This window comes from Denticeps clupeoides, chromosome 9 (genome assembly GCF_900700375.1).
Source record: "Denticeps clupeoides chromosome 9, fDenClu1.1, whole genome shotgun sequence".
Lineage (NCBI taxonomy): Eukaryota > Metazoa > Chordata > Actinopteri > Clupeiformes > Denticipitidae > Denticeps > Denticeps clupeoides.
Window position 1 is genome coordinate 10,575,278 of NC_041715.1, and position 121,896 is coordinate 10,697,173.

The 121,896-nt window shown below is 43.3% G+C and overlaps 1 protein-coding gene across 2 annotated transcripts; it reads left to right on the top strand.

Annotated features, from left to right (window-relative positions):
* The first annotated feature begins 46,738 nt into the window (after positions 1-46,738).
* Positions 46,739-116,008, top strand: gli2a (GLI family zinc finger 2a). Of its 2 annotated transcripts, none has more exons than XM_028991640.1 (14): positions 46,739-47,273; positions 59,372-59,496; positions 84,874-84,979; positions 91,230-91,435; positions 95,306-95,494; positions 101,972-102,173; positions 102,615-102,810; positions 104,229-104,342; positions 105,807-105,935; positions 108,709-108,858; positions 110,274-110,438; positions 110,625-110,903; positions 112,452-112,788; positions 112,915-116,008. In XM_028991640.1, the coding sequence occupies exons 2-14, from the start codon at positions 59,382-59,384 to the stop codon at positions 115,029-115,031; spliced, it is 4,305 nt and encodes a 1,434-aa protein (XP_028847473.1). In that variant the 5' UTR covers positions 46,739-47,273; positions 59,372-59,381; the 3' UTR covers positions 115,032-116,008. The 2 variants fall into 2 exon arrangements, with proteins under 2 accessions (XP_028847473.1, XP_028847474.1); XM_028991641.1 differs by having other exon boundaries at positions 104,232-104,342.
* The last annotated feature ends 5,888 nt before the right edge of the window (positions 116,009-121,896 follow it).

A 121,896-nucleotide genomic window follows, 5' to 3' on the forward strand; every position in this document is an offset into this window, starting at 1 on the left:
TGTCTCGTCTATGACACGGTCATGGAACAACTGGAACCTGAACACACTTCACTGAGAGAGATTTAAATGGTCCTGATCTGGTGTACATAGTGCACGTACACGGTCTTCCTAGAATAGTGCGCCTCTGTATTTTTGTGGCGGTGCGAGGAACTAACGTTTACCCGAAACGTCGTGGCACGACGAGATCACAGTTGCTCAAAGCCAGACTGCAGGATCTAATCATAAATTCATTCATTTTGAAACACCTATCCTTGAGCTGAGACATGAAGGGAAAGGCCCTGCAAAGGATGTCCTGAAATAACCTGATTTCTACCTTTAACCCCGTGACATGAATCTGTCTTTTGTGAAGGTCGGGGTGTAGGTTCCGTTAAATGAACTCATTCAGGCGTGATCTCAGCGCCAAGGGGGGTCGGGGGGGAGTATGTTAGGCCTTATTGTGTTCCTACGAATACCTTTCTCATCAGCCATGTGCCAATAAAATGTCACAATCAGGGACCTGAAGTAAAGCAAAGGGGTGGCACAAAAAGTGAGCTAAGTTTATGCGAAAGAGCCCACATAAATATAGGACCCTGTTCAGAAATTTCAAATGGGAAATTTAACAATACAAAAAAATTATATTCAGGATTTGTTCAGCAATATATTTATTGAGATTATTATCTCCAAACATTTTTTTATTTGGCTAACAATTTATATAATTAACAATTTATATAATAAAAAAATAATAAAAACTAATATTAATTACAAAGAAGATTGTTACCTTGTTCACATATCCCATCTTCTAATTTATAGCCACTCTTTCCCTTCATCATTCCTTATACACTCAAAAAAATTATTTATGCTATTTGAAAGTAAGGCAGGCAAATAGAAGGGTCCTATTTGCCTGCCTTAGTTTCAAATAGCATAATTCAAATGTGTGTAAATAGGTGTCATAATTGAATTAAGTTAACCTAACAAATAATTTTTTTAAGTGCACTAATGCTCCTGTAACACATGAACTCTGGTAGGTACCACCCTTGTCATGTATGTCAGAAGGCACAACAGATCCTAGGTACAACCGCTACCTCTCCCACAACAGTTCTGTGCCCATTCGGAAGGAACCACGATCATTCTACTCATATTAGATGGTGAAAAGTGAAAGTGATTGAAGTTGTTATACACTGCAGCACAGTACACAGTGCACACAATGAAATGTGTTCTCTGATTTTAAACCATCGCCCTTAGAGAGGAGTGGGCAGCCATGAAAGGTGCCCGGGGAGCAGTGGGTGGGGATGGTGCTTTGCAATTCCAATTCCAACAAAATTGTTGCCCGAGGAAATCCGGTCGGGCCATGGTCTTCAATTTGCATTGAGGTTATGCGAGGCTCTATTTCGGCATCTTGGAATGCAAATCTCAGGATAACAACCATGGCAAACCTGGGTCGATTCCTCAGAGGATAATGTTAACCAGAGTATGCCCTGGGATCCAGCTCCATCAGAGATCCTGGCAGGGGATCATTGGTATGAGTAGTGTGCCAGGGTATGGGAGTCATCTGGTCACTTGTTTGTTTTTATGTGGAGCCTCGTACTTTTTTTCTTTTCTTTTCCTTTCTCACACTTGGATCCTTTAGTCTGTCCCTCACGATAAGAATGCATTTCAGCCTTCAATTCAGAGAAAATCTTCTGCCCATTAAATCAACCTGCAGTTATAGCAATGACATTTGGAACAGTTTAAAATCTGAATTAACAGGATACAAAGTCAGAGGTGGGTAGGACAGCCAAAACCTTTTCTCTAAAAGGGACTTATCTTACATATGCTAATTATATCTGTCAGCACTGATATTTTAAATAGAACGGCTAAACGATAATGCTAATTCCTTCCTCCACAAATGTAGAGAGGTCTACTTAGCTCACTGCACCATTTAACAAAACTCTAAAAGTGTCTATATGAAAGACTGGGACTCTGTATTCTTTCTGTAACCTTTGGTTTTAGCATCTGCGCTATGCTGCCATGGTTTGTGTGTGATCATGTGACAGACATGGCTACGTCTGATTGGTAAAAAGATGTCATGTGATTATTGCTGCTATGTCTGAATGTCTGAGTGGTCTGATACATCTGAAACGTTTTAGATCTACAGGTGGCATCTGTCTGTTTAAATGGCTTAAAAAAAGTGTTGCCCAATGTAACCAAGAAAGAGTACCATTTCTAAATCACAAATGTACTCAAATAAAGTACAAAGAATGGTGTTGTAAACCTACTCTGAGAAGTGCTTTTTTTTTTTTTAAAGATAATCAAATGTTACTGTATGAGCCAAATATTGGTTAATGCATTTGGTGTGATAATTGCATTAAAAGGGGGCAAAATAATAAAAAGGATCATTTGTGGGAATACATAATGATTGTATTTGTTGAAGTGAATTACTGATTTAGTTAATATGTGTAGCTGTATTTTTATTAATTTACTTATTTTGAGCTTCCAGTAGACAGTAACACGTCACTTGTAATTAGTTCATTGGAAGCCAGAGACGTTGGAAGCAACACAGTTTTTGACTGAGTTGCCAGAGTGATTTACTTTTGTGTTCATTTAAGTAAACATTTTTTTATACAAACGATCCGGACTCCCTTGCGTCGGACAAGCTTCGAAAAGTGCCACAGAAGAACAAAACCGAGTAAATGTAACTCGTTACTCCCCATCTCTGACTATTGTAATATAACTATGATTTGCTTAGAATTTTCACGTGTTTCTGGCTCTCATGGAACATATCTGTTCGTGTTATACCTATTTTTCTGATTTGGAGTTAGTGCTGATGAGAAGTCATTTATGATCACACTTAACTATCACCTAGTAAACTTACCCAGGATTCTATGGATACTATGTCTGTTCCCTGTGCTTTGAAACGAAATAGACTTAAACATCACCAATGATTGTAGCCTCTAACAGCAGTGGTCTCCTAAACATCAAATAGCTCTCACATAAAACTGTACTGGTAAATAAGATTATTACATACAGCAAAAGAGTAATCCAGCCCCTGGGGACGTATGTGACAGTGCGTTTCTTGGTGCCGATCCCAAGCCCAGGTAAATGGGGAGGGTTGCGTCCTGAAAGGCATCAGGACGAAGACATTTGCCAAACCTTTGTGTGGACAACCAGACTAGATTTTTTTTAAAGAGAAGTGATTGTCACATGTGATACACAGCAGCACAGCACACGGTGCACACAGTGAAATTTGTCCTGTGCATTTATCCCATCACCCTTGGTGAGCAGTGGGCAGCCATGACAGGCGCCCGGGGAGCAGTGTGTGGGGACGGTGCTTTGCTCAGTGGCACCTCAGTGGCACCTTGGCGGATCGGGATTCGAACCGGCAACCTTCCCGTAATCAGAAGATCATTCGCTGTGGCGACCCCTAATGGGAGCAGCCAAAAGGAGATGACGACAGACAGTAGAACACTAGCAGAAATAATAATCATTTGCCTTACAGAAACCTGGATTACTGCATTACTCTCAATTAAGAAACTCCTTAATGAAGAAACCGCCGAGGTGCCCCTTGCAAACAATCACCTTTACTTTCATCCATGATCTAAACAACATGAATTTCCATATGAATCATTTGAACTTTTTTGCGTTTGTATATTTCTGGTACCAAGCTTGGGTATTAAATAGTAGCCTAGAATGTAACAGAAGACCACAAAGTTACAGGTTCAAACCTGAGCAAGACACTTAACCCTGAGTGTCAACAGGGGGGACTGTCCCCGTAACTACTGATAGTTACGGGGACGCTCTGGATAAAGCCGTCTGGTAAATGCTGTAAATGTTTATTCCAGAACATGGACGAACGTTGGGCTCTTTCATTGTTTTGAAACGAAAGAGAATGACCATGACAAGGCTGATTGGTAGAGCATGGCATGGTAGACTAATTTTTCAGCCAATTGTTTTACTTCTGATTGAATATTTTGGCACACAAGCCTGAACAGATACATGCTCTATCCAACCACAGCTCAGATTTCCTCACACATAAATAAAACCACATCTGTTTCCAGAGCCTGACCACACATCAGCAACGACATCATTAATCAGAATATGCTGCTTTATACTGGTTTTAGTCTGACATTTTGAACCCCTAAAGCAGTGGTGTATCGTGCATTCACCCCATTGTCGCAAAAATATTCACAAATTTATTCTGAGAAAACAAAGTTAACTCCAAAGGTCATGCCACGCTGTTTTATCTTTAGCTTGGCATGGCATATATTTATTGCACATTTCTATATTTATTATCTGGATAAGCAACAGGGCACTACTTCCCCCTATTTGTTCATCTATGAAAAGATATTTTTTAATAAATGAATTTAAATGTTTTGGGTGTATTTTGCCTTCCCAAAGAGAATTTTTTTTTTACTACCTTGCCTGCATCCTGCTGCTGTCCCATGAGGTTTTGTTGACTGGTGCGTCATGGATGTCGGGGCTGCTGACAAGCCCAGGTGTGGACATGGGGGAGCGACCCCCGCAGATGAAGAGGGGCACGTATCGGCCCGCATGCCTCACACCTGACAGCCGTGTCAGTTCTGTGCCAGGTGACCATGGGACCCTTTCATCATTCCTGTGGGGCTCACATTGCGGCGGGGTCATTCCGGTATTTTAATCCCCCCGCACGAATTACAGCAGTAAGCAAGGTGAACATCAGCCACAGAGCCTTTGCCTTCAATTAAGGTCGGCTATCCCTTAAAGACCCTGAAAAGCTCACAGAGCTGCGGACAAACGTCCTGATAGCTGTCTCTTTGATGGAGGACCCAGCATGACCACCATTGCTACACTGCGGTGTTCTGTGACCAAAGAAACCAAGGGTGACCAAAGCAGCGCCTCTGGCCTCTGACCGCCAGGAGATTTCGGCATGCCTGAACACTGAGACCACGGGTGAACTGGAGAGGTTAAGTGTCCACCTGCGCGCTCGGCGTGATTTACGGCGCATATGGGCTCGTCTCCGGACTGGACAGTCACTGGCTCCTCAGGGGACTTGTTAAAGAAACCTGCAAAGGGGCGCAATTCTTTCCTGCTAGTCTTTCTGCTCCTCCTCCTCTCCTACTTTTCACACCGCACCGAGACGTGTGAGGTCACCCTTCAGCCCTGGCATGTTTCTGGAAAAGATTATCTCCTCTGTTACCTGCCGCCACAAATCCTGCGCTGGCAATCACGTCATCCCCGTCAAGCATTTCAGAATAACGCAACTGATAACGGAGCACAAAGGTGTAAATCAAATCACTGACTGATTACTGGGGTGACAGGATCATCTCCGTGATGAGCTCTTCGTGTTGCATGCAGCCGGCATTCTGAATTATGAAACATTTTTTTTATGCCCATTGCTTTATCGATTCAGATTTAAACAGCTGCTTTTTGTTCTCTGCGAGGTAACCCGAGACACACGCTTACTGAGTTGGACTCCTTTGATTCCCCCACCCCCCCCTCTCCTCTTCCAAACAAGATACCTATTGTCTCCTCTGCAGTGAATAATCAGGGAGGTGCAGAGCCGAACAGTGAACTGTCTATCTGAGAGGAACGAAACAAACACTGGCATCTGGTCGTGGCCGATGCCTTAATGGTATCAGGTGGAACTGACATTTTCGTCCCTGGGATTAACTGCGAATTGCGAGTCTGCCCGTCTAGTGGACGCGCGTTGCCATTGTTATTTGTTTGTCTTTGTGTTCCTTTTTTAGATCCAGCCTCTGATCTTAATCCTGTGTTTAGATGTGGTTCATCCCCTATTAAATCCAGCCACGTCTGCGATATTAGCGAACAGCCCCGAGGCGCTCCCTAAGTCTGAGCAAACGCTTCAAATCCTTTATCCACAGGATGACGTTATGAGGGACATTTTTTCGCCGTTCTGGCAGCTCCAGTGTGTCGAATGGAACCTTGAGCACGGAGACTGTCCCCGGTGGTCCAGTGCAGGGCACGACCGATGGAGAAAATGGGGTGTGAAATGAAAGCGTTTTCCTCCAATTAGTCAAGGGCTCCGTCTGACCGAAGCTAATATTTCACAGCGACTTTCTCTCCATAACAACTGTAGCAGGAATGTGACACTTTTTTGTGACGGTCAATAAAGAAGGGGGTGGGCGACAGGGACTCCACAAATGGGAGATCCATGAAAGAGGACACAAGACAGGGATTTCAGGCTCAGGATATTGGCAGCGCATTTCTGATGGATGGCATCTCGAGGTGTCTGTTCTCTTGTGAAGCAGCTATGATGTCATTCGTCCACACTGTTTTACAAACTTTTCTATTTCTGCTTCTGCTTTTGAGAGCATGTCCTCATGGGGCCAAGAAAACAAAACAATAATGGAGGATCTGTACATGGGTCAGCCGAATGAGAATTCTGATGATAAGCTGCAGCCTGACAAGATATTATATTCTTTAACTTCAATCAAATTTAAGTCCATTTTTGTATCTGGGGTCATTTTAAACAGAAACTTCCAGAATGTGTGATTCCAGCCTAATGTATGTCTTGTGATTGACTACTTACTTTAGAGACTAGATACAAAAGAAAAGGGAAATCATATAAAAATGAGCTAAGCTCTTTTCATTATTACTGCTCAGATAAAAGTTAAAGATGCAACAGCATGATGAGGCCATTTCATGACCCTACGAACTGTTTTTGAGGGCATGACATTGTGGTGCCATGAGAACAAAACCACAGTATTGTGAAACAAACAAGCGGAGCATAACTTTGAGGTTTAGGCCTTAATAATGGCATAACAAAAAAAAATCTATATTGCAAACAGCTGCGCAACATTCACAAAAACTTGTGGAACGCTTTATAATGGAACTCATTTTCTTGATTGCAGTTCCATTTAGCTGAAAAGCGCCATGTGATTCACTTGCCCCAAATCTAAACATCCATTATGAAATTACAATTGAAACCCAAACACTGAAAAAAAAATGCAATTTAAACAAACGGAGAAAGGCAGCGGGAAATACGAGCGACTTCCTGCTGCGCGGCCGCCCAGCACAAGTGGCGCTGTGTGGAGGGGGGAGAAAATGGGACACGGCGATAAATACTGTCAGACGTAATAATAACAAGAGTTACAAGGGGAAAGCTGTTCAGCTTCAGTCGAGCTGTCAGACGCAACCAAACAAATACCAGGGAGTGTTAGAATGGGACACCGTTGGACGCGAGATTAGAAAGCTTTTAAATGGAAGGTGAGCCGAAGCAGACTAAAGATGCCTTCTGCACGAAGACCGCTGTAATTTCCCGTAAATTCGACAACGATGAGCTACTTGTCCTGGGCCTTGTAATCAAAGCTGCATTCTTGTGCAAATGCTCAAAGGGCTGCTCAGCAGGGACAGCAGCACATTAAAAACTCTGCCTTCCGCCCCGAGATGTGGCATTAAATTTGCACAGGAACTGAGGGGTGGAGGCCAGCGAGGCCGACTGAGGAGCCGGAGATTTAACTAGCCTCAAAGTAAACAGTCGGAATGCCGTAACCTCCCCCTCCTTTCCTCGAGTGCTTTCAAACCTACAGAGGCTTGTCCAGTTGTGGTGGTGTGTGGGTGAGGGCCGTGGAGCAATGCGTGGGACCGGGGACCTCCCTGTTTGAGTAACTCCTCAAACCTCTCGGGCCAGTTTCCGACACACATATCACCATCATTTCATCCCAGTCCAAATGCCTCGAGCTAATTTCTAAATTCGCCATGAAATTTCCCAGGTGACAGCCCTCAGATCAGTCCAGGCAGCTCTGCACAGGCAGGTATCAAGCCCACTCTGTCACAATCACTGCCTTTATTCGTGTCCAACCTTGGGGAGTGAGCGGGAGGAAGGGAACGGCCAGAGAGATGGAAACCATGCTTGTACAAGGCCGCTCCCATGGTGATTCTCCAGAGAACATAAGCTTCTCCAAAGAGAACAAAGGTCATGACTCAGAGGACAAGCCGTCCATCCCATGGTCCTTTCAGCACACCCCTTTCACCCCTCTCTTCCTGTCTTTGGCACTAGCTGATCCCCCTAACCTCTAGAGCTTGCCGACCTCCGTAATGCCCAAAGAAAGTTCTAGGTCAGCTGCAGTTCTCCCATCTGTAATCACACATTAGAGCCGTGAGCATTCTTCCATTCCAGTGTGAGAAGCAGGAGGAGGTGTTAAAGATGAGGGCCGACTTTTTTATTTCAGTAACATGGAAAGCATTTTAAGACTTTTATTGTGGTTTTTGGTTTGACAAGCATGGAAACTAAATTCATCAAGATGACAGAATTACAAAACATTAAATGAACATAAACTGGCAAAATTTTGATAAGGGGTCAAAATAATAATAACAAAAGGTACATAGAACTAGAACTATATACAATTTTTTTGGAAAAAAAATCTACGATTAAAGACTGTGGTAAATCATTCTTAATTCTTATTCAAATTTAAATGTAATATTTAAAACAATTCTAGTAACTCCTTTACATCCTCTGACATTTGCTGTGTGTCATTTCAGTCTATTGCTGGGTTCCATATGTCTAAACCTTCACTTATTTAGGCAAAAATATGTAAAGACATTTTGACGAAAATTTTTGGTCACAATCTTTAGTTTAGTAACATCACAAGTTTAATTGTTTGGAGCATTCTCACTTAGCTGCGAGAACATTATGCTCATGCACATCATTCAAACTGTTACGGCAATAAAATTTGAAAAACATTATATAAGGAAAGATCGCTTAGTTGTCTGAGACTTTCAGCCCAAGTGCAGTGTACTGCTCCCCTTCAAATATTCATATATTCTTCTGTAATATGTTCTAAAGATTCCAGTAACAGTGGTGGCAGAGTAACCAACATAGAACCAATAATCAAGAGCAAATCCTGGCTGAGACAGGGGCTTTTTGGAATGGTGATGAAATCTGTATACCATCTGTGATGCACAGTGCACAGATATAAAACTGGAAAACTATAAACTTTTTCTGAAAAAGTATAGAACAAGGCAGTTTATTCTGGTGAAGGCACAAAATGTTAAGAGTACATATACATTTCCCTATATATACATATGCATCTCTTTGATTATCAGTTAAGTGGTTAATGCATTAACCTGCATTAACCTTACATATTTTACATTTATTCGGACAAGGCAATACTTTTTTCTATTAATTCTTAGCACACTATTAATTCTTGTTCTGTTTTTCATACACAAACCCATAGACTCGTAAATAATGTATTTTACCAAGTGAAGCTACATACTGTATTTACATAATTTATGCATCTCTCCAGCTGCCTTGTTACAGCTTTGTTTGCATGCAGGTTAGCAGCATCCTTATCCCTGTTCACTTCAGGCCAGGATTGTCAGCAGAACAACAGACCGTGCAAATATAACTGATGATCCGAATAGTCCCAGTCATGGCACTAGTCAAAACATGTACGTACTGTTTTCACACATAGCTTTTCATAAACTACTGGTTCATATAATTTCAGTGTTACCTGTCTGTATGTTCTTGTTTTTTCTGGATCGACTCCACTAATGCATTTCACAAAAGGTATTGGCAGGCTTTTGCGACAGAAAGCCTCAAATTATATTCAGTTTATTGCTTTGAAAGCCAAAGCTTTAATATTTCAATTCAGGTTTCTACAAGCTGTAACATTTCATATCTTTCAACGCTCTGACAGCCACCACCCATTAAGGTGTCAGCAAAATTAGCTTTATATGATAAGCATGGAATTATGCTTTGTAACAAGAGTTGTAGCAACATCAAATCTGTTTAGACATAGTTAAGAATGTTTATAATGAGTCTTTTTTCTTTTGTCTCCAATAAAAAAATGGCATGTTTTGTCCTTTGAGACCATAAACTAAGTAAGAGTAACTTGACCAGACTGGATAGAAAGCATCATGAAATCTCAGGCATAATACTGATTTATTGTCAGCAATGTAGTGCAAACCATTTCCCACTAAAACCAGTATTTTAGTCAAAAATGCACAACCTGGTCACTCTGGCATCAGCCAGCATAATCAGCTGAGGAAAACATGGGGCAAATATGAATGATGCTCTCTTTAGAGCCCAGTCAGTATGTGAATGCCCCAAACCTCATTTGCTTGCACCAATCCTCAACCTGCAAAACTTCCCCAGGACTCCCGCTGGCCTGTGCTCCTAAGGTAGCCTGGCTGTGTTGCAAGGCCTAGGAGGCAGAGTTCGCACCCTGCACTTTGACTTGGGGGGGTTCTGCATGGCTGCCGCTGCCTCAGGATATGGAGAGAGGGAGGGAGTTTTGGGTGTTCTGAGTCACTGCAAGCCCCCTCCAGGTCCCCTGGACATCGAATTCATTTGTAGTATTATTGCAGCCGGGCTGAAGAGCTGACCCCACGGGACTAATCCCGTGACCTCCAGCATATTAAAGTGACCGTTAGTGGACACGTAAGGCCAGTCTGTTACTCCTAGCCACCCCCACACAAATGGAAAAGGCAGGATAGGACGTGGTGCGGTTGGTGTCCGTTCGTGTGGATCAGTGTTTTGTGCTGACATAAGGTATAGCATGCTTGCTGACCAATGTGAGAATCTGTCAATCAGTTTAGGGTGGTGCAGATATTACTGGCATCATATCCATACATCATACTTCCACGCAGACAGAGCCAATGCATTGGGTTGCTTAAACAATATCAATAAACGATCAATGTATTAATCTTCATCATATTTGATCCTCTGGAGATTTTATTTTTTATTTTTATATTGCATTTGTGACTCTTTTTAACCTGGAAAGTAACAATTGTCCACCACTCCTACTGATCCTGAAACGATGCTCATTGTTAGCAACAGTTATCAGTTGGAAGCCCCTTTAAAAGAGATTATGCCAGGTCAGGTGCATTCAGACCTTGATTACCCTTGACATATGTCTGACCATTCTGTTACCGCTGCAGAGGCAACACTTATTAGTGGGTGGAGGTCATCAAGGTCAAGACCCTATGACATTTCAAGAACACAATCCCTAGTTTTTGTCCAATGAATGTGGGGTTGACCCCGGCTTCCCATGGCTAAGCTTGCTGTTTTTGGGGGTGGGTGTGGCACGTGAACTACAAGGATTCCACTGAATTGGGAAATTCATACAAGACACAGAATGCACTAGGAATGCTTGTAGCAATCTTTGAATTTAGTGGATCAGGAGATATCCACCAAAACCACAATAACCTTTCAATGGATAATATCAGGCTGTTCACTCTGAACATATATGAAAGATCGGTCCTTTTTGAGTAGAGATGCAAGCAAAATTCTCCAATGTTCCAAATTCAATTCAGAGTTTAATGGCAAAATAATCACACACTAAAAGACTTTGAAAAGACTTTAGTCTGACAATGTCTCGCACCTAAAGTCAGGCCACAGACTAAGCCATGACAGCAGTGCTTCCTTAACCGCTAGGCCCACCACTACCCCAGTTTATATGTGTTTATTTATTTTGTAACTGTGTGTTTTGGTACTTTGGTACATTGTACTTTAGTGTAAAGGTGATGGCATGGTTTGTTTTGCATTGTGGTACAAATAATAATAATACTTTTTTTTTTAATTGTCATGTCATTATGTTTGATTGTGTTTCAGTGTATTACAGCTTCTCTGTTGGTGTTTGTTGCTGTTGTAGAGCATACTGTTGTGTTGTAGAGCCTCATTCAATTTCATTGTGATTTTTTATTAATTTAATATTTGGAGTGAGCTTTGATAATGTTTTGTGCTTGTGTTTCGGTTTTAGAATTATCATTTTCCAGTAAGCAGTGAAAAAAGTAACACAATTTGTAAATGGTTTATCTATGCTGTATTTGCTCAAAAGACAGCATTCAGGAAGCAAATGCTGAAGTAACCATGGCAGAACGACTATACATAGTGCCATTCAGGTTATATTCCAATGCATGCTCTTCTAATGGAGGAAAAGAAGTAAAAAAATTATTAAAAACCCACAAATCTCTACCCATTAGCGCAAGTTCAATTACAACCAGGTCCATAGGCAAAAGTGACATACTGTCTAAATATAGACATCAGCTGCTGTAGAGTGATTTTATAAGGTACTGATTTTTTATGTATATGTATTCTGAAAAAGGAATAATGTCGAAACATTATGGGCTGCATTCATTTCATCTATCAACATGTATAAGATAGGTCCTTTGACAACCTCATAAATCCATTACTAAGTTTCATTTTATGCTCAAGCATGGATATGTTTTTTAAGGATGTGTGAAGTGATTTTATTTTAAAGCCACAATTAATTTTATTATGAAAACCACTTCACTGAAGTCGAGGAAAGACTGAAGAATAAATGTTTCTAACTACACATTCCTCACAGGTTGACGGTTGGAACAGACCTTTGAATGAATAATAATCTAATTATTTTCTGAATTCCCTGAGGGAGAGAGCCAAAAATTTGGGACAAATCATGTTTTTATATATATTTCTTTCTCCAGTGTGACCTGGGAAATTAAACAAAGGTCCAGGAGAATAAATGTATTTAATCGGTTTATGGATCAGTTTATGCATCTTGTGACCCTCATTATAAAACACTGTACTGGCACTACAGTGTGGTGTATCAAGTAGTTAGAATTGTTTTGCTTAATATGGAATGTGAACATTTAGAGATCCCATACAATCTAAAGCATTTATGTATATGCAAAAAATATGTGGAATGTTAATCATACTGGACATTGTCAGAGTATGACAAAACGAAGAGTGTTTACCGTATTATAACCACTGCTTGTAACATCTTGGCACCTCTGGTCCTCCAGCTGATGCCACTTCCGTGTATTGTCAACCATAATTAGTCTGTAATCTCCCAATTAAGTCCTTTATTTAAGATCCCATGCTCCTCCACTCCCTTGTTGCTTATCTGTGATGCATGTTTGAAGTATTCCGTGTGAAGTTCAGACTTGCCTGAGAGGCCGCTGAGTTTTGTTTTGCCGATTGTCCTTATTGTCATGTTTCCAGTCAGGTGACAGTCACGGGATTGTAGGTTCCTTTCCTAAATACTTTACACTAGAGTGAAAAGCTGACAAAGCTGAACTCACTCAGCCGTTGAGAAGGTCGTGTCATATTTGAGAATCCTGATTCTGCTCTTTCCACCAGCATTCTCAAACCCGCTGCAACTTAAGATCCGCAGCCACCGGATCAATGACCACTTTCCTACTGAGCGCCTACGCAAACACAAACACTGGTAGGGTTTTCGGTTTATACTAACGGCGAGATTCACAGTCCTCACTTTACGCTACAATGCTATTGGGTACACAGATCTTGCTTCTGATGTCCAGTTTACACTTATTTCGTGTTTCATTAAACTTTTTTTTTTTTTTTTTTTGTGATGTCACATGCAGTCATCAAATTCACCATCCCGGAACTGCTTGAATAACCGATGATGACGGCTTGGAGCTTGGATGATGAGGAATGTTGTGATCTACTCCCTCTCAGCTATTCTGGTGGCTCAATTCCGGGGCCATTTTCCATGCTATCCTTGTCCTGAACCAACTTAGCTCAATGCCACTGGGATGCAGCATTGAATTGTTCTTTCCTATCTCTCATTTCTCTAATTGTCACCCTACATTAGGGTTCCAGGATTTTGATGACATGTCCATGCTCTCCAGTACCCAATGCACCAGTTGACGGGCCTGAAAATCTGAAGGCTGCCCAATCGGTCGCCTTGTCCCAGCTTGAGGGATGTTCAGCGCAAATAATTTTTGGGCAGGTGCTATAGAGGCTACGTGCTCCAGCAGTGATGTAGAAGAGGTGACAGCGTGGATTATGGAGGAGAATGGAGTGGGCCCAACGACCGGGAGACTGGAGAAGGCAAGAGCATGGGTTCATGGGCCGAGACCAGCGGACAGATAGTCAAAGGGGAACCAGCCTCCCTTCTTGATGCAAGGTCTCCGAATACCTGGGCCTGCCTGTCCACCCCAATAATGGTGGCTCTGGCCCACCAGGTGGTGCCATATTATTGTGAGCCCTAATTATTTACTTCATATGTCTCTAATAATCTAATTACTATTTTAAGCTGCTCCTCCACTCCCTTGTCCCTATGTGCATACACCTGTACTATTTCCTTTCAGAGTTATTAATACATGCCTGAGAGTATTATTTATGATTTTTGCCTCCTTTTTTGTCTCCCATGCCTCTCGTTCCAGATTTTTTTTTTTAATGGGAGGAGCCCACTGATTGACAGTTTACGGACACTTCTTCCTCATTCTGGACAATTTAAAGCCATATTGTGTTTCTTTCATTTATTAATTTAAGTAAATCCTGAAGATGCTTTTGGCCTTACATTAGCAAAAAAAATGAAGTTTGCAAGTCAAGCAAACACAGAATTCTTGATGTGGAAAAGTCTAGTGGTTTTAACACTATTCACAAGAGCTGTGGAAACAATGAGACTGACAAAATGATGCAAGGCCTCAGTTAAACCAGAGGCTGAAGAACTGGTTTGTGACCCCTGGGGGAGAGCAATGTTCTGGCCCATGCTCATGAGCCGAGAAACAACAGTGGATGCAGCAAGGCCTGTCCGACCTGCTGTGGTCATGAGACCAGTCCAGTCAGTGGGTGGTTGACATGTGACAATCATATTTTAGATGCTTGCTCATTTGCAAAAAAGTGCAGTACAAGGCCATATGAGGACACCAACCACATATCCTCACAATTTAGGGAATTAAAAACATAAGCCATGTGCTTTGACTCATTCGTTTTCATTTATTCCAGTATATTTCCATAAGAGAGGCTAAAGTGACAATTAACTGTCTAAATGAAGCAACATTTACACGGTCAGGCTATGATGCTGAATCTGAATCCTTTGCCTGTGCTGTTTACACTGTGTGGCTCATGTGTTCTGCTGCATGTTACAACACTGGGCAGTGCTGTGGCAATTACCTTGTAAATGGAGGATCGTATAGCCGGGCTAATATGACACCCTGTTCATGTTGCTAAATTTCCACCAGATGATTTAATTAAGCTTCCAGGTCATTTTGAGGTGAAATACAACAGCAGCCCATTCAATACAAAACTGATTCAACAGTTAAAGAAGACTAAGCTAAACTTCAATACAGAAATATGTTGCACAACAACTACTAGCATGAACCAATTTGGATAAAAGAAATTCACAAAAAAACACGGCAAAGAAACATTTAGGGAAATGTTAGACACAAATGTCTATCATTGTCAATTTAATAATGAAAGACATGCTTCAGACAACAAGAGGTGGCCCATCTTTCATTCTGACCTTCCTGAATGTCTGTCTTCTTAGGGTTTTGATGGACTACCTTGGACAGCTCTTGCACAGCAACGTGCATTGGTGATCAGAGAGTGTTACTCACTCACTTTGCTACAGACCTTGTAGTGCATGTAGTGTAGACACTTCTGGAAAGGTGTTCTTTAAAGCTCAATAGCCAACATATGCTCAATATCCAACATTAAATCCAAGTTAGTTTGAAACTGAACTAGAAAGCAGAACTACGTTCCCTGTCTGCAGAAAATGTTGTCCCAACATCAGTCATTTCATAATTAGTTTGAGGCATGTTCCCTAAACTGGCTCAGAAATAAATATATAAAAAGCAAGCCACACCAATCACCAGGAATATTAAACCGCTCTGTATCAACTTCAATGAAACTCTGATTTATAGCCCTGGCTGTGACCCCATTCTCACCAATCCCATTGCCTTACAGGCAAATCGGAGCTAGGATGGGAAAGGCAGGATGGACCTCACCATGGATTCATCTTTCTTCAGGTTTCATAAACCACATCCGGTATGATAAATACCATCAAAGTGACAGCGTCCTTTATGAAGGGACTGCCCCACCCAGCGCTCAACAGATGGGCACTGATAGCATTGCTTATTGTTGGGGCGCTGGGGACACACTGGATTGCATGGACAGGGTGGGGTAAAAAAAATGGCCCTAGAGAATAGGCGTGTAGGGTGTCCATGCCCTCTGTGCCCTTCCAGGTGTGGGAAATATGGTGCAGAAAACACCTGCAGCGCCATCACAGCAGATCTCATTGTATCGAATGCCACTCTGGTGGACGCCTATGCAACGTCTGTGTGAGTCTGGTTTCATTCTAGCCCAGAATCTATGAAAAGCCCCTTATAATCATGCACACACATACCGTGGAGCTACTATAGAAGTACGGAAGTTGCTCTAGATTTGTGCTAACACCATCAGGGGGCTTGAATCTAAGCAGAAACCTATGAACAATAGAACCATATACATTCATCGCGCTGTCAGTCAAAATGTTAAGACATCCCAGACTACCCATGACTACTAACACTACCCATGACTCAAGCTAAAAATAATAAGTTCAGTGAGGTTGCTGGGAAACAAGACAAAGCAAAGTGTTGGATTAGCTCAAACGCAAAAAAGCTGAATACCCAAATGACTGATGTTTGTGCCGTCAAAGCCTTAGATTCATTCAACTAACCTGGTGCAATTGGTCTGGAAGGATCATACAAAGCTGGAACATGTACCGCTTACAGCAAAATACTTACTTATACGTACTTCCTTACTTTCACATAGGCATAAGCAGTATTCAGAAACATTACAATTCAAGTTACAGATCCAATATTTGTTATTTAAAAACCTGTACAGCACAAAGGAGAACCTCAATTGGCAATGGAGTTAATCCAGTTGGCTTTGCAGAATGTGAGTCACTGAGGGAAATCCCTTCGTCCTGAGGTTAGTGTCCGCCACAGTGCAACACAACAAGATTTCACATGGAGTTTCTTCATTCTGTTTCAAGGGCAATGTGTTTATACCATTCCATGCATTCCACAGGATACTACAAACAGGACCCTGTGAAACAAGATCAACGCTACAAAACAAAGTGACATTCCTAAGACAGGTTTTAGCAAATAGCAGGTCTGTGTTGCATACCTTCCCATTAAATGTACAGTGGAAATTACGACACTTGTAGTCTTCCTTCCAAGGAAGGAAGATGGGCATATATACACATATACACACACACGCACACAAATATATTAAAAAATGACCAAGCCCCTGGCATCTGGGTGGGCTATAAGATACAAGTTTGAAAATTCAAGATTGGTTTATTGTCAGTACAACAGTATACACAGTATAACATGTATTGAAATAATGTTTCACACAGATACCCCCATAATAATAATAAGGACAAAAAAAATATATATATATATATATATGTATATACACACTAAAATGAACTAACTAAATCTTAAACTTAAATACTGTATAGTATCTCAATAAGAGAAAAAAACTTTTCTCTACAATGAACAGGACAAACAGGACAACGTCAAGTAAGATGCTTGTAAGTGGATATGATGGATATTTCAACCCAAGACAAGACAAAGTGACATTATTATGTCACTTATGACAAGGGCTATAAGCTACAGCAACATGATTATTACCAATGTAAAAAACACTATGACCATGTGCAGTAGCTTTAGCCACTTTATGATTGTACTCGGACCCCACTGTCAGCTGGCTTTTGCAGTGCGGTGTATTTTAAGGTCCTTGATGACCAGCAGTGCCCCAGAGGAATGGACAAGGGGGGGGCAAGCTAAACATGAGCTCTCACTGCACAAGGCCGGAACGTTCCACAATGAGAGTGTTGTTCTGGGCAAGTCTCCTCTCCCTTTCTCTGCTGACCTGCCAGGGTTTAGTCACAAAGCAGTGCACAGGCCTTTTAGTGGCCAGAGTCATTTCCATAGCTGTGCTCTGTCAGTAATTGGTTATGGAAGGGCAGCTTATTGGGTCGTGTGTTATGTCACTGCGGAGAAATGGTCACGCCGACCAAACACACTAAAAACCATAAAAGTGCTCTGTAACCCGTCATGACTCATTCATTCACAAAATGAAGGGACCTCATGATGTGACTAATTGCAGCCAGCAAAAAGGAAATCATTTGCGTTGTCAAAGAGGGAGCATGGAGGAGGTCGGGGGGACGTGATAATTCAATATACCGGCAGCAAACTTCGACTGCAAGTTCATCCTCTCGAGTATCCAGATCCCTCGGTGGGTTCAGAAGAGGCATCAACTGACACCCCCTGCTAAAGCTTTCTCCTATGCCTCCTCGTATTTATATTACAGTATACCTTGACTATCACCTAATCATGAGGCACAGTGTATAATGACATGTTATTATCATATTTCCCCTTTGTAATGCTAAATGGTATTTGATATGGTGCAGGTGAGACCGACTGTAAACTATTTCCGTAAAAAATAGAGTTCGGTTTCCCTATGAACACATTAATATGCCTAACTGAGGAACGTGAGGGCTAAGTCAATGTCTATCACTGTCAAAGATTGTTTTGCCATTTCTTTTATCTTTGGGAACCCAACCTCTTAAGCACTAAAGCAGCCATGTCTGCGTAATTGGGTAGAACGGGGCTATTGGTCATTTCTGCTGGTCGTTTGGAGCAGGATGGCCTTAAAACATTGTGTCCTTGGTAATGGTGGGGTATATGAAGAACTTTTATTGGGCAGAATCTTGCAAACACATGTCCACACTCTGAAGCAACCATGGGGGATTTGGGGAAAACCATCTGTTGGTCAAAGCCTTAGGGAAGCACACTAATATGGACTTAGGATATTATTCTCTCCACAGGTGGGAATGGAACAGATTCCACTGCAAGGGGCAGTAAAGGAAGAAGAGGAGGAGGAAGAGGAGGAGGAGAGGGGGGTTTGAACAAAGCTGTCGGAGAAATAAAGCAAAGGCAATGGTGCTTAATTATTGAGCTCCTCTAATCCGCTCTCCATTCATATCTCGCGGGCAGGTACGGGCTTAAGAACGAGACAATGGCATTAGTGCCTGGCCACGTACTCTATATAGGAGCCATTCATTTCAAGTTCACTCTGGCCATGGGGAGCAGCTTAGAGGGTGATAGCATTCTTCCAATACATTTAAAAGCCTTTGCATGTTGTGTTTGGTTGCGTTAACCTTGGGTGTGAGATGGGGGCCAACTGCATCGCTCCCTTATTTCCATTGTGAAGCTGCATATGGCCAGCAACACTGCAATGGGAAGACTGCACACATGAATGCAAATGTTATGTTCCTAATTGCACATTTTTACTATTTTGTCTGCACAGTGTTGGATTACGTCATGTCTACGTCACTCTGGAACTCTGGTACGCACAGTTATGCAGCTGATGTGATAAGCAATAAGCCACAGTTGACCATGTTATGTAGTCTGAGCAAAGGGAGAACAGACAGAGAAGGATTCATATCTCCAGCAGACTCTGAGGCTACTGTTTTCGATGCTACAGCCAGAAGAGTTTCACTTTTCCCAGCTAATCTCAAGAGGGAATGCTGAGGCACAGACCTTGTAAAGACATGAGGTACGCAGCTGTATGGAGAGGCAACACACAGACGTGCACTCATGGCCACAATGGCATGTTTTACATTAGCATGTTATTAGATCATCTGACCGTCCTTCTCCCTCAAGTCGCTTTGGGTTGCACTCTCACAAATGGAATTCTCAAAAAAAATTGCCTTGATGAGAGGGGCTGACGAGGGGCTTTTGGAACTTCATCTTTTTCCGGTTCCCGCTAAATTACATTCCCCCACTAATCCCCCACTGATGACCCAGCACCGGACCCTCCTCCCCGAGCAGAGGTAATGAGAGATCTGCTTCCAGGAAAACAAATCTTTAGGGAACAGATTGCGGCTTGCTTGTTGACCTGTCCGGCTGTGCAGGAACACGCGTCAGGATTGGGCATTATAGCAGCGTGGGGTTGGGAAGGGTCTTGCTGTCTTATGGCCTAAAAACAAATCCAACACAAAAACACAGAAAGATTGGACTTACTTGATATAACAGTTTGTCCCAGAATTAAATGACTAAATTCAGTTCTGATTAAAATTATTACAATAAGTGTGCTAGCAGAGGCAAGACATTCAGTTTGATTTTACAATTCTATTGGACATAATGACAGGGTAAAAATTACATTCAGAATTTATAACCTGAATGTGCAGTAAATAAAGCGCAAAAAAGTCTATTGTTAGGACTGGTAGTCTGATAATATCTAATGCATGTCCTTATCTCTGCCTTTCTAACCATTTTGCGGTGGACAGGAACTTTGGAATCCAACCACAGATGTTATACATTGCAATGCTGTTCCCAGCCAGAGGATACAGAGGAAATAAGGATGCCCTCAGTCACAGCTCTGTAGAGCTGCAACTGAATTAGAAGGAGGAAATGCATTCGCTTTTTTAATGTAGACCACAGTGACAATGACTAGTGACAGGACTTAGAAAGTCGGGATTTCTGTTCAAAACACAGACCAAAAGATCATAATGGCTGGGGACAGGTGGTGGAGCCAGGTGAGGTCCAGAAATCCATGTAATTCAATGTTCGTTATAAACAAAACATAAATAGATACAATACATAGATGTATTGATAGGATGAAGGAAAATTTGAGTTTCAGAAAGAGCAGATTTTAGGTATTCGGAAGATTATGCTTAGATGGCTAAATTCCAAAGAGCCAAGATCCCGCATATATCGGTTATCCTTCTCCATGTTGTTTGGATCATTGGGAAGCTGGGACACTGACGTTTCATCTGAATACTCTGTAAGTACAGAGTAACGGAGGACATGACTGGATTGAGTTTTTTTCTGCTTGATTCATAGATCTCAGACTTCAACAGTTTGTCGAGGTCAAACACGTTAGGTGAGGATTTTTCCTAGAGACTTTGAAGGTCGGAAGACACAAATTAATTTTTGCTCTTATTAGTTATTGCTTGGTGGCGCATATAAAGCGTATCAGACAACTATCTAATATATTGTATTATCTTATAATATCTTATATCTCTAGAATGCTTTTAGCACTATTGTAGGAATTTAATAAAGCTAGCTGTAGATTAATTCAAAAGAATCTTAATTAATCCAACAGACTGGGAATCCTCCTCTCACACGCAGAGTAACAAATGTAGCGGTGATTCATTTAGCAAGGACCCCAGCCGTACACCAATCCCTCCTTAGCCACAGTCAAGTAAGGGGTAGGAGAGGGGAAAAAAGGCTCTTATGAGATTAATTGCCTCAACATTAAGCCATTAAATTCTTATCTTCCAAAAATCCTTTGGGAAGACTTGGAATTTATTCGTGCTCAGTGCGGAGGCCTGTGTCCTGATTAGTGGTCTTTGCTGCCATCAGATAAGGAATCATTCAGGAATGAAAACCTTCTGTATGCAGAGTGGCCCCACTTAGGGCTCCTGTGGTTTTTGTGATTAGCTGTGTCCTTCCTGATGCTGTCGGACATCCTGCTGCCTTTCAGTAAACCAGAGATCTCTCACTAACTGGAGACGACAAGCCAGCACCCCCCAAATCTACCCAAATCTCTCGTTCGCTTTCAGCACCCGTTTTCCATAAACAATTAGACTGGTTACTGGCTACTTACCAGGTCAAACTATAAGAAATCAGGATTTTTGGGTGCCTCCAATTAAAAACATCAAAGTGAAATATGAAATTCATTACCCTGTGGAAAAAGAGTGGATGCTTTCATCAAAACCACATGGATCCCTTCCTACCCAACCAAGATAGACCTTATTTCAGTTCTTACTGTGGTAGGAGGCTGCGGAATATGATCAATCTGTGTAATTTCTAAAAAACAAAGCAGTTGTTATAAAGTGTTTCAGACGTTCTATGATTTGTTTAATCGCTTGCAGGCACATCGGCAAATTTGGGCCGGCCAGGTGATAGAAAATGGAAAAGCTATTTAGGTGCACAATGTGACGGCTAAAAAAAAAAAAAAGAGTCTATTAATACAAACCTGAATGGACAGAAATGGGAAACAGGCCACGATGCAGCCCCAGAACAACGGGCTTCAGGAGAAATTTTTTTCAACCCCATGCAACCCACCGGCGCCTTATCACTGTCCGTCGGACCTAACCACACGCAGCCACAGTCAATGAGGTCACCACAAAACTCCCAAATTCTCCATTCGTCCTCATTTTTGGCCTTGCAAATGGGTCAGGCTGGATGCATTTCTCACAGTAGGACCTCACACAGCCATCACTCATTTCCGCAGAGAGCGCGTAGGGCCCTCAAGGAACAAAAAGCTAGGCTTATACTGTGGGACAGTAGTGTCGTAATTAAGACAGGGCTCTTTGGTACCTGAGAGGTCAAACGTAGCTGGCAGGCAGGCAAAATTAAACACAACTTGAGCTGATTAGTCATTTGCCCAAAGAACATGGCACCATTATAGTTGTGGTGCTTTTGTGGAAAATGTTGCATCAAAGTGACCTTGGATACCCCTGGTACTTCTTTTTTTTTTTTTTTGGAGCGTTCCAGGTCATTCATTACAAAATGTGTGCGTTTAGGTTCCACTGCTCACTGCTAGGTTTTACCTTTCATCTGCAGGAATGAGCTTTGAAGGTAGGTGTGGGCTCTTGGATCGGACACCTGGCAACACGCTCTTTAATCAACTCGCAGATTGTCTTCTCTGGACCAGGCTGGCGTGAGATAAAAGAGAAGCGTCCTCCGACACAAAAAAAAAGCTCACTGTGACACTCTAATAATTTTGTCGCGTCAGACCTCAGCGGGAAGAATGGCTTGGCCATCATCCAGGCACTGACGCCCTTCTGCATTTCCTAGAACTGACTGACCGAACTTTTGTCATGGCTTTGATAGCTTTTTTTGTGCAATTATATATCTCCAAACTGGTCTGGACTGGAAACTTTGAAACTTTAGGAATCTTGCACTATTCTTGCACCGAGATCATTGTGACTGTACAAATACTGAGGAACAAGGATGCGTATTATGACCAGAATATTTGGGACATTTTCTTGTCCCTATCTCTACATTGATCTTTGTGTTTTGTACAAAAGGGTGTTTGACTTTGTAAAAACAGAGCTAGTCATACAATATGTGGTTTCTGTGTGTGTGTGTGTGTGTGTGTGTGTGTGTGTGTGTGTCTGGTATCTGGTAAACACCACCCCAGAGAGGCCACACTCAAAGTTGCACTAAGTGATATACTGTCGACATCTGAGTATTTCAAAGCTGCCACGGATATGAAATAGAGAGAAATTACAGCTCTGCGTGAACCCAGAGAGGAAGTCCTTGATACATACATTAGCATGGCAGGAACTATCATCAGAAAATCTCACATTACTTGGACTAGGATTAAACGATCACAAACACACACACACACACATACTCCAGATGTGTCAGCGTTCAGTTACATCGGAGCTATGGCGATTGACCTTTCCAACGACTATGCAGTGCTGGTTGTGTTGGTTTCGTAAAAGTCATATGAGCGCTGGCGTGAAACTGGATATGGGCCGGAATGTGGCCATTGAGTATTCCCTTCGACGGCCATTCTACAGACTCCACTCAGGCTTTTTCTGCACCAGGGACAGGCTGGGCTAGTAATTACAGTACATTGCAGAGGTTACATCGGGATCAGGATTAGAATCCCAAAGGGAAACAGAGTTGAACCCTGTAAAGTAGAATAATCCCACGGAAATTCGCTCAAAACCTGGCAGCTACTATACTTAGACATTTATTTACTGGTAATACACAGGTGCATGTGTATTCATTATAATCTGTAATCAAATCATAGTGACTGGCAAAACACTTGCCCGTCACTATGACAAGTCAATTTGAAGAACATTCTAAGGCAAGGCAGCTCTTACTACTCTTTTTACATTTACATTTACCCACAAAATTATAACAAAATTATAACATCTGATCAGTTTACTAACTCTCCATTTGGTGGAAATGTAAATACATCATACCGCTCCATCCATTCATTTTTCAATAGCCAGAATAGTTGTATACACGTCCACGTATACATTCCATGTAATGGATGGATTTTAAAAGATAATGTTTTAAAAATGTACAAATGTACAAGAAGCGCAAAATGTCTTTTGTCGAGGATTATATCTAATAATTAAAATGTTCCCAACTAGAAAACAAAAAAGAATTTCATACAGTCAACAGAAGGCTTAAAGGCTCCCGGTTTTGATCACAAAAATACTATTAAGTGTGGCTTTCTAAAGTATGTATTTTGGTACAAAGTGAAAATAAATAATTCAGGCTTGTGTATACTGTTTTTGGAATGGGAAATGCACACCTTGAATCATTATTCAAACATGCAAAGACAACATGCAGAAATGCATGGGTGACGGTGCAGACGTCGGCACTTCTTCTGGGCTCAGGATTAATCTGCTTTATTTTTTATAGTCAAACCCATAAACAAGGGCCTTAAAAAGCTGTTCAGGTTTTATTTGGCTCCGCACAGTAAAGGCTTACATTTATAACTGAGCAATGTATTTTCCTAAGCACTCACCCTGCCTTTGAAGTGGGAAAGACTATCATCTCTTGTACATTTTCACTCCATGCGTTTCAGTTTAGTCACTCTTAGTTAAATACATGTTTTTTTTTTAAGAGTCCAGCATATGTTCTCAGCCATGTCTGCTCCATGCACTTTGTTAAGTTAAAAAAGGGGGGCTTATTATTTTTGATCATTTTTAAAATGCCCATGGTTTCTTACATTCACCACTACACCCCAGTATATACACAGTATGATGCACAGAAGTCATTGCAGTATTAAAGACTATTTTTTCTCCTGGGACCCCCCCCCCTGCCTTTTTTTTTCGATATGTGAGAAGGGTGACAGACATTAAAAATTTAACTGCTCTTGGGCCATTTGTGCTGTGTGTGTGTGTGTGTCATAGGCCTTCCATGGTGCCCCACTGTTCCTCCCAGACATGACAGTGTTCCTTACACACACATCCTCAGGTCTCTTCAAGAAAACACAGTGGCCACATGCCACCTTCAAGCCCCTAGCTAGAGGGGGATCAGCAGCAGGGTGAAGTGCGTGTGGGGGGAGGTGGTGGTGATGGGGTCTAAGGCGGGTGCTAAGGGGTGTTGGGTGATTATTTTGACTAATGATCGATGCAGGTTTTCCTGACCCAGAAGCATTTCTCCTGACAAGGTCAGGTCGCTGGTTTGACCCTTGACTAGCTGGATGATGCAAACCCAACCGGAGTAAGGCGATTGGCTGTGAGTCTCTGTCAAAGTCCACAGGGTGAGGAAACATTGTGGGTAAATAACTTCATATTGCAGCATTTCTATTGGAAGCACGAACGTGACTTGTGACAAATACATCATGCAGTACATTTTCTGTAACAGGGGCTAAGACTTAAACAAGAGCACAGTGGAAATTGTGAGAATTGCTCATAAAATGCACTCATCTGAATTCCACAATTACGACTGTTTTGCCACCAGTCGAATGATTTAAAGGACTATAGTTAATTTTGTCCTTTCCAACTGCATTCTTGGAAATGCCAAAGCCATTGGCCCAATCTGCTCTCTAGCGCTCATCAATTATGGCTCTTTATTTAACAGCATGAAGATTTGCTTTCCAAGTGGATGTTTGTAGGCCCACTTCTGCACCAGACTCAAAAATGGAGGGCTTGTTTGCTAGAGTAAGGTGAGGCATCCATTTACAGAAATTGATAAAACAAGAAATAATCCCTTGGTAGTTACCCCTTGGACAAACTAACTACCTGTTTTTGTTTGTAAGTAATTATTTCTGTCAAGAACACGCGCTTTCAAATGGAAGGAGTCCATCTTCCTCTTTGTGGACAATTTAAACTCACGCTTATCAATACAGCACATGCATTTTAGATCTGTTTTCATTCTTGTTTTTATCTATTTATGTAAATCTTTAGGATGTCTTTGACCTTACACTAGTAAACACAACACATGCTTTGTGACTAGAGCTGCACTTAGTGCCAGTGCTAAAATAGCGCCTTTCTATGTCTTAGGGTGAGAGACAAAGGCATTAATCGGACATTGAGTGAAGTGAAGTCATTGTGAAAACTGCTGCACAGCAACGAAATGTGTCCTCTGTTTTTAACCCATCACCCTTAGTGAGCAGCGGGCAGCCATGACAGCCATGACAGGCTCCCGGGGACGGTACCTTGTTTAAGGAGACCTAAGTGGTACCTTGGCGGTTCGGGATTTGAACTGGCAGCCTTCCGGTTATGGGTGCGCTTCCTTACCCTCTAGGCCACCACTGGCATATATGATTCGCTGCCATCCCCAGCAACTTTAGTGCTGCTGCTGTTATCTTGAGGCACCGTTTGTGAAAGAATGACGAGAAGAGTGGACAGAAATGAAGTGAGACAGTCTTTCTCACATGGACCAGAAGTAGATACCATTTAAAGAAGCACCCGCCATCCATCCCACTGTTTCACTAAATTGGGTGTGCAGTACGTGTAGTCTCTCCTGGGCCAACTTGTTTAACATGAAAGTATACAAGCCCACATTCCACGGCAAACACTGGGCGACAAACAATGGAGCACTGCAATTGTGGTGTGAAACTCTGCAAGAATGTTCTTACTTCTGACCAATGGCTGAGAAGCATGTGTGGCTTTGATGTCGCTTCCTGCTCCAGGGCCATTCCCCTATTTATGAGTAATTTGGAAGTGTCCGGACATTCGTCTGTTTTTCCCTTTCTTCTTCCTTCTCTGCTACATACATTTTTGTATCCTGAAAAAAAACCTGAATTTTAGCCTGTGGGGGAAATAATTTCCCAGAAGATGTGTTGCCCTGAGGTGTGACTCTTTCGTACAAGCGTAGGTACGAAAACGGAGCGGCACTTGGGGATATCCTTTGCACAAACACACATGGCCTGGGACACCAGGATGTGCTCCTGTGGTGTCCAGGTGGGCTTGCTTTATGGCCTCATCTCGGCCAGTGTAAAATGAGCCAAATGGAGCACGGGGTCACGGCGAAGGTCAGCGGCTCCTTGCTCTTTCCCACAGCTCACCAGTGACGCGCGGACCGTCCGGTGGCCTTTATTTATCGTTTGTTTTTGTAGCTGCTGTAGATTTCAGCCCGCCCCATTAATCTCCCACACGCTGAACAAATCACGACGCTGGAACAACTGAGCTGAACAGTCGTGCCCTCCGTATTGTAGCTTTTACTGTGTGGTTTCTACTTTGTGCACGTTGCATGAAGCCACTCACTATTATATACACACACACACACACACAGACACGCACCTCAGTTGAGTGAATGGGTGACTTGGCTGGGAGCTGTCGAGAGCTGCTGCTGGTGACAGAAGAACACAGCGAGGCAGGAGGGAGGGAGTGAAGGAGGGATGCGGGGAGAGGGCAGAAGGGGCAGGGTGGGGGGGCTCCTGCTTGGCGTCCGAGAGCTCCAGCTGCCTGAGTGTCAGGGTTAGTGGGTCTTGGAGCCGAAGAGATAATCAGCTTTATTAGTGCCGCTAAAACCAATTTGGGAGCAGACGGAGAGGATCAGACGGACCAGCTGTCCGCGGGGCTCCCGCTCTTCTCGTTAATGCCTCTCCTCGTGGCGTTTCATTGGCCGAGACTTTAATGAATTCATTAATGATAATGAATTCCATACTGCAATAAGGATGTCAACAAACAAAGTTTTAGTTGCTCAGAGTTTTTGGGATACATACTGTACGTCACATTATGTCCCAAAATTGGCCATTCGAATATTGAAATAAACTGAATAATATACGATCTATTCCACAGCACGCGGTGCCAGAAAAGGTCATATCTTAGTACCGTCTGAGGTACTGAAGCATTAAGGAGAAAGCAGGAGAAGAGACATGGAATTGAATGAGTTAGAATTAGGCCAGTTGAATGGAGACGTAGAAAGAGAAAAGGCCAAGAAAGAAGTGGCCCAGACAGAACACTGGAAAGTCTGGAGGGCTAAACCACTTTCCTGTCGGCAAGGCGGATTAATCTTCAACGCCGGTGCCATCTCTCGCTCGTTCAGCCACAACAGTCTGAGGAACGCGCGGCCACATCCTCCCAGGTCCTCCAGGACGGGTGTGAAAATCCGCAAAAACTCCACTCCGGCAAACATGACCGTCGCGTAGATTACCACTGCGTACATGGAAAATGGGGTGTGACGCCTTACCCCAACTCGTGTGTCCCAAGCAGTCATACGTTTCAAGCCATTACAGCATTTCTGCGATTATGGGCCGCATCCCCCCTTCAACCCGCCATACTTCCTTCTGCTTTTGCACTCTCACATGCCAGCTCTGTACCCCATAAGAGTAACACATACGTTGCGAGTAAAGTAGGGGGTCATTAAGTTTGGAAAGCAGCCCAGTGGCCTCCTTATTCATTATTACACCACAAGCTTCCTCCTACCAGGGATTTGGGAGTGAGCGATACCACAGACTGCATTAAGAGACAGACAGACTGGCGCATGACACTCGTTCCGCTGCCCAACACCCCGCTTGCCAGCGTTTCGGGCGGCTTGACCGCGTTCCATTTTGACCCCTGGCGGCTTACAGTACCTGGGACGGCCTACACTTGCGAGCGCGTATGTGCTAGAGCTCACGCTGAGAGAACAGGGCTCCCTCATGCGCGAGCATGACCAGATCCCACTTAATCCTCAGTTTAACGGGTGTTTACTCAACCTCCGCCGACATTAACTGGACTGCCTGTGCGCGTTTGAATAGGATTCATTTACCTCGGGCAGGAGGGGGGCCCCACAGGTCAGAGAGGGACTAATTTGACATCCGCAAGAAAGCAGCCATTATCGCCACGGCACAATGAGGCAATTCTGCCTCTCTCCCAGGTGCCAGTGAGTTTATATCAGCTGAGGCGAGCTGCCGATCTCAAGCGTGTGATTTATTGTTTTTGCCGCCCTAAAGCACCCGATTTGGGGCTGCCTATCTAGTGACCTTCAGCCCCTGGAGTGATTGCGTAGGTTAAAAAAAAAAAGAATAACTTTTTGTCTGAATTGTGAGATGGAAGGGCTCAGTGTTCAGTCCCTCTAGGATTTTACAAAGCTGCGACCGCAACAGCGTATGCCTGCAACCAGTCGCCAAAACCATCTACTCTCATCAGTTTCACCAATCGTAGCACTTTCCCCTGCAAACTACTGGTTATCTCTACCAAAAACGTTTCTGCTAAAAAATGCTACTATGCATTAGGGCCCTATGGAGAATGCGGACGGAATCACGGAATCCAACAAATAAAATGGAACCTGATATAAAACATTTAATTGTGTATAATTCGCATTTCTGGCTACTGCAGCCCACTGCGCGTGTCTCCGGTTCAGTCGGGACTTTCGCACACACCAACGCAATCTTGGTGCACGGTCAGCGATGGCGAAGAGGCTGTCAGTGCCGAATCTGGACCACTTGCCTGATCGGTTCCGCACATGCATGTGCATATGCAGCGTTTAGGCCTGGCCCGCTGAAACACCGATGTCCTCAGAAACTTACGGAATCCGACTCTTGGAGTGAAACAATACCCAAACTATTTTTTAGGAATCATAAGAATTTTTTAAAACATATGTAACAGTCAATAACACCATTATGATGGTTCCAGTGGGTACAGGTCTCCCCAGTGTTTATTTATTTGAAACGTTTTTTTATCTTGAGGTCAAATGTGAAGCACTTTTATTTTACAAAAGGAAGAATGTGTAATATTGTGAAATAGTTATTTGCATGAAAAATATTATTTAAATGTAAATGGTTTACAGAAGCAAACAGTAAATGCCCAAGCATTTAGTTGAACGGTGATTAAATGTGGTTTGTCATGTTGCAGGTTATTTCCCCCACCCACTCCATAATCACACAGTTTTTAGGTGAATTTACATTTACAGCCTTTATCAGACACCCTTGTGTCTTGCTCAGTAGTAAGCGGGATTTGAACCTGGGTCTTCTGGTTCACAGGCGAGTGTGTTACCCACTAGGCTACCACCACCCTACCACCAGGTGAATAATTATTTTTATAACAAAAAACATGGAATTCGGAAGAATTAAAATGGAAAAAAACTGAATGCAAAATAAAACGGATTTCATGCGCATGCAATCAAACGCAAATAAAGGATGTCACACAATACATTTAGCAGGACGTCACACGATAAATTTAACATCACTGTCGGAGTCACATGTACAGCAGATTTATTCTCACTACTCACTGCCTGAGTAGAGAAAAAAAAATCAAGCAATTTCACTACAAACATGGCTTATGAACGACGCTGTGGTTTTTCACTCAAGCAGCTGAGAAATCATCCCGAGACATTCCCAGAGGGACAGAAGAATAGTTTTGTCCCTGTGCCGTGCATGCCAGTAAAAGGCCCTGGATGACACTTTCAGGGACCCCCGGCCTGGAGAGCTGCATGGTTAGCGTTAAGCGTGCGCGTGTCTGGGCAGGGCCAGGCCTCTGCGGTGCCGTGTTTGCGGGGGGGGGGGGGGTGCGCACACCGGTGATTTACTGCTCCCCTCAGATGGGTTATAAACAACTCCACGCCTCTAATGAGCTCCTGACAGGCAGCAAGTTCGTACAGTCTTCTGAAAAATTTATTCCTGGAACGTGACTTGCCGATTGGGTCGTGTTAAGGGGTGCACGCACGCGCGGGCGTGCGCTCCCTCGTGCCTCGACACACACCGCTCCGCCCATACAGAAGCAAAGGGCGAGGCTGTTCAGCCTATTTGCCCACGCACATCTGTCACACAGTTATTATTAGAAAGCATGCAGAATGAAAAGAAAAATAAAGACGCTTACCCGCGTCAGGTCCTGCTCTTGCTTAAGGTATTTCCAGTTTTGTCCACAGTGCATCACACACACTGACACGCACCACACCTGGCGTCAGTTTCGCAGAGATCCCGCGTGGCCGCTGTTCCCAGTGGCCGAGGTCGTCGCAGACTGGTTGACACTAATGGGACAGGGCCAGACCCGGCAGCAGAAGATGGCAGACGGAGCGCCACTCGTCTGGGAGTGTCTTTTCCGTCCAATCCCACAGGCCTGGAGAGGACACTGTCAGACCCCTGATTTACAGTTCAGCCAGGACAGTTATGAGAGAGTGGATTACCCGTCTGATCAGGGATGTGGTCAAACACACGGACATGGAGTAAAACAGCTAAGACTTTTACATCTGAAGGCTAATCTCCATTATGTTGGACAAATGCCCTGACTGGAACGTGACCTCGGTCTCGGCTGTGGCTTTACCGTGCAGAATATATATCTCTTGACACTTTATTTTTGAAAATCAAAGATGCAAATATAATGCAATGAAAAAATTCTATATTTTTAATTCATTCACTGCTAATAGAAACACACATTTTATGCTTTGTTGTACCGTTCAGAAGCCTCTGATCTAATTACTAAATGACAATTATTTTTTATCATCACTAAATTGTTTGTTTGTAATTGAAAATAACGTTGTACCCCGGAACAACTGGAGCAGTTTATGGTCCGCCCAAATTCAGGCCAAAAATGTAGGCCGGTTCCAGGTTTTGATTTCCGAACCGTTTTTAATGTTACACATTACGCCAACCTCACCCCATCCACACCCACGACGTTCCTCGCCAGTCAGCTGACACTTACACGCGCGCTCCTCCTGAGTAGGCGTGTCACCCACGTGCTTCACCACAACAAACAAACAACCGACCGACCGACCGACCGACCGACCGGGCATCTGAGCCCCAGCTCACCTGCCGCAACAGGACACCCGTTAATTGGCGAGGGATTTGCGTCGGCCTCGCTTAGTGGATGTGAGAGGACACAGGCCACTGGCAGGGACAGTAAACAGGTCACCAGACAAATGCTCTCGGACCAGATTCAAACTCATTGCGAGGGTGGTAGTAGCCTATTGTGTAACACACTCGCCTATGAACCAGAAGACCCAGGTTCAAATCCCACTTACTACCATTGTGTCCCTGAGCAAGACACTTAACCCCAAGTTGCTCCAGGGGGGGACTGTCCCTGTAACTACTGATTGTAAGTCGCTCTGGATAAGGGCGTCTGGTAAATGCTGTAAATGTAAATGTAAATGTAATTGCGGTAAAGGACCGTGCGGGTGTCAGCTGTAGGAAAGATGTTGTCCGCTTCCACCATGCAACCACAGGGTTTTTTTTTTTTTTGGCGTAAGCAGAATTAGACTCTTCAAAGTGGAAACTGTCCCCCGGCACAACAATGATTGTGGACATCTCGCTCACTCTTTCAGTGAGTTCCCAGCATTTCCTAGGGACAACCGCTCCACCCATTCCTGTATCCTCTGCTAGGCTAAGCTAATCGTAACCATATGGTGGACGGGGGAAAAAAAAGCGAATGTCAAAAACGGAGAAAGGAAAGAAGGGAACGTGTGTAGTGGTAAGTGGGTTGGTTTCATGCGCCCATCAGCTACTCGGCATTAGCTTGCTAATAGAATGGATTTGCTCTTGAGCCACAACAATGTGCCTGATCCTCGTTGAGGACCTTAACCGTCCCCGCATTACGCCAAAGCAGGGATCGAGAACTTCCCCTGCAGACAGACAGACACTGATTAATGGCGGTGGAACAGGGAAGGCAGTGAAAACGTTCATTAGCCTAATAAAGGAGCAACCGGTACAATCCCTGCGCCCCTAATAGCCCGGAGTGGCTGCCTCATTTGAGTGGCGTAATTGTCTGAGGAGACCTTTGATGTCCCTGGATGCTCCTCGGGCTAACCAGGTTGATTTCTGGTAATGTCTTCTCTCTGTTCTCCTTGAGTCTTCAGGTGAACGGTTATTCTGGTGTCATGGGACTGGGGGAAACTGGAGTGTGTGAAAGTGAGAGTGAAAGGGGGGGAGAACACAGAGAGCATAAACACCAACACAATAGCCAGTTACAAGGTAATCGAAATGTCCCGGGGTAAAATGTATGGTGTGTGAAAGCGATATGGCTTGTTTTACAGAGACGATCGCGTAAACGCGCATGACACATTTCTCCTGGGAAATCGTGGTGCATTGAAATGTAGAAAATGTGGCATGTGATGACTCAAATGGGGCACAATGCTTTTTAAATTCACGTGTCATTGATACATTGGGGGAACACACGGGGAATACACGTCAAAAGGACACTATAGTGCACATAGACTATTGTAATGTGGACCTTTCGCCCTATCGTACTATTGGGGTTGTGAAAGCGCAAATGAGGAATGGAAAAGCTCTCTGTGGGGAAACAGCGAGAATACATTGAAGGTGAAGGATCAGATAGAACAATATCAACATGGCAACGGGAACAGACTTCTGGCCGGGCAGAGGGGCTCCTCACTCTACTAATCACAGCATTCAAACTTCAGGTTTCAGATTACGGGGAAAGTGGTTCGTGATATTCAGCATTCTTATGCCAAACATGGGACTGGATTACTAGTTTAAGGTCAAAGGTGTCCTCAGGATTTACATAAATAAATAAAACAAAAAAGACCAGATGATTGACAGCTCTCATGCTTGCTACTTCCTCCTTCTGGATGATTTAAAACCATGTGCATCAATCTGTCACATGCACAAACATCATTAACGATCATGTTCCTTATTTTATCTGTTTATTTATGTAAATCCTGAGGACGCTAGGGGACAAACCCGATGCCTATAGCGTGCACTTATTGCCACTTTGAAAATAGTGCACTAATTGTTCATGACGTAAAAAAATGTATCTGTTCACAAAGAAGGATTATTAATTCTGCTGAGACACACATCTCATTGAGTTCTCCTCTCGAGAACAATGTAATATGTGACACAATGTAATTTTATGCAAAATGTAATTTGGTTGAAACAAATTTTGGGGATTTTCATTGTAATAGTCAATTGTGGACAGAAAGTTCAAAGGTGATTTGAAAACACTGTAGGTCTCATTTTGGGTGCAATAATTTACAGATAGCCTAGCAAATATTACAGCATCACCAGCTGTGACTTTTTTGTCACAAAGCACCAGCCTTAAAATTCTGCCAAAACATATTTCAAATAATTTCACACATATTAAACCTGTTTTCCTTCACAGCAACACACATGTTCTGAATATGCAATGAGTTATGGGATAGGTCATACCAGTCCAAACAATCAATCACGGGAGTTTAAACCATGAAAGATTGATTGGATGAGTCCTTTTCTGCCTTGGGGCAGTCTTGTCAAGCCACTGATACAACATCCTGTCTCCAAACAAGTCCTCCAAAGGATTGGGCCCCCAAACTGCGAAAACCCCAAGATCATTATAAATATCATAAATGAATATCTGGCAACATGAAATAGCACACTGTGGTCAACTCAGAAGGTGTCTTCTGTCTGAAAGTTTCTGTGTGTTGCGTTGAATTTGATGTGCTCTGCTGCTAAAGTACTTAGGACTTAAGTACTTTACATAACAAAAATGAGGAAGGTTGTGATGAGCTGTTTCTCAACACCATGCCGTTAGAAAAAAAAAAAAATATATATATATATACACACACACACACACACACACACACATATTCCCATTTTTTAATGTCTGTGCTTCATTAAAATAAAAGGTCTTGTGTATGCGTGCGGTGTACTGCTCCATACATAGGCTATCGTGTAACTTCTCCTGGTTACATTCATGGAGATGTCAACGCGACAGGTTGTCAACTAATATTTGACCCTTTCCTGCAGATTTCCGAACTCCACCTGAACTTTGAAGCATTGTCATTGTTGAAATATATAGTTCATATACCGTCAAATAAAATGGAACAAAAAAATAACGGGAGTTTCCGATTCAAGGATTAATCTAAACCAAAAGAACAACTGTCCATTCAAAATTTCAGTGATTTCTTTGAACTCCTGCTTCTACAACATGTACATACAGCCATCGCAACACCTACTCCTGGAGAATAGGTCTTCTTGTATTTGTGGGGCACACTGATGCTACACTACGTATATATTTGTACCATGTTATGCACTTTTGTGTCCCTTTTGTGTCCATAGAACTAAATTGCCTGCCAATTGCCTGAACAGAACTTCTTGTGGGAATGGCTGAGCATGAATATCCAGTTTTTCAGCCATCCCTCATCAATGAAACATGGGTGCAATCATTTGCAGAAAATCAGGTAAAGATGTAGCTTTTCACATGTACAAAAAGGCAAATGGAATAAACAAATGTCAACTTTCCAACCCTATTTGTATTTTCTGTCAGGCTTAATAATCTATCTGATACCTTGTTTTGGACCAGAATGTGTGTCTCCAGCTTTGTCTGTAAAGACTAATGTTCTGCAGTGTAATGGGGGCCTGTCCGCTTAATCCAGCCTTTTGTCTGGAACATTTTCTTCCTTTCAAATTAGGCTTAACGTTCAATCTAAAGGCCCCGCCCAGGTGGTGGGGGTGAGTGGAGTTATGAAAGTGCCTTAGAAAGCCCTTAAATAAACAAACATGTGTATACATAAATACATAAAACAGATTAGGTGCTTCAGCCTGATGTATAATTTCTAGCTTTTTGTTTTTGCCCACATCTGGCTGATGTGGGCAGATTGGAAGAGAAAAAAAAAAAAAAAAACGCATTTTTAATCTTTAGCCAGCTGTTTATGTGTACCGTCAACTCCCTGAACTCCGGTACGCCAAGAGATCACCCTGTCTAGACTCTAGGGTAGTGTTTTAATGGGATTCTGCAGATTTGCTGTGATTAAGATAGTAGGCGTAGCAAGGACAAGTGAACTGGGTGGCTGTGGTTCAACAACAAAACCTAATTTCTTCTTTCTCGTTCCGCAAATGTCAATTGGTGAGCGCTATATCCTGTCCTCATTTTCAAAGTGCCGTGGAGGAAAGACTGTGATTTAAAGGAATGACATCAATCTCACATGCATTGACTACTAGTTGGCTTATTCATTTATCAATGTGTTTTTCAGGCATCATATGTGAAATATGGCCACTTTCCGATTCATTCAGTTGAACTTTGGTTGAATTCTGTCAGAGATATTTGGCATCAACAAGTGATTTTTTCTAGTAAAAGTGATTTCCAGTAATGCTAGACGGAAAAAATGTATCATGTAGTGAAATAGATAAAATTAAAAAAGAGAAAAAATTGATTAAAAGCAGTAACAATATTTTACATATATAAATGGTAGTAGCCTAGTGGGTAATATGAACCTATGAACCAGAAAACCCAGGTTCAAATCTCGCTTACTCCCATTGTGTCCCTGAGCAAGACACTTAACCCTGAGTGTCTCCAGGGGGGGACTGTCCCTTTAACTACTGATTGTAAGTCGCTCTGGATAAGGGCGTCTGGTAAATACTGTAAATGTAAATAACTACATGACCAGAACATTAATTATTTGATTTTACTATTACATGTATGCATTGTACATCAAGGAGGAAATACATACAAATGCCAGAGGATGATGTAAAGAGGCACACTTTCATAAACTGGAAGTACAGGGTGGGCCATTTATATGGATACACCTTAATAAAATGGGAATGGTTGGTGACATTGAACACATTTTATAAGTGGTCAGAACCAATAGATTTGATGTGTCACATGACCCTCTTCCTACAGCACACGGTGCACACAATGAAATGTGTCCTCTGCTTTTAAACATCACCCTTAGTGAGCAGTGAGAAGACATGAGAGGCGCCCGGGGAGCAGTGTGTGGGAACGGTGCTTTGCTCGGTGGCACCTCAGTGGCAACTTGTCGGATCGGGATTCGAACTGGCCACCTTCTGATTAAGTGGGCCGCTTCCTTAACCGCTAGGCCCCCACTGCCTCATGTGTTAACATGTGTAATGTGTTAACATGATGTGTTTTCTCATCAGTCCTCTCCTTTGGCAGCGCAAATCAATTAAGCAATTACAAATATTGTGTTACTATCTTATATCTAATTTTGCCCACATTCACTCATGACTGGTCAGTAACATGCAAAAGACAATGTGAAGAAACTGACAGCAAAATATGGGCATGACTGACTGTACCCTCATTTTTGCTTTTTGGCTAAAAGGCGAGTCCCTGACATACAACCTACACGGGTCACGTGGTTTCATGCCAATGAAAGGATCCCCACGACTTGACAAAGACAGCATAAACACTTTCCCCGCACGTAGCCTCCAACCTGTTTTAGACGCTAAGTCACCCATGGAGAGAAAGGCAGAGAATGTGTCAGTGGAAGAGTGTGTAAAGCGCTGGGATGGGCCCAAGTGGATTGGGCCGGTTTAGGAAGTGATGAATGACAGGTAGTGAAGACAGGAATGACTGCCGCTTGCCTAGGCGCGTGTGTGTGTGTGTGTATGTATGTATGTGTCGCAAAGAAGGTGGTGGTCTGTAAACCCCCAGACCTGAGACATTAAAGGTGGACCATTCAGTTTTCAGTTTACATTTATGACAATAAATGTGGACTGTAATTTTTTTTTTGCAGCTATTTAAATACATGACCATCCTTATCTGGCATCAAAATGACCACGATTGTTAAATACAATGATTATAACTCTTAATTTGTTTATTTTTGTGGAAACTCATTTTCGCTCATGGTTTCAGAAGAATGGCCTTAATACATCATTCCAAATAAAGTGAGAACTGATTTGCAGCAGGAAGGACAGAGATTTGTGTGTATTTGTGTGTGTGTGAGCAGTTTTCACCACAACACAGTCCTGGTCAGAGTATGCCGAGCAATGCGGAGAATGTGGCCAACTGCATCAACAGGCAGCCAGTAAAAGCTCGAAAGCAAGAACTCCGGAGCGCAGTGTCACGGCAGGGCAGTTCATCAGGAAGTTACGCCGGCTTTCTTCACTTTCAAACCCTACGTGGGAAACCGAGGGGTCACCGCTTAAAAGCTACATGCTCCACGAAGATCCTTGATGTAAAAAAATCTCACAGCTCCAAAAATGAACCCAAGTAGATATGGATTGTTTACCCCAAGTGGGGTTTTTTTTTAATAAATAGAAGCCTTTCTTTTTTCCTCTCCTTTTTTTTAAAGGGAAGAGAACAATGTGGCATTCTTTCTAATGCAATCTACACAGGTACACAAAGAGCCTCTTTGTGTATGTTTTTGTCCCCAAAACGACCAGTTATGTTCAATGCCAAAAGAGAGTGCATGTAGAGGTAAGTAACCAGAGATAGCGTAATACCACCGAGACTACTGTTATTTATACCTTAACCCACTCAAGGCACGGAGTTTGTATACACGCTCTTAAGGGCCCTTTACATGCAGGCAAACATGACAAACACGTGGAGATCGGGTAACAATGGGAAAGCTGACGACTTGGAATAAGTTGTTCAGCATGGGGGGGTGGGAAATTAACGAGAAATCCACTCTGAAGGCTCCAACAGTAGCAAAGCTGTATCAGACTCACCTGTCCCACTGAGGACGACCATAATACAACATCAAAGTCAACCCAAGGAACCAGTTGGGTTAGAGGGGCAAGGGGGGGGGAGGGGTGGACAAAAACCATTCCGTGAGGCTAATTCATTCACAGAGCAATGGGAATGGAGGATGACAAAAGAGACTGAGAGGGGAACCTGCTTACCCTTTGACCTGTTCTCAGTGAGGTGCCCCTGAGAAGAACAGGCCTCTCAGATGAAGTGCCATCTGAGCCCTGAAATCAACCTCCTCGACCTTTGTGTCTTCACAGCTCCCTGGGACGTCTGAGGAATCCTGGTGGGACATCACAACTGGATCTTATCTGACCCCCATTAGTCCCTGATCTCAGATGTTGGCTCGGCCTTTTGCGACGTGTGTTTGGCAGTGCTGCTGCACAATAGCACACTTAACTCAAGATTGTCAGTAGAAATAGAGGAACCTCTCCAAGGGTCCTGTCCCCAAAGTCACGATCGTTCATATCTATGTCGTTGTGCTGAGAACCTCACCTACCTGCAGTTCCCAGCCAATCTCCTTGTTTTGTGCCATTTTTGGCCACCTTACTCAACACTGTTTATTGCATTCTTCTGCAGGCTGGTATTATCTTGTCAGAGTGGGAGACACACTTCTTGTTTCAGCTTAGCTGAGCAAAGGGAAGAGTGCCTCCCCACAGCAGATCAGAGGAAGGGAGGGAGAGAAAGAGAAGGCAAGAGCCCTTCCACTCCATGGAGACATGGCTGATGGGTATCTGGATCTGGGTGGATATCAAGATGAAGTTGCACCCGGGGGAGCCCGGGACGTTTGGGTCCACTTGAAAGGGAGCAGATAGCATTCAAAGTGCCACGGACCAGAGAGTGACGCACGGAGCGTTGGAGTTTTATCTCCACATAGTCAGCTGACAGGAATATGTTTGACAGCTCACGTACGGCAAACCATGCAGGCAACATAATTAGCCGATCAAATGGAAGGATACTGCAGCAATGCTGTAGGGGGAATTTTACATGAAACCTCATACTGCCACTGGCAAGCTGTCAGTCTCACAAACAAAACGGACTGACATTTCCTTCAAACGTTATGTGGATTCCGACGGCTTCTGTGTATGAATGTCAGAAAATAGTCCATCATTTTCGGACATCAGAGACCTAAATGTGGAAAGTAGGCTAATTTCAAACAGGTTGCGGTTAAGGGACAGGATCTGTGCACCGGTTAGACTGTAGCAAGGGCATAGTCGAGATATCCGTGTCAACCAACAGCTGGCCAAACAACCTGCAAACAACCGCAGCCGCTGAAATGCCACAAACAACAAAGCATTTCTTCCCGACAATTGTACCAGGCCAGTGGTCACATTGCCGCTATGAAATTCAATAAAAATCTCCCAGAGCCTGTTGCTTTGAGGACTTTTCCATGCGAAGCAAGGAAAGGGGCAGATTCGATGAAAAGAAACCAAAAGCAGGTACAGAAGATCCCATGAAAGATGTAGATGAAAGGAGAGGTGAGATAAGTGCTAAGAAGAGCTTTCCTCTGTTGAACCTATTGGTTGAGTTAACAGTATCCATATATAAAGCCATATACTCAAGCTAATATACAAACAAATATATATATATATGTGTGTGTGTGTGTGTGTGTGTGTTTTCATAGTTTTGATGCCTTCAGTCATGAAAATAAAGAAAACACATTGAGTGAGAAGGTGTGTCCAAACTTTTGGGTACTGTATTTGTGTGTGTGTGTGTGTGTGTGTGTGTGTGTGTGTGTATGTGCTAATGACACAGTCCACAGGGTTTGGTGTCATTTTTATTGGTGTGCTAGTGTTCTGTGAATAATTTTTTTTACCAAGACTAGCATTGTGAGGGTATCTTCCTTAGATCCTTTAAGCGGACTAGGTGCTGCATGTCATCCTGAGCATGCGTGACAGGGCACCTTTTGGACCCCACTGAGCCGAAGAGGTTTTGCGGGGTCAGAGGTGAGCTCTTCCTGTGTCAGTGTAGTTTTCGCAAACACAGGGCTGGGGCGCATAAGCATGTAATCAGGAGGCTGGAGGAGGCTGGCTCATAACTCACACACCTGTCAGCCATGAGCACCAAGGAAGGGGTGGAGGGGGTTAGTGTTCAATTTGTTAGGTCATTTCCAAAAATACAGCACTGCAGGCACTTGGCGATCCCTCATTCTGTGCACCCTGAAACAAGGTCACATGCTTAGACCTGGTCATTTGTCCACTCAATGTGTGTATGTGTGTGTTTCTGTGTGTAGCTGGATACGTTCATAAATAACAGGGTGCATGGAAAGCATTGGAATGGGCATAGTGTCTCCCTGGGGAAACAGCAGCATCTGCCCCTTTTTAACTCCCTGACCGCGGAAAAGTGGAAGCATTTTACAACGGGATGGCTGCAGGGTGATGATTCCTTTATACTTGCAGACGTTTCTTCTTAGTTTTTTTCCTTTTTTTTTTTGACAGAAATAGCTACACTAAAAAAAAAATCTACTTACTAGACCCATTAATGCAGGTCAAGGTCAGAGCATGCAAGCTAGCATCAGAGCATCCTTCAGGTAAGAGTTACCAGTCCATCACAGCGCTCATTTGGACATATATGTATGGGTGTAGGGTGTATATAGGGTCAAAATGTCACCCAAACAGCAAGACTTCTGAGGGTGGGAGGGAACCCACGCATGCATGTGCACTGGGATTTGAATGAATGTCTCCTTGTTCCAAGGAACCCGTGTTTAATCATGTCGACCTTGGAAATGATCACACACTGTTCACATGTTTCAGGTAAATTCTGGTCGAATTGACGGGTCCTGTAAAACGTGTGAAACTGCTGCCCCCTACTGTCCAGTTCTGCACAACAACACAGTCCAATTTAACATCTCTCCTTCTCACATACCAGCAGTAAAACATCTCCATCATTAGACTAAAACACACACACACATTTTACAGGAAAACCAGGGGTGTTTTTCCAGGTCACTGCCTCACTTCTGAGGTTCTTTCCATTTATTCATTTTCTTTCTCTAGGAGTGTAAGTTTGTCATTAGGAGGGAGATTATTATGGTCAGTAATTGTACTTTGGTCTGGGACCTGTTTGCACGACATAGTTGCATTTGGGGGGTTATGGTGGTCAATGAATCACATTTTCGGGGAAAGGTATGGGGGGGGGGTACAGTAGAAAGTTTAAAACACCACTAAAACTACAACATATTACACACTTAACACACGCCTAACTGTGTAATTTCATATGCCTTATCTTTTCAGATGCTTAAAATAAGTTAATCACAGCTCCTAATTTAGATCACTTTAGGTAATGGTTAAACAAAGTGCTTCTGATTAGCCAAATTACAAAAAGGACCAGCAATTAACAACCATGATTTGAGCCGCCCCCTCCTCTAATAAACGAGATGATAAGACTCACAGCGCCTGCAAAACATCCATTAAGAATCAGGCCTTGAAGATCAACCAGTTCTTTTTAAAAACTGATTAAGTTGTTATTTCCTCTCTCCTTTGATGGGGCAATTGGGGTCTCTGTGGCTTGCACACAATGAGAGAGTGGGCTGACATCCTGCCTCACAGTAACCCACAGGGGCGGAATGTGGGGACACCCTATAACTCCCTAGCGCTTTGAAGTGGTGGCCCAGCACAAGCAACGCAAGCCTTCCCATGACAAAATCCATCTGCTGGTCAGCCACCTGCAGGAACAGAATGACCAGACAACCATTTATAACGGTTTCATGGCAATGCTAGCATTACAGCACCAGCCTTGTTCTTTGTGATACCATCACACACGCCATGACAAACGACGCAAGACCATTTCGTTTTCAAAGGGGAGTCTAGACATGATGGAGAACTCTGTTTTGACTGTCGGCAAAACTGCCACCAAGCTCATAACCACAGGTTATGGTCTGAAAGTAATAGAAGTCAGTTTTTTCCAGCCGCAATTCTCTCAAGATAGATGAAGTAGTGTTTTTCATAAGAGAAATGTATTTCCAGTTAAATACTAAATCTTCCATTGTTACAGTTCAAATCTCGTCTTTGTTATGGAATTTGAATAAGCATCTCTGTAAATCCCCACTGCTGAGTTTCCTCTATTGTACTAATGTTCCTTTATTGATCTTTTAGAATAATTGTATTTAATTCCTGCTATTTACATATGTGTGTGTATGTGTATGTGTGTGTGTGTGTGTGTTTGTGTGTGTATATTTAAAAAGAGGAATTTATCTTCTAATCACATTCCAGTAGTTAACTTTGGAAACTTCACTAATGAAATCACTAGTTAGAACAGTGGACTGGGGCAGTGGTGGCCCAGTGCAGAAGCGGACTCGGTACCAAGTGGTTGCGGGTTCAAATCCCAAACCACCAAGGTGCCCCTTGATCAAGGTACCATCCCCACACACTGTTCCCCGGGCGCCTTTCATGGCTACCCACTAAATCAGGTCCAGTATAAGAATAACTTTATTGTTACTGTAACAAGTACAACAAAATTAGGTCAGCGAGGTATCTATAGGGTGGTAGTAGCCTAGTGGGTAAAACACTCGCCTATGAACCAGAAGACCCGGGTTCGAATCCCACTTACTACCACTGTGTCCCTGAGCAAGACACTTAACCCTGAGTTGCTCCAGGGGGACTGTCCCTGTAAATACTGATTGTAAGTTGCTCTGGATAAGGGCGTCTGATAAATGCTGTAAATGTCTGATAAATGCTGCTGTAAATCTATAAATATATAATAAGGAAAGTATAAAAATGAGAAAGCTAGCCTATATACTAATGTAATACTAAATATAAAATAAAAATGTAAGAAATTAGGTAGGTAGACAAACAATCAATCTGCACAAAACCTTATTGCACGTGGAATAGAAATTGTTTTGCTCACAAGGTGATGGGTGAAGTGCAAAGGACACATTATACTGAAATACAGACATTGTTCTTCCAAGGATTTAATAGAAATCTGTTTAAATCTAAATTATGAACATCAAATTCATTAAAACATCTTCTGCACTTTTTTTCTAACTTACTCTGCATTAACATTTAACACAAAAAATAGTTTGTATGCAGCAGCATGTGAATCTATTATCCACTAGATGGAGTTCTCTCCCCAGGCATTAGTCAAAGAACAATGCCCCATCTTACACCTAGTGTCAAGATTGTCTCCAGCACAGCAAAGAAGTGAAAGTGATTAGTTGTCACATGTGACACACCACAGCACAGCAGCCAGTGCACACATTGAAATGTGTCCTCTGCTTTTAACCCTCACCCCAGGTGAGCAGCGGGCAGCCATGACAGGCGCCCAAGGAGCAGTGTGTGGGGACGGAGCTTTGCTCGGTTTCGCCTTAGTTGCACCTTAGCGGGTCGGGATTAAACCAGCAAAATTCTGGTTATGGGTCTGTTTCCTTACCCGTCAAGCCACCTAAATACGTGATAATGACTTCCTGACCTGCTAGTGGGCTACTATCAGCGAAGAGGATAAGAAAAAATAAAGTATTTAAATCTGTATACTGTTGAATTCAAACTGCATCTTATAAAACACAAAGCTTTTCTCAAACAGAGTGACAAAAAGAGGTCAATCAGTGTCTAACAAAGTTAGTAATAGCGAGACAAAGGTTATGAAGTAACTGCTTTTTCTCTTACTATGGCATTCTAGCCAAAGTGATCTATTTAATAGAAAATATATATAAGCACTACAAGCAAAGAAAACAATGAATAGAAAGTGTAATGAAAACCCCAAGGATGTAATTAAATTCCCGAAGGGTTATCATTCATTAGATTAACTACATGATTATTACACTGTAGTACTACTGTAGAAATATGGTAAAAATCTGTGTATTTAATAAACTGTATCTTAAAGCATTTATTTATTTAGATTGTTTTTTTTTTCATTTAATTCCCATTTAGTTCTTGTGTGTCTGGTGTGTCGATCATGTCGCACTGCGCATTGTGACATTTTTTTTTTTTTAAATTTTATCACCAATAATATTAATTTATGGGACTTTATTAGCTCCAAATAAAACTAGTTGAACCACTTGTTGCCTACAGTCCTCTTCTTCACCTCTTGTTCTCTTTAGTTTCTGTATCAGAGAATAGTTGATGCTTTGTGGGAAACCATACAAAAGTAACTTCCGTCAAGAAATCAGTACCTGTGAAACCTCAGGACAGAGTGCTATTTTCTTCCCTTCGTTTTTGTCTCTCTTCTTACAAACAGGAGACCAACAAGCTTATTAACATTCCAGCCTTAAGGGCAAGCTGGCACAGGAACAAAGTCAGCGACCTAACACTGGTGTGCGAAACCACGCTTCATAAGACAAGCAGAGGCATATAGTGGACATATGAGCACGGCCTGGCCTTTTGAGAGCGCGCACTCAAGCTTGCCATGCCAACAATGTGACAGGCCTGTTTTCTGCAGTTCCGGGAGATGACCAGGCAGCCCTCGTTCAAACATACAAACACGCACAGCTTCAACTTGAGGTTCTCAATAGCACCATGTGTTCAAAGCAACGACTACAGAACTTTATCTTGCCATCTTATGTTAAAATCAGCCTAGCATTCAAATGCTCCTTGTAAGTCATCAGATAAAACTACCAGTCAGTGAAGAAATGCAATATAACAATGTCGCATTGTCTAAATCTGTATGGCCCTATGAAATCCATTTAATTTATTCCTCATTTTTAATTGTTCTGAATTCCATTTTTCCCATTATAAACATATTTATTCACCTGAAGTCTGTGTGATTATGGAGTGATTATCGAGTTTGCATGGAACTGATCGGGCAAGGGGTCCAGATTCAACACTGACAGTCTCTTCGCCATAATGACTGCGAGTTTACATTTCATTGATGTGCGAATGTCCCTTCAGGACAACCGGAAACTTGTGTAGTGGGCTGCAGTGACCAGAGACGTGAATTATAAGCAATTCCACGTTTATGATGGATTTCATTTTATTTCCACGATTCTGTCTGTGTTTTCCACATCGCAGAAACCATAGGGCCCTAGATCTGTACTAACTACATTTATATTTACATGAGGCCAATTCCCTGGAAAATGAAACCAAATTGCTAATTGTCCTAATATTTGTCTAAATATGGGTAGTCAGATAATGTGGAACATCATTTAATTTCTATGTATTTATAAACCTGAAGGTTTTGCAGACATTTACAGCATTTATTAAACACCCGTATCCAGAGCGACTTACAATCAGTAGTTACAGGGGCAGTCCCCCTTGGAGCAACTTAGGGTTAAGTGTCTTACTCAGGGACACAATGGTAGTAAGTGGGATTTGAACCTGGGTCTTCTGGTTCATAGGCGAGTGTGTTACCCAATAGGCTACTACCACCAAATGTTTACTTATTTCAATGAAATTCAAAGCTAATTATTATTATAAACCAGACATTCAAAGTTCCGTTTATATGTTATACTGAAGAGTGAATCGGGCTTAATTAAAACATTCATACAATACAACACATTTTAAATTGTAGTACTGGTTAGCCTATGTTAACCTTAACAGCACTCCTGTAGCACTCAGTGACATTGTTGTCATGTCGTGCATCATGTCGCATCTTTTTGGTGCAATAGTTTTGTCTGAATGCTTATAGAGAACTTTCACAGAATTTTAGTGTGGAAGTTCGTTTTAAAAAGTGAGGCTTTTTTCTGTGTCCCATGCATCATATAGCAAGCTTTCAAACTGCTTGCATGACTTTTGTCATAACTTTATATTGAACAGTAGTAAGGCATTACAAGTACTACATACATGTCACACTTTCTTCATAATTGTGACCACAATTTAGAGCATTTATCAGATGCCATTAACCAGAGCGACTTACAATCGGTAGTTTGGTAGTAACATGGACAGTCGTCCGGAGCAACTCAGATAGTCTTGCTCAGTGACACAATGCTAGTAATTCTTCTGGTTCATGGACACTAGGCCACTACCACACATGATAATCGAAGAGCAAAAATAAAAAGTAAAAACTGAGGGTAAAAGTGCAGGCAGAACAAGAAGATAGTGGGTGATATTTAACATTCAGTGTTTCCCAGCACAGATATTTTCCTCCGAATATTTTCCCTCAAAACTATGGGCTTTGGCAAATGACACATTACAGTACTTTCCGGTGAGAGTTGAGTTTTACGATCAGCTGCTCTCTACTGAATCACTGGATGTAGAACTGGATGCAGACAGTACACACACACTGTTCAATGTGTAACTACGCTTCTGCAAATACTATGATTTGTATGGGAAACTTTCCATCAGTCCTTTGCACTGCATTGTACACTTTGTATTAATGCATGTGGTTTGACCCGTATGCAAGCAGACTGAATGAACCACGTGGATTTTGGACACGATGTGCAGGTCCCCGCGTCTCCGCTAGATGTCGTGATTTGGCACAAACCGGCTGAAGCGACGTCCGAGCTTCGAAACGAAATAATTGGAGTTGCAGGACAACCTTCTGGCCACAAGAGCAGCGGTACGAAGCGCAGTCCAATTAATGAGCGATAAGTCGAAGCACGATCATTTTCCATCGACGGACATTACTGTAAAAAAAAAGCTCTTTTGATTTCACATTAAAACTCATTTGTAGGCCTATAAAATGTGCGAGGGCAATTTAGCACCGCAAGAAACTTTTCTAGTTTTTTTTTTTTTTTTTTTTAGTTAATGACCAGGTAATTACACACTTTAACGCGCTGAGGAAGCTGCCTTCCGTCAAGCGATGACACCATCTCGTCGCTAGGCGGCGACACCACAAGCGGCGGCGGCGGCGGCGGCCACCGGATTCCCCTCAGCACCGAAACTTTATCCGAGTCTCCGTCTCCCCCCCTCCCCGCCGTAAACTCACCCGCGTTACCGCCGCCGCCGCCGGGCGAGTTAGGCCCGGCCCATCCGGAGAAGGAGAGGCTGGAGGTGGAGAAGAGGGGAGGCAGCGGGCAGAAGGAAGCCCGCGGAGGAAGCGGGGAGCCTCGCGAAGCTGCGACGCGCTCACCAAACTTTTTTTTTGTTAGTATTTCTTTCTTTCTTTCTTTTCTTTTTTTTTTTATTTACTTTTTTCTTTTCCTCCGGGAGCGAGAGACCGATGGATTGTAAAGAAAGAAAGAAAAAACGAGAAGTTCGCGCGGCGCCGCCGCTGCTCACGCTGATGAATGAATGATCGCGAGATTTTTATTTTATTTTATTTTATTTTTTAAAACATATGTGTGTAGGTTTGGAGAATGTGCGCATCTGAGAAGTTTGCCGCCGTGCGTGGATTCTCCCCGAAATCCTCCAACGGGCATTTGTCGTTTTTATCCTGAGGTTTTTATATATAAACAAAAAGTTTACTTTTTTGTCGTGAAGACCATTTTTTCTTACAAAGTGAACCGCGCTTGAGGAAAACGAGGTGAGTTTTTTTTCTTTCCTCTTTTGCATTCTTTTACGCACACAAACATGCATCCAAATGTAACTCGTTAAAGTTTATTTTATGGGATGTTGGGTTTTTTTTTTTCCGCATCCACGCACATCGGTGCCTGCACTTTGTCTGCACGCTGGAATCCTAAAAATCCTGCCCTGAAACTTGATACACGTGGGGGGGAAATATGATTAAAAAAGACCCTGGTGCCGAACCCTCGGCGGTAGTAGCTGTGTGTGTGTGTGTGTGTGTGTGTTGTTCTCTACTTGCAGCATCTTCAGATTCACGTGTTGGAACCTCGTCGTTACGCACGACGTTGTGCGTGTGACAGATCGCCGTGTCCCTGCTCCGCTTTCTAGTTCTGCTGTTAGATGCCCCGGCTGGAAAAAGTTTCCTGGTAGAAAGAGTGCGGGACCGCCGGTGGGTTTGGTGTTTGCTCCCCAGACCGAAGGATCAACAAACACTCCATCACCCCCCTTTTTTTTTTGTCCTGCCTGACTTGTGCCATATTAGCTGTGTGCTGTTTGCTCGGCCTTCTAAACTGTTATAATGGAGCGTAATGATGGCCAGAGCACAGGAGCATGATCCGCAAATCGGCGGGTAAAGCATCTTTTTAAAAAAATGATAATAAAGAAAGTCGATGCATTCTGCAGGATAATGTCGGGCCAGAAGGAGCGAGGACGATCTGGGTGGGATCGGCACGATAACGAAATATTAAATGAGCGGATCATAAAACATAGGGAAGTACAGACGAAAAATGTTGTCTAACAGTTTAAAACACTCCGTCCCACCACTGCCCTAAAAAGAAGGATCGACAAAAAGTATGTGTGTGTGTGAGTGTGTTAAATTTAATGTGATGCCCAGTTCAGCTAATTTGCATGAGAAGAAAGGTCTTAGTACATTCGCCTTTGTGTGGAATAAGAAGTGGCAGCAGTCAGAGACACGGGCGGTGAAAGGATGTAAAGAAATGATGGGCCATTCAGAATATTCAGGCCGGCCGGGGGCTCCGGTCATGGCGGCGCGGCCGAGTCACTTTCATCTGCCCGGCCTCGGCTATTATGCCGGCTTTTCACACGTCTTTCTCTGGCCCTCCTTTATTGATCGGCGGCGGTTTCGGCTCAGGAATTCTGTGGAAGATTTAATGAACCGTACACTAGGATGTGTGTGTGTGTGTGTGTTGGGGGGGGTGGGGGGACTGACACCCCCGCCCAATGAAATCAGTGCGTGGCGCTCCAAAGTTTGGCGGCAAAGTTCCTTTCCGTTATGGGATCGACACCTTATTGCACTTTACAACGTTGTTTGGGACGAGTGCGGAAACAGACATGGTGACGTCCTGTCGAACCGTATTCTGCGGGAGCTAAAGTGAGCATCGTCCCCTGGCGGTTTGGCCGGCTCATCCCGGAACCCTCTTTGTGGTCCTCGGACAATGCGGAGTGTCAGGCGGGACCCCGAAGCCCTCAGTGCGTGTCGAACCAGCGAGGGGCTTCCTGAAGTACCCTTGTCTTAGGAAGTGAATTGATGGGACTTTAATGGCCATTACCAGCGCTCTGAAAGACAGCTATGTTTTCAGGGGTCTGTCTGCTGCGTGTTTCTAGCGGTCGAGCCCGGTTGAGATGGGGGGGGGGGGGGGGGGACAGAAAACAGAGACAGTGTGAGAGGGATGTGTATGCTGTGGAGGGGGTGCGGGGGGTTCCCTTTCTCAAAGGGCCCTCTCTTTGAGTCCCATCTCCTCTTGGGGGCCGCGCGGCGCAGGACAATTCCTGTATTTTTGTGGCCGGTGTCACAGACCCCCTCCAGACATCCGATCCATTCTGCTGCGAGTGTCTGGGGTTAATTAAGATCACATCACATCCGCTTTTAGAGAGGAGAAGCTCGCCTGCCCTTCGTTTCCTCGCCCTGGCCCGTACCACCGAAGCTACTCACGCATTTCTCTTAATACGTAGATATACAAGATTTTAATCCAACATTTTTAATCGCACTTTTACACTTAAATATTTGTTCAGGCCGACTTACAATCGGTAGTTCCTGGATCAACTGGCCTCGTCCGGGACACAACGGTTGTAAGTGGGGGTTTGAGGCCGTGACTTTGTGGCGTTTTGGCTACTACCCGCTAGTTAACGCTTCTTTATCTGTTCTGTAAGTTGGACTTTGTGGTCGTGGATGACCACAAGCGCCCAGCAATGCATTTAACATTATTCCCCTGACAACTTGTTTTCACATTCGCAGCTCCACCCAGTGGTGCTTTCTTGTATGACACAGAATCTCAACGAGCCATCGCACCTCAGCGTTCGTTGCTTGTTTCTTTATTTACGCCCATATTTCGATAGAAGCGTATTCAGTTCCGTGAATCGGTGCAGAAGAGGCGTGTCGATGTGATGGCGCCTCGATTATAACCCCCCCCCCCGTACGTGAAACGGTTAACAATCAAAGCCCCTCTCCCTGAGAGGAAAGGGAAATTTCAGCCGATGGAATCATGTACACAGTTTACACAGAGTTATGCATGACATGTCATCGCCGGAGCTGTCTCGACGCCGTACACAGCCAACATTACCCAACCGCGGGTCTCGGTGCTGAATCACGGGGTGAGACGAGGTCACGGGCGGAGCCTGCGCCGGGCTGACCTGAGATTTATTTCATTACCCCTCTTAAAATAAACAGCCTCGCCGCCTTACACATCTGTCTTCCTGAGCTGTGTAGGAAACTTCTAGACGTCTTCAGGCGGCTCGCCTGACATGGACGGGGCCCTTGCTGCATCTGCAGCGTGACCTGCAGCGGTGGAGCGATTCATCCCCCAGTGGGATTATCCACTGGAGTAAACTAGTAAATGTAATATAAATATATTTTAAGTGCTCAGGCCAAGTTTCCTACATGCGCCAGAGCACCGAGTGTTGTTCCTGTAACTATGATCTCAGCAACATGGTTCCTCCAGTACAGAAATAGACCAAGATACACATTTTGAATCATTTGAGACTGGTCGACGTGGCCCAAAACTGTTATTACTAAATTTTCACTAAAACAACATTTCTCACTATATCCAGGTAACCGTATTAGCTAAAACTGTAGAAGTAATTAATGACATTTATAATTATGAAGCAAATCATACATAAATTGATGAATGACATGTAAACCAGCAAAATATCACTCAAATATTAATGTTTAAGACATACAGTGGATACGGAAAGTATTAAGATCCCCTTAAAATTTTCACTCTTTGCAATATTGCAGCCATTGGCAAAAATCATTCATCCATTTGCTAAAATCAATCCGTTCATTTCCTCATTAATGTACACACAGCACCGTGTATTGACAGAAAAACACAGAATTGTTGACATTTTTGCAGATTTATTAACAAAGAAAAACTGAAATATCACATGGGCCTAAGTATTCAGACCCTTTGCAGTGACACTCATATATTTAACTCAGGCGCTGTCCATTTCTTCTGACCATCCTTGAGATGGTTCTACACCTTCATTTGAATCCAGCTGTGTTGGATTATACTGACTAGACTTGATTCGGAAAGCCACGCCCCTGTCTATATAAGACCTTACAGCTCACAATGCATGTCAGAGCAAATGAGAATCATGAGGTCAAAGGAACTGCCTGAAGAGCTCAGAGACAGAATTGTGGCAAGGCACAGATCTGGCCAAGGTTACAAAAAAACATTTCTGCTGCACTTAAGGTTCCTAAGATCACAGTGTCCTCCATAATCCATAATGTGTGTACATTAATGAGCAAATGGCTGCAATATAACAAAGAGTGAACGATTTAAGGGGGTCTGAATACTTTCCATACCCAATGTTGCAAATTCTTGTGTCCATTGCAATTTCGCAAAATACTCCATTCTCAAATCCCCTGCTAATGTACGAATTTGAGAGTGGCCACGTGGCCTGTCTAGGTGACTGCTGGATGTGCATTAGTTCCAGGAGTCCCAGGGTAACCAGACAGGTCGCGGTTACATCAGAGCAACCTTTGTTTGGCAGCTGCAGTGAAAGTATCGTTGTTACTTCTCGCTGTATCACCCCCATCGAAGGAAAAGAGACGTGCGGCTTCTTTCTTCTTCCTTTCTCCTCGGGCGTGATCCAAGCCACTCAGACAAAGACACACTGTTCCCAGTGTTTGTTGTCAAACTTAATCTGATGCAGCAGTCGGGATCCCGGCTGCAGGGATACCACAGACAGCGCGGGCCAGCTCAGCTCACGCCGCCACCGCTGGGTTATTGAAAGTGATGGGGGGGGGGTATCCTGCCGCAACTGCAAACCAGGCCTGGCAGAGCGGAGACCTTGAGAAGGATTGGACGGGTCCCTTCGCTGCACCCTTCAGGCTGAACCCCAAACCCTGCCGCTGACTGGCTGCCAGACCGCAGACTCCTCTCCAGCCAGCTGGAGGACAGAAGAGCGTGTCAGCGTGTCGGGTAGGGGGCTGGAAGAAGCATACGGTGATCTTTAGCCGTCATACTGACCCTTGCTCTGTGGATGCACATGTGCATCTACAAGCATGCCCAGCCCACCTCCGGGTCGCAACAAGGCTCGGGCCAGAGGCCGCCCTGGAGGGGTTCTCTCTTTCATCACAGGCACCATCTTCTCCACCCCATTAGCAGATACATAATGCAGTTTTTAGCCACAGAATATATCTTTTTTTCAAATTTAAGTAATCACCTTTTTAAATGATTCCTGTTTGATTAGAGACAGACTGCAAGTATCAGCTGTTGATAATGCATGTTTTTTTAGACAAGACTAAATGTGATAGATAGCTGGATGGATAAGTCCTGACTAACAAGCAGGTATTCAACAGTCAATGTAAAATCAATAACCTGTGAGCATAGTGTGTGTGGGGGGGGCGTGTTAGTTTGAATCAGAGAAGTAACTTCTTTACGGACCAAGGCTTCCTCTGACTGGTGACTAGTCCACACCCATGAACTGCCGCTGAAACACAGTGACGAGAGTCTGAGCGACATCGGCTGTCAGTGAGGATTGTTTCTGCTAGTCCCGAGTAATAAACGCTCCGACACCTCGTCTGGCCAGGTGCGGGGTGTTGGGTTGTGAAGAAGCCAGGGATGTCGGATGTGGACCCCCCCCCCCACACACACACACACACACATACTGAGGTCTCAGACACCAAGACTCCACGCACAAGCCCCAGCCCCCCTAACAGCTGACACGCTGCTGACTCGCATCACAGAAGACAAACTGACGCGCAGATGGGTTTGAAAAGCACACCTCACGCCGAGCGATAAAATAAGCTCACACGCGGGGGGACGGTGTGAAAGGACTTCAGAGGGGCGGGCGGCAGGGAGAGAGGGGACGACCCCCCCCCCCAACACCAAGCACGCTGAACCGGAGTCTCCCGGTGACGGACAGGCTGAACCGGGTAATCCCTGCATTCACTCACCGCCGTAATGATAGAGGTCTGCCGAGCCCCGCCGCCTGACAATAGTGCCTCTGTAGCTTATCCCACCCAAAAACCAACTGCTAATGAGGGAACAGAGGAGCCTCTGAGCTTCACCGGGGCGGCCCGAATCGGCAAACTGGGAACAGGGAGGGGCCGCACGGAGCAAATGCATGGAATTCATCAACGGCGAGACCTCAAATCAAAATTGTCAAGAACCACAACGTCCCGTTAAAAGGTTCCACGTTAAGCCATAAAAGCAAAACAGCAGATAACTGTTGGAAAAACGCAGTAAACGTTCGGTGATGAGGTGATTAAAAAAACGTGGCCGTGTAAAACGGCGCAAGAGCTCTTTTAAAAAGTGCCGCTGCAATTACCCCCCCCCCATCATTTATGTGCATAATCAGCCGAGGTTTAAGGGTGTCGATAATTAGGGCGGTTTTCCTCAGCAAACACAATGCCTTCGCACTCGACTCAAATCATATAATTACCCAGCCTTGCTTTCTGATGTGCGTCAGGACTAGGAATAACGCTTGTGGCACCGATGGTGCCGAATGGCGATAGGGGCGGAGCCTAGCGACAAGGGCGACAACTGCGGCCTAAAGGTTCCTGCAATGTCGTAATTCTTTCCAGGTCTGTGGGACCCATTTCTATGATGCAAATTGTGTAAATTGTTATAATTTAAACCCGATATTCCTAAACAATATACAGCATAAAACGTACTGTAGAATATCACACACCTTTATTTTAAATCAGCCGCTGTGATTGGTCAGATGTGGCCCGGACTCCACCTACTGCGTTTTTTTTTTTTTTTTTGATGATGATGATGATGATAGTTTTGTTGTGAGCGCGTATCGTGTTTTTGCCGCTTCGGATGTAGAGTACTGCCATGTGCTTTGGCGAGATGGACGGCCTCGCCTCCGCTGAGAGGGTACAGACGTCTTCCCAGATTCTTCCCTGTGATCGTGTGCAGGCCGTAAACCAAACTCAACATCTGTTTTGCATTGGTCGGGGGGGGGGGGGGGGGGATAAACCGCAGGATATTGCCTTTACGCGTGGGCTCGGGGGATGGGGTGCGCTCCTCTGCTGGGGCTCCCCCTCACCTTCGGGACATTCTTTCTGGAGGTCAGCGCTGTGACATGGCGGGTCCCCCCCGTCCCCGGCACGACTAGTTGCGGCGTCCAGCATTAGCGCGAGTGGCACAATAATCGATCTTTTATAGGGCTAGACGTTTAACAGAAGGAAGCGGTTCCCTCGTTTAGAACACACTCGTCTGTATTCATTTCACTTTTATTTGAGCCAGAGGCCCCTGGCTGTGTCATCCTGCTAATGAACCTCCATGTGCTTCCAATTATGGGACAAAATAACAGAAGACAGGAAGGAGAAATAAGAGTAGAAGTGTTTTGTAATTAGAGAGTCACTGCTGGGGAGAAGAATCGGTTCGGGCGAAACTCAGCAGCGAACGAGCCCAGATGGAACCCGCGCGTGATGAATGCGGCCGTGGCGTGCTAGTGAAAACTTCATGCCAAACTGCACCATCATTATCGAGGCAGGGGGGGGATCATGGGGGCCCCACCGTGCGAGCGGCGTGACCTCGCAATCTGACCCCCCCCCCCTTGAAAACAGGCCCGGTCGTTTGTTCACATGACAAGTGCAGCTCTGGGACACGGTGAGTAATGCTCTGCGATGTGTGGAATCCTCGGTTCTGGAACCAGAGAACACCTGGAGCAGAGCCGCGAAGAAAGCAAACCTACATTTTCTTTCTTTCCCTTTCTTTCTTTCTTTCTTTCTTTCTTTCTTTCTTTCTTTCTTTCTTTTTTTTTAGATGCAGGCGCAGTAGAACGTACGCTAGGTAATAATTAGCTGTTGAAATCTTTAATTCCCCTGAATGGTTTACTTTCGCCAAGGACAAAGTGCACATAATCCGAACGTCTGGAAGCGGGACGTTATATTTTGGAAGTGTTATTACTGTGACCAAAGCGGTAATAGACTAAAGCGTATTTAAGTTCAGCCCACAAGGGAGAAAACACTGGTTAGAGCGTAGAGGACGGAATTAAAGGCTTCGGTTACGCTCCGGGCACTATTGGCGTACCGGCCACAGTGGCCTTGCCGGAGCGACGGCGTTTCGCTAAAAGGAAACGGGCTGGACTGCGGTTCTGTGGTGGCTCTCGCTTGCATCCGTTCACCTGCAAATTAAACCGAGGTTTGACCTCGCGACCCCCCTTGCCCCCTCCGCCCCATTTCTGAACGCTCCAAACAAAAACACACCCCACTTACTCTAACCGGGGAATAATTGTTCCCTCGCCAGGCCTTTGTTACACTGCGCTCTTGGTTTATGAGAACTCTTAAACAAAACTTGTTTGTTGAGCGATGGGCGGAGAGAAGGAGGCCCGATTCGATTGGGACGAGCAAACTGTAATATAAGCTGAACACCTGCTTTGGAACCGCTCTCTCCGCCCTTAATGTTTCCAAAGTGACTTTGAGAAATGACGAATCCTCGGTGTTGTAAACTATTACTGCACCATTACGAGCAAATGTGGAAAATGTGGAGGAATAGTAAACAGAGCCAGAGAGTTCACTTCCATGCCCAGGTGATGCCAAGTGGCGCTTTTTAACGGAGGACATTTGGGTGGTTTCCCTTCGTTTCCATTCATGAGTCAGAGATCTATCAAGACCGCAGACAGACCAGTTAGAATGATGGTTTGTGATCGATTTTTCTAGGAAGCATGGTAATAAATAGAAGTCTTGGGACATTCCCCAAAGCCTGCCTTTTCTTAAGCACAACATGGCCTTCTACAATACACCATCATATCTCCATCATGAGTGAACGTGAAGCTACGTCGTTTGCGATTGTGGTTTGGTGCGGTCCCTTTATGTCTTTAGTACTAGATTGCATGTAGATGTGAAGATGCGAGCTATGGGGTGTTTTTGTGAAATGTGATATGCAGAAGAGGTCTCAAAAAACTGCATAGGGGCAGTAAACCTCAGACTCCCTGAGCTGGTGTCAGAACAGTTTTATTTTGTGCAAGGAGATGGTGGTATGATAACTTGGTCTTGCTGCCATTAGACAGGTGGGAGAAGAGATCAGATCTTTCAGGGCTGACTATGTTTGTGTTGCTCTCAGCACCAGAGAAAGGGTGAGTCTGTTGACCATGCCTGAAGTACACCATTCCATTTGGCCAACTTCGGTGCACCAACTGTCTCCCAATCTTAAGTCCAAGTCTAATAAAAAAAATAAAAAAAAGTCACGAAGGCCATTCATCTATTGCTACATCCACATGGTCGTATTCCAGAAATGAGATCTGGGAATGCTGTTAGACTGACTGTGTTCAAGTTGATCAAGTTGGAAAATGAGGATAGCATCATGTCCACATGTACAATCTGAAAGAACAGAAGTACTAACAGACTACAGGGGAATGATTGTTCTCAGAGCATCCAGTCTCTATTACAGCCTGCTTGAGCGGTCAGGATTGGTGAAGCTTTCCGAATTTGGGCCTCACAGGATACTTCAAATGACAACTGAAAAGCTAGCACAGATTCTTGGATTAGAGTCTGTAGTAGGTGTGGGTGATATATCGCAGATTCTCGATGTACCGCAGCTTGTCCCACGTGCGATGTAGTAAAGAACTATATCATGAACGCTGAGTAGAAATAGTGAGTAGTTCGATTTTGAGGTTCCCTTTTCTGCCTATTCAAAGCCAACAGCTTGCTCCCCCACTCCTGGGGCATGCGAGTTTTGTACCGAAGAGAAGCGAATTAATTTAGGGTGACCAGACGTCCTGTTTCCCCCGGACATGTCCTCTTTTTGAAAACTGGAACTTGTGTCTGGCGGGTTTTTTTAGAGTTGTTTTGCGCTAATCAATTAGTGTAGTGGAATAGTCTGGATTAAGAAGCCTCATCAGGACTCTTGACCCAAAGTTCCAACTGCCCACTCCCAGTATTTTGTAGGCCATATCGTGCAGCCTTATTTTACAGGGAGAAACTATTTTATGTATGACATTTCCTTAATGGAGAGTTGAACCTGGCTTTGGGTTAAATAATTTTTGGGTCATCACCCAAAAATTGTAAATTCTATTTCACAGACAGAACTTTATCTCCTTTTTAATGGCAGCCGTAATCATTGTCCGCGATGAACTTTTCGAACATTTCGACAATAAGTACATGTTCATCTGCCTCTAATAGGAGACCTTTTGACACCGAGTCCTTCAGAATCCTCTGTCCTCCTGTCAGCAAGTACATTTGCGTTAAAGTTTTTGATGGAACAGTACAGCCTCTCTGTAAAAAAGAAAAGGCTGAGGAATTTGTGTTTCTGCCTTATTACACTTCGTGGTTCTTAAGGGGAGGAGGTCGTGAGCACACCTGTTACTCCCCTTCAGAGTGAACACTTTCACAAAGACAGCAGTCAGAGCCGTCCGTCACGCATTCACAGCGCGGAAATCGTATTTCACTTCAATCTGGTTGGAAATAGCCCAGGTCCTGAACTACATTAGCAATGGCTCAGAGTTGAAAAAAAAAACGTAATCACGCGTTGTCCAGAAGAGAAGCTCAGAAGGTAACATTAGAAGAGCATTAAGTGGGCAAATTTGTGGAAGTAAGTGTTCTTGCATTTGGCGTCTTTCCTGAAAGCATAATTAAATTAATTACAAGGACCACCTTTTTTTTTTTAAAGAAAACTCCCAGAGTTCTTTGTGTGCGGCCGTGAACGCTTCACTGGAAAGTGTTCAAATTGGAAGTAGCCCGCTAATTTCTTTGAGGTGGGGTCAGCTGGGTTCCCCAGGGTTTTATTAGGGGCATCATTTTTGGACTGGGAAACCAAATGTATCAGTAATTGGCATCATGAAAATGGCCTTTTGGTTAAAACCTTCATTCATCCAACCTTGGACGCGCAAGTACTCTTAGGCCCCATGAGGCATGCACTCTGGTCATTTGTGTGTTTTCTCCCCACACTACCTGACTCCAGTATCACCCCATCTGGGACCAGCAGCCTCGGGAAAGAAGACTGATGGAGACGGGGATGAGGGCTGGTATGTGGACCACTGTCCTAGTTTTTTTTGATGAGGGTTACTCATGCCGACCCGAGACAGTTATTTACACCGCCCGCAGCAGCGAGAGCTTCTGTGCATTTCAAAGTATATCAGATACCCCCGATGTGAAAGAGATTAGGCCTTGCCTGCCCTTAACACCAAAAGGCCTCATGTGGTAAAGGACCGTGCACATGACTTCATTTCAGCATTTTACACCAGTCATTCAACGGAACCGCTCTTGTCTTTTGAAGGCGTGAAACATATGCCACTTGGTGCTTGAACTTTGGCAGGGAGACTGGAGACAGGCAATAAATATGACATCTTGTCCTTTTACACCTCATACATTACACAAGAGTGAACACTGGATTATCAGGATTTGTTCAGTTATGCACGTCGCAGTAATCGGAAAATAAACAAATGCCTATCGCAGCTAACAGTTTGCAGACTACCCAGTCACCCCAACTAAATTGGAAACGAGTCTTTCTTTGAACTGAAGAGTGGGTGAAGGCGCAATGATTCACTCAGAGTGAATCACTCAGACTAGTAGGTATCGAGAACCCTCCGTGGTTCAGTATTTTTATTCACTGTTATACGTTGTCTGGTATTTTCACGTTCAGGTTCTTGTTGCCTCTACCGAATAACAATAACCCTTGTAAAAGCTTCTTACTGTAATTTGAAGGGAAAGAGTTGGTTTCTGGCTTCTGCTGGCATAAGGCTAGTTATGCTCTCCATCAGAATAGGGTTACATGGTTTTTTTATGTAATGTTTTTGCTAGTGACCAAGAGTGTCCAAGAGCGTGAAGCCACATCTGTCCTGAATGTAACATTCTGCCTTTGTGGGGAAAAAAATCATGAAACCTTATACACCACCATGAAAGACAGTAGTTTCTGCAGATATACAACTTAAATTCTTTTTAAATCCTCCACTGAGCATTTTTAAAGTATGTTTTTGAATGACTAAGTTACATTGTCAATCTGTCAATCTAGTCACTATTGTGTTTTTTGAGTTAAATGTTAGATACTTATGTCACTCAGTACATAATTTTAGATGGCTATTCACATATGCTATTAAAGCAAACACGGTTAACTAGAATGAGTTGGATGAGACTGAAAATGCAATATGAACAGTTAAATAAATACAAGCAAGCATCTCAGTAGGTCCTTCTGCAGTCAAGTACCATTCATTCAGTCCCAAACCCACTCTTGTTTGCAGTGCAGCGAGGATAATCTTGTAGGTTCCGCAAAGTCAAACAAGCGGCACACAGCCAAAGCCACCTCCCATCCATCCAGGCTCTGGGAGTTCACTGACAGAGGTGTGGCAGGATGGGGGTGATGTAGGCACGGCGCCCACAGCTTCCATGTTTACAATGCTACCATGCCAGCCAAGGCTTTCGTGAAGACGAACTGTACACTGGATTCCAGATTTATCTTTGTAGCTTGACAGGAGGCCCTAACAGTTTAACGCTGGACAAAATCATCATGTTGCAGCAATACGTGGCAATAAATGTCACTGTTGCTGTATTATGAACGGCCATTTTATTTATTTTATTCTTGTTACAAATACAGTATGTTATGCCTAATAGTAAGAATTTAAAAAAATTCATACATGGACAGTATAATTAACAGCAGAATTCGTCCAGACACTCTCACATTCTCTCTTACTCTGGCTGTTCCTGTCAAGGAGTCGCGCTATGGAGACCTCAGCTCCAACTTCCACCGAGAAGAAAGAGTGCAGGACGTCGCCCCTGGACGGGAGCAGTTTCTCAGACCTCCCCAAGAAACCCTCCCCCACTACCGTGACACGGGGTAAGCCCATTTCCATTTTCCAGCACTTCATTATGCACCACAAAGGTTCCGACCCCACACATGAAATACTTATAAGAGAAGTTCTAATGGTTGGCCACCTCAGCTCAGGCTCCCCTGTGGAACAGGGGAAAGTCACTTAGAGGACAAATTGCAATGACGTGAAGATCACTGTGTTTTGCAAGAAGAAAGACAATGAGCAATCAGAATACATTTAGAGAGATCAAACCTAAAAACATAAATTGATGCTGTATAATTTTGAGGAACTTCTATGGTGCACAAGATAGAGGATTGTGAATAGAGGATTAAAGCCCAACGTTAACAAGGTTGGAAGTCTTTGTCCTCGCCTCCAGGGTGTAAGTGTTATAAATTACTGAAAGGTTGGAGGCAGTTCCGCAGTCCAGTCCAGACCTCGGACCGCCACGGCAATGCGAAGCTGCCGCCGAAATGCTAATGGACCTGCAGCAGCCCCGTTTTTTTATTGTTTAATGAAGCGACCTGGTGGCCCGCCATGAGAACAATATGAAATGTTTAATGCATCGCACAGAATGCAGGACACTTAAACTGCGGCGAGAGGGCAAATGTCCGGCCGATGAGTTGAACGTCCCCCCACAGAGCTGCTCGGCTCAGTTACAGGTAACTGGTGTTCACTTTTAACCAGCCGCAAGTTCACGCACACTACCAGCTGCTGCACAGCCAAACAAGACGTTCCGAAATGAAACAGCAGAAAATCTCCAATAACAAGGTTGTTCCTCCTGCGGGAACAAACATTATAAATTAGTCAGAACGCCCAGTGCAGCGGTGGACGGAGTTGCCTTTGTGCGCCAGACAAAGACTTCATTTGAGGACCAACATTGATATGGTAATGAAACTTAGCATTTTACTGTTTAATGAGGACTTTGGTGGGCTGCCATAAGGAAAATTCGAATCCCCGTTTGCTTATTTAAGAAAGAACAGAGAATGTAGGACAGTGAAACGAATGCAGCGATCTTCAAAATATGTCCAAATGCTTTGAACAAGGCTATAAGTGCAATAGATGTCATAAATAAATCCATATGATGTGAAAATCAAACATTTGCAATTTACACACACTGGAATTAAGAGACATCTTGGGGAAGACACAAACACCATGGACAGGAGACAAACACACCACAACAAAACAGCTAAACAAAAGTATAGTGGGTAAGCACAGCCAGGCGCAGTTGCAGTATGGGGCATGGGTTACAGTTCCCATGTTTTAAACAAACCAAACTCAAAAGGAAGTTCCACACCTAACTTGTTTGATCTTCAGTTTGGCCGAATCCAAACAGGAGGGGAGCGTGACTCTGCCCTATGGTCCTGTCCAATGGACCAACCACTGAAATCCAAAGCAGCCTAATATTTATTATGTGATGATAATTTGACAGACACTGTAATGCAAAGCAATGTTTAATCAGTAGTTACAGGAGAAAGTGGGGACTGAACATGGCATTATTTTCAAGATGGCTATAACTATAGCACTACGGTCAAAGCCTCAAAGGGTCAAAGGCATTCTTGGTTTTTACATGAATAAGTTAAATAAGAATGAACCAAAAAATATTTAGGTACCAAAAACAAACCAAAATACAAATTTGAACGTTGTGTGAAGATATTGAACATTACTACACACACATAGTGAAGTGGTGTCACAAGGCTTTGTCGGGGAGGAAATACTGGGACTTACAATGCGGCGGCGTCCAGGCTGCAGTGACACCTGGGCCAGGAAAGGAGAGCGCGAGCGCCTGCACTCTGGTGTGCTGGGACTTCCTGGATCGGCCGATGGTGGGAGGGATGGAAGCAGGATTACCGGAGAGCTGGTGTAATGGAAGGTCACTGGCTGTAGAGGTGTCGGGCGAGATGGTGCACTCTCTGCCAGAGGAGCATTACCCCCCCTGGACACCCTGCCACATCTGCCTGCCTCAGATGCCTCGCTTCATATTGGCTGTGGCTGTAAAGTGTCCCATCCCAAGACCTGAAAGCAGTATTCCTAGGGGGCAGTGGTGGCCTAGCATGTAAAGAAGTGGATCTGTAATCAGAACCTTGCTGGTTCGAATCCCTGAACAGCCAAGGTTACCACTGAGCAAAGCACCGTCCCCACACACTGCTCCCCGGGCGCCTGTCATGGCTGCCCACTGCTCGCCAAGGGCGATGGTTAAAAGCAGAGGACACATTTCATTGTGTGCTGTGTTTCAATCACTTCACAAAAAACTTCACAAAAAAAGTGCGGTTCTCCAGGTCCTGGTGACCAAAAACGTTTGAGTTGGTTCTCTGGGAACTCTGCGTTTCATTTCATTTTAGTACTATAAATTTCAAAATGGTTGATTCATAGTGTTTACATACATTTGAGAAATGCTGAATAATCGGTCTGGACCAGAAGGGACCAGGTGTGAAAACATCCTCAAGCCTTCTGCATTTTGCTCCTTTTTCTCACTAGCTACTTGGTTTCCTTGCATGTTCTTAGGCCACTTTTTGACATGGACTATATAGTGCATCTTGCAGTATGGTAGGCTTGTTAAAGGATTTAAAGCGGCACCTGGGTTTATCATGCCATCCCACGTATGTCTGGCTCAGTAGGTTCACTGTGACCTTGCCTACTGAGCATATAGTATCGAATTATATATTTCTAGTTATGTAAAGCAGTTCTATTTGGGTCAAAAGGTGTATCGATTCATTTTAACACTCTGAAGCAGCCTTTGTTTAAACTGAGAACCATGTCAGGGGGTGACACATTCCAACTCTGTGAAGTAGGACAGAGGGGCACAGAAGGCTTAATGGCAGCTGAAATGTTTGCTGGAGTGTCACACACATCTCAGATCAGCTTGTTAAACCCTGGTCAGGGTGGAGAAGGATGTGTTTGAGCAAACGTCTCTTTCTCCCAAGACAAATGTGCTCCAAACTGGGCTGATCTTCAGGTGTGTGTGTGTGTGTGTGTGTGTGTGTGTCAGTCTGTCTAAACCTCTGAAAAAATTCCATAAACAACACCAGTGCAACACTCCCTTCTTATGACGAGTCATTTGCAAACATATTAATGTACGTATTTGTCTAATTTCATCCGAATGCCATAACGTATAAATGTACATCGTACAAATATCGAAGGGCTAGTTCTAGCAGTCTGATGCTTTCCAGTTCCATAGGGTGCAACAGACTCTGTTCAGAATAACCGGTTGGTAGGCAGTAATAGCACTCCGGAACAATACTCCACTCTGATGTCATGCTAAACTAAAGTTAACAATAAGAATTAAGCTATGGCAGTTGTCTCGTATGGCATACGCTAATCAATTTTATTGTTGTTAAATTCAAGATTTTGACACGTGACCTTGGAAGCTAAAAATGTTCAAAAGACATGATATGCTTTTTTCCAATGCTCATAATATTCAATAAATAACCATCAGCTTTAATAACAGGATAAACCTAGTGAGTGAGCTTTGAGGGCAAAAATATTACGACTAATAATAAAATAATAGATAAGATAAAATGTTATCTTATTTTATTTCACACCCTGATTTCTTTGTTGAAATGATTTGAGTGAACTTTGCGATGTTCAGTGTTGCGGTGCCATGTGGGGAACGTGAGTGGCGTAAATGACTGTGAAAGGAGGTCGTAGTTTGCGGTACCGACAGTTCCTTCATCTCTCCAGAGTGGGTCTCCGTGGAAACAGAGAATAATGGACAGCGGCGGGAGGGGTGGCAACCGAACAGTTTGGTTGATAGAGGGGAGAGTGAGGCGTTGCAAGTGGGAAGGAGAGACAGAAGGAGGGAGAGGGGGGGGGGTCAGGCCACTGGTGTAAAAAAAAAAAAAAAAATGTGGCTGAAAGAAGCTGCTTCATCCACGACCCACTCTAAAAGGACAGCCACTAATCTTCCTGAGAAAGGGATTTATTTTCTGCTTTTTTTCTTTTTCCTCAACTCCCTCTTCCACTAAATGAGGCCCTTCCGCCGCTGTGGTTTCTTAGCCTTGTGAAAGTCTGGGAGGGAGCAGGGCTGGCAGGTTAGAGCCGCCCAGCCAAATCCAGGCTGGCCCCTCCCTGATGAGTTCAGGCCACAGCCTTCAAAGTGCTAAAAGCAAAAAAAAAAAAAAAAAAAAAAAAGGAAAGTGTTCACTTTCCTGGAAGTATGCTGTGGAACTAAAAAATGTAAACACAGGATTCGGTTGTGAAACAGTGTGACGGAACCCTGTTCAAGTTTTATGAGCGTTATGGGAACGTTCAACTCAAAAAGATGCTCACGAAGTGAAGACCTGACCCTCAACGGTGCCGACAGATGTCCAACATTCCATTACAGCGTTCAGTAACACTATCAGTAACACATTAAACCAAAGACTACATTGAAAAGCTGGTCCTCTGGAGCAACAGTGCACCATATAACATTTTGTTGCAAAGAACATATTTTATTTTATGTTTTTTAGTATCTTTAGTCGCCCACATTCAACTAGAAGTAGTTATGCTTTAGTGTAACGGATTTGCAGACTAGGAAATGCGTTCATCAAAAAATTGCATGAATGCATGAAATCAGTTGAATAGAAAGCAGTCATATGATATTGTGGACTTTATGAACAGATTGAATTGGCTCAGATTGTTAAAAACGTAGACGCCGTTTCAGTTCGGTGTGTCAATACCAATGTCCGTTACCTGAGAACATTCGCTGGCAGTTTACAGGAACGCCTATTGACCGAGAGACAAATTGCTTTTTCCTGTCAGGACCATGGTCACTTGCTATCTGGAACCGACTGCTGTCCTGCACGGAAACCACAGATATCATTTTAATCCTTGGTTTTGGGAGGATTAGGTGTCTTCTGAATGATACGATTCGACCCAGACTCATTTGGGTTTGCAAATGTAGCTTCCAATCCTGAATAAGATCCCTTCAACAGAACTTCAGGAAGACTCATCTTCCTTGTGCCCTTCTCACCCCCAGTCACTTCCATCCACATGGAAAGAGGCTGCTTTGCAAGCAGCGGTCTGGTGCATAACTGGGCTAAGGGGATTTGTGCTGGGATTCATTCATGTGGCCTTTATAAACAGTTAACTTGATGGCTTTCCAAGATGCCCCCTCCTCTTCTCATCTGAAATTTCACTCGGGGGGCTGGCCAACCCTAAAGGGGATTTAAAGATTAGATATGGTAAGTGAAAGCAGAGCGATGTCTTGATTTTGTTTTTCAAGTCTGTCTCCTGCAGATGGGCAGACTGCGGTTCTTTTTGCACACAACAAAGTTGCAGAAGTTGCGCTTCTCCCTTTATAAGCCATTAAAGAAAGTTCAGCTCAAAGTAGCAGTGGCCTAGATACATGGAGCATTAGTCCAGCATGCTTCTCTTGATGAGCTGCATGGGTTTTAACCTCCCCTTCCCCACTTCCTTAATCATTTTGAAGTCTGTGCTTAAAAGTATTCGCCTATTTATTTTTAAATAAGACAAATGCAAATAAAGCATATCCTATGCACATTATAAATCACCGAGTTCTAAAGAATATTTGAGTTCTCTAAAAAAAAAAAAAAAAAAAAAAAGAAAAAGAAACCAATGTTGTAGTGTTGTTGAGAACTTTTTATTGAGGAGTTGAGCTCTACACCAGACTCGTCCTTCAGATGCTTCAACTAGAACCAGAACAGAGGCGTGAATCTGTACCGGACTCTATCAGCACACATGGACACCGAAGGCAACACACTACATTCCAGACCATTTACAAGCACTAGGAGAGGAGCGCGGGGCAATATATGGATGCTTGAGGGGATTAGTGAACAACCCCCTGCCCTTAACCCCCCTTCTCCACCACCGTCTTTCTTCCCTTTCTTCTGTTTTTTTTTTTTTTTTAAACAGTGTGCCATTCCCAGCATGCACTGCCTAATCCTAACCTGCAGACCCTTAAGATATTTCCTTCCTGTTTTTCTTTCCTTGTTGGTTTTGGAGATGCTGGCTACATCCCCATTAGTGCCCTCGTGGGTACCCTCCTTTCCCTGGGGGAGCAATCCAAGCGATACTGGTACAGAATCCATCCATTGCTAATGTTCTGTAACAGTTTTACAAAATAATTCAGAATGAGTGACACAATATGTCTGTCCAGTTCATAGATATCCATTAAATTGCCGGACAGTTTTACACCATAAAACCTGAAAAACAACTGATGGAACCTAAAGATCAGTCAATACAATTTCAATAGCTGAAAGATAGGATAGGGGGAATAATACAGTTTCCAACATTGGCCTTACAATTGGCACATAAAGCAATATTCATCCTTTTACCATGAGGTAATGATCGTATTTGTTTGTTGCCTAGCCTCTAATCATCACAAGCTAAAATGGTTTCATGGTTTAATAAAGGCGATATATCACCTGAGATAAGAACTACCTCGGGTTAGTATTTTTGAATGGGCCGCCGTACTTTTTAAGCGACATTGATTTCCTCAGACACAAGTATTGCCCCTCAGGGGAGGAGTCTGCCGCTAATTACAGATTTACGACTGTAACTGTGGTAACACCGTCTGGCCCGCAGTTATCGAGCGCCCGGAGCTCGACTGCACATTACCCACACCTGCAAACCAAACAGCGCGCGTCCAAACTTCCACAAACACATCTGACGCGCTGACGTAATGTTTATAAGGCCACATGACTTCAAAAGCCAAAAAGCTGCTCTCCGTCACCGGGCCGCGTCGCAGGCATTGCGCCTGCCCCCAAGGGCAGAAGAATAACAGGAAACAAATACGTTTCATTCTGGGATTGAGGGACGAAAAGAAAAAAAAAAGTAGACACGGCGGTTGGTTTATGGGACAGCAGATGGACAGCAGGGCCCTGACAGCAGCAGCAGTCGTTACTGGACACACTCCAAGCACGGAGCCCAGACAGACTTTCAGTAAACTGAGCGGCCGGCAAAATAAGCAGCAGGGTCGACTGTGTAAATGCATTCAACCCAGGGATAACAAACAGAGGAACCCTACAACCGTCCGACCACCGGCCCTTGCCAGCGGCCCTTGAGAGCGCAGGCCTGAAAGGATACATCTGCTTAAAATGCAAATATATAAATGGGTTAGGGTATATATTTGGCAAATATATAAATTATTAGCCATGTATATTTTCGAAACATCATATCATTTGAGAACTAAAGGCATGTATGATTTCCCAAGTTAACAATGCATAATGTCAATGGAGAGTTTAGTGGACACAGTTCAGTCTGCAGGTGACACATCAATTTGCTTGCCAGTGTCTTCTTTTTTAATTTTTCACACAAACTGGGACAAACAGGACCTTCATGTCTCTACCTAATAAGCCTAGGCTTATCGTTGTGCTACGTTTATTGTGTGCACGGCTCCCACATTCTGGGACACGTTTTTTGTCCTCATTCGCTGTGTAGCCTATGACAGGAACAATGGATATTACCATAATTTCAGTGTCATTTCTCAGGGTTTAAACCCAGGATGGGTGTTTTTCATATGAATTATTTGATTCATGTGCTCAATTACCAAGTGTTTTTGTGCATATTTTTTTCACATAACAAACCTAAATCTTATTTAATTCTGTGGTGCCAGTTTAACCTTTCACCCAAAGTGTCCCCAGTACTTGGGGCAGCACCTACCACAACAATAGAGCATTTTATTTTGTGCTAAGCATACAACATTAAAGACATTGTGCATATCCACACATGGCAGTTTGTTTTCTGATTTGAATTTTTGAGTTATTGTCACATCACCTTTGAACTTTACAGCCATGCTCTGCAAAACAGAAACCAGACTTGTGGTTTCCATTACACAAATTCCCTCTCAAATTCATTCTTGACCTAAGATACATCTCTCCACCATATTTCACGGATGTCTGGTGGGTGGTTTTGGCACAATCTACACATTTACTAGGTGAAGGTAAATTCAGTAAAAATGAGTGTTAAATATACAGTGAAACAGTATTTATGGGTGCATATGGGAGCTCCGTCTTTAGACATAAATACCTACATTTACATTTACATTTACATTTATGGCATTAATCAGACGCCCTTATCCAGAGCGACTTACAATCAGTAGTTACAGGGACAGTCCCCCCCCTGGAGCAACCTAGGGTTAAGTGTCTTGCTCAGGGACACAATGGTAGTAAGTGGGATTTGAACCTGGGTCTCCTGGTTCAGAGGCGAGTGTGTTACCCACTAGGCCACTACCATCCTACCTACATTCTGAATACTGGCCTACTTCATACTAATGATCCCACTTCATTGAAATAGCAGGGTGTTTACTGTCCAGCATTTTAACCATGAGGACTGGAAGGAAATGTTCTCTATTTCATACATAAGACCCTTCTCAAACCCTGGCAGCAGCGCTAAATCACTCAGCAAGCAGTTTCCTCCAGACTATTCTCGTCTCTCCGCTTGCCATTTTCCCCTTGACAGATATTATACTGGGAGTGTGTGAGCAGACCAAGCTGGTCTGAGATCAGGTTGAATCCAAATGAGGAACAACATGAATTTAAAGCCCTCTGCTGCGGCCCAGGTAATTTCCCACAAGGTGAGCTATGCATTCTTGGCCATGACTTCAAAGAGGAGCGAGGTCAGCACACGACATCAGCAAATATGGACTTGTTCTTCACTCCAGGATGTCTCCTGCTACCCGCACCCCACCTACTCCACCCCTTGCCCGATATGAGACACTTTTAACATGGAACCAAGGTAAGGGGTGTTATCTTGTCTGTAGCAAAGCATAAAAACCGGGAAAATAAACAGTTCAGGCTCATGACATGTCATGGCACGGAGCCACGCAGCCATCACCGCAGGTATTCACGTTCCAGATGGCCTGGAAATCAAAACTCTAGTCACGGGCACCTAATTAATACCCGGTCTGGCGCTGAACAGCCACGGTTTACTGCAGGCTGTGAGGCTCACGCCGTCCCCTTCAGCTCGCACGCACCACCTCATTTATATAAATACCAAATGCGCCAGGAGTCGGGAGAAAGTCAAGAGCTCGCATTTGATCTGTACACGATCACTTGAGCGGTCTGTTGAAAATGTGCCGTTACCGGAATGTGTGTGTGTGTATATATATATAAATGTGTGTGTGTATATATATATATATGTATATACATTTGCTGAGGAAGTGTGCAGCCAGGTCTCGCACAGTGTTGGTTTTGGAAGGGAGGTGTCTCAGGTCCTCTGAACAAAATCCTCCCCAAATCCTTGTTATTCAGCAGGCTTCTGTTCTATGAAAGGATCACGCTTGTCCTAAAATTCCCACGGCGCGCTGGGAGCACTTGAGAGGCGAGGCGGCCTGGAAGAAAGAGGCACGTTTGCGTTCGGAGCCTCTTCTTTCAGCGCTGAAACAACAATAATTTCCCGCATTCGGATTAAAGCGCTTACATTGTTATTGTGAAGGGGATAAGCGGATTCGTTATTGTGGGGCAAGCTACTGATACCCTCTCAGACTGTGCTCAGAAACGGTGACTGCTGGCCTGAAGGTGTTTAAGGGCTGTGCCACAGCACTTGTTCAGTTTTTGTGGGGGGAACGAAATATTTAATCGGGAGGGGTGGGATTCACCCACAATTTCCTGAATCAGTCCAATTCTGATTCCCAATGTCCTTTTGGATTCATTTAGATTTATTTGATTCAGTTCAGTTTGAAATTCCGGTTAGACTTGGATATGAAATCAACATTGCCGAAATAGCCTGAATTATAGGGAATTCGTTGTGTGTAGTAGATGCAGAGACACCTTCTGTAGCTGTGTGACGTTGCACAAACGGAAAAACGGTTTGTGTTTGGAATAATGTTTCAAATGAATTCATTTAACATACGCAAAACACAGAAACAAACAGTAAAAGGATCGATTTAATTGGATTAACATAAGATTATATAATCTTTCATTAGTCCCACAGGTAGGAAATTTGCAAATCAAGACTACCGTTTATGTGTGTTAGTTAGTGTTCAGTGCCTTCAGGATTCTCTTGTGCATTGTGTGTGTGACAAAGTCTGCAGATGGGTTTGGAGTGACAGGAAGGGGTCTCTGAGGGTAAACTGAACGAGGTCTGGCCTGATCCTGAGCCGTGCCACAGAGAAGTGAAGCAGAGCAGCTGTACCAACACTGAATGTTGGGTCGCAGGGTGGAGGAGCCCGAAGAGCCCACGTTCCTCACCACAAAGTGTTACACCCAACGTGGGTGTTCAGAGACAAGCTCACAGTAGGAGCAACATCAGGAAATTGCTGTAAGACCTCGAATGTAATTTTTTTCTTCATTGACCACGTGGGGAAAGGTCTGTTCTACATTGAGGCCGATGAAAGATCCACTTCATTTCTGTCCATCCAGGTAACATTTCCTGCAGTCAGCCCCGTCTCACCATAATGTTCGCTGCACTGAGAAGTTGAAAAGACTAGAAAAAATATATCTGGCATAGCATGTCTCCCACACCACCCAACCACCATGAAGCATTCCCATCAGAAATGTCCGTCTGAGCACACAAGACTACATCACCACAAAAACAAGGCAGGCCCTTGCTGTATTTGGCCAGCCTCTGTAATGGGACATGAAGATAAACACTGGTGGGGAGTTCAAGTTCCCGCTGTCGGACACACTGGGACAGCCCTTAGCCCCCCAGATAAACTAAGACGTTTTCGAATCAAGAAAAAAAAAATTTACATTTCCTCTCGCTCTCTTCTCATCCCACATTTCAGGGAACATTTGTTTTTCTCAGATACAATCTTTCGAGGGGTCATTGTGTAATGCAACAGCATTCTGTTAACCATTATTTGTCCTTAAATCAATAGCCTGAGAAATTTTGAAATGTACACTTTTTACTTCTATATTCTAGAGGATATGCTATTGGCCAAAAGTGGCACAGCATTTTCCCCAGGGTCAACAATTTCATACCATAAGGAGAATATGGCCTTGTGGACCCATTTATCTTTCTTTATATATTTATTACAGCAGCAAATGAGTTATTGCCCATACTTCTGATATTTTGAAAAATTGGGTCCTTCCACGCTGCAACTGTTGGGGACATTAATTATTTTCAGACTTGAAGACTACATTTTAAGAAACACCATAAAGGTTATTCTATGAATCTTGCGCTGTTTTCCAATCATAGCCGGGTTATTGTGACCAGAATGTGCCGGTTCCAAAAAAAAGTCCACAAAAAAAAATAGTGTTGCAGGTGGGTGTACACGAACACGTTTTTCATTTTCCATAAATAGCCTCAGTGTTACTGTTCTGGTTAGGTAGCTCGTGTCTGACACTTTGAGGGAACTCGAGCCATTGGCTTGTCAGACCTATAGAGACAGCGTAATTGCCATGTAATCCCTAAAGAAAACAGGATGAATTATGCTGACGTGAATCCGTCTAATGTGCAGTGGACACAGCGCCGTTTCAGATGACATTTTGAAGCTCTGACATGGGCTCATTAAGATATTTCACAAATTGTCTCTGCCATTACATGTTTTCATATTTGTGTAGCTTGTGCTATTAGAGGTGAACTTTTTAACCTCCTAAAAAAACAACCCTCCCTCACATCAACGGCAAAATGCTCCTAAGAAAAACGAAGGGATAATAATTTGCCGACCATTTACTATAGCCCTCTGTTCTCAGAATTTATGTAAAAGTTTCCAGAGCAATGTTTCCATTTATACATACCCTGGAATCGTGTGTGTGTGTGTGTTTATTTATTGATATGATTTCCTGTTTTAAAGTAATATAGTCTTACACAGTTAACACAAAACCAGTACTAATAGGATGATGAACTTTGAGATTCCATGACAACCATGAAAGTGCTTTCAATGCTTACTGTATAAAACAGACTTTGTGATCCATACCGAAATTCAGAAATCACTCAGCATAAATGCATATAATCATCTTCAAAAGTTACTCAATCATATGTCCAATTATAGTTCAGCAAAAGCTTGCCTCTGGGTGAGCACATACCATGTCTCAGTCAATTAAATTAGCGTTCAAAACCTAAATGAAACCGTAAAATGCATTTCTAAGGACTAATCAACACAAATTAAAATGTGCCGTTTAATGTAACATTTGATTGAACACCTAAATCAGTATTAAATGCCTATATATATTCCAAAAACTTGACTGTCTGACTTTCTTAATTGCTAAATAACTATACAAGGGGGTTGAGAGGGGAACTGAGCCCACAAACACTTTCTATAAGGTTGGTAGGTCTGATAAAGGTCTACATTAAAAATCATGTGCTTTTAAACATGGAGTGTGTTATCCACTTAAATGTAAAAAAAAAATTACTTTTCTGTGCAGTTGAAAGACTTGGTCGAATCCAAATATCATTTCCATACAGTTTGTTTTTTATGAAGGACAGGAAAGGTGTTCTGTCACAGGATTTCGCACCCCACTGAAAAATAAATTAAATTTATACCAGCTCATTGCCTTCTGATATGTTTGCACAAAAACCCAGTTATACATAGATTCACATGATTATCAGCTAATTTATCCGCTTATGAACTACCATAACTGCAAACTTTTATATTTTTAGTCCTTGCCAGTTGTCATATTCTCGCATCAACCACATTTATGAACATCCACATTTGTTGCCAAAAGTTATATGAACAGATGTGCATTGTAAACCAGTGGGGTTTTGGACCTATATATTCACCAGAACATTTTAGCAGTGTGGTTCTGCAGCACTCTGATTTATTGATGGTGGATATTCTGCATGAACATCTACTACAATGACTACTTAGAACCACCACGATTCTAATGGGTGCTTGCATGCTAGGCAGTTGCAGTGCTCTATTTGAAGTCAAGGACCTTAAAACAAACACAGTGGCAGCATGCGGTTCCAGAAGGAGCTGGGGACATCTGTAGCACACATGCATCTTCATCAAGCCAACGGTGGCTGTTAAAACTTCAATAGGGCTCTGAGATTGCAGCGAGACCTCGATGAAACGTTTTCTAATCAGATCAGGGGTAAAAGTGTGCACCGCAAAAGCTTTGTAATCCCACAAGAGCCAGCATTACCCAGCCAAGTCAGATGCTTGGTGAACACTGCGGAAGTCTGGCGACTTGCAATTGGGGTTAATCATAGCAGCGGGTGCTGTGTGTTTTCTGTTGGGCGTCTTGGGTGCGATTATATCCTTGCCTCTCCATTTCTTTTGTGAAATCTGTTCTTAGGCAGCGTCATTAATGGCATTCCTGCTTTTACAAAGCCTTAACGGGAAACATAAAACCCTCAAGGCCTCTTGATTCATCCGAGCAGCTCATTAGGTCAGGGTGTACAGACATGGGAGTGATTTAAGTGTGGTCTTCATGACAAACTCCATTTAAAGTTGAGCCCCATCACATTATGGTGTGCGGGTTGTGGACAAAAGCAAATGGCACCGTCGACTTGACGTGACATACAGAAGTACATTTCATAAACACTATCACCCCCTTAATTAAGCGGCTGTAGGCACTATTTTCAGAATGGTGCTAAGCACATAGCTATGCTAAGCATGGAGATTGTTTACTAATGTAATTCCGTCTTCAGGATTGCCATAAATACGTAGATAAAACAAGAAAGAAACACTATATTTTGTATTTGTTTTTCTTTTGTATAGTTTTTCTTCTTCAAGATGCAGATAACTGACTAGCAGTTCTTTCTTGGTTTTTTCGAATTATGTAAATCCTGAGGACACCTTATTTACTCGGGGGCACGGCCGGCTTACAGAAGTGGATTCGTAAGCGAAGGGTTGCAGGTTCAAATCCTGAACTTCTAAGGTGCCACTGAGGTCCCCACACACTGCTCTCCGAGCGCCTGTCATGAGTGCCCACTGCTCACCGAGGGTGATGGTTAAAAGCAGAGGACACGTTTTGTGTACTGTGCTTCACAAGGATAAAAAGGGGAAAAAAAAAACGCATTTCACTTTTCATTTGCACTAGTGCACAAGACCCTATACTTTTTACACTCAACAAATTATACTTTTATTAACATTGTTAAAATTGATTATTGTCTTCTTTCTCAAAAATGTAATTTATGGTATTTTAATGTATTTCTGTTTAATTTACTATACATTGTTTAGTTTTTAGCTATGTAGCGTTGTAAAGTTTTATCCCCTTTGTCCTATCATTCTTCCCAATGTGCAATTTCACCTGTCATCAACAGTGTGATTGTCAAATTAAGATGTCTCAAGCAACGCCCCTGTCTATTATTTGTTAGCGACTCCCCGCTTAAGGATGACAGACTTCACTGAGAGCCCTTCCCACTCTGTCAGGTAAATGGGGAAGGGGATCTCAGCTCCTTCTGATTGATGCCGAGAAGCACTGGAGGCGTGTTGTTCTTCAGCTCGCTTGCCTCACCTATCCCAATTATGCACAATTATCAGTCCGGCCATTATTCCATTATGATTGCAGATGGGTGGCAAATGGAAAGTCTTTACAGGGGTTGGTGGACAAGGACCTAGAGACATGCTTAAATGTTTGGGAACGTTTAATAGTTTCTATCTAAAACATCATATTTTCACACAGGCTTGCAAAGTAGATGAAGAAAACCTAACTAAAAAAGATAAAATGTTAAGATTACGTATCTGAGTGGCAAAAGTTCGTGAAACTCTAGGACATGTTTCACAGTGTGTGTCCTGATATGACCTACAGGGAACATAAAACGGCACGTTTATCAATGCAACAAACCCAAATAGCATGGAGTCTAAACAAAGGAACAGGGGTACATTTGATAGCACTAAAGAAGAAATTTTTGTGAAGTCCACTGCCTCCTCTTTTAATTTTTCTCCTACGCGTGCAATAAAATAAAACGATTCAAAGGATGCATCTTATTCTGTTACACATTCTGGTGACGTTACCGCTAGTGCTGATGATGTACATAACTTCCATCATAGTCTGAAAAATGTATATATTAAAACATTTCACATATTAATATAACAATATTGATCTAAATAGACATAACAAATAGACATAATAGACATAAACATTTCAGTTTTAAAATTGTATAATTTTTTGGGGGGAGGTTGACCATTTACTTACAAGCATGGTGTTGTCTTGCCACCGTCCCACTAATCCCCACCTTAATGAGTGCCCCTCTATTGGCCATCAAACAGCTGCATGTTTGCCTGGCTTTGTCCGAGCCGTGGTTAACACCAATCTGCTGAAGCGTTAGGTCAGTTGCCAATTCCCCTCTTTTTCATGGAAGTGTCTGAGGGGCTTTCTCGGACCCCTCTGAAGTGTTTACTGAGACCCCCTCCACTCTTTCCCAGCACCCCTCTCTGACTGTGCTAAGATAAATATTACCCACTGCAAAGTGCACTCAGCAGGGCATGCTCCTGCTTGTCTGACAATATTTACTAGAGCGCTAAGTGGACTTTAAAGAGTGTGTGAACAAAGCATAGTGCGTTCATGATGGTCTATCGTCTTGGAAATCAAATATGACCACTCCCAAGTGATATTCCCAAGACATTCCCAACTGTCCAAATAAGCAGCCGTAACTGTTATATTTGTAACACAATGACAATAAAATGTGAATAATGGCTAAAAAAAAAAAATACAAGAATCATTTTTTTTATAAAACATTGTTGCAACATGTTTAGTTTGATTTAATAATAAAACCATAACAGGCCGAAACAATAGATTTTTCTTTTTTACTCTTTACTTTTACAACATGTAATGCTCAGATAAATCGCTTTCATAAAGTACTCTAAGTAGAATACATTTTTTTTTTTTTTTTTTTTTGGTATTAATATTTAATTAATTTGTGGAAGTTATCATTCCTTACTACTTTTGATCCCTGGTCATTATCCATGATCACACTTTCATCGTAGAAATAGAGAATAATACATTTTTAAAGTTGTGGCATTACTGAAAACCGAAGTGATTAATTAAAGCAGGGGTACTAGAAAATCCTGAAAAACGTTTCATGCAATATAAGGTAATGAAAACTCTTTACCATGTCACTAAAGGAACTAGACCAATGGTCTCACATGCAACTGTATATATAACTATGTAATTCTGTTGTCACCTTGTTGAAATGCCCCATCACTTATCATTTGCATGTAAGGTGTTTAAAGTGTTTAAACCCATCTCGCTTAACACATGAACACTTACATCTTTGATGGTCACTCAGCCCGCACAAATACAGGGGCAAATTAAGAAGGACGTGAAGACTAACACCGGCCAAGCCTTTGAGTGCCTGACCTCTGTGCTGCTAGGGAGGCATAAGAAAGCTCCATGTGTAAGTCGTAGGGCCCTGTTTATTTACTTTCATACTTGCTCTACAGCCAAGTAAACATTTCAGTTGCCTTCAGCCTCAATGCCCCCAAACAGATGCCGTCTTCAGAGCCGAGCGGGGGAAAGTACTGCTAAACAAAAATACTGGGCTTTAAGTCCCTCTGCAGGTTTGCGTGCACAAACCTCGGATTTCGAGTGGCCAATCACCTGGGTTCACCTCACTTGTAATTACGACTTGTTTATAGCGCTAACACAGTGAAGATCTTTTTCATTTGCGAGCATGCTGAAGTGCTTTAAGCAACTAAAAGACAGCCAGTGGCATAAGCATTCGTGTACACATTTATGGAAATGAAACCGCTAATGTAAACCCTTAACTGCTCTGGGGTAAAACATGCTGAATGGACCCATATTCAGTTCAATTCATTGTAATCTGCATACTGTCGGTCATTTTGTGCAATTCCAGCAATAGCACTTTTTTTTATAATTTCCATTGTCAGAAATTAGCTTTAGTACTGACACCTAAATGTTCTGATATTCACACTGTAAAAACCACCAGGGATGAAATGAGGACTGTCAGATGTCCACTACTTTTTTTAACATGTTGCTAACCTATTGGCTGTTTTAGCCTGGCCTATTCACAAGATATGTCTTCAGTTCAACATTATGCATAGTGTTGCAGCAACCCGTTAAATTTAGTCATATGAGAATATACAGTGCATCCGGAAAGTATTCACAGCGCATCACTTTTTTACGTTGCAGCATTAATCCTCAGAATTCTACAGACAACACCCGATAACGACAACATGAAAAGCATTTACTTGAGGTTTTGGCAAATTTGGCACACACCTGTCTATATAAGGTCCCACAGCTGACATTTCATGTCAGAGCACAAAACCAAGCATGAAGTATAAGGAATTGTCTCAAGGCAACAAATCTGTGGAAGGTTACAGAAAATGCTGATGCTTTGAAGGTCCCAATGAGCATAGTGATCTCCATCATCCATAAGTGGAAGAAGTTCAAAACCACTGGGATTCTTTTTAGAGACACCTAAACTGATTGATTAGGGGAAAATGGCCTTAGTCAGGGAGGTTACCAAGTACCAAATGGTCATTCTGTCAGTGCTCCAGAGGTCAACTGTGGACAGAGGAGGACCTTCTCGATGAGCAATGACGGAAGCCACTCCTTAGTAAAGGGCACTCCAAGTGGGCTGCCACCACCTGGAGTTTGCCAAAAGGCACCTGAAAGACACTCTGTTTTAAATTAAATTCATGGATTGAATTTAATCAATTTTTTTGTAACATAACAAAATGTGGGAAAAGCCATACGCTGCGTACACTCATATTAACAGGATTTTTTTGTCAAATGGCAAAAGTCATTAGCTGCAACAAGCCATTACAGGTAAATTCACAGTTAAAGTTCACATATAAACAACGTTTACATGTACAGACGTTTGTACAAAACCATAATTATATACCGTTCTTTTTTTATCAAAATTGAAGCAGCTCCCCTGGCAACTATTACTGCATCAAATAGAGCTGTTCAACTAATTACGGGTTAATGTGTTAGCAAGGTTTGTTGACAGTTTTGAAGAAGAAAGTAAAAGAACTTCAAAACGTCAATTCACAAATGTATTCTTTCATAAATGTTAAAAATGAAAAGTGTCAAGAAATGTTAAAAAATCCTTTTTACAAAAATGAATAAAGGATAATACGCATTTGTCATATACGGCCTGTTATGGTACTCTTTTAAGTTTTTTTTTTTACCATGTTTCACTACACCGTATGCATTGAAAGTTTGAGCAATTTGTATAATCTTGGAAAACTGTAAAACTGGGCTGCACTGAGCTGTCAGATATACATAAAATATTAAAATCTGTATGAGACAGTCAACAGGTGGGCTGATTTTAGTGGAACAAAGGTGGGGAAAAGTTTGTCCCTGCTACTGTTACAGCGGGGGAGAACGGGAGCAGGAAAACAGGGCTGCCATAATGATTTACAGCGCGGCACCAGGCCCCCTGTGGTGCCTCTCCGAGCCGACTCCGTTCCCGTTGAGTCAGGAGGGGCAGGTGATGTTCGCGGTGACAAATTATCTGCCACCCGGTTCCTGTGACAGCTGTAGAAATCAGATGCTGGGTACAGGAAATAATAATAATTCATCATTGTTATATTAATACATCAATTGATTTAATAAACGTAAAACATAAAATATAAAGCTGGGAAAAATGTAAAGGACATCAGCATTTGCTTTTTCACTTATGTCTCAATTGGTGAGCTTTTGTCTGTGTAAAATACAATGTATTCTGTATTTATCATACACAAAATACAATAATGAAAATGTAATATTAAACTAGAAGGACTGTGCTGTGCTGCAGTGTTTCATAATGACAACCACTTCGCTTTCACTGAAACTAACAAAACATTTTTAGGAAGGGTTCAGTTGTGAAAAACACACCTCTCCTTGTTTTGTGAGATTTGGTGGAGTTGATCATGCTGAAGAAGGTGCGTTTATCATGTTAATCAGAAAAATATTACTTCAAAAGGAACGTTCCCCGATGCTACACTAGTCCGGAACCAGCAGATCAAAGACACCATTAGATCTGCTGTATTTCATTCAAAGAACTTTTTTTGCCAGAAGAGGGTCTCGCTGCTTAAGGAGTTGGACCATTCCAGTTACAACCATACTCCACTCAGGGAAAGAAAAAATCTTAATGTCTGTTTGCTTGGCAGTTCCTAGAGTTTGTTGGCTAATTCACGCCATTGTTGTGCCACCATGTCCCACCCCTCTTTAGCCCTCCAGCTCTCACTGAGCTTGTTTATTCAGCTTCAATTGGGTTGTGTGAGTTGTGAAAGGGAAGGCGGTCATTTGATTTAGTGATTACCTCTGTGACCCCCCCCACCCTCTTAGGTCACTCTAGGCTGGAGAGTAAAAGCCTGTTATAGCCTTTCCATCCACTGGCCTGTTCATCATTGGGGGGTGGAATGCACTCCTATTGTCCGAGAAAAAGGTCCCCACAGTCTTCCCTGTTCCCCATCCCCCCTGTTCCCTTCTGTCAGAAACAGTGGGGATCTCTGGAGCAAAAAACCTTCAGACATTCCTCTGGTCCCAGCCTGGCTCTCTGAAGGCCGGTTCGCTGTGACTGGGGGCGTCCCCACCGGAGCTGCTAATTAAGAGTGTAATGTCCTGCAGGGTTAGGCAGCGGAGCGGAAAGGTGGAGCAGTGGAAGAAGGGGCCCTGCTTAAAGTTCGTTAACCGCATCTAATGGCTCAGGCGCCGCGCGTGAGTTTTTGAAATTGCCATAGATAGTTAAATGTTTTTTTTTAATCCATATAAGATGAGTACAGATAAGTGCAGCCAAAAGGAAGTTACATTACAGGAAGTGACACGCGGACAAAGAGGAGGAATTTTAATGAGGTCCATCCTTTGTCCATCCAAAGAAAACACAGTTCCAGCCGTAGGGAAGTGCTTTAGCGCAATCTCCTTTAAACCTGTGGCTCGTGGCATTTGAAGGAGACGACAGAAAATCTTCTGTTAGTGACTGTGATAACTTCTGTAAAACTCCTTCATGTTAGTCAGAGGACACGCAGGCAGTCCTGTTTTATGTAAGCGACTCTTTGATACTGTCTTATCTTATCTCTGCATGACCTAAGACACGACAGTTCTTCAACGGCGTTGATACCTTTAGCTGGGGCTCCTGGACTAGTCCAAATGGAGAGTGTCTGGTTTTTGTGTTTGATGCCTAGGCAATGCTGGGATCAAGATAAGAGGTTGGCATGGCCTTTCTGACTCATGAGATTGATGTTGATGAACAACTCCGGGCTTGTTTGAGATAAAAGACTGAATGCATAAGGCACAGAAAGATCACCAAGATCATCTGATCATCTCCAATCTGTCAACCAGCCACCTGGGGTGGGGCAGCTTTACCAGAGTTTTTTCTGAGATTTCACTGTATTCATGCCATGACTATACTAGATGCCACGTCAGGGTGACCCTCAGGATTGATCGTCACAGTTCAACACCCCCATCGCAATTGTCTGAATCTAAAGCCACTCCCTTCACTTCCTTCACAACCATTGTAGAAGACTTTTTTACAGGGGGCAAAAGTGCAGAGGCAGCACTGCCTCATCATTGTGGGGCAATGAGATCGCCCATTGTGTCCAGTGGAGGCCTTTTGTATCAGCTGTGGCTCCCAGGTCAAAGGGGAAACAACAAGGAACCCTGGAGAATCCTGGGTTCCCAGGAAGGACATGTTGAGAGAATAGTTCCCGGATGAATCTAATTTTGGATTTGCAACATTCAGCAAGTGAAAAGTTCAGCCCGGCGGCTGTCTCAGGCTGGGAAACTTTGACAAGAAAGTCCATTCCATCCTCCCCTCTGTGTTTGTGAGGAGTGCCAGTGGAAAATGAATAACTGACTTAAGTCATAAATCTGCAATTTCTGCAACCCTCAAGAAAAGAAAACTGTTTTTTTTTTAACTGCTGTTCGCTAAATAGAAAACACATTGGCTAACAGGCACAGCCAAAAAAAGCAATGAAGTGAAGTGTCAGACTTGGACTCTGGGTCACTTTAATTCACAACGTGTTAATTACCACATTCGTCCCTTTCCAACGGGTGAACCTCGTTGCCGTTGCAGTGGCTCTGGAGATAATGGGCTTCTTTACGTGCAGGTAAATAGCAGCCTCGCGTGCTAAGCAGTGCTATTAAGCAGACGGGTGATAAATCAGGCCGAGGCCGGGTGGGTGATTATCCTGATCAGGGTAATCAGTCTTGGGGAGACCCTCTTCTTCCAATGAGCAACCCAATTGCGCCGGCAGCTCGCTAACCAAACACCCGCTGGTTTTCTGCTCAGAACCAGGGCCCGCTGCCATGCTGCCCATTGGTGGTGGAGTGATGCATGGGGGTTATTAGCCGGTGACCCCGGGGCTACAACTGCTCGGCCCTTATAGCTTCGCTACCCCTGGCTGCTTATTTGGAGGGCTCTTCATGCAATGTGTTAAACATGAGGTGCCACAGTAGAATAAGGGACAATTAAGGCCACAGTAATGAATCACAGTTGGTGTATGCTGAGAACAGCGAATGCAGGGAAGGCCAGTTGTGTGACCTGGAGCATCGCCTTACGCTTTGCAAGCGCCCAAATTTCCGGGAATGTGGTGCTCATGCTCTTAAACAAAAGTCCCCTGACATCTTGTAGTTTGCGTTTGCTTGTGGGTAGTGTCTTCGGGATTCACAGAAATGCACAGATTAAAAACAAGAAAGGACGTCTTGGTAGATGTATACAACTACAAGGGACTACGACGCACCCAGCCCAGTTTTATTCTGGTGTAAATACTTCGGGAAAAATTTCAGGTGATGGATAAATTTTTTTTTCGAACGCTGTTAATTCTCTAATGCTGCCATTTCAGATATGTTCAAGTGTGGGAAGTTTTCCACAGGAAGCTGAAAAACACAAAAAGAGATTCTGGCTTGCTAACCTCTGCCTGTCCTACCCTAATCCACTTATTCATTGGCAAAAATCTCCCCATCAATAATTTTGTTTAAAAAGTATCATTTTGCAAAGCCCTCGGGGTGTTAAGAGAAAAGTCGTTCACTTAAGGCTCCCTTTTCGAGCCCAAAGCTGCTTCATGCACTCATGCTAAACCCATAATCCCTCTGCTGCCACAACTAACGCCTCGGGGGGATGAAAACATGGAGGCAGACTAAACAGGCTTGTTGCACAGAGGCCCGGTTTCCCAGGTGAGGGATAACAGAAGAAAACACGGCCTTACTACTGGCATTACCTTGGAGCGGCCGCCATCAGTGGGAAGGAGAGCGGAGACTTCTGCATGCTAGCTGGACTCTGGTGCCGCTTTCCAGAGTCCGGTGGCGCTGAGGGAGCCGGCGTGTAGTGGTTGGCATGGCGATGTGTAGTTAGGCTTCCCGCCAGCTTATTCTGTTGGAATTTCCTGTCTGGGCTCAAACCCCCCCCCCCCCCCCCCAACCCCACCCGGCCGCCGCTCACTTCTTCCCTATTCTGGGAGCAGCGCAGAAAATCTTTTTTAATTACACCGCCGGGGTCCGGCCCCTCTGGATATTATTATTGCTCGTGAACGTTTCCTCCGAGGATGAGCCCCGCGCACTACAAAGTTCCCCCGGCTCCGGGGGCTGCGCTCGGACATGAAAAAGTGAGTGTTTTTCCCGCTTGACAACTCAATGAATCACTGAGCCGGGTGTGTTTGTTTCTGCCGTCTGGCATTGTCTTCTTGAGGAGATCAAACCCATATTAAGACCGAAACACAAAAGAGGTTGGCTGGTTCTCACCCTGCCAGGCTCCGCCAGGATGTTTTGCTCTTTTGAAACATTATGGGGGCTTGGAACGCTAATATTTTCCACAACTGTAAATACACTTTTGAGAGAACATGAATGGGCCGGTTGTTCTTAAATATGTACCTGACCATTCTCACAAGCTCAGTTCCTCTTAACCCTGAGGACAAAACAACTGATTAGGGCAATGCGAAAAAGGCACTCAAGGGCAGTACAAAGCACTGGGAAATGCAGAATTAAGTGAAAGCAGCAGTGTAGGCCACCTGCAGTCAGGAGAAACACACTTTTTCCTGGAGAGACACGGTCGTTGACGTCCTTGTTGCTTGTGTTTCCCATTAAGATGCTGATGTGCAAAACATCAACCTGATCAGACCTCCAGAATCAACACAGCAAAAGCTGGATGGTTCCAGCATAGAAAAATCAGCCCCTGAATGCTACCAAAGCCAGGAGAGAAAAAACAAGAGCGAGACCTTCTATCCAGTCCACTTCAGCTACGGCAAACCTTAGCGATGCTTTTATAGGGTTCCAAATGTCTGAGATTTTTAAAAGGTTTTTAAACTCAGTCACGTCAGCGAATTTTTGATGGACAGGTTTGAAGTGCTGATTCATCCAGGTCTCGGCCCCCACAGGCTTCCCTCAAAAAGGCTCTTCGCTCTCCGACCCCAACACCACTTCCTGCGGGGCCTGCTCCACCCTCTTGCACTCAGGTAGAGATAATGATCGGTGCCCTTTACCCCCATTGCCTCAGACCTGCTCTGATACATGCGACTCTCCGGGACTGTATTGTAGAGTGACGGGAGTCACTCCTTAGTAAAAGGCACATGGCAGCCCGCCTGGAATTTGCCCAAAGGCACCGTAAGGACTCTCAGACCACAAAATTGAAAGCGAGGTGTCACGTTTGGAGGAAACCAGGCACCACTCATCACCAGGACAGTACCACCCCTACAGTAAAGCATGGTGGTGGTATCATCATGCTCTGGGGATGTTTTTAGCTGCAGGAACTGGAAGACTAGTCAGGATAGTGGGAAAGATGACTGCAGCAATGGACAGAGTATGGGTGTTGAATTTAACCGTATAATCGATTCATCGTGATGCAGATGTTTGATCCTAATAACATTGCTTGGTAATTTTCTGGAGGCGGAATGAAAATTGACGGTATTGACTGTGGCTGCATGATATGAGTACAGCACCACTCCGGGTAGGAGTTTCACGCTGCGCAGTGCAGCACTCTGCGGCTTTGTCCTCGCACCGCCGTCATTTGTTGAACTTTGAACTTTGTCCGCTGCACGGCGTGACGTATTTTCATGCAAATCCAAGTGGGCAAGCGAAGTGGGAATGGAGAAAAAGTTGAAAAGGCTGAGTGTCGAGAGATCAACAACATGACATTATCGTCTTACAGGTGTACTTTTTGCGCTGATCCCAGCTCAGCGTGTTTTTGTCTGAAAGTGGCTTTAGATTTTCTTCAGTCCGCACTCACCTGACATCTGAACCAGCCATCTTTCTGGCATTTGTGGCGTCAGGGAAGTGCGGACTGAACACAGCAAATCAATGTGTCCACACGGGTGTACGAGACCTTAACTCTTGTATTTGAAAACATCATGTTATAAAATTTATGGGATGCATCATGAGGCATGGATATCGAGGCACTGATAATCATAGTTTCATCCTGGATGAAAACCTGCTACAGAGCATCTCTTGTACTGCAGCGATGGTTCATCTTTCACCAGAATAACAACCCTAAGCACCCTAAGCCAAGATATCAAAGGAGTGGCTTCAGGACAACTCTGTGAATGTCCTTGAGTGGCCCAGCCAGAACCCAGACTTGAATCTAGAGAGATCTTAAAATGTCTGTGCACCAACGCTTCCCATCCAACCTGATGGAGCTTGAGAGGTGCTGCAAATAGGAATGGGTGAAACTGGCCAAGGTTAGGTGTGCCAGGTTTGTGGCATCATATTCAAAAAGACTTTAATTGCTGCCAAAGGTACATCAAAGTATTGAGCAAAGGCTGCAAATTTTTTGTTTTATTATACATTTGCCAAAAACCTCAAGTAATCTTTTTTCATGTTGTCATTACGGGGTATTGTGTGTTGTTATGGGGTGTTGTGTGTAAAATAATGGGGGAAAATTTAATTAATCCACAAAATGTGGATTCTAGCACTGATGTGAATTATTTCCTAAATGTTAAAAAAAGCATATTGTGATAGTATAATATTCTTGTGACGTAAATGGCACAGCAGAGCCCTTCTTCACAAGCAGTATAATGCTACTCAGAAGCTAGACCTTTGACCCTAAGCCTCTAGCCATCCTCTTATCGTTTTATCGCTTCCTCAATCGTCTTATGTTGTCAAGTGGACGAACTACTAATTTGTTTTCTGAATGAGCAGAAGAAGTTAATAAAGACGAGATGCATTCGTCTGTGGGTATCAATTAGAAGTCCTTTAGGCTTTAATTATCTCAGCAGTTTTGGCAGAATCGAGCTACAGCCTCATTCCGCAGCAAAAGGGGTCAGTGGCCCACACTTGAATGTAACCACTAGGCTCTTCCAAATGACTTCCTGGTCAAATCCTCATGTCTAAAATTTTCTTAGGTCTCTTCACTTGTTTGCTTTTTTTTAGCAGGGACTGGGTGTTTGTAGCAGCTGCATTTCTCAACATGGTTCCCTTCATCCTTTTCTGATAGTTGAAAGAGATCCTTGCTGCAGGTTTTAGTCAGAGGCCTGGCTCGAATTCTCTCATGTCTGAGGCAGGATTTTTCCAAATGACTTTGATTATTTATCACCGTGCCAGTGGCTCTCACAAAATGGCCTGGCTGCCTCTGAAATTCATGTATGCCTTATTGTGGCTTCTTTTTTTTTCTTCTTTGAAATATTTAGTTTGAAAAGCAAGCATGTATTTCATTTAGTTTTTCTTTTTCTCCCCCTCTTCCCTCTCTCACCAATTTCTCAGCTCCTCACCCCATCTTCCCCACCTTCCATACTCCAATCCCGATTGACATGCGACACCATGAAGGACGGTACCATTATGAGACACATCCTCTCCACACCATGCATGGGTAAGTCACAACAAAAGCATCACCTTTGGACATTCAGAATTTAACTGTATGTAAAGCTGGAGGTGTTCTGTGGTGGAAATCAAAGCATTTCTTACACTCTGCTCTATCTAATTATACTTCCTAAATTGCACATTAATACTCATCACATGATCTGGTTTGGTGGACATGACCACTCACCTTACACTAGGTTGAAATTGGTGCATTTTTGTGTGAATTACTGCACTCATTTTTTATTAGATTTGCAGTAGTTATTGCAAACACTTTTCAAACATGTAAGGACATGCAGAAAAGCACATTGAATTAATCCACTAGTTTTATTGATACCTTGCAGCCTTTTTCTCATTTGAAATATTCATTATTCAAACAGTGCTTTTGTTTGGATTTTTAATGGTAATGTCCACTGTAATAAAATAAAACGTCTCTTATTAATAATCAATATTGCTGTAAAATCTGTGCAGTTACATTGAAATTCACAGGTCTGAGCGTGATGTATACTGTGTGCCTAGCAGGAGTTCAGCTATTTATCAGCAAACCCAGAGAAGCGAGAGGGGGGAGCTAAAAAAAAGTCTCTCTCTCTCTCTCTCTCTCTCTCTCTCTCTGTTTTCTCGTCGCCTTGATTAATGTGACTTGATCTTGACAGTGCCCCCTAATTCATCAAGACCTTGATCTAGCTGTCTTTCCCCTAGCCTGCACCAAATTCACCTTATTATGTGTATGTTTGTTCAACAAATTAAGTATGGTGTCATTTGTCGGTGGGTCCACTTTTTCTGTTTTTTTTTTTTTTGGGAGGGGGGCTCATTCATGCCTGTGTGTCAAGGGTCCAGTCTTTGACTGGTGAACATGGCGGCCCCACAAACATCCCCTACATCACTGTTTGCATGTAACTTAATGAGTGTCTGGGTCATTTTGTCATAGCTGTCATATGGAGAGAATGCAGTGGGACTTGTTTCCGCCAGACATGACGGATGCATCCTGTATGCAAACTCGGCCAAGGCTGTACAGCAGTGGGACTTTGTGTAGGATGTACTGGGAGCTGCTGTTATTTTATGCCACTAATGACAGGAGGCATATAAAAAAGGCTTTTATTTTTGCTATATAAGCAAAAGCTGGTTTATTATCATAGCTTGATAATTTCCCTATATTATTTAATGTTGAACTCAGAATTCATGTTCTGGACTAGATGCTTCGTCAAGTGAGAATATGTCAGCAAAACATTTCTTCGCTGAGGACTGACTGTACCCTCCAGCCTTGACATCCAGAAGGTTCCCGAAAGGTTAACTGACTCATGTCAATGATGCCTGTTCCAGCAAAGGAGTGCATGAACTCTCTTCAATCATGCCCAAGAACCAGTATGTATTGGATCCCTATGAAAAAGAGGGTTGAGGGCTGTTGCTGCGGAGTATGTTAAAGTAAATTGTGGAAAATGCATTCGAAAACCGAAACTTTCCACAGTCTTATTTGGTTGCCTGTGTTGACAGAAGTGGCTCTTGGTGCTCCATCTCCAGCCAGACTAGCACAGGCATCAGCCATCCGCATGCTATCAGAGTAATTAGCATCTAGAAATCATTTCTTTTCCCAGAGCCTGAGCAACAACTCAGCGAATGGCAAAAACAGAAGTCTATGACTGTGTTTTTTTTTTTTTCTGGAATTGTAGCACCAAACGCGTCCAAGCTTTGTGTAGTGTGGTTGTAGATCGGGTTTGGTCCGCAAAGTGTCTACTTTCATATCTCCTCCATTTCAGTAATTTAGAGCTGCACTTCCGGTGTTTTTCATTGAGAATTTGGTTTCCAAGCGCTAGTTTTAATGGCAGGAATTTTAGGCATGCATATTCATCTGTCACCATGCATAACACTTAAATTACAGAATGAAATTACAGAAAACACTAACCTCAGGGCAGATTATCCTTCTGTTTATGCATGTGATATTTCAAAAGAGCAGCCCTTAATTGCACCCTGAACTTCATTACAGGTCCCAGCAAACTACAGTGGAAGCTCATTGTGGTCTCCATGGAGACCAGAGTGAATTATCTAAAGCAAAGAGCCTCTGCAGAACAGTGTGTCATACCGTAATTCATCTCTCGACAAATGCAAACTTGTTAGCAATCCGTGCAGCAGTTTCTTTGGAGGAGGATACCTGACTATGTCCAGGTCTGCTTTGTAGAGGGTTGCTCAGACCTCGCAGGTGCTCATCTAGCATCAGGTAAAATAGCATCAAATAAGACCTCTATATCGTAAGACCTCTATATCGTCAAACAGGATGACATAATAGGAATTCAGGGAAATTGCTAGGGGCTGGTTTAAGCTGTTAAGTACATGTTTGGTAGGCAGCAATTACAGGCAGAAGAAATGCTCCCAGTGGCACATTTTCTATCATACCTTCTGTCTATCTGTTTATCCTTTCCTGTAAAAGTCAGACAAAAGGCGGTAAAGAGGAGACTGCCATTCACTTCTATACCAATCCACGGTGAGCCACCCATGACGTTGTGATGGAAGCTCTAATGACATGCTCTGATTAGGAGCCAACTCTGAAGTTTTACAAAGAATGCCCTGTCCGTGCCTGGAGTCGAGTCTGGATCAAGTAACATCTTGTCAGAATGAGGGGCGGAATGACGAACCTTCAATAATGGTACCTGTCAGACAGGCCTCTCATTTCTTGTCTCCCGACAGGTAGAGCTGTAAATTATGCCTTATTATCTTGGACTCAAACATGCTTCTCAGAAATTTTCCTGATTTATGTAATACCCATGAACATACTGCGCTGTCATTTTCTTTTCTTGTAGGCAAAGTAGTGTAACACATCTGGGCGTGCAGTCTGCTGTGGCAGCATTTGTTTTAGGCTCCTGTCAATATGAAGTAAACCTGTGAAAAAAATAACAACTGGCAAAAGATACATATTTTTGTAGGTCTATATATAGAGCCAATTTAGTAATACAGATACCTGTATGATTCTCTACACAATATGAATTATTACCTTGATCTGATCATTAAACATTACTGTCCAGGTGGGTTGATGTCTTCCAAGATTAAGGACAATAATAATATCACTGAATGATATTCAGTCACCCAGTTTCAAACCAACCCAGAAATAATGGGAAGTATCTGGAACAACATCTTGTGTCTCCACTACCTAAATGCAAATAGATAATGCTAAGTGCCATGACGTTGCAACCAGAACGTCAAAGTAGGTTTAGACCTTGTCAGTATGGGTGACTTCTACGTTTATATTTACAGCATTTAGCAGACGCTGACAACTGACATACATCAGTCTTCATACCTATATAGCTAGAAATACTGTTTTAAATAGACAGTTACATACCACCATCATCCCATTAAAGTGCAAAGAACATTACATTTAAAAACCAAAAGTACAGTGAGGAGAAGTTAAGATTTTTTAATGGAGAAATGATGTGTATTTAGTCTAGTAGATACTAAATGTGGGTATTTAATCATCATTTGAAGATGGGAAGGGACTTTCTTATGACAATATAGTAATATACCAAAATTCCACCACTGAGGAGCCAGAAGTGAAAAGAGTCTGAATGCATATCTTGCTTATCTTTTGTTGAGATGAGAAGTGCTTCTCTGGAGTGCTGTTGGAAGTCGTGTTGCTCTATGTGGCTCTTGGAACATTGATAGTATATTGAAGGTGCTGGATAAGATGGGGTCCTTGGGCCAAAGAAAGGTCTCTGGGTGTCTTTTGAACCGAGTATGGGTCTAATCCCAGAGTGGCCTTTTCAACTCTGACCTCCTAATAACCTCCCCTTATTGAATTCTCTTTTACCTTGTATACACCTCATAACTGGTGTTTGGTGTGTGCAAAAATGGTACAAAAATGTCTGAACATCCACAGTGGTAATTACACAGGTTGATTCTGCAGGTTGCGTCACTGTTCCATTTACAGCATTTATCAGACGCCCTTATCCAGAGTGACTTACAATCAGAGTTAAGTGTCTTGCTCAGGGACCTATTGGTAGTAAGTGGGATTTGAACCTGGGTCTTCTGGTTCATTGGTGAGTGTGTTACCCACTAGGCTACTACCACCCTTCCACAGATGCCACTTCTGTAACACCTGGTATTTCTTTGAGTGAAAGTGTTCAGGGAGGCGAAAGCTGAATACAAAATCAAAGGGACAAGGAAAAAAAAACACAATGAGCTGCAATTTACAACACATTGGAAGATCAGAGGATGTAGAGGTAAAAAGTTAATCCAGACTATTCACTTCAAGCAGGGGGAAGGTCTCTTTGTGCATAGCTTGCCCATTTTCTCTCAGCGCCTCTGGAACAGAGCTCTCTTTATAACCATCTTTTCGAGGGCGCTGATGGCAGAAAGTTGGCCCAAGGACAGGCCTGGTAGTCTGCAGGCATTTACTGGAATTTGAGCATGCCCTGTGGCTGCTCGCAAGTCTCAGGAAAGGTATAATCCAGAGCCTAAGATAATGGAAAACTGCCAACTTTCCGAGTCCCGAGGCCCACCTTTCAGACCCAGCCACCACCACAGACCTGGCTCACATCTTTATCGGAGCCGGTGACTGGATTTCAGGGATTTAAGACCTTTTAAATCAAAGCCAAGTGACAGAGGGGGGAAACCTTAAGAACACAGAGATTGAGCCAGGCACTGGGGGATGACTTTATGTTTGCCATAAATGACAATAAGCATATCTTTGTCACAAAGTGAAAGCCTGTAAGAAAATCTGCTGGTCATTAAAGTGCCAAGACAATCCACTCAGTTTAAACACTCCCACTTGCTTTTAAACCAGAATTAACACAAAAGACATCAACTCTCAATATCCACACCTTTCCCCGGTGAAGGCCTGGCCCCCTAAAACAGTCGGTTGGGATTCATTGGTTCGGTTGTTCCCTTTCTTGCTGGGAAGCGAACAAAAACAAACTAAATTCAAGGACATGGACCAGGCAGATCTCGTTCTGCTGGATGCAAGGTGTTAGACGGGCCATCGGAACTTGTCCCTATGATTCCAGGTGTCCCCACGCCACACACAGAGCCAGACAGACCCTGATCTGCATTGAATGGGCTCATGCCAGAAAACATCAAGCTTGACAAATGCTCTGCCTCCAGGAGGTGTTTGAAACTCCTGGCCGGGGTTTCCTTGAGGAGGCAGACCTTCCTGCTGCCAAGCAATGACAGGTTTATAACCCTTATATGACCTGAGAGGTATCAGTGAAGTTCTGGCCCAATGTGTTATATTGCAGAGCACTTTGAGTAGATACACTGGATTGGGTATCACCATTGTTTGTGTAGACATGAATCCTACTGCACAGTTTTTCTGCGGCTGTGTGCCCTCGGTTTCAACCTGTCTAATATGAGTTGAAGAGACAAAATTACCAACAGTTTCAGTGATGAGCTTGATTCATCTGACAGACCCCAACTCTCTTTTGGCTTGAATTCTACTTCTATGTCACCCGTTGGCAGGTGGAACAGCAGGCAACAACAGTCTCTCTACCGTCTCTCTATGTCTTTTAAGAAAGGAGTTTTAAGACGGGTTTCTGGAACAACATTGCCACAAATATGGACTACATTTGCTGCAGCCTAAAGTTAAAATGCTAAATATCCTCACCTTCTCCTGAACTGAACAAGGCTAAGCTACAGTACAGGCCAAAAGTTTGGACACACCTCTTCTTTATTTTCATGACCATTTACATTCTCACTGAAGGCATCAAAACTATGAATAAACACATGTGGAGTTATGTACTTAACAAAAAATGTTAAATAATTGAAAACATGTTTTATATTCTAGTTTCTTTGCTCTGATTACTGCTTTGCACACTCTTGGGATTCTCTTGATGAGCTTCAAGAGGTCGTCACCTGAAATGGTTCTCCAACAGTCTTGAAGGAGTTCCCAGAGGTGTTTAGCACTTGTTGGCCCCTTTGCCTTCACTCTGCGGTCCAGCTCACCCCAAACCATCTCGACTGGGTTCAGGTCCGATGACTGTGGAGGCCAGCTCTCCACTTTTTTGTTAAGTACATAACTCCACATGTGTCCATTCATAGTTTTGATTCCTTCAGTGAGAATCTACCAACGTAAATGGTCATGAAATGAAAAAAAAACACATTGAATGAGAAGGTGTGTCCAAACTTTTTGCCTGTACTGTATGTCCTGTGCCACTTTTTTATGATGATAAGCACTTCAGAATGGAAGCAATGTGGCTAATCATGGTTAGCCAAAAAACTATTTTATGAACAAATGTGAACTGTTTTGTTGCCTATTTTCTGACTGTCCTGTTTTATTATTCCAGACCCACAGGGCTGGCAGGAAGTCCTGTCATTTCCGACATCTCCCTCATCTGTCTATCCCCTCATGCCGCGGCCACCGGCGAAACGCACTTCAGCCCCCCACATCCCTACGTCAATCCCCACATGGAGCACTACCTGCGCTCTGCGGTGCACTCAAGCCCCACACTCTCCATGATCTCGGTGGCCCGGGGACTGAGTCCAGCAGATGGTGAGTGACAAAAGACACATACATTCCCTTATTATATCACAACAATTTAATTCTGATGCACTATAATGGTAATCGTAGTAATGCACTCATGGTCTTACTATACATGCCAGTATATAAAAAGATTTGATACATTGTGCATTATTAGGACAAAGACAAGTACACACCAACACACTCAGGAACTTCAAGCATACAGATATGAACACAGGAGGACATGGATATGGAGGATGGATGTAGGAGGACATGGATACACACATGGGCAAATGCACATTCGAAGAGATAAGAACTTACTCAGCTTTCCAGGATGTGTGCTCACTGTATGAATAAATGTTTAAAGAAATGCCAGTGCCTGTGTCCGGTGCAGTGCTATGTATACACTCCGAGGACAGAGTGCAAGTGCTGTAAAAGTCCCTGTTATGTCACAAATACCTCATCACTCAGCCCTGAGTGTTAATGGATGTACAGTTATACAAAGAGCTGCATTAGAGAGGCGAATTTAAAAAGAACAAGCTGTGTTCAAGGGGCAAGGAGAGCTAATGGCTCTTTACAGAATGTCTCTGAGAAACTACAAAGGCTGCTGCAACACACCACCCTGTATAAGTTTACATGTGAGACCTTCCTACTGCAGCGAATTAGCCCTCCACTGCACAGAAATAGATGGTTTATGAAAAATGATTTAAAATCATGGAAACTGATCAGTCCAGTTTAAATTTGGGATTCATGCCGCAACATGTGAGATGTGACTTGTTTTTAGAATTTTAAAACATTATTTAAAATTTGCATCTCCTATGCATATGTCGGGCTCCCAATATTGCACAAAATAAAGAAATTGTGAAAGTGAAGTGATTGTCATACACAGCACACAGTGACACAACAAAATGTGTCCTCTGCTTTTAACCATCACCCTTGGTGAGCAGTGGGCAGCCATGACAGGCGCCCGGGGAGCAGTGTGTGGGGACGGTGCTTTGCTCAGTGGCACCTTGGTGGATCGGGATTCAAACCGGCCAACTTCTGATTATGGCTTCCTTAGCCGCTAGGCCACTGCTTCATGGTTCAAATGGTTGAAACGATGCGTTTTTATTTTTAGTTGGTGCATTATCAATGTGACTGTTTTAGGTTTACATTATACATTTTTAAAAATTTACAATATAGACAAGCATGCACTCAATTACACATTTGCTGATGACCCCACAAGGATAAGGCTGTTTAGCGGGTGGGGTGTAGACAGGCTATAGGACAGAAGGGGTGGATAATTATACACCCAAAGAAGAGGAAAATGCATCACTTTCCCATTCACATTGGAGCGTCTGAGGTGTAACAGTGAAAACCTTTAAGTTCTTTGGACCTCATACCAGCCAGGATCTCATGAACTGAGAGCACAGAAGACTGCACTTTTGGAGGAGGCTGAGAAAATTGGGCATGCCAACCAAAAATCTACAGAGACTGTCATAACATGCCTTATCACAGCACGGTATGGAAACTACATCTCTGGAGTAACCTTCCCTTTACCCTGGGAAATTTACTCCAGCAGGGTCATCAGGGGGGCCCACACCATAATTAAGGACAATACACACCCTCTTCACACTGCCTCCCTGAGGGAAGCGCTACAGGAGTGTAAATGTCATGGACCACAAGCATGTTTTCCCCACAAGCCATCAGACTACTGAATAAAGTTAGCTACACTTCCACATCCTCTCATATCTTACTCTTTTAAACAAAGTTCCAACAGCAACTATGCTCCGCTCTCCCCTGTCCCCTCTCTCCTTCTGACATGTCACCCGCATCAGCACTCCTCTGTGGACTCACTTGTCTAGTCTTGTGTTCACTTCTTTAGATTAGACTTGTCACGATACTGAAATTTCAAACTCAATACCCTTACTGGTACTCAGTACTCGATACTGTTTTTGATACTACACTGCGAAAAAAAACAAGCACATTAACCTTTTAAATATTTTTTAAAATAAAGTTAGACCACACACACACACACACACACAAAAACAAATAAATAGATAGATAGATAAATGGATGAATGAATGATTAAAAGAAATTATTTGAATGTTTAAAGCTATTAATAATCACTAGAAACATCAATAAATTTATGACCTGTACTAAATCAACAGTGAACAGTAGCTGCTTCTGAGAAAGTGTAATTTGGGTTCAATTGAATCTGGCGTACATGACTTTTGGACAACAAAATACAACAATTGCATTACTCACAGCCATGTCACTGGCATGTTGAGGTAAGATTAGAGATAACTAATTCTACAGGGAGTTGGCAGTAAAGTTTTTTTCTATAAATAAAGTGTGTGGAAGAGATGTTGGAAGTGATTAAATGCTAGGAAAGCAGAGAAGAAATGAGGGAAATTAAGCCTGGACAAGCACAAACAAAATCAACGGGACCTTCTGACCCCAACCTTCAGGCCCAAACACTGAAAGCACTTCTAATCAAGCATGAATCTCAGTTACTGTAACACTGCTGTAATCACCTATATTCACCACATTGTCATTTGGGTGCAAAACAAATTTATTTTAAAATAAAAAAAAATGCGAACTCTAACTGGGCCATTCCAGGACATTGATCTTCTTTTTTCCATCAGCCATTACTTTGGTCATGGGGTTTATATGCTTTAGATCACCAATGGGCTGAAAGAACTTGTTCTTCTGGCAGAGGGCCGCAGGTTTTGCTCGAGAACATCTTTTGGGGGCTTTTGCAGGGGCAGCAGATTTTGTGCCAAGGAATTTCTTTGAACACCAGAGCAAAATGCTGTTTTCACCCCACTAGACCAAAGGCACTGGGTAATTAGTGCCAAAAAAAATGTTAACAACAAACTATGCAGAACAGACATTCTTAGAGACATGTGAATCTTAGAATATGTGAACGACTTAATAAGAATATATACATATATACATTAATTGTAATTCCAAAAAGCTACGATTGCCACTGGCTTCTCATTGCAACACAAAGATTCTGTAAATCGCATGTGACCTCTCTGTGCCATCAGTGAAGGGAAGGTTTAGCCAAACCCTTTTTTCATTGTGACATTATAAAAATGACATGAATCTTATTTATAGAATCCTAGCAACTGGAATGTGGATTATTGAGAATGATATCCAGCATTGTTATAATATAAGGTTTATTGTCTGAAAAAGTCTTATAATATCAGTGACAGAAACCCAAATGCAATGCATTGATCCAGAATAAGAGATAAAAAAATACAGTAGAACCCATTGGTTGCCTGATCAGATCTCAAATGCTTCAAGGTTCATGTGCTGGGCAGCTCGATGTTGCTCAGTGGACTGACCATAAATGTCTCCAGAGGAGCGGTTAAACGAGCCAGCGAGCGTGGAGAAAATAAACAGCCCCGTCCCGCTGGCTGTGGGTACAGCACAAACACACGCCTGTCCTCCTTTACTGCGCTCTGCTGTAATTGTTACTGAAGTATTGGTTACGGCGCAAGGTCTGGGATGAGAATGAGCACGAACTGCATAGTATGTATACAAAGTATACATACACGTGTGCTCCTCCTTCTTGCCTAAATGTTAGGATAGGTGAAGGGGCGGAACCAGTAAAGTTATCCGTGGTGGGAGGAAAGAAAAACTAATTAATCTCAGACTCTATTGGTCCTGACACGTAAAATTTTGGTTTAACTGGCTCTTAACATATTAACATATTTTAACATCAACAGTACTGTGGCGCTAAAAGGGTCTCCTTCTCACTAGGTTATGTGTGTGAGTGTCTGTGTGTTCAGGGAAAAAGCAGCACTGCATTCGTTGATGACTGAGAGCCTCTCTCCACTACTGGCCTGTCACAAAAAAAAATGTGTTCATTCATTTTGGAAAGCTGTTAAAATCCACTCCTTCCCGCCCTTGCAGTGACACACGAGCACCTGAAGGAGCGAGGACTCTTCGGACTCCCCCCTCCACCTCCAGGCACCAGCCCAGCGGAGTACTACCACCTGATGGCCAGCCACCGGAGTCCGTACGGAGAGCTGCTCATGCAGACCGGAGCTGCAGCAGCAGCAGCCGCCACTCACCTGCCCGATTACATCAACCCTGTGGACAGTGAGTAGCACTTAACTAGCACACACACAGGTACGCAAAATACACATTCACCTATGACAGCAACACCTGCAGACAGACAAGGGTTGGGCATCTCAACTCAATTCTCGAAAAGGATTACAGCTTTGATAATTATTTATTCTGTAGTAGCACGAAATGAAGAAGTACACAATGGACAATGAAGGACTGCAAAATATATGTAGTTTTAATAATACTTAATTTGTACTCTTATTATATAGAATTTCACCCAGATTACAAATCATGAATAGTTATTTCAGTATTTTCACTCTTGATATTGAGCATCTTATGATGCTTCTGGGGCAGTGGTGGCCTAGTGGTTAAGTAAGCGGCCTCGTTATCAGAAGGTTGCTGCTTCAAATCCCGATCCGTCAAGGTGCCACTGAGCAAAGCACCATCCCCACACACTGCTCCCCGGGTGCCTGTCATGGCTGCCCACTGCTCACTCAGGGTGATGGGTTAAATGCAGAGGACAAATTTCACTGTGTGCACCGTATGCTGTGCTGCTGTGTATCACAATGACAATCACTTCACTTTCACTTCACTTTCACTTTCTTATGGTGACAACAGTGTGAAAATGAAGGAATTTTTTTTCTGTTATAAACTATTAGATGTTTTAGATTCCTATAAGATCCTCCATCATGGTTTCCATGACTTTCATAGAATAAGTGTGTCCAAATGGTTGGCTGCTTTAGGTTTAAATTTATAGGGCTGTCACTTCAAACAGAATGCCAGCTCATCTGCTTTCTTAAAAATAGGCCTCAAAGCTCGAACACATTTAAACATTGACAAAAAACAGTGATGAGGTGGCTCTACCTCGCAGTTGTTGCTCGTTGGGATTGCACTGCAATTGAGCTGCATTATATCACAATACGTCCTGGCTGCCCATCACTGTCTTTAATGGGGCTCGGTGTCACCTGGAGAGAGAGGGATTTTTCGCAGCTTTGATCTAAGCTCTGTGTTTCCTAACACCGGGCTAGACCTGCATCCCCTTCAGAGGCTTCTGACATTATGATCCGGTAAGTCCATGATGTGGTAGTGGGCAGTCTGGGTACGATTTGGGCCGAGACGTTGGAGCAAAATGCCCTGCAGCATGAATGGTCAGCACTATGTGGGGAAAATTGCTGTGTGTGCAGGAATAAGCCCTGGGTCGCCCGCTCGGCAAACAGGTGATAGTAAATATTGAAACACAGTCACTGGCTCCAATTTTTTAAACAGAACAGGACCCACTTTTGATCCAGACCTGCCACCCACTGTAAGAGCGGTAACTGATGCTGCACACCCACCCAACAAGGTCCCTCAAGCTCACGAACGAAAAACAAGAATGGAACAGAGAAATTACAAATCTCATCAAATGCTCAAATGTGGCAAATTTACCCATACTGATTGTAATTCCAAGGACCCTTATGTATAAACACAGGAAGGTTAACTATGTCTATTTCCATACTCAATTTTTTTTTTAATTGGCCAAATATTGACCCCATATCAAACAGTGCACCCGTTTCATTATTCTTTTGACATTCCCCTTTATATCCATGGCCTATAAAGGAGGTAGTGTGAAAGAAAAGTGATAACAGTGCAAGCGAACAAAGACAAGTAAGGTGAGATAAAAACAAAACCTAACATATAAGATAGAATACTCTATATATATATATATATATATATATATATATATATATATACACACACACACACACACACACACACACACACACACACACACACACACACATATATATATATGCTTCATAAGATATAAAAAGTCTTCTTTAGCCTGTCTGTAGAGCAGGTATGAGAAAGCAACACTACAGGTCATTTTTTATTTGGTCAAACAAGTAAATAAACGGAACGTAGATATCAAATACATTCATACATAGTATGAATTTTATGCATGATGTTATGCAAGAGCACCCTGGTGTCTGGATTCCCTGCAGGTTGAGACTCTTGGTCTGACCGCCACCATGCTCCTGGCCAGCGGTCTGGCCAACGAAAGGCTCTTTGCTCAAAACACCCACAAACACCAACAGGGCACACAGCCCTCCCTCCTCCGGCTGGTGTATTTGGTGTTCTCCCCTGCTCAGATTGATGTGGTCTCTCTCTCTGGGCACTCTCAAGCACCAGAGACCCCCGCCACCTCCCACAAGCACAGCGGCACCATTCAGCGATCGAGTCGGCTAATGGCCGCCGGCCGGACCCCTGAATGAAGGCCCTTCTTTTGGGGGAGAGTGGAGCTGATAAAAATGCATGGCAGGGTACGGTGTTTCTCTTGGCCTGAGAGCGCTGATAATATTTGTGTGTGTTTAAAAATCAATTTATGGTCTAATAGACTTGGTGGACCCACCACAAATGCAAAGCCCAAGCAGGAGTCATAGTGCCACCGTTGTTTTCCCTGGCCTTGCCAGTTTGTCCATGATGGGACAGGGAGTAACTTTCATGCAAGACTGTAAATGAAAAATTAAATGAGAATCAGATCTCACAAATTTAAAATAAAATGTGTAGAAGTTACACATTTTTGTGAAATGTGAATGTTATAATTTTGTGGTCAAAATTACAAAAAGAATACGCAAAGTCTGGCCAATTCCTGAGGAACTATAAGTGACACAGTTTTATTTTAATCTTTAAAAAAAGAAAAGTGTGAGAAAGGATAAAACTGATGATTATGGTTAGTGATTAGTATGATGTTATTATGAAGTTGATGTTAGTATGAAGTTATCAGAATATTACCTATGATCAGAAGATCCCATAAATAAAATGTACAACTTCTGAAAAGTATCATTTATATAGTCAATTGTAATGTATTTTAATAAAAAAAAAATGTTAATAAAAAAAAGATCACCATAGATATACACTAGAGATGCACAAGCATGATTTTAAAGCATCTGCATTTAAACCTTTGTAATATTTTTCTTTTTTTTTTTTTTTTTTTTTCAAATTTTATGAACGTCGATGCCTGCAGCAGTGATGCTGGGCGGACGCACGGTGCAACTTGTCATTTGCGGTCACGTGGTACAACATCTGAGGGCACTGGCTGATGTGAACAGGACATAAAACATAAATACTGTTGTATTTGCAGTTTCTCTACTCCCCCCGAACGCTGGTGCCAGGTGGCTCTGTCCTGGCAAGCCCGAGGAGAGCAAACAGCGGCCCCAACAATGAGAGAGATGTGCGTCAGCCCCCATGTGCTGCGTGCCGCAACGCTCCAGCGGCGCGCCAAGTGCGTGTCCATGAGAGTGCCGTGCCGTTAACATGTTAATTACCGCCAGCGCCTGACAGGACGCCGCGCCAGGGGAGCGCTCTAAAAACAACAGCCCCCTTTATCCCCCTCGTTTCAATCGGGGGGCGCATTCCTGCGCACCTTCAGTGAGGCGATTGCGCGTGCAGTGTTATTAGCCGTCTCACTCCGTGGCTCTCAATGGACGAGGAGGGAGACGCTGGCGTCCCGCCCTTTGGAGGGGTGAATGCATAAATAAATAAATCACATGAGGTTGGCGGCGGGCCAGAGACAGGAGCCCGTGTGAATATGTGGCCCAGACAACTCATGGAGTCAAACACCCCCGAATGGAAACACACACACACACACGTCTCCATCCTTCAGGACCCGACATTTCTGCTTTTCTTAAGTTATAAAAAAGGTCCTGCTCTGTTTGAGGGAGGAACACGGCGAATAAAAGAGGGCGTGGGGAATTTTCGGGGAACTGACGAGATGGCAATGAATTTGTCAGATCCACCGATCCAGCGGGGATCCGACTCTCGGTCCCGGGGCAGCTGCTTTTGCCAAAGAAAACGTCTGCTCCCTCCGAGCAAGCAGGAACTTGCTGTTTGAGAGTTGGAGGGAGAGGTTTTGACGTCTGTAGCACACACACACATACATTTATTGCACACACACACATTTATTTTATGCTGCACAGCCACCCAATGGATGGAAGTAGCCTAGTGAAGACCCAGGTTCAAACCCCACTTATTACCATTGTGTCCCTGAGCAAGACACCTAACCCTGGGTGTAAAAAGGGGGGGACTTGGTCTGGATAAGGGCGTCTGATAAATGTCATAAATGTAAATGTAAGTGTCTGTTTTTTACTTGCCACTCATTTCAGTGGTTTAGCGCTGTGTGTCTTTTTTTGTCGCACACTTGCACTTTATGTCAGTCCATAACTTTGTTTAAATGTTACATGTAGAAGTTGGTTCCATAGGAACATTGTTTAACTGACAATAAAGTTTGCTTGAATTTGAACTTGAACTTCACAATACATCACACACACAAAGCTGACTGGAAAGAGCTGCTGGAGGTCCCCCACAGTAAAACACAGTTTGCAGTCATCATCTTACTTTGATTTACCCTCAAAACAAACAGGCAGCAGCTATGGCAGCCCATGCTGTCTCTGGCACACACCCAGGCAGAAAGCACCCTGCACCGCCCCACTTGCCAGGGGCCCAGTTCTCTTCGGCCGAGGGTCCTGCAGCCTCCAGTGTGTAAACAGCAAAAAGAATCACTTTAACCATAACCTCGACTGAGCGAACCCCTGTAATTATAACTGGTAGGTTGCTGAGTGGACAATGGCTCGTTTGCCCCGGGAAGCCTTGTGGGGTGTGCCAGGATCCCAATTTAGTCCCAGATGGGCAGACACATGCAGAGAGCATGGCTGGAACACGAGGTGGTAAAGGTTCAGAAGAGCTCCAATTATGTTATTCTGATTTAACACAAAGGCTTTCCAATTAGACCAGAGCGACAGACGCCTAAAATAATTGCGCCTTATTGTTAAAGCGTGCAGAGTGTCTGTAATTGTAAAATATCAGGCCCGACTAGATGATTGGATTTTTTTTTTTATCCATCCCTCCTCGCGGTCGGAACACTCCAGCGCTGAAAACAGCACGCCGGCCGGGAACATCTGGTTTCCCACTCCGCACAGAGGAATCGCGGTCCCCCTGAAGTAAAGACGCCATCTGTAAACCCGGACCCTTGCTCAGAGTCCTCGGCGCAGGCCTCAATGCATTCCTCATTCCTCAGCCTCACCGCCAGCCAACTGCTTAAGCAAGTGATGCCCCATCAACACCTACCCCACTTTTCTTATGGCGCTTAATGACCTGTGCCATTTATTTCTGAGATTTAACAGAGAAACGTTTTAAAGAACGTTTTTTGTATGTGCCAAGAGTACTTGATTTCTATATATAATTGTAAAATGTGTAATTGAAAAAAAAAATGTTAACCCACATGAACATACTATAGATGAAGATTCTTTTCTGAAGTTTCTGAATAGTGAATGCGATTTTGATTGATCATAGGTAATGTTTTTGATTGATATTATGAACTATCATCCAATATCACCATTATTAAATTTTCACAATAGAACATTTTTTGGAGATGCACTACTGTAAATAATGCTCCTTCACAGGTATTTATTTGCTACTAGAGATAAAAGGAGACGCCACTATTAAACATGGTGAAGTAGAATTGGGTCTGAAGCCCTTGGTTTTTTAAAAGGATCTACAAGGATCTCTAATTGGCAAATCGCTTTCCCGCAGTTGGCAGCCATTGCAAGTGGCCTCATTTGATTCAGGGACTTAAGTCGTTTTTTTTTTTTGGCACAACATATGAGGGGGGTGGCATTAAAAACTTCCTGTTGCCAGCGCTTTTGGTGACAGCCCCCATTGGCCTTTACTGCTTGGCTGGCCGCTCCCGCTGTGTTTCAGCTCATGCCAGAACTAATGCCAAACACCTGTTGGGCAGCTGCCCCGCCCTCCGTCCCTGCGGCCACTGCTGCTCATCGCCACCGAAACTGACGATGCGCTTCTGTTTTAAAGCCGTTAATTTCACAAAACGACACAGAAGTAGGCTCGTCACAATACTGAAATTTCAAACCCGATACCAATGCTAAGCACTTGATAGTCCATGCTATTTCTGATACTTTTTAAAGATTTTTTTTTAAATAAACAAAGAATATATTTTTTAAGTCAGAACACTATATATATGTGTGTGTGTGTGTGTGTATGTGTATATATAATGATGTTTATATATACACACACACACACATGCTACATACTGACATAAATGATTAATTTAAATAAAAAAAACAAATTGAAGGTAGTTTAGGTATGTAAAAAAAGGCACTGCACAATTTTGGTCTAAAAAAGAATTGGGACCAATTACCCTGTGGACTTTCTGGGTTTTAATTGTATTCTAAAAATCGATGTTAGTAAATTGTCTTTACGTAGCATGCTGAAATAATGCCTTCCCGATTAGATTGGTATCTTCATAATTACTGAAAATGAGCGGCCTGATTAATTATGCATAGCTGGGCCTGAATGTGAAGTGGTGTGGGAGAGATGCAGGAGATACCCTAGTCCGCAAACACATGGCACAGGAAGCACATTTTATACTTAATCATTAAGGCTGTGTGTGTGTGTGTGTGTGTGTGTGTGTGTGTGTGTGTGTGTGTTTGTGTTTGTGTTTGTGTGTGTGTACAGTGTCCCGTTTCCCAAGCCCCAGACTGACGCCGAGGCTGACCAGGAAGCGAGCTCTGTCCATTTCACCCATCTCTGATGCCAGCATCGACCTACAGACCATGATCCGCACCTCACCCAACTCCCTGGTGGCCTACATCAACAACTCCCGCTCCAGCTCTGCTGCCAGCAGCTCATACGGCCACCTGTCTGTCGGGGGCATCAGGTGCAGGCACACAAAATGCATCCGAATAGACCTCCATAATACTCAGTATTAATACATAATTAGTGCTAGCAAGTCATACACATACACAAATCATATTATACAGTTGATATAAAAGGTGTTAACAAACACTCCTGTAAAAATGCCTGGTTTTTGTGATAAAAAAAAATACACCACATTAAATCAATTCAAAATATTTCCCATCTTTAATCTGACCTATAACCTGTACAATTCGATTGGGGAAAAAGGGTTTCAACATGAATTCCTTCTTATGATACAATATAACACATTACAATTCCTGGGTGAAATAAAACTGTAATGGCAGTGACTTTTTTTGAAGCTGTTTTAAATGCTGAACTATACAATCATTGATACACAATTAATAGAATGAAAATGCATGTGGCCTTAAAATAAAACCCATTCTATCACCTCTCTTGCCCTCAGTCCCACCTTCACGTTCCCCCATCCCATCACACCAGTGGCCTACCAGCAGCTGCTGTCCCAGCAGCGCAGCCTGAGCACGTTTGGACACACTCCTCCCCTCTCCCATGCCACGCCCTCCTTTCCTATCCGACAGCAGCTGGCTGGAGCACCGTCCTCCCACCCCACCTCCAACACTACCTCCACCGAGTCCAGCCAGGTGAGAACCGCAGCTCTAAATTCCGAGACAACATTTTGTACAAAATGTGGAAAAACTTTATGGGAATTTTTTTTTACATGGGCCATGAATTTTTTTTTTTTTTGTTTTTAATCACAAATTAATCATATATGCCGACATTCTCCCATACTTGTGGACCATTTTACAATTAACAAGGTTTCCAAATTAACAATCGTAATAGTGTTATTGCATTTATGTTTCTGTACTTTTGTAGCATTTGTAAATAGGTTGTGTTTTGCTGTCTCCCACCACTCCCCTGTGCGTCTTCACCTGCTTTGCGTCACGGTCACACGCGAGGAAGCGGATAGTGCAGGTTGCTGTGAGCTGCTGTGAAGCCTGCTCATTACAATAATTAACTTTGACTCCTGTCTCAAACTGCGGGGTTCTCTGGCTGATTTAGAAAAAGCTGAAATTTGAAAATATGATGGAACACTTCCTATTAACAGTGGTCTAGGTTTCTTCAATGAAAGAACTACACTTTCCATTTTTTTCCATATTTTTTTTCTGAAGCTGAATAAATTAACGATAAAATACATTAAACGTGAAAATGTTTTGTTTTTTTGATCAATGGTTAATTTAAAACTAATAAAAAATATATAAAAAGAGGTGATTACAGCCCTTGTTGGGACCGAGTGAAATCAGTCTTGTCTTGCTTAATGTGTTTTAAGTTATGAAGCAGACAAAACATCAAAGTTATGCTTCACTATGAAAATGTGACACAGCTAAAAGGCAGTAAAACGTGCAGTCATACAAATAAGAAATTTTTTTGGCCAAATTTATCACTTGATCATCTGAATCTGCCACCAGAAGATCATACATTTTTGGATGCTCAATATTTTAGAAGTTCAGTTCCCAGTCCTATGTATGACCTACAGTAGACATCTAGACACCACAATATTTCTTTCAGACACACACACACACACACATTTCTATTTTCAGTGTATCTTGTTTGCTCTGCCGGTGATGAGAAACATGACCGCTCTCTCAGTTTACTGCAAACAGTGTCAGAATTATTGACTGGTAGAAAACATGGCCCACCACACTGCACTGTAGTGGTCGGGCAGGATTTCTGTGGCGCCCCGGCGCCCCTCCTACCCTCAAGCCGTCTCTTTTCACAGCGTCTCCGCGGTGAGACTCAGAAAGGGCTCTGGTGCGCCAGGAATTTATCTGAGGATCAAAGCCCCCCCGGTCTGTGCTTTGTGGTTAATAATTTCTCCCTTTTTCATATTTGGCTGGGAGGGGTGTGTGTGAAACAGTCTAAACTGTTTAGTCTGTGCCGCAGGTTGCCGGATGAAATATGGTTTAAGAGCTGTTATGATCTTGAGGTCATGCCGCGGCTGGTGATGCCAGTCCCTGAAAAGAAAGAGTTAAAATCATTTTTTTTTCCACTCTCCACCCAGCAGAACGCTGGCGGGGACTCTGCAGTCAGCAGCACGGTCAACCCAATGGTCACTAAAAGGTCAAAGGTGAAGACTGAAGTGGACGGGCCGCGGTCTATCTCACCCTGCACTCAGGTAAAGGAATGGGATGTGTGGAGAAATAATGTATTTACCAAACTGTATATTACAGGTGTAATTTATAAAACACTTTCATGTGTTAATTTGAGAATCTGGTTCCTTGTAGTGCTTAAAGATATTATTTCTATAAATAGTAATAAATGCCAGGGGAGCTGACTATAAATTAGCAGAGCAGTTGTTAGACACCAATGAGGGTTTGTTTTTGCAGCTTTATTGAAGCATGAATGCATCTCAGTTTTGAGAGAGAGGATACAGAATAGCATCATGGGTAACTACCCAGATTAAACGAGGTAGGCAGCAGAGAGCAAGAAAGGGGAAACTCTGATGGTCCCAGGAGGATATTAACTTTCCTGATCAATGAGTGTTGGGAATCACAAAATCCCCCGGTTGCTTTTTTCAAAAGTTCAACAAAGGGGGTGGAAGGGGGCGGGGTTACTGCCTGGCACGACTGCACACTATCTGTCTGCTTCATCTGTCTAACCTGGACACCGCAACACACCAGAGATCCATCAACAAAACAAATCATCCACACGCCACCACCACGGTCTGTTGGGGCTTTCTCTTCCATGGCACTTTTCCCATCTTCAGGTCTCACTGTCTCCCCGGACGCTTCGTCCTCTTCTTAAACAATTGTGCAGCTTCCCCTTTCAGCGTTGTGATGCATGGGAACACGCAGTGTGGCGGATGGTGTACTGGGCCAGGCAGGAACATGCTGTACTCAGCAGGTCAGGGACCATCACATCGCACCGTCACCACGGTACTGGGGAACCTTTCAGTGAGGCTCAGTGACCTCCAGCTTGACCCCAGTAAAAGCTGAGCCGGCACTTGCATTGAACTATCAGTAGTTTTATCACCATCAAATAAAAGATTTGGTGGGAGGCGGTGTTGAATATGGTACTGTTTATCCTTCCCAACATTCCTTTCTTCCCACATTAGAGCAGCTTTTAAGATCAGAAGAGTCAGAGCCTGAATTTTTATTCTGCGATATGCAAGGAATTTCTCTCAGTGCTGTCGCCAACAGACGCCAAATAAACTCGTAGCTGCCACTTTATTAGAGACATATTCCCTATAGCTGTGTTTTCCTAAAAAAGGAGAAAACATATCTGCAGAAATAACAATAATATGATATTAAGTTCATGATTTTTTTTATCCTAATAGTTTAAATTGTGTCATGTTAGTGACATTTTTTACTGAAAAACAAAAGTACCATTTTTTTAAATGTATTTTTTTTGTTTATCAAAATAGTTTTGTGTGTGTGATTTTCAAATAGATGTAATAAAAAGTCTAAAAGTGCATAGTTTTACGCTCCAGGCCATTAACAGTCCTGATTCACTCCTGCCCACACAGCACCACCACATCTGGGTTACTGGTCTTCATAGGTCCTTTAAATCAAGAATCAGTAAAATGAAATATGGAGCATGATTCTTGAGTATTTTTATGTAAACCCACCGGTCTTTGCAGGACCATGCTGACATGAGAGATGACTTGGATAAAGACGAATGCAAGCAGGAGCCGGAGGCCGTGTACGAGACCAACTGCCACTGGGAAGGCTGCACTAAAGAGTACGACACCCAGGACCAACTTGTACATGTAAGTGTGTTCTTATAGGGTTAAAGAGCCCCTCTTGTCACGCCGAAGCACATCTGGGCCCCGGAAAGTGATTTTCAGAAACACCAAAAGGCATCAAAGCAATGAGCTGCCCTGTCAGCGGGGTATTTAAAACATTTTCAAAACAAAACCGAGACGCTTCCTGCAGCTGGATCCAGAGCTGAAACACGAAGCTGGTGTTTGTTCTCCTCTTCTAGGCCATGTATCTCATTAAAGGCGCTGTCTGATGTGGCAGGTCCGGGCATAGTGGTAACTGATCCCTTCCTGTGACTGACAAACACTCCGACTCTAATGAGTTGGCTGATACTCACTGAGGTACAGGTGACCCCCGAACTTGCAGGGAATCTGAATTGACACCTCAGGCCCTATGTTCACCCTCATTCGTTGACCTCCCCGCCTCAGAAGCCCAGCAGTAAATCCGTCGTCATGCCAGGATCTCTGGAGTGGTGTGCCCCCCTTCTAAACACCCGCTTCCCCTGGTACCTCCACCAGGCTCACAGTCCGCCCTGCCTCACTTAGTGTGATTAACAGCCCAGCCGCCGCATCATGACAGACAGGCAAGCATGTGGTCGCTGCAGGGGAGACCCTGAGCCAGACCAGTTCCCATTAGACCGTGCCCAGAGACATGGGCGGGAACACTGGTCATAGGTCACAGAACCTCTACCCTGCTGTGTAGGAGCCGTTCCATCCTGACTTTAGAACAAGTCCAAACCGGAGCTGCTGCTCTTCTCTCAGCCCCCACCGACCTCTGAGTTCTCGAGGTGCTTAACCGGATTTAAGTGAGCAGCTGTGAAGTTAGACATTGATGGAAATGCTTTCTTGTGGGACCAGTATACTCAATTAAAATATATATTAAAGTGAATAAAATTTGTAATTATTTAAAATGTAAAATATTTAATTAATTTATCACATGCATAAACATTTACATTACCAGTCAAATATTTCCACTGGAAACACTATAGAATGCTACAGAAACTTTTGAAGAATGTAACAGAAAATAGTTTCAGTGCTGAAATGTTTTAACAGAAAAAAAGATATGTTTCAGTCACTTCTCTGAACATTGTCGTCATCATCATAAGTGAAGGTCAGTATACTGAGTGAAAGAAATTAGTTCAGAAGTGTTGGAAAACCATCCATGCTCTCTTAAGTTAAGGTGGTTGAGAAATGCTGTCAGCATGGTATCGCTGGCAGTAGTGAAAGTGGCAATAATTTCACCTAGTGCCAAAGAACCGGGGTTTGGCCTCTCCCAATATGTAAATGAGTTATGCGTGTGGGTGTGCACCTGTATAAACAGTGGGTACCCCCCTTAAATCGTTCACGCTTTGTTATTGCAGCCATTTGCTAAAATCATTTAAGTTTTTAAGTTCCTCCATTAATGTACATGCACTACCCCATATTGACAGAAAAACACAGAATTGTTGACATTTTTGCAGATTTATTAAAATACAAAAACTGAAATGTCACATAGGAGCTCCCTTTTGATGTAATACAGACATGAGTCTTTTGGGGAAAGATGCAACACGTTTTTCACACCTGGATTTGGGGATCCTCTGCTATTCCTATCTTGGTCTCATCAGACCATCTTATTTCTCACCATCTTGGAGTCCTTCATGTGTTTTTAGCAAACGCCATGCAGGCTTTCATGTGTCTTGCACTGAGGAGAGGCTTCTGATGGTCCCCATAAAGCCCCGAGTGGTGGAGGGCTGCAGTAATGGTTGACTTTCTACATCTCCCGACAGCGTCTCTGGCGCTCAGCGACAGTGATCTTTGGGTTCTTCTTTGCCTCTCTCACCAGTTTGGCCAGCTGGCGAGCTCTAGAAAGGGTTCTGGTCATCCCAAACATCTTCCATTTAAGGATTATGGAGGTCACTGTGCTTTTAGGAACCTTAAGTGCAGCAGAATGTTTTGTAACCTTGTGACTTGCCACAATTCTGTCTCCAAGCTCTACTTGCAGTTCCTTTGACCTCTTGATTCTCATTTGCTCTGACATGCATTGTGAGCTGTAAGGTCTTTTATAGACAGGGGCGTGGCTTTCAAGTCCAATCAGTATAATCAAACACAGCTGGACTCAAATGAAGGTGTAGAACAAGCAAAGGGTCTGATACTTAGGATATGTGATATTTCAGTTTTTCTTTGTTAATAAATGTGCAAAAATGTCAACAATTCTGTGTGTTTTTCTGTCACAATGGGGTGCTGTATGTACATCGATGACGAAAATTTAACAGAGATCAAGTTTGAGGTGATAATTTACGTTTTGATGCTCACAACTTAAACTTCCTTCACTTTATTAGCCCAACAATCCTCTCAGTTCCCTTAATGGTATGATGCATGTGAAGAAAAAAATCCCCTGTTCAGCAACCAAACCTCAGTCAAAGAGGGGGAATTTTTAAAACGTCTCAGGTGGGAACGAGTTCAGGTCTTAATGCTGGAAGCTTTCAAAAGCACCCTCCATGCTTCTGAACAGCAGTGCACCCAGCAGCACATCCTTTTGTCTGAGCTTGATGAATGGAAAATTTTGGTCAGGATTTGATGGATGCTCCTTGCCTTGATCCCATGGGAAAAACATTCAGGAGCGTCTTAACATTTGAAGGGATAATCTTCAAACAGAATCATATCGCTCTCATCTTGACACCAGAGTGTTAAATGACGGGTAAATAAGCTGGATAGTAGCTAATGCAGGTGGGTAATGTGTATTTTAACACATGTAATGATTTGGAGCAACCTTGTGACGCTGCCTCCTCTCATGTCCCTGCAGCACATCAACAACGATCACATCCATGGCGAGAAGAAGGAGTTTGTGTGCCGCTGGGAAGAGTGCTCCCGCGAACAGAAGCCATTCAAGGCCCAGTACATGCTGGTGGTGCACATGAGGCGGCACACCGGAGAGAAGCCACACAAGTGCACGGTGAGAGGCAGCACACGTCCTTTTTAAGGGCAGATGTCTTAGAAGAGTAGAAGGCAGATGCAGCATTTATAGTCCACAATAATCTGTTCTGTGCGTACAGTCCTTATTTGAAGGGTGAGTGTTGTAACATATTCATAAATTATTTTTTTTATAATGAATGAATGAACATTACTACAAAGTTATGGAAAATTAAGTTTGTTCCATAATTTATGACATTGGCTTGGTAAAAATGAATTTTCTTCACATTTTTCTTATTAAAAGCATGTCTGATTACTTGGGCGACAGGAGTTTACATCACTGATAAAAGGGTGGACCAAGTATGGTTCTACATAGATTTTTTTATAATTTTTTAAACATATATTTATTTGGATTTTAGTTATGAACATGCACACATCAAACAACTAGAACAAATGTCAGCTAATGAAAACAAAACAACAAAATAAATGATTAATAAAATATAAACAATTAAATAAAAAAGAATATTGTACATGTATTAGTGCACATTCCCCATATTTAGGTACAAAGAATTCAGAAGACTTCTTTCTCACAATGTGGGACCAAAACATCTATAGCGCTGTGTTTAGTTGTGTGGGGAAATGCAACGTAACTACCCTAAAATCGAATTCCAGTCTAATTTGGAATACAGTACTGCACACACAACGACTGAGGTATTATGTAGGATTAAGGATTTATGTAGGATTTTCTGTATATAGTATGAACTTGCCTTCAAATGCACAATGGTGATAGAATATAGTGTTGCGATATAACACAAGTAATAACATGATACTAATATTTTTATGTATATGTAATTATGCAGTTAAATATAGTGTTAAAATTAAGTGATTCCCAATATTCGTTAACTGAATCATCCCATGAATAATAATGAATCAAACTTCTATGTGCGTGTTTTTTTATTATTTTTGAAGTTAAGTTTTGGTTTCTCCTGCTTGCTGTAAAGTCCTGGTCCAGTAGTCCAAAGAGTTTTGCGTAGTGCTTCATCTGTTCCAAGATCCCTTTAAACTGAGGAGAGTGCGCAGCAATGATTGATAGGCTGGGGGGGTAATTAAGGCTGCAGGAGAAGAGCAGGACCTTGGGTCCTTATTAAGACCTGTGGCTGGTACACCCTGTACACATTCCCACCAGACCAGGCTGCCGAGGGAATTTGGACTTTTATGTTGGCTTTTTGAAATAATCCAATTTGATCTTATCACACCCAGTGCCAATTTATCAGTGGAAAGTTAACTGATGGAATACCAAATTATAACAAAAAATAATTCCAGTCCACAGGGAGACTTTGACAGGCACTGTGTGGAAATACTGGTGATTAGTTAGAAGCAGAGTTTGCTAAACTAGCAGTACATCATCATGAATTTGTCATTCCTTGTCACCCTACATCTCACTTCCTTTCTCTTCAGTTTGAAGGCTGCTCTAAGGCCTACTCACGTTTGGAAAACCTCAAGACTCACCTGAGGTCTCACACAGGGGAGAAGCCATACGTCTGTGAGCATGAAGGCTGCAACAAAGCCTTCTCCAACGCCTCTGATCGAGCAAAGCACCAGAACCGTACACACTCTAATGAGGTACAGAATTACAGTGCACCCCACTCTCAAAGCAAAGAGTAGTGATGTTTACTGGACAATTCATGTAATGCAAGTTGTTGAACAAATGTGGCACTGAGTAGCTGTAGCCATAGGTTAAAACCCCATTTAGTTCCATTGTGTGCTACTTGCCATAAATGTAAATTTCATTTGCCTCCTCCCCATCAGAAACCTTACGTGTGCAAGATCCCAGGCTGTACGAAGCGTTACACAGACCCCAGTTCCCTCAGAAAGCATGTTAAGACCGTGCACGGCCCAGACGCTCATGTCACTAAAAAGCAGCGTGGAGACGCCCCACCAAAGCCCCAGCCTCCCAGGGAAAATGGGGAGAATGATGGCAGTTTTAAGGGTGGCAGGGGTTCAGATGGGGCAGTAGAGGCCAACAGCACCACTCGTGGAATGGAGGACTGCTTGCAGGTCAAGTCAATAAAGACAGAAAACTCTGTGGTAAGATCTCGATCTGCTCATCTCCGCTTTGCCTTGTGCATCATCAGCATCATCTTTTTTTTCCCCTCACAATTTTAATTAAACTTTCTCTGCAACTGCAATTTGCCAGGAAAGAGACTTGAATCATATTGTGCCATAAAAAAATCTACACTCATTTGGTTAATGCTAAAATAGTTTGAAATGACCTTTTTCATGCATACTGTAGACCGATGTGTCGTATATGAATGGCCAATCCTCAGCTTTCATACTGACAACTGCTAACACTGCTTTGTAATTTTATGAACAATGTCTCTAGGGAATCTCATCAAGATATTTTAAATAAAAAAAATGTTCACTTCGCTCATCTCAAAGATCAGAATTTTGTGGTCAAATTTGGAGGTCATTTTGTGTCATTCTGAGCATGATATGACATAAAAAATCTTTTGATTTGCTCCAAACATTCAAACACTCAGCAAACATTTTGGTTTGCTGATCAAAGGTCACCGCAAGGATTGTCTGAAGTGATGGTGGAGGGAGCAGGGATACCTCATGTAACAATAAATACGCTTAAATGTACAGTACAGGCCAAAGGTTTGGACACAGGTTTGGACAAAGGTTGGCACCTTTGTCTTCACTCTGCGGTCCAGCTCACCCCAAACCATCTCGACTGGGTTTAGGTCCGGTGACTGTGGAGGTCAGGTATCCACGTTTTGTTAAGTACATAACTCCACATGTGTTCATTCATAGTTTTGATGCCTTCAGTGAGAATCTACCAAAGTAAATGGTCATGAAAATAAAGAAAAAACACATTGAATGAGAAGGTGTGTCCAGACTTTTGGCCTGTACTGTATGTGATATGCATATTTAAATTTACTGCATTTGGCAGACTTACAACATTTTTTGCTTTAAGATATATGTCTTTCTAATTCCTCTTGATCTGACTTGATCTGACACAATTAGCTTAATAACTCTTACACTATAATAATGTAAGAGCCCTCTATTCTCTTTAAAATGTTTTAGCCGTTATGTCCTTTGTTTGATGTCTGTCTTTCACTAACATTTCCTCTCATCCCTTTAACCCTTCCTTGTGGATAGGCCTTACTAAGGTGAGCAGTCCTTCTAGTAACAGAATAAGCATGTACATTCACTGACATTGTACATTTCTTTTTCTGAAAAACACTATTAATAAGATCAGCACAGCATCAACCACCACCCACATCTACTCTCAGCCTCCATCACCTCATGTTCCATCCTTCGGTATTAATATTCAGGGGCCAGTAATGTTGATTGGATGTTCGGAAGAAGCAGCCAGCACAGTCACGCTGTGATCAAAATAGGCTTTCTAGTTTTGTCCAGAATTAATCATCACTGCATGTCTTCACATGGGGCGCTGGGATCGTGACAAATTTTCCTTGTCATAACTACTGTATGGAGGGAATGCAAATTTAGTTTTAAAATAAACTTGGTTAAATAAAGAAAGGCACATCGTTGCAGTTCATTAAAAAGTATTATAGTTAACAATAATGACAGCTTAATTGATCTGTGCCTGATATAATTTCCTTGATCCAGATGTATCAGTCCAGCCCTGGTGGTCAGTCATCATGTAGCAGCGAGCAGTCACCACTTGGCAGTGCCACCAACCATGACAGTGGAGTAGAGATGGCCCTGCACAGTGGGGGAAGCCTTGGGGACCTGAGTGCTTTGGACGAACCCCCTGTGGTGGACTCCACCGGATCCCCAGGGAATTCTGCCTCGGTGGGCCTCCAACTCCGTAAAAACAGGGGAGCCCTGCTCCAGCTGGAGCACCTGAAGAAAGAGAAACTGAAGAGTGTGAGGGACTCCTGTTCCTGGGCCAACGTGGCTCCACAAGTTAAAAACATCAAACTACCGCCCCTTCCAGCTGTCGGTGAGTCTCCTGGACATCAAATCATGTCAAGTTCAGTAGATAAAATATTCATCATACACACAAGTATGTGAAAATGCCTGTAAACGTTGCGCAGCGTGCCTAAGATGAAAACTGTGTAATCTTTAGGGTCCATGATGGAGAGTGTCATTCATGCTCCACGGCTCAGTGACCTATCAACCTGCGAGGTAACCATGCTCAACCAGCTGAATGAGCGTAGAGACAGCACCACCAGCAGCTTGGGCTCATCCTACACCCTGAGTCGCCGGTCCTCAGGCATCTCGCCGTGCTACTCCAGCCGACGCTCCAGCGAAGCGTCGCAGTTTGGAGGGCGCCCTAACAACATCAGCTCAGCTGATTCATATGATCCCATATCAGCTGATCTGTCGCGCCGGTCCAGTGAGGCCAGCCAATGTGGAGGTGGGGGAGGAGGGGGACTCCCCAGTCTGCTTAGCCTCACCCCAGCTCAGCACTATCGGCTGAAGGCCAAATATGCAGCTGCCACTGGGGGCGCCCCACCCACGCCCCTTCCTAACATGGAGCGTATGAGCCTAAGGACACGGATGGCCCTATATGGGGACTCAAATGAGGTTTTGTCCCCCATGCTTCATGCCTCTTCTACAGCTGCTCCAAGACGGTGTAGTGATATTGGTTATAGTGCCCCAGGCATGATGCCCCATGAGTTGCCCAACAGTCTTCCACGCAGGGCCAGTGACCCAGTACGTCGCCCTGCACTGGACCCGCTATCGCTACCCAGAGTCCAGCGATACAACAGCGTAAGCACCATGAACTCAGCAAGGATACCTCCAACCGAGCGCCGGGGCTTGAGTGGCCTTCAGAACAATGCATGGTCAGATGGGAGCCTTCAACGCCATCCTTTCATCCAGAGACCACCAAGCATCTCAGAAAATGCCATCATGGAGACCATGGCTATGGACCAGGCTGAAGATGACATGGTGCTTCCAGATGATGTAGTCCAGTACCTCAGATCCCAGAATGGAGGATCAGCTCAGGACGCAGGAGTGGGCAACTATGCTAACGGTCCAACACAGGCCAGCATGCCCACACAGCAACAACAATTTTATGGTCAAAGACGCATGGCTATGGTAGACACCAATATGAACCTTTCTAGTCAGGCATTAAGCCCTGCTTCCCTCGAACAATTTACTGCTTCACCCAACTTAATTAAGAACAACATGCCCGTCCAATGGAATGAAGTTAGCTCTGGGACAGTGGATGCCATGGCTAGGCTTCCAAAACAGCAGCTTATTCGGGGTAACTTAGCTGTGGTGCAGCAAAAGCAGAGCGGTTTCCCCTACCAGGGCTTAGGCTCAAACCAGCAGGTTGTTCCAATGAGGCAGAATGTGGCTGCTGTACAGCAGGCCAGTGTGCAAAGGAACACCCAACGGATGAACTCTGTTCAGCAGTTTAGACAGACCTCCACCAACCCCTGCCAGGGTATTGATGTACAGGTGAGCCCAGAGCAGGGTTGTGGGCTGGATGTAGTTCCAAACCAACGGCCAATATATAATGGTATCAGTCTACCTAACAGAGCAGTGGTGCAGCAGAATGGAGACTTTCAGCACTACAGGTCCTCCTATTCGCAGATGAACCAGGCCATCCAGCAGAATTTCACTCACCAGAACACAAACCGACCTCTGATGCAGCCAAGACCCCCAGCAGAGCCCAAGCCTTCCAGCCGGCAGCAGCTTCCAGCTTCAAACACATTGCAGCCAGCAGGATACCTCCAGCCCCACCTGAACTCCGACCTCAACACATCAGAAGCCAGCCCAAAGAGACCAGGCTCCATAGCCCAGCAGCAGAATGGGGGCCACAATGGAACCATTTACTACTCGGGTGAAATCCACATGCTGGGTTCTAACATCAACTTTGATTCTCCCATGTCCCCATGCACCAGCCAGGAGCCAGGCAACCTGGCAGCAACCATGGCATCACCAGGAGCCAACCAGGTCACCAGCACAGTGGACTCTCAGGCAGTAGAGCACGCTCAAATTGATTTTGATGCTATGTTGGATGATGGAGACCATTCCAGCCTCATGTCAGGCACACTTAGTCCAGGTCTCTTGCAAAGTCTCTCCCAGAATTCCTCCCGGTTGACAACACCTCGCAACTCAGTGACGCTGGCTTCAGTTCCAGCAGGAATTGGCAATATGGCCATTGGAGACATGAGCTCAATGTTGACTGCTCTAGCAGAGGAGAGCAAGTTCCTCAATATGATGGCCTGAAAACATTGCTCACGTTTTACCACATCGTTACATCAGGAAGGAGTGTGCTTGCTTCGGAACTCTTCACGCACAATTCTAATGACGCTTGTGTCTATTTTACACCAAATGGTGTCCCTTTGGGGAACAAAATCCCTACATGAACATTCTAGTAATGAAAAAGCACTGATCTTTACAACAGAACTGGAGTGTTGACAGAGACCCACATGGCATTATACTCCCACACTTATCATAAAAGCCATACATCATTCTGTTAATGACTCTTTCTTAACACTAAGTATTTGTAGGCGCCCTTTATTTTGGCTGTGCACTGATAGTAGTTCACCAAGTGCCTTGTAACAAAGAAGCAGTGTAAGCAAAATCAAACGAATATGTAATCATGTTGCAAAGTAGACTATAAAGAGTATGGATACTCACAGTGTAACTCTCAACTTAAGGCTTTTGTTTATAGACATACTACATGGTACATGCTTTAAATTATGTAAACACCCCGAGGCTACGTTGTTGTTCTGTTGTTGTTTTGGGTTTTTTTTCCCTGTAATTATGACAATGTGCTGTGGCATTTAGTTTCTTTTGTTATGCTAGATAAACAGAGTGTGGTTATGGAGATGCAAGCGAGGCCCGGCTAGTTACGTTTTCCAGATATCCTCCAAGTGCCCTCCAGGATTGGGGATCTCTGGATCCTTCACACTTGGCTGTATGATTGAGGAGTGCAGGGACATGCTTTTGAGTGTCAGGCCCACTCTCCCCAAGCGATGTCTTTTAAAGGAATATGTAAGTGCTCTTGGTCTTCTCAGCAGAGATCATGCTCCAATTAACAGGTTCATCACCCATGGGAGCTGCTGACGGACCTCAGGGACTTACAAAAGGAGCATAAGTTTCGATGCTGTGACTGGAGGGGGAAAAACCATCAAGCACAGGCAGATAGCAGACTCTCAGTTATTTGATTGTTTGAATTAAAGCAGCCTTTTATACTCAAATGTTCACATCATTGTGTGTGTGTGCAGCTTTTGTACATTTTAAATACAATATCTGTTTTTTTTTTTTTATGGGATTTCTGCTTCAACTGTGGTACTGTGTTGTGTATCTTTTGAAATCACATGGTTGGCTCCCTTTGGGACACATGAAAGCAGACATCATTATTTAAGCTCTCCAGTGAACCATAATGAATTCCGTGAGCTATGAAAAAAAATCTCCATGTCAAAGTACAAGCTCAAGTGGATTTGTCTTGATCTAAAATGCTGAGGACTTGAGTCCCAGTTCTTCTGTGTGCGTGTTTTCTTGCTAAAGATATGCAGATGAGCATAATAATACAGCGCACATTCCTGGCCAACATCATTAGCTTTATACAGATGTAATTCTAATATTTTATTACAGTGTAGAGTGGTACAAAACCACCATTGATCAATATTTTACTGTACTATGTTCTGCTGAAGTTCATGAAGTTGAGTACTGCTTTTTTTGGCCAAAGACTTCCCTCGCTCTGTTTTAAAACGCAAAAAAAGTTTTAATTTGCTGCTTTTTACACATTCTGAAATGTTCTCCAATGTATTTTTTAACAGTGCTGGCAACGACAAAAATCCCACTTGGTTCTGGAAACCTCTGCAAAAAAAAAAAAAAAAAGGATAAAAAAGGAGACAAAACGCATGCAGAGCAGTTTCTAAAGTTAGCAGGCATGTTGTCCAAAATTAACAGTGGCAGTCGGGCCCAGAGGAAACGGCTGCAGGAACCACATAAAACGCCATTCGGGGAGGGAGAGGCGTGTGCTGGGGGCTAGAGGGGTGTCAAGTAAAAAAAGGGAGGCGGGGGCACAGATTCCACCCTGACGGCAAACTTTGCAGACGATTTCATTTGATCCAGATCTCGCTGATTGGTGCTGCCAGTGAAGTTCCTTATTCTCTTAGAGAAAAGATGGAAGAAAAATAGCCCCGGGCAAAGCAAGGCTGCGTAGCGTGGACGTGGAGTTGATCAGAAATGGACACGGCAGTGGTCAGATGAGCACACAAGTGCATGGGGAAAAAAAGTGTTGCGTGATGAGCTACGGCCGGAACATGTTGCCGCAGGAAAGAGGGGAGTTGTCGCAGAAAGTGTGGCAACTTTCCCTCAAATTTATCTGGCTTAGTTTAGTGACTGTAAACAGTTTTCATTTTGGGGAGGGGACATAAATCATGGCTCGATGTGGCACTGGAGCCACCCCTTATCATGACTCCGTCTCACATTAGCATCAGTGGTTCTCCTGCTCCATCGCTACAACTTCTTCCTGCAATCCCTGGATGCCGGAGTTAACAGAAATGCTTGAAGTCCTCACACACATTTCACAAGGAAGACAACACAAAAGAGAGGTGGGTTAATTGAAAGCAAGTTTTTAAGAAACTAATGACTGAATGAGCTTGATTGTCAGGAAGATAATAACTGAGCTTGAGCTCAGGCCACTCAAACATACATGTCCTATAAATGTCTTTGATGCACCCTCCATTTTTTCGTCTTGTAGTAATTGACACTTGAGAAAGAGGCATGGCTTCCGTGCCTTCCACAGAAAATGTCCCCAGGGGCAGAAAATATTGAATACATAGAGAATAGTTATTAAAATATTTCTTTAGTACTTGGAATGCACCAATATGTATAGAAATATATATCGGTTGTACATCAGGGGCACCCGTTTTAATCAGCATCACTAATCGTCATCCGTATTTATGTTTGTACTTCTGAATACTATATAAATGATTTATTGTTTACATAATTAATGGGAATTCCTTACATCTGTATGACTAAATTAATTCATTATTATTTTAAACATCGGTATCGGCGTAGACTTGGTACATCCCTAAAAAATACATGTAGAAGTTTGACTCTCACTAGCTGGGATTGTGTATTTTTGGAAATCATAACTGTAACTTCCCACAACCCTCCCAGTATCTGTGTGGACAATCTGATCCATAAATGAGTCAACTGGGCCCAGCCGGGGGTGGACAACAGTCCATTGTTTGCGGAGGGATTGCCAGTGCATCCTCAATGATCAATGAGGAACTCGACTCAACCCAGACTCCCAGTCTCAGAGAGGCGCTTTGTGATCATCTGAAAGGCAGGGCAAGACCCCTGTGTAAACTACAATTGTGCGGTGTAGAACCCACTGGGTTCCTCAGAACGCTGGGACATTGCAATTTTACTCTGTGGCAAAAAAACATTCAAATTGAATAAATACCTGAGGGTTTCGATTGCAGTTTTAAACAATGAACAATGTTGCTCCATGACCTTTGACTTGCAAGGGCAGGTCGTCATAATAAAGCAGTTTTCTTGACCGAGCTTCTTTCTTCTTCTCTTCCTGGGCCTGGTCTAGGCTTAGCATCAAAGGCTGCCATGCATACAGCACAGCCCATTCAGATAAGGGAGGGGGTGGTTGACCCTGGCAAGGGTCTAGGGCATGACACCCCTACTTCAGACATGGTCCCCTACTCTCCCACTACCGTTCTAGGGGCATGAGTGCAGCACTAGCCGAGGAAAAAAAAAAAAAAAAGCATCCATTAAGTGCCACTTTGAGGCTGAACTGTGGGGGCAGGGGACTTTGATCCATGACCTCCGACGCCCATGGTCGCTTTTAATTAAGAATCAGAGTGGAAAGGTGATTGGACTGCGTGTGGGCAGTTTAAAGGAGATGAATTTTATGTTTCTCAGTACGTATTTTATGTTTTTCCCTGCGTGTGACTTTTGGTAGCGAAAAAAAAGATGTGAACTCTGTTTTGAACATGGACGTCCGACGGTCGGGGTTAGCAGCTCCATGGTTGGTTTGGCCGGGATGAACATTTTACCCAGTCTCACACCACCACCCTTTAATTGAGCATAATTTACTGCATCTGCCCTCCTAACATACACATTTTAACCCAGAAGCCACACATTGTGGTGCACATGAAGAATTACACCATTACTATTTTAACCATCTTCACCATGGTAATTACACACAGAGCAGGAAACTTTGGTTCTAAGAAACCAACATTAAAAGGTGGAGAGATCATCTCCAGCTTCCTGGTTTCCCAAGATAATGAAGGATGAGTTCCCGGATGTGCCCTCGTGTTCTGTATTCTAGCCTGCTTCTGTAGAAGAACATCTCACCACCAATTCTAAATTAAAGGAACCTTACTACACAGGCTTCTTTCCTCCACCAGCAGTCATTTGAATGTCCCTAATTGTTGATTGTCCTGTATGAAGCATGGTTTACCTCAGGCACAGCAGAAAGTACCTACTAACATCTCACAGGTATCATGTGTTCCCCACTGTCCCAGGAGACAGGAAACAGGAATTTCTTATACATACGAGCTAACAAACAGGCCCTGTTCCCACCTGCATAATGCACAATAGCCCACGAGAAGAGAGAGCCTCATAAAGCATATCTCATTTATTGTATTCACTTTATGTTATTCTCAATAAGCTTATTTCATTGTTTGATATGTGGCAAGTAAAACTGCACAGAGTTTATACAGTCCCAACCCAAATCAATTTATTTAACACTGTATGAAATTATCAGTATACTATTTATTCTACTAACGGTGATTATAAATATGGCAATAGGAATGGGTACAGAGTATGACTTATCATTGTTATTATCAAGGCATGCAGACTAATAATCCAACACAACAAAACCCAGACAACAAAACTAATGTCTCAAAAGTTAAAGTGGGAACACAAGTCACCTGTATTATCATCTGTTGTGTATTTGATGGCCACTTGCCCTCCAACTCAGCGTATTCAACAGTTTCTTATAAATACATCTCAAACACAACCTGCCCAAGGGATAGCATGCCATCAGACACCCTGCAAGACTTTCTCTCTATTCACGTCCCCGCGGTTTTAATACTGAGGGCATTTTTTATTCTGATAGCCTGACGTGTCTTGGAGATGTTTCTACTGATAATTAATTCAAGAACCTAAGACAAGCGCGTCCCCACGAAGAAGAGCTAAACATTTGTTTCATCAGACCTTCCATCTCCACCCTGCAGAAGCAACAGCAGAAAAAAAATGGCTTCTTTAAAAAAAAAACACACACACACACACTGTACGTCTTTTCCATTTCACGTGACTGCGGTACTCGCAAATGTTTAAATTCCTCTGAACCACTTCAAAGTGCATTCATCGTTGCGAGCAGAATTATGAAAATGACTGTGAGTGTATATATACAGTATGGGTGCATGTATAAATGTAATTGCACACGCGCTTCCTCCCTCATTCTGGATTCTGTGCAGCGTCGTCATGGGGAATGCTAAATCTGACACAGCGGCCTGGTCTCGGGCTTCAGACGAAATGGACTCCAGCTGCTGTCAAACTCCTGCCAGCTGTGAGACTGAACGGCCTGGGCACTGAAAGTAGAAAGGAACAGAACGTGTTCTCATGCACAAACGTCTCAGCTCACGATCGGACACGCAATCGATACGGTCATCAATAACGCCTCTTTTCCGTTAGATAAAAACTGAAAATGTCATGAAGGACTTTCAGCATGCAGTGTCATATGAGGATGTTCTACTACAAATTATCCAACAATATAAATATAAAACGTAATAAACTAAAAGGCCTATAGAAATTTTTATATCGCCCCCTTGTGGTCACCAAAGGCCAAAACACACAGAAACTGAGAATGTTAGCACTTATATAAAAACATTATGTGCCTATAAACAACAAGTGATGTTTTTCATTGAATACGGTTGTTTATCTGTATTAGTTTGTTTACCTGAACTGGCTGATAATGAAAGGAATATCTAAATAAATTATGAGCAACAAGTGGAATGCTGTGTTCACACAAGTCAAAAGAGAAGTGATTGTCATTGTGATACATAACAGCACAGCACACGGTGCAAACAGTGAAATGTGTCCTCTGCATTTAACCATCACCATTGATGAGCAGTGGGCAGCCATGACAGGCGCCCGGGGAACAGTGTGTGGGGACGGTGCTTTGCTCAGTGGCACCTCAGTGGCACCTTGTCGGATCGGGATTCAAAACGGAAACCTTCTGATTGCGGGGCCTCTTCCTTAACCGCTAGGCCACCACTAACCCTCTCAAAGTCAACGCAAGTCACTATATTTTCAGAAAAACTTCATTATTTGTAACTTTGTAAGTGACTAATCCATGTTGCCTGTTTTGTGTGTGTGTGTGTGTGTGTGTGTGTGTGTGTGTGTGTGTGTGTGTATATGCCCCCTGTGTACATATATGGTTACAATTAAGGGGGAACACGTCACCCGGAGTCAAGTCACAGTGAACAAAAATCTGTTCTCAATCAGGTGACTGTTCTTCTTGGCTCCTCTGTTTGTCTTTTCCCATAATTCCACAGCACCCATTTCCACGTCAAGAACTACTAGGGGCAGAATTACCGATCCAGTACTGCCCGTCAAATATTGGATTCTCTAAAAATCTAATACGTTCAGAGTATCTCTCAAAAATTAAACAAAGATAAACGCATTACTTCATTACTGAGGGGTTTATTATGTACTACAGCATGGGACCAGATCGGGATGGTGGGAAAAATGCCTATTAGCCCACTGACCAAAATGATGAGCACATCATTCCAGAGAACACAACTGACCTCCAGCATTCAGGTCCAATTGAAACAGGGGCCTGAAATAATCGACCTCCAGAGAGGTTTTATTTAAAGGAAGTTGGTGTTTTTAAGCAGGACTGAACTCTCAGTTCAATAGAAGAGCAGTGCTAGACCACACAGCATATCCTCCCTTTTAGCACCCAGAATGTGTCAAATCACTCAATTTTAGGTGGGAAGACATTTTCACTCGTCCCACCTCCACCATCTACAAGGTGGAGAGGTGACCTGAGGTAGGGAGTGTGTGAGGTAGGGAGCGTGTGGCTGACAAAACGCTGTCTGCATCATAA

Excerpts from the sequence above, each read along its gene's own strand:
- gli2a (XM_028991640.1), top strand. The coding sequence starts at position 59,382 with ATGGAGACCTCAGCTCCAACTTCCACCGAGAAGAAAGAGTGCAGGACG. Across the intron at positions 105,936-108,708 it reads CCCAGGACCAACTTGTACAT|CACATCAACAACGATCACAT; the intron begins GTAAGTGTGTTC and ends ATGTCCCTGCAG. Across the intron at positions 108,859-110,273 it reads AGAAGCCACACAAGTGCACG|TTTGAAGGCTGCTCTAAGGC; the intron begins GTGAGAGGCAGC and ends CTTTCTCTTCAG.